This window comes from Colossoma macropomum, unplaced genomic scaffold, assembly GCF_904425465.1.
Source record: "Colossoma macropomum unplaced genomic scaffold, Colossoma_macropomum, whole genome shotgun sequence".
NCBI lineage: Eukaryota > Metazoa > Chordata > Actinopteri > Characiformes > Serrasalmidae > Colossoma > Colossoma macropomum.
Window position 1 is genome coordinate 30,912,230 of NW_023494804.1, and position 116,236 is coordinate 31,028,465.

Consider the following 116,236-nt stretch of genomic DNA (forward strand, 5'->3'; position numbering starts at 1 on the left):
TGTCTTCCTCTGGACAGACAATTAAGCCCTCAAAAACCTAAAAACATCACCATTATGGTCCCTGTGCAGTAGGCCACAATCATGACTCAGTGACAGAATCATTTCAGTCGTACATCCTGCTACGCCAAAACATTACCGCACTCTTCAGAGTGAGCTCCCTGGGGTGGACCTGTCATGGGGACACAGCTTGTTAAGCTAATTGCGCATTACAATAATGCTTCATTAGATCTTCTACGGTAGTGGAACAAAATTGAATAATAAAAAAAATTAGTTTACCGAGATTCAGAAAAAGTTTACTTCAGACATTTAAAAATAAAAAGATTTATTGCATTAACAAAGGGAAGAGAAAAAACAGCTGTGATGCAAATATCCTAATACTGTACTTTCAGTTTGTTTTCCCAATAAGAAATGCTGTTTGAGAAAAAGGGTGTATGTGCCAAAATGCCAAAATAAAAAATTGCTACCGCTGTTTTAAACATGCCTATTCACCTCATATAGTGGAGCCACAAGAGCCCCAAGAGGAAGATTTTCCATTTTAATGACTGGGAAAGCCTCTTTCAGATAATGTACTTTATATAGCCAAAGGTATGTGGACATCTGACCATCACACCTATTGCACATCCCATTACAAAACTATGGACACTGATATGGAGCTGAACCCCCTCTTAGGAGCTGTAACAGCTTCCACTCTTCTGGGAAGCTTTCTACAAGATTTTGGAGTGTGTCTGTGGGAACTTGTGCCCTTTCAGTTTAAAGAACATTGGTGAGGTCAGACACTGATGTTGGACGAGAGGGCCTGGCTTATAATCAACATTCCAGTTTATCTCAAACGTGTCAGTGGGATTGAGGTCAGGGCTCTGGAGTTCCTCTTCAAATGAATGTCACCCATTCATTTTGGACTCGCTCGGGAGCGCCCTCTAGTGTTTGAGAAACCTGACCAAACTCGTCAAAGCATGTGTTTGTGGGCCACACTTTGTGCACAGTCATGCTGGAACAGGAAACAAAACTGCTGCCACAAAGCATAGAATTTTCTCAATGTCCTTCTGTAGCAGTAACACCAGTGGTGGACAGTAACGAAGTAAATGTAGTTCGTTACTGTACTTAAGTAGTTTTTTGTGTATCTTTACTTTACCAAAGTATTTCCATTTTTGGGATACTGATTTTTACTTTCGCTCCACTACATTTTGAGAAATCTGTCATTCCTTTTGGTTTATGTGTGTATAAAATCATAACAAATGTCAAAACAAAAGAAGCGCAAAGAAAGAACACCAATCAGGGCACAGCGGTCACTTTGTTTTGAGCTTGTTTTGACCTGTTGGTCATACCGACCCAGTGCAGCACACAGCTCAACATCAGTGCAGCAGCATAAAATTTTGGGAGAGTCTATTCAACATAAATGATGAACTAACCTAACTTTGTGTAAATAGACCACAATATAGAAATATGTACACATATGCAGTTGTGACTGACGTGTCTTTTTTCTGAATTTATACAAACACTATTTCATTTTATAATAAATTAGTTTTGGCTAGTTTATGTTTATGAACAGAGACCTACAGATGCAGTTTAGTAAAGGAAACTCATTTGTGAATCTGAGTTTAAAGCAAGTTTTTATTAAACTTAAACTGTGAAGTTTGCAAATAAATCTTAAACTGAAACTTTGCTTGTTTCTTATTTCATGGGCACTCATTTCTACCTAATGGAAACTCTTTGCCTTCAGTGTTTCATGCTCATGATAATTTTAATAGACATCAGCATCACTAATTAATGACCTTCTATTAAAAGACTGGTTTACCAAGAGAGACACTGGAGTATTTTCACCTAAAATGAGTTAATGAAGCGAGTCTTGTTATTAAAATGATAATAGGACATTAAAGTCATAATTAATCTTTTAGAACTTTCACTTTCGATACTTAAGTACATTTGAAGGCAAATACTTTTGTACTTTTACTCAAGTGGAGGTCTAAAGGGAGGAACTTCTACTTTTACTGGAGTAATATTTTACCTTGGGTGTCTCTACTTTAACTCAAGTACATGATTTGTGTACTTCGGCCACCACTGATTATCATTACCCTTCACTGGAAATAAAGGGTCAAGCACAAACCCTGAAAAACAGCCCTAAACCATTAACCCCCCTCCCACCAAACTTTACTGTGGATACTAAGGATTTAGGTTGGTAGCGTTCTCCAAGCATCTGCCAAACCCAGATTCGTCCATCAGACTGATGGATAGTGAAGTGCAGGGGTGTCACTAGAGATCGCCGTGTAGGTGTAGGTGTAGCGCCGAGGGCTGTTGAAAATGTTTATTGGCCTTCACACAAATGACATACTTTCAATTCAACCAGTTCATCAGTTCATCTTTTAAATTTCCCACAAGATACGCCGCCACATGCATAATTAATTTGTGTACCTAGGTACACACGCATTCAGTTAAAGCGCACAGCAGGCTGCTGCCACAGGACCAGTCCATTTTCAGTTCTCTTAATCAAAACATTAACTGACACTCTAAAATGCTGACGTTCAGTCCGTCACTAAATCTACATTCACTACCACGAGACTGTCACAGGAGATGGTGAGCAGTTTAAAGGAGCAATTTGTAAGATTTTTAGTTTAAAACATTTCAAAATTAAGTTAATTTGACAAAGAAATAACTGTTATGTCAAAGACGTCTCTGTATCGTGTTGCAGAGCCGGTTTATGAGGACCCTGGCTATTTCCCATTTCCCCCATTATATCAAAAACAGGACTGCTAAACAGCAGAGGGCGCCTGTGAGGGAGTCCTCAATGGGAGTAAACAGCTCAACAGCTAAAAACGAAAAGTTTAAATAGTTTCTAATCACTCTCCCAGAATGTTTCTTCAAGTTTAGAAAGTAGAAGGATGAATTTCACTAAAAAACAAAGAAGTCTCACCTGTATGTTTCCTTTTTTCTACAGCAGTAGAATGCTAACATTACAGCTACTGAGTGCTGATTGGTTGGCGAGCGGAGCAGCTCATTGGCTGTTTGTGCTCACTGACGTAATGAATGTACGTGAGGCGCTGTTTTAAACTCCTATAACTCGAGTTTAAAAGCTCTTAAAAATATAACAGCAGTGTTAAAATGTTTTATGCTGCTCTGTGTTCAGGAAATGATTGTGTTCTTTTACATTAAAAATGTTTAAGTATTTATAAACTATGATTTTGCTCAAATGCTCCATCTTAACCCATTCATTTTGGACTCGCTCGGGAGCGCCCTCTAGCGTTTGAGAAACCTGCAAGACATTACAAAGATCACATCTTTAAGAATGGATTTGCTCTGTTAGCTCTGCACCCATGTGTTATCGCTCAACTAGCATAACTAGCTTAGCAAAGACTATGGCAAACAATGCTCACCTCTTTTCCGTTAAGAAAAACCTTGAAGCTGTACACAAATTGTCAATAATGACATCAAATCTCAAGTGTGATGAAAAATTGGCAAATAATGGTGAACAAATGCAGGCAAAGCTGTGATTGGAAGCTAATTACCACTGATTCTCCATTCTATAAACCTCTGAGGCTCATAGTATAAGATAGATACCTATAAGACTCATGTAGTGCTAAACACTGACAGTTAAATAAGAGGTAGGGCTGAACGATTTTGGCGAAATATCTAATTGCGATTTTTCTGTCCAATATTGCGATTATGATTTAAATTGCGAATGTTTTCTATAAACTGATGTCTGAGTCTTTTTTTGACTAAGAAAACCAGCGTATACGTTTCTGGCTTGAGGCTTGAACGCTTAACACGGAGCACCAGCCTCCCAGTTATTTGCAGTTGTGATGTCACAGCACACGGTTGTTTGGTTGCTTCTGATTTGTCGAAATCATCTAAAAGCAGTTCACAAGTTCCGTGTGATTAGGTTAAATTTCCCTACTTAAACCTCGCAACGTATCAACATTCACACTCCAAAAAGACGGTTCTTTAAGGGTTCTTTAGTAAGGAAAATGGTTCTATATGGAACTATGAACCCTCAAGAAACCCTTGGCCTGATGAAATGTTTTTTGCATTGTGAAATGGTTCTTCTGATTGATGGAAAATGTGTTGTATATGGTTCTATATAGAACCCAAAAGGGTTCTGCTACTGTTACTAGCTTGACACCGTAACAATAGAAGAGCCCTTTTCAAAAAGATTCTATATAGAACCATCTACAGCTCATTTTCCATCACCTTCATGATGTGAGAACCATTTAATCGTGCAAAGCGTTCTTCGAGGTTTTCATGGTTCTATATAGAACCATCTTCTTTACTAAAGAACAACTGAAGAACCATCATTTTTAAGAGAGTAGTGAAAATAGACTATAAGACTATGATAAAAATTGCAGCTCTTGCGATTTGAAAACTGCACTCTTTAAAATTGCGATTTCAATACAAACAATTAATCTTTCCGCCCTAATAATAGGTAAGATAATAAATTAAGTGACCCTTATTAGTCCCACAACAGGGAAATTTCACCTCCACATTTAACCCATTCGTGCGGTGAAACACCACATACACACTAGCAAACACACACACACTAGGGGGCAGTGAACACACTTGCCCAGAGCGGTGGGCAGTTAGGGGTTAGATGTCTTGCTCAAGGGACACTTCAGTCATGTACTGTCAGCTCAGGGATTGAACCAGCGACCTTCCGGTCACGGGGCTAGTTCCCTTGCCTCCAGCACACGACTGCCCCACGCTAAGCGCATAGAAGAGACCACGCTGGAGAATGCGGGCATGGCCTCTTCCACGCACTCAGCGTGGGGCAGTTGTGGCAATTTAGCTGGCTCTTAAATATTAATGGTTTCTACAAGAAACTGCCATTGTCTAGTTAAAGATATTTTGCTATATTACAATTGTTTTATACCTCAGAGGCTGTTAATTGGTTCCATGTACCTGCGAGACAGGTAAGTATTGAATCCTCTCATCTAGTTAAAGATGTTTTACGATTGTTTTATACCTCAGAGGCTGTTAAACAGTTGTAGATGCCAGCAAGAAAGATAAATATTGAACGCCCTGCATCTAGTTAAAGAAGATGTATTATAACTGTTAAATGCCTCAGAGGCTGTTAATGAATTTTGGTTCCCTGCAAGACAGATCAGTATTAAATGCTCTCATCTAGACAAAGAAGACATATAACAGTTGTTATTAGCCTTGGAGGCTGTTAACAAGTACTGAATGCTCTTATCTGGATAAAGAAGATATGTTACATTTGCCATGTGCCTCAGAGGCTGTTAAGTTAGTGTCGAAGTCTATAAGACAGATAAGTAGTTGCATCCTCTCATTTAGATAAAGATATTGCAATCATTAACAGCCTCAAAGGCTGTTCATTGTTATTTTGATAAATTAGTTCACAGTATGTCAAAGCAGTGTTTTTCTGAGAATATGCAAAACATCTCCCAACTGTATGTTTGCTTAAAAAGAGAGCATAATTAGTCCTGTGTTACTGGATTTAGTGCAGCACCATTTGTGAAACAATACATACAATTAATACAAAATACAAAAAAGATTAATTAAATAATCTTTTTTTTCTGTTTTATTTTCCTTCAACAGGACTCCTAGAAAAAGAAAGGGTCAAAAATTGGTAGGTAACATCACCAAAAGGTTTTACTGCACACATGAATTGTCTGCGACAATTTGTCACAATTACAGTTTGAGATTCGCACACACTGTAGAGTAGCAAAATCATTTTTCTTATTTTGTTTTTCCTTTTGCGTTATTCTTTAGGATCCAGTCTTCAGAACCTGGCAGTTAACTGGGCAAAGGCAAAGCAACAAGTGCACAAAGTGCTTATCCACCCCCCTCCACCTACAGAAGACCTTCACTACTCCGACATCAGTACAAACAAAGACTACACCTCATACACAAATCCATGACCCCTCTTCTGAGAGTAGAACAGATACTCAGACACTCACAGATACAAATGTTGTTTCTATAATTACACGCCTCACCGCTGACATTTCAGTGGACAAGCCCACATGTACAAACACGGCCCCCCTTGCTGACACAAATGTACGCCTTATTTCTGACACTAGCATGGACACACCGACAGACACAGATGCGCTCCCCTACCAACACAAATTCAAGCTCCTTTATTGGCACAAACAACAACTTTAACCGAAGGGCCCTACCTGTATTGTTAAAGAGGTGCAATCCTTCCACTCAGTTTTGGGCATGAAAAATGAAAATATGTATTTGCAAAACCAAATTATTTGGGGGTTCATTTTCTCCTTTTGATGATTAAATAAAAAGCAAATGAACAGGAGATCATATTGACAGTGTAGGAGCATACACCGATCAGGCATAACGTTATGACCACCTCCTTGTTTCTACGCTCATTGTCCATTTTATCAGCTCCACTTACTATATAGGTGCACTTTGTAGTTCTACAGTTACAGACTGTAGTCCATCTGTTTCTCTGATACTTTGTTAGCCCCCTTTTACCCTGTTCTTCAGTGGTCAGGACCCCCATGGACCCTCACAGAGCAGGTACTATTTGGGTGGTGGATCATTCTCAGCACTGCAGTAACACTGACGTGGTGGTGGTGTGTTAGTGTGTGTTGCGCTGGTGCGAGTGGATCAGACACAGCTGTGCTGCTGGAGTTTTTAAACACTTCAGTGTCACTACTGGACTGAGAACAGTCCACCAACCAAAAATATCCAGCCAATAGCGTCCTGTGACCACTGATGAAGGACTAGAGGATGACCAACACAAACTGTGCAGCAGCAGATGAGCTATCGTCTCTGACTTTACATCTACAAGGTGGACTGACAAGGTAGGAGTGTCTAATAGAGTGGACAGTGAGTGGACACAGTGTTTACTCTGTAGGAAATGATAGTTCAGCAGGCGTAAACAAGAAAGACATTTTCAAAATCAGGTTACAATGAAGGTCAATATATTAACACGTAAAATAAAGCATATGTAAAGGTATTATAAATTTGTACGCACATTAGAACCTTTAGTGCACTAATACAGCTCTAATAGCTCCTTCTCCTTGTGATACGCAGGGTCCTCTCCACAGCTCCACTCCATCTACTATCATTTGGCCTTAGGAGCTGGAGCTTGCAATGATCTAAGATGACCTCTGCAGCCATGGTCGATCTACTACATTTGGTATTCCAAGCCATCGTCCTCATCCAACAAGGATCCATCCTCAACAAATCATACCTCTATACCTGTCTACCCTTCTTCATTTTCATTTCTCTTTTTCCACCATTTCATCCTCATGTCGAACTGCACCTTCAGGTGGTTCTGGATTATTGTTTTCATCCAGGCCACCATAAACCCTAAACGCCTTTATGAGCCATTATCAGTGGACGTTCGCACAGTTTTCTCAGGGATGTTCTACTGTGAGTGTACGTCATTCAGTGCACCAGCAATTGTGGAAAAAGTATGGGATCCCCTGAGCTGTTTGCATGCCAAGGCAGCAGAGCATCTCTCCAGAGTCTCAGGATTTATCCAGTGAGCAGTAACACCAATGAAACTCCGTCTGAACACAGTCCAGCAATCTTTTGTTGTGCGCAGCAAAATCAATCTCACGCAAGACAGCCTTCAGATTCTTTTTCATGTCCAGTACAGAATTTTTTTCCCTCCAGAACAGAACCACTTTTGCCTTCACTGTGACATCACAGCATCATCTGGTTGCAGATGTTGCACAAGACGTTTAAAACCCTCCTGTTCTACAACGTTATAGGGGTGCAAGCCTTGTATGACAAGGTTTAAGACAGCGTCATCAGCACTCTTCTGTGACACTCTCCGAGCTTCCCCTAACTTAAGCTGGTTGGATGATGGACCCTCATCTAAGTCGGGTGGTCACATAGTTCACATGCTTTATCTATGTGTGCCGAAAAGACATACACACCAAAAACAAAAAAGGTAGCGTTATGTTACATCATATGTAGACAAAATCAGCCTCAATTCATTACCGTTTTAATAGATTAGCCAAATCAAATCAATTAAAAAAGAAATGAACCTAAAATACATAATAATAGGTCACTTACCTCAATGTGCTTTTTTCAAATCTGACAGTGAATTCTTAAAGGCCATGAGCTCTTGCTTCTTTGGAAGATACAGTAGGCATCTCATTCGTCAAGAGTGGTTTGTTGACCCAGTCAGCTTGAATAATTCTTTTAAGTCTGGCCATGGACGCTCTTTTTTGTCGGATGCTAGCTCGACGCTGTCGCTTTCCTTGGGATTCATTGTCTCATTTTTTTTTTTCTTACTTTTCGCTGCGTGCTCACCGCTGGGGCCTGTAGGCTGTGAAAGTAGCCAATCACAGGTTCATCCCGCTCTCCTCCTCTCCCCTTTGGTGGTTTCCCTGCTCAAACACCTCTACTAAACCTGGCAATTAACAGGAGAGTTGACTCAGATGTGACTGAGCAGGGAATTCACCAAACTGTGCTGGACACTAGCTTTCCAGGAACAGAGCAGAAGCACCTTGAGTCTTGGGCTTCCTGTTCTGTGCTCACAGACAGTTTACTGCACATTGATGCCACTGAGATTGTTGGCCCTGGTTGAACTCCAATGTTTTAAGCTCCTCCGATTACAGATTAAGACTGAGGGGTTTATGGTCACTCTGCTGAACAATCTGATGAAAATCTCAGTTTACATGCTCACTTCAAGTAATCAGATCCAAAATGACGCGCATGCGTATAGAACCACTTAGTGTAGCTGTTACCATGACAACGAGCATCACGTGAGTCCAGTCAGAGTGCGACGAGCAGCGCTTGTGTTTTTAACTGCTTTAAAATGATGTCAGACTCAGGAAAACGTCCTCCACGTGACATTAAAGAAGGCCGAGAGGAAGACGTCGTGTTCTGAGACACATAAGTGTCTGAGTGTAATCCACTCAGACCAGCGCAACACACACTAACACACCACCACCACGTCAGTGTTACTGCGGTGCTGAGAATGATCCACCACCCAAGTAGTCCTTGCTCTGTGAACTACAAAGTGCAACTATATAGTAAGTGGAGCTGATAAAATGGACAATGAGCTTTGACATAATGTTATGCCTGATCGGTGTAGATCCTAATGTCAGTTGTGTTGGAGTGGCTAACTGCAGTTTTAATATAAGCTAAACTGCTTAATAAAGTTAAACTGCTTTTGCCTGTAATCATGCAATCTTTTATTTTTCTCTGCTGGCTTGTCTTACCATACTGGCCAAATGTAAGCATATGAGCATGCTGGACTGCAGTGTGTATTTCAGGCACCTCTCCTGTGGTCTGCACTCTCACACCCCTCATTGAGATCATTTATCATCTGTTTAACAGTTTTGCAGTGGTTACTGAAAATAGATAGATTTTCCTTGCGAATGCTGCTGTCAGTCTGTGGCTCAGTGAGCCCAAACAGAATCTCTGACAGCCTCAAACATATACATATTACTCCAAGGCTGCTTTCTAAACAAGTACATCACTTAGCTTGCCAATGATCAATCTCAAAGCCCCCTTAACTAATAACAGATAAATGTTCTTTATCCAAATAATAAAGCTGTTGTGCCAATAACGAATGTGCTTCCTCTTTCTCTAATCTTCACAATATCTGTGTTAATCTGCTTACAAATTATTCGAACAAATGGAAAGTTCCTCCTTCAGACACTGGACACTGCATTGTAATAAGATTAACATCATTTTTTAGCTTCATCAGCTTCTGATGGCACTGACCATCTCCAAGGTGACTGCAGCACAGCTTTGCTGCGCAGGTCGTTTTCGCTCATCCTGTCTGCTGCCTCCTCAGCTGATGCTGAAAGGCTCAGTCCTGCATCTGGAATCCGTTCTGCACCATGGGGTTCCTCGAGATGTCTGTAAAAATATGCAGCAGTTCAGTCTGTCAGCTCCACGCTTCGCTGTGTTTATATGCTGTAATAATCAATTCTGAGCGTAAAATATTATTCATATATTAAATATGGACTCTATAAATTACTGGTAGATACAAACCTGTAATATTTAACAACCTTCTCATGTAAAAGTAGTAAAAGTTCATCCTCACACAGAAACGGGTCCTTCATGCTCTAAAAAATGCTGGTCACGAGAAAAAACTCTTTTTTATCTGTATAAATTACAGCCACATTATAATTTTTTGTGTGAAAGTGTCACACAGCTAAACTCACCACCAGATTTTTGTCTCAGTGTTTTGATGAAACACGCTTCTGCCAATATCTGCCCACATTTCAACAGAAAACCACTGAGTTTTGAGATTTAGAGATGACAGTGTTGCCTGTTAGTTTGTTGAGGTTGTGTGCAACATCTTTAGCTTTTTTGGCTCAGTCTGTAATATGAATTCATATGAAAATATAGCATAACTGTCAAAGGTGTGTGTGACACACTATTGAATACAGGCCTTCTCATTATCTATTAATATACATACTTTCACACATTTCTTCAGGTGAGCCGTTTAACTTCATTTCTCACAGATGTACGTCTACTGTATCCCTCCTGCTGTAACATCCATCTATGATCTGCCTTAAGGGCCACATGAAAATACAGGTTTCCAAAATAACTCCAACACAGGTTTTACAAATATTACAACCGTAATTCCAAAAAAAGGTGGGATGCTGTGTAAAATGTAAATGCATGTAAATAAAAACAGAATGCAATTACTTGCAAATCTCATAGACCCATATTTATTCACAATAGAACAAAAAACACATATCAGATGTTGAAAGTGAGACAAAGTTGAGACATGGGGAACAAAAGGTTGGAAAAGTAAGTGGTACTAATAAAAACAGCTGGAGGAGCAATTTGCAACCATCTCACATGACTGGGTATAAAAAGAGTATTTTAGAGAGGCAGAGTCTATCAGAAGCAAAGATGGGTAGAGGTTCACCAATCTGTGAAAAACTGTGTCTAAAAATTATGGAACAATTTCAGAATATTGTTCCTCGACATAAAATTGCAAAGACTTTGGATATCCCACCATCTACAGTACATACTATCATCAAAAGATTCAGAGAATCTGGAGAAATCCTTGTACGCAAGGGACAAGGCCGAAGGTCAATATGGGATGCTTGTGATCTTCGGGCCCTCAGACAGCACTGCATTAAAAACAGGCATGATTCTGTACTGGAAATCACTGCATGGGCTCAGAAACACTTCCAGAAATCACTGTCTGTGAACTGCAAGTTAAAGCTGTATCATGCAAAGAAGAAGCCGTATGTCAACACGATCCAGAAACGCTGCCGTCTTCTCTGGGCCAAAGCTTATTTAAAATGGACTGAGGCAAAATGGAAAACTGTTCTGTGGTCAGATGAATCAAAATTTGAACTTCTTTCTGGAAACCACGGGTGCCGTGTCCTGCGGACTTGAGAGGAGAGGGACCATCCAGCTTGTTATCAGCACACAGATCAAAAGCCTGCATGTCTGATGGTCTGGGGTGGCATTATGCCTATGGCGTGGGCAGCTTACACATCTGGAAAGGCTCTATCAATGCTGAACAGTGTATAGAGGTTTTAGAACAAGATATGCTCCCACCCAGACAGCATCTCTTTCAGAGAAGACCTTGAATATTTCAGCAAGACAATGCCAAACCACATACTGCATCCATCACAACAGCATGACTTTGTCCGGGTCCGGGTGCTGAACTGGCCTGCCTGCAGTCCAGACCTTTGACCAATATTTAAATGTGTAACATTTGACACATCATGGTAGAGAATAATAAATCACAAGACTTAACATACTTCTAGCTTCTGCAAACACAATGACAAGTTGTCACTTGATTCTTCACTCATAATGAAGAACGCAATAAGGATTCCACGTCCTCGGTCAGACTTTACCAGAACTGCATTAAATACATATTCATATTGTGTCAGTTTGTGTAGTTGGCATCAAGGTAGATTAAATCAGAGCCAAATCCTTTCGCAAATTATGCTTGACACAATTATGAGCGGCTGCTTCTCACTGTAAGTGGCTGATAATGAAGGGTCCCGTCTTTTACATCTGTTTTCAACAGCGTGTCAACGCTAATACAGTCATTTCCATCCATTCTGTTGTGCGGGTAAAAACCTTTTCTAAAACTTCCAATGTCTTCAGGGGTAATGTAGCACTGTCTGTCCCGTATTTCTCTCTTCCCTTCACTCTGAGACCCTTCAGTCTTTGCATTCAGGTAAAATTTGACCATTTGAGGCCCCTTGGACATGCCACTGTATCCTTATCTATGCAGAGTACTCTTGTCTATGTCTTGTCTATGTCATAGGATGCCACCTTTGCCATATGTCAGCTTGTGATATTGCAGTAGATCTTCATTTATAAATATTATTATTGTGAAATAGCAGCATGTAGGAGCATCAACAGCTCAGCTACAAAGCAATAGACCAAACTCTGAAGCACATTGTCTACTCTTGTTATACTGTGGCCTGAAATTTGGAGACGCGATGGCGCAGATGAATAATAAAGTACTGTTGATGATTTGAACTTATGTATAATGTACATTCATTTAGTGGAGCTAAATAATGTTTAAGAATATTTGATAACTAAAACTGGCCTAACAACACCCCTGGTGTAGTGTATTTCATCACTTGCAGAGAGTACTTTTCTACTGTTTGAGAGTCCAGTGGCGGCGCTTTACTCCACTCCAGCCAACACTTGACATTCCACATAGTGATTTTAGGCTTGTGAGAGCTGCTCAGCCAAGGAAACCCATTTTTAACCATTCAGTTATTGTGCTGATGTTGCTTCCAACGTGCTGCAGAGTTTGCGTGGTCTATTGCTTCGTAGCTGAGCTGTTGTCGCTCCTAGATGCTTCCATTTCACAATAATAACATTTATAGTTGAAGATCTACAAAAATATCACAAACTGACTTATGGCAAATGTGGCATCCTATGACTACGACAGCTGTTCAGTGCGACCCATTCTACTGCAAATGTTCGGGGGGTTGGGGGTGGCATGACAATAAATAAATGCACTGAAGTACCACTGATGTAGAGGGGTGTAGTACAGGGTATTCAGAGGGGTGTACCAATGACACCCCTACCACTGAGGGAGGGGGGATTCCTATTGGTCGTCCCAACACTGATAGACAAAAATGCAAAAAAGGTTGCCAGAGTTAAAGTATCCCACAAATTGGGTTTCTGTTCAGAGACTAATTACTGTGCTATACTGCAAAACTCCAGCTAAACTGCATTATTAAATCTGAAAGTAGTTCAAATGAGTCATCATCATTAATTTCACAAAATGTCCTCACAGTTTTAGGAGCTGTTTATCTAGAACGACAATTCTAAAGTGTTAATTTCTAGACGTTTTCTCTATGACAAGAATACTAAAAAGGCTGTGTTCTGATATCAATCTGATTCATTAAATTTGGAGCATGAACAGCCAACAGAAGGCCCCCCGGAGACGACTTTAAGCTTCTGATAAAGGATCTAGATTTTTAATGGAGGTAGAAAGTGTAATTTCAAGCTCGATGAGTAAAAGATTGGCTGGAGTTGCTCTATCAGACGCCGTGATCCATTAGTCACGGTCAAAACAGCGCTGGAGGGAACGTCTGCGAACGTTTGCACTTCGTCATTCACAGCAAGATATAACACTGAGCACTTTCACTGAAAACATATCCCTTAGACTTCAAGCTGCAGTCGAACTCAAGTCACTGACTGGACTGCAACAGAATTGCAGGATAGATGGGATTCATTTCTTTTTATGGAATCGGCTTATTTTCTTCAAGCTGGCCAATATGTAACCTGGACACAATACAAAATAAAAGCGCAGAACTGAGTGTATAGCACCATCAAAAAACCACAACACATGATTTTAGTTCAACAAACTTTATAAACAATTAAACACAAAAAAGGCTTTTAAATGGAAAAAAGTATGACCGTTATTGCTCAGTGGTGAGTTTACCCAATGGAATGATCGCTTAAAGTTCATCACAAATCACTCAGATTATCTTTACAGTGGTTTTGGGAATCAACCACTGAGCCGTTTTGCTCTCAGCCAAATAATAACACTGATCAATTCATTTGCAGTCTTAAAGGAAAAATTCACTGCTTTATTTTTCAATGTCAATGTAGAGACACTTACCGACTCTTTACAGTGGTGGTGATAGGAACCAGGGTCGTGAAGTCTATGACGCAAACATAAGGTGTTTACTTAGTATCCAAAATGAACAGTGAACCTAGTTGTGTCTGAGTTTTTTTTATATGTAAGGCTGATAATAGTAAAACAGCAGTAAATCTGAAAAATCTATTTTTTTGGGGCACTACTTTGCCTTAAGACACTCTGCATGTACCTCCTCACCATGAACCTCCTCACACACACATCTTCTAAGACGCTTATCCTTCTGGGTCTTGGGGCGGGCGCTCAAGCCTATCCCAGCTGTCATTTAGCAGAAGGTAGGAAACACCCTGGACAGGTCATGTGTCCATTGCAGGGCAGACAGACAAACATATACAGTCACACACACATTCACACCTAGGGGCAATTTAGTGTGTCCAGTTGGCCTGACTGCATGTCTTTGGACTGTGGGAGGAAACCCAAACAGAAACGGGGAGAACATACAAACTCCACACAGAAAGGACCTTGGTCACCCAGCCGGGAATCGAACCCAGGCCCTTCTTGCTGTGAGGCGACAGCGCCACCATACCGCCCTCACCATGAACAGATTTGTTTTAAGCCAGCATGTTATGGTACAATTACTGTAAAACAGTGTCTCAGGCAGTGTATTCGTAACCAGTTCATGTAATTAACTGTGCAAGCTTTTAAAGGCTTCAGATGTCTGGTTCCTATCACCACTGTAATTAACAATTCTGACTCTGTAAGATTTTCTGAAACGGAGTGTTTCACTTTAGGCCATTAGATAATTTTATTTATATCTCAATGCCTGAACTGTGCAAAAAAGGGTGGAATTCCTCTTTAACGACATGTATACTGAGTGAAATGTAGCACTAAATGGAGATTAGCAAAAAATGCAAATTTAGCCCATTAAAGCGAAGCACATCATCAGCTTTTTCTGGAAAAAATGTTTAAGAGCTACTGTGCCGTACATTTGTAATGAGTCTGAACTTTGCTTAGTAGAGATAAAACAAGACACCATTATCATCAGTATTAAAAATAAAAGCCTGACCTGACCTGAGACCTAAGTTCAAGCACACAAACAGACAGGAATAAAGGAGACATGTACAGTTTATGTTATGAGTGGGTGGGAAAACAAAGTTTATTCTTAGAGTTAATTTTATAGAGGAGCCCTGCATGGCACAGCTCTAACAGACCTGGCTCGCATACAGCTCACAAACAGCCTGTTAATGAATTCATATGCTGATGCGCAGTGCAGGGGTTCTTTAGTGCCAGTATACACTGATCAGGCATAACATTCTGACCACCTCCTTGTTTCTACGCTCACTGTCCATTTTATCAGCTCCACTTACTATATAGGTGCACTTTGTAGTGTTACAGACTGTAGTCCATCTGTTTCTCTGCATACTTTGTTAGCCCCCTTTTACCCTGTTCTTCAGTGGTCAGGACCCCCATGGACCCTCACAGAGCAGGTACTATTTGGGTGGTCGATCATTCTCAGCACTGCAGTAACACTGACGTGGTGGTGGTGTGTTAGTGTGTGTTGCGCTGGTCTGAGTGGATCAGACACAGCAGCACTGCTGGAGTTTTTAAACACCTCAGGGTTACTGCTGGACTGAGAATAGTCCACCAACCAAAAATATCCAGCCAACAGCGTCCTGTGGGCAGCGTCCTGTGACTACTGATGAAGGACTAGAGGATGACCAACACAAACTGTGCAACTGAGCTCTGACTTTACATGTGGTGGACCGACAAGGCAGGAGTGTCTAATAGAGTGGACAGTGAGTGGACACAGTGTTTAAAAACTCCAGCAGCACTGCTGTGTCTGATCCACTCGTAACAGCACAACACACACTAACACCACCACCACCATGTCAGTGTTACTGCAGTGCTGAGAATGATCCACCACTCAAATAGTACCTGCTCTGTGAGGGTCCATGGGGGGTCCTGACCACTGAAGAACAGGGTAAAAGGGGGCTAACAAAGTATCAGAGAAACAGATGGACTACAGTCTGTAACTGTAGAACTACAAAGTGCACCTATATAGTAAGTGGAGCTGATAAAATGGACAATGAGCATAGAAACAAGGAGGTGGTCATAATGTTATGCCTGATCGGTGTACATTTACCTTCCCTGGCCACTTTATTAGAATTGCAGGTTCACCTTGCTGGTGTACAGTTAGAAACTGCAGCACATCTGATAATGCACACTATGCATTTGCCCTTTGTCAGTGGTCAGTTTCTGACCACAGAATCACATTTGGCTAATGGATCAGTGTCAACTTGGCAAACAAAAACACTAATAAAAACACTCATTCAAGCTTTACTCACACTTCTAATGCATCAAGAGTCAGTGCTGTGAGAATGGTCCACCACCCAAATAACATCCAATAAACAGCAGACCTGTGGTCAGAACCTAACCTGAAGAATGGGGTAGTGCAGTGGTCACCAACCCTGGTCCTCCAGCCACAATCTGACACACTTGATTCAGCTAATTAACTTCTTTAGTCCTTGATTGGCTGGATCAGATGGATTAGCGTTGGCTGGATCAGACGGATGGCGGTATTTTAGATTGGAACTGAAGCCTGCAGGAAAGGAGATCCCCAGAACGAGTGTTGGTGACTACTGGGGTAGTGATAGCTGACAACCATGCCACTCTCAAAGTCAATTTGTTTACATTTTCCCACCATTCTGATGATTGATGTGAACTAGACATGCACTGATCATGATCTTTTATGGCAGATTCCAGTTTCTTCACAGCTAAATTGGCTGATGGTCATTTTTTCCTGATTTTTATAAGCCCTTTTTTCATCCTAAGCACTATGTGGAGGTAAATGAACACACAAAATGCACTACCACACTTCCGGTACTTTTTATCATCCAAACTTGCGATATAAACAACATTATGTGTTCTTTAATGGGCCAAACTGGCATTTATGTTGATGTATTTTAAATTAGCTGCCAATTTAGCACAATGAGTCATGCATAATTATGCTTCAACATTTTAGTACAGGCATGGCAGCGGCACTGAAAGTTACCTGACTTATTATGGGAGGCAAATCCGTCCAAAAAAGAAATTAAACTTAAAACAGTGACATTTCTTTTTCCAAACATCTGAGCAAATATCCTGCCAAAATTGAAAATGAAATGAAATACCTACATTTGCAATTTCATTTTTCACATAAGCACAAGTCATTTGTGACAAAAATAAAAATACATTTAAACCATCTATTTGTCATTTAATTTGTCACTATTCTGGTTTTTCTTGGCCAAATCTAAAATGAAAAAGCTAATAGAGAAAAGAACATTCAAGCTTCACTTTGGCTTTTCTTCATGAAATGTGTAACACGTGTCAAAACTAAAGTCAAAATGCTGTGTTTACGTTCTTATTTCTTTTTCATAGCAATCGGCTGCATATCTGACAAAATGAAAATAAAAATGCAAAACGGATGAATCAACAGCAAAGTGACCGTTTGTGATTCAGTTTTCGGCGTCGACGCACTTTAAGTGTCAGAATAAAAAAGCAAATGCAAACGAACGTCGGTGCCACCTGCTGGAGATTTACGTTCATTTCACACTTTGCTTTTTCATGTTCAAATTGACTGACATACAAATAATTGTTAATTAGCACTAGGCGGGGCTATGGGGTACATTTTAGGACATCCTCAGACCTCAGAGTCAGAACGGCATCATTCCTCAAGCTAAACGACTTTGAGTCTCGAGAAAAACCACTGACATGTCTCAGACCTTGTGTAACTGAACATCAGACCAAACGGCCTCAGACCAAATGGCCTGTGCAGATGTTTGGAAAAAGAGGTTTGCATTTACATTTTATTGTTTTAATTTTAATTTCTTTTTTGGCTGGTTTTGCCTATATTTGCCCATAGACTTATTACATACATCATAAAATTGCAAACCAGATCTGTGAAAATAAAAACAATGACTGACTGAAGATTTCCGATTGTGATTGTGCATCACTAATGTGAACACTGACTGAAGCTCTTGATCCGTGTCTGCATGATTTTCAGCACTGCTCTGCTCCCACATGATTGGCTGAATGGATTGCTGAATGACTGCCAGAACTAAAAACATAATTTTCCAAAACTTTACGCTCACAACGTTTATAAACCCACTTAAAGTTCCTGCCTGAATTCTCTCCCTAACAGACGCTGAAATGGCTCCTTAGTGTCCATCAGCCACTGCTGGTACACGGCAACAGGATCGATGTTCCAGTGTTTGTGGAAGGAGATTGGGCTCTGGCGGATCAGGACCTCTTTGGGGTAATCGTCTGGACGGGCCTAGAGGCCAGGCAATAGACAGTTATAACAGCACAGTGAGGAGTCATAATACTGTCTTCCTTTAATAAGCTATTCTTTAAAATGAACACTATAAACCCTTCAAGCGTTTAAGAAAATCTGGCAATAACAGCTGTGCAATAAAATGGATGCTGTGTGTGTGTGTGTGTGTGTGTGTGTGTGTGTGTGTGTGTGTGTTACCTGGTGAAATTGTGGGCTGTGTGTGACTGATAGTCCTAAAGTATTGAGGCACATCCCTAACACCATGTCATCTGGAGCGTCTGGACTATAACAGGCACAGCCACTGGAGAGGATCCTCAGCACTGTCTCTCTGCTGAACACCATTCTGCCAGAAAAGAAGACACATCGTCTGGAGAGATCAGAGGAAAAACGCACGTCAAGAGACATCAGACAAAGCATGACAAACACGTTCATCGCAACCGTCTAGGGACAAGATGTAATAATAAGGCTGAAAACTGAAGTCCTAATGAAGGGTAGCTCATTTCTCGCTTGGTTAAAGGGACAGTTTGGAGAAAAGTCAAATTTTTCTCTTTACTTCATCCAAGACACGTCTGAAGTTAGGGTAGTACGAGACTAACGTACAGTTGTACGCAAAAGTGTGAACACCCCTGGAATGCCTAGTGCAGGGGCCGCAACCCAAATGTTAAGAAGAGGCATTTTGTCCATTCAACAAAAATCAAACCACCTTGGGAGCCACAATTTTTTATGTCCATTTTACTATCTTGGCTGTAAATACGTCTCAGTATGTGCTGATGTAGATTAAGATTAGATTAAGTGACCCTTATTAGGGAAATTTCACCTCTGCATTTAACCCATCCGTGCAGTGAAACACCACATACACGCTAGTCAACACACACACTAGGGGGCAGTGAGCACACCTGCCTGGAGCGGTGGGCAGCCATGGCACCCGGGGAGCAGTTGGGGGTTAGGTGCCTTGATCAAGGGCACTTCAGTCACGTCCTGTGGGATCGACCGGGCAAAAGTCTCAAGGCTGGTTCCCTAACCTCCAGCCCACAACTGCCTCCAAAAACAACTTGCTTTCTCACCCGAACAGGGATTCAAAGGTCTGATGCTCTACCGACTGAGCTATCCAGACTCTAATGTACTATGCCATAAAATATAATAGAAATGAAAACACAGACTTACTTTGCACTGCTTTAAGGTTTAGTTCAGCTATAACCGCTTTTCTCGCATCTCCAGCAGGAAACAAAAGTAGAATAGTTTCTTGAAAACTGTCTCTCAACTTTTGTTTTTTACCAGGCTGAAGTCGCTTCTAATTCACCAGTTTCTTGTTTGAATTTTCCCGTTACCGTTACTTTTTTATCTAAATCTGCTAACTCTGGACACTCAACATGTTTTTGCTGATCAAATGAGAGATCGATGAGAAAGGAAAAAAATATGTTTTCTTTTCACCAAAGTATTGCTTTGAGACTTGGTGATAATAGAATTTTAACCCTTTAAGACTGGCACAAAAAAGTGGCTATTTCTGTCTTTTAATCACTTTCTGCAGGCCCCCTAGTGGCCATTTCACCAGCGATTTGGAAATCGATTCAGATATTTTTATATTCATCAGACATGTACAGCTGCTACAAAAACAGCATTTAAACACAATAATAAGTAGTTTTATAAATGTTGACTTGCGTGCTCATCTACAAAGTGGAAAATCCATCTTGCTTCCCATATTTTAAATCACATAGATTTTCAAAGAAATACATACATCATTAATAATAGAAAATATATGACAACTATGAAAAAGGATTAATCTACTCTTTTGTTTTAATAAAGCGATTTCTTAATGCTGCTGTTGCATTTATTTTAATGGGTAGAGAAGGTGATCTAACAAAGTCACAATATCTAACAAACGCAGAAAAATTTTAGATAAAAAAAAAATGAATGAACAGCACTAAAAGTCACACATCAGTGACATTTTATCATTACTCTGATTCAGGGCTGGAGTGGAGTTAAATGATGCAGACCATCCCACTAATACAGACATTCACGCCCCATAACTCAAATCTCTTGCAGCCGATTTAAACGAGTCAAAAGAGGGCAACACCAAGGTCTCTCAAGGCATCGCCGTTGAGACATTCGCTTTGATGAGTTTAAATGCCTTTCTTTCTTTTCATGTCACCCACAACCAAAACTCAAAGTGCACAAACATCAAACGGTACTGTAAATGTGTTTGTGGTGGTAGTCTTTGATTTTGAAAGCTCACCCTCCTCCGCCGGTGATATAGCTATAGCCACCCTGGCTGAGCCCGTAGCCGTAGCGCTCTCCGACGCTGACTGCCTCGCTGGGGTCATAGCAGCGCAGGAGCCTCCGTAGTCTGGGCAAGCTGAGGATCAATCACAGACCTGTCACCTGTGTCCCTACATCACTGTCCAGAGAAAACTGTCTGGTCACAGTTCAGATTTATTATCTCCCAGTAGTGAGGCTTTCACAGAATGCCAAGGTGACTGCAAACAGTTTGACCCAAAAAATGTAGAATAGACAAATCCAACACATTTAGTTTCTGCTATATAATATATTTCATACAAGCAATATACAGCATGAGGCACATGGGGAAAATTCTACTGTTGTCAGTTTTATTCAATTCCTCACTGTTACTGGTTGGCAGTGTTCTTCATGTAATTCTTCAGTCTGCTGCTGTTACTATAATCTGATAATCTGAAAACTTAGCACTCGTGAACATGTTCACTACTGAGGAGACGGTTACATTCCATCATCCCTCAAAAGAACTCAGTAACACTGAGATCAATAACTGATCATCACATTGATTATCAGTCTACTCAGGCTTTAGCAGAGCTCAGTAACACTGAGATTAATAACTGATCATCACATTGATTATCAGTCTACTCAGGCTTTAGCAGAGCTCAGTAACACTGAGATTAATAAATGATCACATTGATTTATCAGTCTACTCAGGCTTTAGCAGAGCTCAGTAACGCTGAGATTAATAACCGATCATCACATTGATTTATCAGTCTACTCAGGCTTTAGCAGAGCTCAGTATCACTGAGATTAATAACTGATCACATTGATTTATCAGTCTACTCAGGCTTTAGCAGAGCTCAGTAACGCTGAGATTAATAACTGATCATCACATTGATTTATCAGTCTACTCAGGCTTTAGCAGAGCTCAGTAACACTGAGATTAATAACTGATCGCATTGATTTATCAGTCTACTCAGGCTTTAGCAGAGCTCAGTAACGCTGAGATTAATAACTGATCACATTGATTTATCAGTCTACTCAGGCTTTAGCAGAGCTCAGTAACGCTGAGATTAATAACCGATCATCACATTGATTTATCAGTCTACTCAGGCTTTAGCAGAGCTCAGTAACACTGAGATTAATAACCGATCATCACATTGATTATCAGTCTACTCAGGCTTTAGCAGAGCTCAGTAACACAGATTAATAACCGATCATCACATTGATTTATCAGTCTCCTCAGGCTTTAGCAGAGCTCAGTAACACTGAGATTAATAACCGATCATCACATTGATTATCAGTCTACTCAGGCTTTAGCAGAGCTCAGTAACACAGATTAATAACCGATCATCACATTGATTTATCAGTCTCCTCAGGCTTTAGCAGAGCTCAGTAACACTGAGATTAATAACCGATCATCACATTGATTTATCAGTCTACTCAGGCTTTAGCAGAGCTCAGTAACACAGATTAATAACCGATCATCACATTGATTTATCAGTCTACTCAGGCTTTAGCAGAGCTCAGTGACGCTGAGATTAATAATTGATCATCACATTGATTTATCAGTCTACTCAGGCTTTAGCAGAGCTTAGTAACACTGAGATTAGTAACTGATCAACTCATTAATTTGTCTACTCATCATGTGAATCTTGTGATATATATGTCAGAAAGCTGTTGAATTCACAGATCACAGTATAATTAAGTAGCACAACCTACTTACTATTTAGTGTTTAATTATGTAAAAAATGTGTGTTGTATTTTACTATGTCCCCTTTTAATTAGGACAGTCATAAATCCTGAGCGTTGTTTCTCATTCAGCATTTTCACTCTCAGTGGAAAACTGTACTGTGATGTATTAGAGATGTTTAAATTATTTACTGCTTGGACAAAGACTGTTTAAAACCTCATGGTAACTGACCTTTAAATCCCACTGATATATTTATGCACCCAGCGGGAGGATAGTCCGCATTTAGTGATTAATAGATACATTCAAGGTCAGAGTGAATGTGCAAAAAAGGTGCTCAGTTGCAGTTCCAATTGGTAAACTGCCAAACTGTGGCTCTTTTGTGAGACATGCAACAAAATTTTTAGAGATGGCACCAGTCCAGGACCCAGTATCAGTAACAGTAGAAAATATGAGATTGGATACTGGAGGGAAAAAAGTATGCATCCAATTAAATTCTGAAACCGTCTTAGCCTGAAAAATCATGGAGTTGCTTGTAGCACAACATAATGTAAAGAAAAGCAAAGTAAATTCCAAGACAGCAACAGTAGCCACACTAAGAACAAGCAGTTAATTGTGTGATTAACAAAATGGGAACACACAAACAAACACACACACCTTCTGGGTCATGGGGGAGCTGAAGCCTATCCCAGCAGTCATTGGGTGGAAGGCAGGAAACACACTGGACAGGTCACCAGTCCATCGCAGGGCAGACAGACAGGTACATTCACTCACACATAGGGGCAATTTAGCATGTCCAATCAGCCTGACTGCATGTCTTTGGACTGTGGGAGGAAGCCAGAATACCCAGAGGAAACCCAAACAGAAACGGGGAGAACAGGCAAACTCCACACAGACTTGACCCTGGTCACCCGGCCGGGGAATTGAACCTAGGCCCTTCTTGCTGTGATGCGACAGCGCTACCCTCTACGCCATATATATGACGTATATATATTTGATTACACTGACTTTTGATGTTTGTTTACATAGAAAAGTGTTCTAAGCTCTTAAAGTGTCACATTTGAGCACTTCTGCTGTGAGTGCGCGCGTGTTCTGCCCTGATCAAAACTTTGAGATGAAGAACTCCTGACATATCCAAGGCTTAGTATCTAAATCTCTGATGTGGATGAAATGAAAATAGACCCAAGAACATCTTAAGTGGTTTCACATGGTTAGGATAAGGAAGACCGCTTAGAGGACCCATATCCTACATTTTTCACATCTTTATTTTCCGCCACATAATTTATTTTTGCATGACCATTTTCCAAACTCTCTTTATCCCTTAATCAGGCTGTTTTTGTTACTGTGCCTTTAAGACTGATATTTGTAAATGGGTTCTGTTCTGATTAGTTGCCCTGTATGTGTCTCATTTAAAAAATGAGGGGAACTAAACCGATGTGTACGGAGCCCCGGAGGGGACGGAGGTAAAAAAATAACTAATTCGAGTGAACATTTTGCAGTTCATACGCACGTTTTCCTTTATTCGTGGTCACGATTTCTTAAATCATTCCCTCGTTTTCTTTTAAACGTGCACACGTTTTCTTTACTTCATGGGTACGTTTTTGTTTATTCGTGATCACAATTTTCTAATTCGTTCTCTCGTTTTCTTCTAATCGTTGTCATGCTTTATTTTTAACTGAACGCACGCAGTTTATTTTTTTTTATTTGTGCGCAAAATCAGTGTAGTAGATACAGGTTGTGTTTTTTATCTGGTGCAGAAGTAAATAACAGCTCCCTGACACTGTCTGATGGGTTTTCATGAGTTAGATTGATGAGATAATGAACAGAGATGCTCATCAGGTCTGATTTTGATTTGGGGCGTTATGAGGAAACTTCACAGCAAACGGCCCTCAGATTCATCAGTGCAGCTGCAGTTTGGTGGTGAAATAAAGGAAGACAACAAACTACAACCACAATCTTCACTAAACTGCACTGTCTAATGATCATATGTAACAGAGATAGAGACGCAGCGCGGCCGCTTAGCACTGTTTCTGCTCCCGCGACAAGCTGCGGTGTTAGAGATCATCACACAATTACAGGAAGAAATGATCAGCGTCAACGTTTCAACAAACTCAAATTAAACAAACAGAGACACATTCATGTGGGATGAGGTCCAATGGCGAGAGAGTTTAATAGATCAGATGTAAGTAAGTAAGTAAGTAAGTAAGTAAAGTTTATTTATATAGCACTTTTTACAACAGGTGTTGTCACAAAGCAGCTTTACAAAGAAATCAGCATTACAGAAAGAAATCCGGGTCCAAGCCCCCATGAGCATCGCCAGTGGCGACAGTGGCAAGGAAAAACTCCCTAAGAGAAACAGGAAGAAACCTTGAGAGAAACCAAGACTCAGAAGGGGAACCCATCCTCCTCTGATCGACACCGGATAGTAAACATTGTTAGTACAAAAACGGGGAAAACAGGTGGAGCAATGATTAATTTGATTCATTTGATTAGTTTAGTTGATTAGTTTATGTAGATATATTAATGTGAGGATGTTGAAATGCTGATCATTTCGTCCTGTAATTGTGTGATGGTCCCTAACACTTCAGCTTGACCGGGAGCAGAAACACCGTGGGCCGTTCGCTGTGAAAAAGAGCTGCAGTTTCCTCATAAACCCCCAAATCAGAATCAGCCCTGATGAGCATCTCTGTTCATTATCTCATCACTCTAACTCACCAAAGCCCGTCAGGTGGTCTCAGGGAGCTGTTATCAAAATACAAAGAGTAAACGAGATAAATAACGAATAAAAAAAAAAACAAACCCACGAAGTAAAGAAAACGTGCGCACGATTAAAAGAAAACAAGGGAACGATTTAAGAAATCGTGACCACGAATAAGAGAAAACATGCGTACGAACTACAAAAGGTTCGCTCAAATACATTTTTTTTTTTCACCTCCATCCCCTCTGGGGCTCCGTAGATGTGGGCTGAATAGAGGGATATACTGTCGTTGCCCAAAAAAGAAAAAGCATCTCCGAAACAGCAACCGAAAGGCGCAGTATACGATTTCAGTCCAATAAACATTTTGTCAAACTCAGCGAATATCTCCTCATGGTCTGCTAGCTCTCAGTTCTGTGTCCGCACTTGAAAAAAAAATCCCGTGTTCGTACAGAGCCCTGGCTCTGAAAATGGGAAATGTCTTGAGCCAAGTCACACAACACTATCCCAGCCAATCAGCAACAGGGGGCATTCATGCTTGTGCACAGGAAGGGGGGAAAGAATAGGGGCTACATGCTGAACCCCATGCAAGAAGGAGAGATAGCTGAGAAACAGCCAACGAGGAGAAGATCTGAAGAACAAAGATTGAGAAAGATGTTTTTGCACTGCATTTACACTGAACCGACACATTGATGGACGTAAATGCATCCTCCCCCTTCAGTTGGTCAGGATTTCCCCCACATGTAGTCTTGCTAAGTCAATATTTTGTAAGTAATGCTTCTATTTTTTTAACAATCAGAGAGTCAACATAGTATGCATCATTAAGCTAATATTTTCCAAAACGTTAATAGGATTAAACTGGAATGATTATGATTAAGGTTATTGATTACCACTTGTGGTCAACACCAGCCATTTTGCTCTATTAACATCCAACTGAATGTTTTCCTGGTCGGATTTTAAATTTTGTTGTATTATAATAAATAATATGATAGCTTTTGCCTCTGGTATTCCTTGTCACATGGGAACGTTTGAAAAGCGGAACCAATGTTTAATACCTTGAGCTGCAGGCATGAATCACACAAACATTAGCCGCCTTCTGATTGGGTAGATGCATTGCAATGGCTGGATGCATCTGCAGAAAGTTTAGCTTCGCCCCACTTTTTGACACGTCGCATCCCCCAGACTCAACACACTAGACCCATCATGCACCTCACGCCCGCCTCTGATGGAACAGACACTTTCCATTGAAAACAAATGGGATATGTTGCAGTGCGCTGACATGCCAGAGCAGTGTAAATGCAGCGTTAGATCAGGCAAAGGCGTTTAGTACAGGGACCTCAGAGAATCGACGGTGAGGTGTTTCATTGGTGGAGAGACGAGAGAAAGTCGATGAGGCTGAAGTTGGCTGCTAGTTTGCATTTTCCAGTTTCACCTTAAATTGGGCAGCAGTTTTGTTCTGGCACCTGACATTCCAGAATGTAACTTCTGCACCATTTAAGGTGAAAGGGGAACATTTGAACAAGAAGCTGAGGCGCCGGAAAGTAACTGTTGCACCATTTAAGGTGGAACGAAAAATTTGAACAAGGAGCTAAAGCGCCAGTGTTGCATCGTTTTCAGTTTTCGCTCAAAGTCACATTCCCCTTCACAAATCAAGCCCTCAGGTGCCACGTTCACTGAACAGAAACCAACGCCAAGAGACACTGGAACTAGAGACAGTGAAAAATTTCAAGAAAAGTGTATATGTGGCTGAAAGGCTGACACAATAATAACAAATAGCCATGTAACATTAAAATTTCCTGAACTTTTTTCGCTTTTAGTAGTTCCAGTGTTGCTTGGTGTTGATTTCTGTTCAGTGAACGCGTGCACCTGAGGGCTTGATTTGGGAAGAGGAACAGGATTTTGAGGGGGGAACTGAATCGGATGCAGCACCGGAACGTAACTGCTACACTATTTAAGGTGGAACAGGAAAATTCAGATTCATGGAGAGCTGAAGGCAAGACAAGGGATTAGGAGGTTGCTCTGTTTCTGCTGGACAGGTGGGTAACTACCTAATTTTTGCTGTTTCACAGAATCTATAGGTCAGTATTATTTTGTTCCGTTTGCTAATGTTTGTGACAACAACTAGTTAGCTTCGCAGCAGCAACTGTAGAAACAGGTTGCTAACCCACAACCTAGCTAAAATTAGTTACATTACTTGCTGTGTTGTTGTTTGCGCTAACGTTATACTATCCAAAAGAGGGTTTTATGGGCAGGAAGATCTAAAAAATAAGTCTGCCAGCCCAGGGTCGTTCGTCTTGGCAATGCTCATCCCTGAATTTGGGGGCGGAGCTTCTGAAAAAGCACTGAAGGAAGGAGTGTATTTGTTTTGCTTTTGATTTCAAACATCAACAACTGTTTAACAGGCGAAGGCAAACATTTTCTTTACTTTTAATGTAAGTTAATAAAATAACATTTTATTCCATGCAACTTTGGAACATTTCTATTGTAGGGCGGTATTCTATGTAAATTCTATATTCTATGTAAAGGGCAGGTGCAGTGCTCAAATGACACAGAAAAATTGAAAAAAAAAAAGCATGTTCCTGAAAACTCAACTGCAAATAAAATGTGAAATATAAATGGAAAATAGCTTCAGTTACATTTTATTGCTAAGAGTTTCTGGGTGTGCAGGTAATGAGTACAGAAAAAAATGTGGTTTTGTTTTCTTAGACTAAATTTACTTTAAATAAATGCGAGATTTCTCTCCGTTTTCATTGTGAGGTTCAGCTAATTAAAGCTATTTTCTTCCTCATGTTTTTACTCTTCTTTGCCAAGAATGCCAATAATTATAGAGCTAACTATATCAGATCGGTATTGGGGATCAGATTCAAGGAGGCATCGGTTTGGGAAATGAGAATGTAGCATTGTGCCATCTCTAGAAAACATTTGCACACTAAATGCAGGTCAATCTACTGTGGAATGCGTTGCGCTTGTGCCAAACTCTGAGAAGCCAAAAGACGCCCGATAGACGTCTGCGTATCGGATGACAATGCAGTGACTGATTGTACTTTGCCACACAATGTGAGCGCTGTTCTGTGGGCGGACTTGATTTTCAAGTTCCTCACAGGGTTGCTTCCATTAAGGTGTGTTATGGGGTTGAGACGTGTGCCACCTCCTTCTGCTAGAGCTGCACGAGCATCATGTGCTACCTGATCAACGTGTCGTCGTCCACTAAAAGCAGCCATGACGCTCGAGTCACATCTCCGCTAATGAATCTCCTCAAGATGGCAAACGTCTTGGCACAGTGCCCTGAGAAGCCAAACAAAGGGAATTGAACAGTGAGTGTGTTTACCTGCACTTAATAATCCCATAACAGCAGAAAATCAGATTGTGTCAGTAATCCAATCAACACTTTACATGCACTTGAGTAATCAGATAATGGGAAACTCCAGGTCTACATGAGTCAGACAGTAATCAGATTTCTGCTTTGCAACCAGCCAATAAACTCACAGAAGTAGACGTGATGTAAACGTAACGTAAAAATCAAACTTCATGTCGTGGCTTATTTTTTAAACATTGCACCACTTTACCTGAAAATATGAACAAATATCATTTAGAAGATGAAGAATATTTAAATCCTGTCTCGCGGCAACGCTGCTTGCTTATTTCCGCTGTCTGTTTCGCACATGCGCAGACTGAGAAATCCGAAAGAAATCAGAGTAAGAGTTCACATGCACTGAGAAATCTGAATACTGAGCTAAAATCCAGCCTCTTTATCAGATTTTCGAGATCTAGAGTATGGTGTTTACATGACCATTTTAATAATCGTATAACTGCAGAAATCCTATTATGATCGCATTATTGAGTGCATGTAAACGCACTCATCCATCCACTAAACCGCTTATCCTTCTGGGTCGCGGTGGGGTGCTGGAGCCTATCCCAGCTGTCATTGGGCGGAAGGCAGGATACACCCTGGACAGGTCGCCAGTCCATCGCAGGGCAGACAAACAGACATACACATTCACACACTCACTCACACCTAGCGGCAATTTAGCATGTCCAATCAGCCTGACTGCATGTTTTTGGACTGTGGGAGGAAACCAGAGAAACGACCCTGGTCACCCAGCCGGGAATCGAACCCAGGCCCTTCTTGCTGTGAGGCGACAGCGCTACCCACTGCGCCACCGTGCCACCCTAAATGCACTCAATGTCTCTTAATTAAAGCATACCATGTAGGCACCATATGGATAGACATTAAAATGAGAAAGAATTTGCATCTAAAAAAAAAATTCTAGAAAACAGAATTATTAAATGTGATGCAAAATTTGAAACTCTTTTTAAATTAGTTGCAAAGCATTAAAGACAGTGATGGCTTGGAGTTCCATCTGACTGGTCTTTGAAGCTCAGTCAAGTCAACAAAAACCCGCTCAGATGGTGCCTCATGCCAGTTTTTCACTTCTCCAACAGTATCAGAACAGCATGAATTACAATGCTGGAGGGAGCGAGACAGCATGTGGCAAAAAAGCAAGGATATTAAAAGGCAATAGAAGTGACTCAAGTAGGGGGGGGAATTAATAGGGGAGCAGATACATCTGCCCTAGAGGTTTTGTAATGATCACTCAGAATTCAGCAGGTACTGCGTGTACTGGCATATTGGCAGTCAGTAGTGCCCTAAAGATCTTATTTCTCTGACAACACTACAGTTGTCGCAGGTAGAGTTCTCTGAGAAAGTTCAGGGAAATGTTAGAATAAATCCTGCTGTAACTCGAGAGGTGCGGTGGTTGGGAGTGGGGGGGAGTCGGTGGTGTTACAAGGGCTGAACACACAGCACAGAGAGAGTGTGTCACTGAGGCAAGAGAACACCAGGGAGTGCATTAATCCAAATAACATCATGGCTACGATTCGCTGTGGATCATCACAGCCGAGATGTTATCTGGAACTGCACACAACCTTAAGAAATAAAAAAGTCAAGCAAAGAGGCCCTGAATATCGTCTCAAATGTCTATTACAGTCAATGTATTAGTTTAAAGGTGCATTAGTTGATTTATTTGTTTTATTGTTAGTACAAATAACCTCAAAATACATTGAACATAATGTAAAAAATTATTGTTTTAGAAATGGCATCAGCATTGATTACACGCCTGTGAAACTCTGTGTAAAACTGCAGGATGGAGCGGAGGGCCTGTTTGTGTTTATACTGACCTGCTGTCAGTCATTTTATAAGACCCGCCCCTACACCACACAATTCCCCACCCTATCTCCGCCTGCTCAGCTAAGAAAACATGGCAGAATCTGGTAGGTAACCAGGTCCCCAGCCTTCCGAAGCACGTCAACGGAAGTGAGCTACTTAGACATGAGAGGACTGTTTGAGAGCAGCTCTCTATTCACTTCCATTCATTTCAGGTTGTCTTTGATCCAAAAATAACAGACATCTGAGCCCTTTTAGATTACTGCATGGCCCTGTCCTCTTCCAGAGAGACTGGACTTTCAGTCAGTTGATCTAAGCTTGACGATCACTTTATAGCTTCAAAATGAAAATCTTTCTGAGACTGAAAATGATGTGATAAAGCTGTGTCTCAAGAGACTGAACTGCCTGAAGTTCAGACTGAATGTCTGAAGTAGAAGCTTATTTTTTTTCTTATTATTGTTGTTATTATTATTAGTATACATATGGTAAGCAATAATTCATAACAATGTTAATTTCATCAAAATTCAATGTTAATATTGCACCAAAAAACAATTTACTAATAGAGACAGGCAATACAATACATGACTTCATGAAGTGGCTAATGAAACTGTTTTGTGTACTTTTTACGTTTTGATTATTTATTTATCATTTATTTATTTATTTATAGCCCTTTTAAAATCCCAGGCTTATTACATACTAAAGCTTATTATTCAGTAACTACAGGGACTTCAACGCAAACTGGTTGATCTATTCTTAGGTTATAGAAGTGTGTAATAAAACTTCCACTAAAACTTAATGCGACTGTAGAGGCCATTTTTGCCTCTTTACAGCTCATTACAAAGAAAAAAACAGGACACTTAACTATTATTGAGCAGAAAATCAGTATGAACCCGAAAGGCAAGTGTTTATCATTATTTACCGAGTAGAATAAATCAAAAAGATGTCGGGAGGAAAGCAGTATTGGAGGCCTCTCTTGAAGCTTATATCTTTTAGCTAGGTTCCTGAAAGCAAGCACAAGCACCCTGAGACAAAAGTAGCCAACAGCCACTGTTAATAACAGTGTTCACTGTTATTAACATCATGTAAAATTGTTGTTTTAGCTATGAAAAGGACCAAACTCAGTGTGCTCTGTTGAGATCTAGGCTACATCAAGTATTTTAAACTCCTCTCAAACAATGCTGGCATAATGCCATACTTTTACTATCTATATCTAAATAATGACGAAACGCAACACCCTCAATAAACAGGCTCACCAGTAGAAGGTGAAGTGATGACAGGACTTCGTAATACTGGCAAACTCTGAATAAATTTAACACTGGGCATCATCTGAAAAGCTTACTTGGGGGGGCAACGACAGGTTTCGGAATTTGATCTAGTCCTTCTGTCACACTCCTCTTCGGCATCTGACCAAATGGGCTGCAGGTTAAATATTATCGGAAGATAACATATATATATATATATATATATATATATATATATATATCAAGACATTTATGTTCATTATATATATTTATATATATATTTACACACGATGTAAAGGACAATAGGCATTTTCACATTATGTCAAAAACTGAAAAACAACAAAAATGGAGATGTTTTGTTATTTATATACACCGATCAGGCATAACATTATGACCACCTCCTTGTTTCTACGCTCATTGTCCATTTTATCAGCTCCACTTACTATATAGGTGCACTTTGTAGCTCTACAGTTACAGACTGTAGTCCATCTGTTTCTCTGCATACTTTGTTAGCCCCCTTTTACCCTGTTCTTCAGTGGTCAGGACCCCCATGGACCCTCACAGAGCAGGTAGTATTTGGGTGGTGGATCATTCTCAGCACTGCGGTAACACTGACATGGTGGCGGTGGTGTTAGTGTGTGTTGTGCTGGTACGAGTGGATCAGACACAGCAGTGCTGCTGGAGTTTTTAAACACTGTGTCCACTCACTGTGCACTGTATTAGACACTCCTACCTTGTCAGTCCACCTTGTGGATGTAAAGTCAGAGATGATAGCTCATCTGCTGCTGCACAGTTTGTGTTGGTCATCCTCTAGTCCTTCATCAGTGGTCACAGGACGCTGCCCACAAGACTCTGTTGGCTGGATGTTTTTGGTTGGTGGACTATTCTCAGTCCAGCAGTGACACTGAGGTGTTTAAAAACTCCAGCAGCACTGCTGTGTCTGATCCACTCAGACCAGCACAACACATACTAACACACCACCACCACGTCAGTGTTACTGCAGTGCTGAGAATGATCCACCACCCAAATAGTACCTGCTCTGTGAGGGTCCATAGGGGTCCTGACCACTGAAGAACAGGGTAAAAGGGGGCTAACAAAGTCTGCAGAGAAACAGATGGTCTACAGTCTGTAACTGTAGAACTACAAAGTGCACCTATATAGTAAGTGGAGCTGATAAAATGGACAATGAGCGTAGAAACAAGGTCATAATGTTATGCCTGATCTGTGTATGCAGGCGTACGTAGCAAATTCAGGGCTCTACAGAGACCATGTAAATCTCTTTAATCACAGAGAAGATCCCGTCTTCAGGCCTTCAGCTTATCCAGGCCTGACTGAGCTCTCATGGCTGTGAAAGTTCAAGGAAGATTTTGAGAAGGATTTTCCTCAGCTAGAGACGGTGGGGCAGGGACTGGGTTAAACAAAACCTCTGAGGTGTGCTAGCATTTGTCTTTTTTTAAATATGCAGACTCATTAATCAATCTCTGCTTGAAGAACGTTAATCAAGCATGCTCATCAGAAGAGCAGGACCACACCCAGCCAATCTGCATAAACTTTGCTGGAAAAAAATAATAGAAACCAATCAAAGTTCACCTCCTCCTGTATGGTGTCAAATTCAATACAAAATTCGCAAGTGAGTAAAGCTACTCTTGCGCGCAAGAGTTAGAGCCGAAACATACTTCACGCAAGAACGTGAACACAGGCGCTTCGAGCTACGCAGACAGGGCTTTGTGCGTGCGTTGAAAAACGCGAGCTGCATTCTGAGCGTTACAACAAGTGGCGCTATAACGACAGCCAAGCCTGTCCAAGCGGTCTTGTACCGCCAGCGTGCTTTCTCAACTGCCACAGCAGACGAGCAGTTGAGTCTCACGCAAAGATGGCTTACATCATCATAAAAATATCATACATTATCGCATTTCCATTTCAAGAGAAGAGGTAAAGCAGCTCACTCTCCTCTCCTGTCCACGTTTAGCTGTTGAGGCTGCTGGAATAACAGTAGATCCCTCTCTGATTTGTCCTCTATCGCCCCTTTCAGTACTGAGCATTTTAATCGCCACAGCAACGTAAGAATGCGTGGTGAGTTTGTACAGAAGGGCTGAGTGTTTGCAGTGCGTTGGCCGAGTGCTGCCATTTGCGTTCACGTCCTTGCGTGAAGCATGTTTTGGGCATTACTTGCACAGACAGAACCGGAAAACTAGCCCGACACTCGACTGTTATTAAGCTACTGCTCCAAGAGTTTTATTCATTTTTGACAGCTGTGGGCAGGTCCCAACATATGATTGGTTACTACTGATTTCTGGGAGTGTGTTGTGATTGGCTGGCTGTCAGCGGTCGTCAGAGCTTTTGTTGCATATAAAAAACCGGGAAGAAGACTTTCACTCTAGTAGACGACTTTCCACCAGAAACGCTGCCTGTAATTACTGAATTCTATCTTGGTGAATTTTCATCATGATCAATTATGATTGGTGGTTTTGTGCGCTTGCGAATTTTGAATTGGATTTGATGTCATACCCCTGTCACTGGCCAAAAACAAGGCCCTCCTTAATACTGTGTATGTCAGGGGACGGAAGGGATATGCTTTATGATTTCAATGGACAATTAATATACTATCATAATATTAAAATTTAGATCATTATCATTACACAGAAGTAGTTCACAATACTATAAAATATGTTTTTACCAGTTCTGCTATTCAGATCATGTTGTGGTACCTTTTATGAGGAGCTTTCTCATGTCGATCTGTGTGAAAGCTGGATTCTGATCACTCTGTGCTGTGCGATGACTGAGTATTTGGTTCAGGGTGCTTTAATTTGTCTTCCAGCAGGTGGTCAACACATTTTTATGCATTTCACCTCCTGCCAATGTTTACACGCCGGTAATGGATAGACAGACGGCTGGGTTACTTCTGATTGCTTCTGAGAGCAGCCTTTGCTTTATAAATGAGCCATTTTGTTTTGTAGAACTTTTAACAGGGTCTCACCAGTTACTGTTAAACTACAGGAACTGCTGAGTGTCTTCAAGCTGTAAAAAGTCAAAGTTTACATCTCATAAAACTGAAAAGCATAAATCACTGAAACTGATGTCCACAGATCTCTCAAACACTTACAGTCAGATCCTTAAGTATACAATTTATTTATTTACAATTTATGTAATTTTGCAGCTGTACACCACCTCAAAGGATGTGGAGTCGAGATGTGATTTCAGCAAAAAAATACTGCTTAGGAACTGGTTAGGAATTACATCCATTGTTTACATAGTCCCTCCATTTATAAAGGCTCAAAAGTAATTGGACAGCTGACTGATAAGCAGTTTCATGTCCACCTATTCCCTGGTTATTTCATGACAAATTAAGGAGATAAAAGGTCTAGAGCTGATTCCAAGTGTTGAATATCGCTGCTGTTGGAAAAAACCTTGTAACCTTTTCGGTTTTTGACATGATCTGAAAATGCCTGTTGCCCTTTACATTGTGTGTAAATTTCATGAAGACTGGACCAGAATAAACAGCTCAAAATGACTTGGAAAGACGTCTGGTTCTATTGACTTACATTAAAAGTAAAGTAGGTTTTTTCCTTCTCCTGTAAAGTTACCATTTTGGAGATACAAGGTTTTCTTCTGACAACAGTGATATGCATTTGGTTGCAGTACATGGGAACTCTCGATATGTGGTCCAAGAAGGGGCCATCATTAGGCTGAAAAAACAAAACAAACCTATCAGAGAGATAGCAGAAATTTTAGTAGTGGCCAAATCAACAAGAAGGAATACACTAGCGAGCTTAGCAACACCAAAAGCAGGGAAGACCACAGAAGACAACTAAAGTGGATAGTCACGGAAGTGTTTCTGTGGTGGAGAAAAATCCTTTCACAACATCTGATCAAGTCAAGGACATTGTAGAGAAAGTTGGCGCATCACTGTCTACAGTCTACAATCAAGAAACGCCTTTATGAATGGAAATGAAATGTTCTTTAATGGCTGAGTCATGTGATCTCAACTCAATTGAGCATGCTTTTCGCTTGCTGAAGGCAAAACTGAAGGTAGAAAGACCCACAAACAAGCAGAAACTCAAGACGGCTGCAGTGAAGGTCTGGCAAAGCACCTCAAGGAAGGATACTGAGCATCTGGTGATGTCCACTGTGTTCCAGACTTCAGGCAGTCATTAACTGCAAAGGATTTCAATCCAAGTATTAAAAATAACCATGTATTTATAAATATATTAGTGTGTCCAGTTGCTTTTGAGCCTGTGAAAATGGAGAGATTATGTAAAAAATGGATGTAATTCCTGAACGGTTAATGCAGTATTTTTATTAAGCCCCTTGAATTAAAGCTGAAATCACATCTCGACTGCTTCATTTCAAATGAGGTGGTGTACAGCGGCAAGATTATAAGAATTGTGTCGCTCTTCAATACTTCCGTCCCTGACTGTAAGTGTTTGAGAATTCTGTAGGCATCAGTTTCATCGGTTTTATGAGATGTAAACTTGAAAAATTGACGTATTTTACAGCTTGAAGACACTCAGCAGTTCCTGTAGTTCAACAGTAACCCTGTTAAAAGTTCTACAAAACAAAATGTCTCATTTATAAAGCAAAGGCTGCTTTCAAAAGCAATCAGAAGTGACTCAGCTGTCCATCTATCCATTACAGGACACGGGATGCATTAAAATGTGTTGACAACCTGCTAAAAGAGAAATTAAAGCACCCTCAACCAAGTACTCAATCATCACACAGCATAGAGTGATCAGAATCCAGCTTTCACACAGATCGACATGAGAAAGCTCCGCATAAAGATACCACAATGTGATTTGAATGGCTAAACTGGCAAAGACATGATAGTCTTTTATAAGGGAACAGGGGCGGGGCGGTGACATATGATTGGTTAATATTATACAGGGTGATTCAAAAAGATTCATCTGATTCAATTAAAAAAATTAAAATGATAGAGTTTCTGACTGTCAGAGTAAGATGGCTCCCTTCAGTCTGAGAGGAGATGTGACCCCTGAGCAGAAAGCGTTCTGCGTTCTCCACTTCAATAAGAGTGAACCCGTCATAACTGTGCAGTGTGATTTTCATCGGCATCGAACCCACAACAGCTCAGAACGTTCGTCGTTGGTTCCACAACACTGGATGATCTCCGAAATCGCACTGAAAGAGACTACAGAGACAGCCGACATGCTCAATCGAGTATGGGATGAATTTGATTATGGCGTTGATGTTGTCTGTACAGCTGGAGGAGGTTCATACTGAGACCTTGTACAATTACATAATAAACTTTATGCTCATTTAAACCATTTACAGTTTACTGCATTAATCTGTAATGATTTACAGGTGAAATGAATCATTTTGAAATCAGATGAATCTTTTTGAATCACTCTGTATTTCTCCAGCAAATGCGCTGGGTAAGGTCCTACTATTCTAATGAGCATCTAATGGCTGTTTATTTTCCTTCTCCCCAATTTAGTCATATCCAATTCCACCCACTAGATAGGACTCTCTCAATCACACTACACCACCAATGCTAGGAGGGTGAAGGCAAACGCAAGCTTCCTTTGAGTCATGTTAAGCAGCCACAGCATCTTTTTGAATTACTGCTGACACGATGTCATCGGACAGCTGAACACGCTTGGAGGAGTACGCTGACCGCTAGTACTGTTACATCAGTTAACAGACACATGCGCTGGCTAGCATTACGCTGAGTGATGGGGAGAGAGGGAGGGCCAGTTTGCTCTCTTGGGACCCCTGGTCGTGGATGGTTTTAACATCACCCCCTGGTCGAAGTCGTGATCTCCTGATGACAGAGCCAACACTTTGACAGCTGCTCTTTGTACACAATGACTGCAGCACAGAATGTTAAACCCTAATTATATGATATCAGCCCTTTAACAAGTGACAACCTCTTTTGACTGGTGAGGATCAAGCTTATGCAAGCTGTATCTAAATTTAGGACGATCCAATTTATATCGGAAATGGGGAAATTCTTGTGAACTACAGAGAGACCTGAAAGTTACTCACTGAGCCTAATTTGATGAGCATCCACATCACAGGTCTTGGTTACCAGAGGCTTTAATGGCTTTTAAAAAACGCTTTTGCCATTCAAGCCTCTTTAAAGGGCTAATGAGGCTTCTTTGGCAAAGTGAAGCTGCTGTGCCAAAAGTAATGCGGTGTACGTTTTGTGTAATTAAACCAACATACAGCATGTAACTGACCCCTCTCTGTGTTGGGCACTCCCAGGTCAATGGTGGGGATGGCTGGGTCAGTGACATCACTGTAAAACTCCAGCAGTGCAGCATCTTTCGCCCATGTTTTCTTCACGATTGGCACTGATAAAAGTGAATGCACACAAACAAACAAACACAAATATTATGGACAGATATTAAAAAGAGGATTAAGGCAAGATAAGAGGCTCTTCAATGGGGCTGTGTTCCTTTCATCAGTCCAGCCGCCCGTTCCAGTACTGGCTTTAACAAGCCCTTGTCATCTTGGCTTTGCCATTTCCCTTCAATGGAACCCACAACATTTCAAAGGCGGTTCCATTACTTGGGGTCCAATGAACATAAATGCTGACTTTGGCTGCAGAACTTGCCCAGAGAACAATCTGACCTCGCAGTGACAACCTAAACTTCCCTTTTCCAACTTGAGAATAAGGGCAGACAAGGCTGTTTATAGGCCATAACAATAAAATACCTGAAAATGCTTAATATTCCAATGTTCAGAACCTACTGTACATGACTGCTGATACAACTTCATTAGGTTAGTGTGCTACACTATATAGACAAAAGTACTGGGACACATTCCTAATTATTGAGTTCAGGTGTTTCAGCCACACCCATTGCTAACATGGCCTTGCTGTCTCCATAGACGAACACTGACAGTAGAGGGTCGTATGTACCGTGCTAGTATTGTTACATCAGTAACTTCATAAAATGGGTTTCTATGGCTGAGCAGCTACACACAAGCCTAAGATCAAAGTACACAATGCCAATCATCGGCTGAAGTGGTGTAAAGCGCTGCCACTGGACTCTGGAGCAGTGGAAACGTATCCTGTGGAGTGACCAATCACACTCCTCTATCTGTCAGTCTGATGGATGAGTCTGGGTTTGGCCAGGAGAACGTTACCTGCCTGACTGCACCGTGCCAGCTGTGAAGTTTGGTGAAGGAGGGATGATGATATGAGGCTGTTTTTCAGGGGTTGGTCTAGAACCCTTAGTTCCAGTGAAGGGAAATCTTAATGCTTCAGCAGAACAAGACATTTTGGACAATTCTACGCTTCCAACTTTGTGGGAACAGTTTGGGGAAGAACCTTTTCTGTTCCAGCATGACTGAGCCCCAGTGCACAAAGCAGCTCCATAAAGGCATGGCTGGAAGAACTTGACTGGCCCTCACAGAGCCCAGACCTCATCCCCATCAAACACCTTTGGGATGAACTAGAACGGAGATTGTAAGCCACACCCTCTCATCCAACATCAGAGTCTGACCTCACAAATACTCTTCTGGATGAATGGACACAAATTCCCACAGACACTCTCCAACATCTTGTAGAAGCTTCCCAGAAGATTGGAAGCTGTTAGAGCTGCTAAGGGGACCAACTCCATATTAATGCCTATGGATTTAGAATGGGATTCATAAAAGCTCCTGTGGGTGTGATGTGTAAGGTGTGTAAGGTGTCCCAATACTTTTGTCCATATAGTGTAGCTTGCTAGTTGGCAATCAAGTGGCTACTCAGCCCGACAAAGAAATTATTTATAAAATGCAAAAAAAATCTTTTTTAATTTTAACTAAAAAAGACTCCAAGTAACCTTGAAGGTGCCAAGGTCAGCTGTCATTTTTGAGTCATGATTAAGCAGGTTCAGTTCACCATGTCAGGTGGTGTGACCACAGTAAAAATATGAAAATTTGTTATTATAATAATATTTATTAGAAAAGAATTAAGGACAAGGACAAAGGTTTATACAGGTCTCCAATTACAGGTTTATGCATGTCCTAAGTAGCCATAAATAACTTAAAAATATTTTAAATTAAAATGTGTAGTTGCGTCAACTGACATATAGGGATATTAAAAGATCTGCACTTTATACTTATTATTAAACTGCACTGTAAATAGATTAAACAATCTGTAAATAGAAATACTCCCTCTCACATATGTGCAATACCCTCACTTTCTTTTATATGCACCCTTTCTATTTTACTTTATAATTTTATTTTAAATTATTTTATAAATTAAATTATTTTACTTTTCTATTTTTACTTTTTTAATAATTTTAAATTATATAGTCTTTCATTTAATATCATGTATTTTATATTTTACGTTAGCCTATATTTTTGCTTTATTCCTAATCTTTTTATGTTTATGCACCATTAGGAGTGCTACCCAATTCCGTTGCACCCATACACAATGACAATAAAGAATCTTGAAATTTTGGAGTGATAAAACTGATTATCCTGTTTAAATAATAATTAAAAAATAAATGTATATAATTTAAAAGGCTATGAAATGTCAACACATTGATGTCAAAGCATCTCAACACAAGGACAAGTGATCCACTCAAGTGTTTTACTGCATTTTGCATGCAGTGCTGTTCCAGAATAAGCTTTTAGGTGATATTTGATTGGACTGAAAAAAATCAGTGGTACCTTTTATCGTGGTCTCACCCGAGTCGCTAAAAAACAACTCTGAAGATAATTATGCAAATCGCTGCAACTGCCTGGCTGCTGCGTCTGCTGATTTGCAGGATAGCTTTCCTAATTACACACCACTTAGGCTTGTTTCGTTCCACAGAGAGAGGGAACATTTTATTTGTCTAACTAACTGCCTGCATTACCCAGTCACCTCTCCTTGGAGAGAACAGTTGGAGGCCGAATTAAGCACACTATAAAAAACACGATGAAATATTTTAATTTTTCCCATATTTCAAGGCTTTCAAAATAGGAAGGAAAGAATAGAAATCAAAGACAGATAATAATGTGATTAGACTGTGGCAGGTTTGCTCACAACTGCAACTATTATCTTTATCATATAAAAAAAGGATCTTATTGTTGAAAATAAGCACAGTGTCCACTATGATAATTAGCTCTACAAACCTGTACAAACTAATGGCAGGTACAGGACTCCTTTTCCAAGCCAGTGAACAAAAAGAGATCTTCATAAAGCATATCAGCAATATTTCTTCATTTTAGATAAACCCAGACTAAGGTGTTCATAATCCACACATTCCTGACTAATGAAAATCACATCTGGGAATGAAGCAGTGGCGCCTATGCACTAGGGGCCGCCGTGGAGCAATGCACAACATGATCAATAATTCAGTATAACAATTAATATATATATTTTTTCTTCGTAATTAACATTGTTGCATGTTTATTACATATGACAGTGGTATGTCTGTCTGATACATTCCAAATATGTTCCTGTACCTGTTGTGTAAATGCCAGTAGGCAATCTATTTCTCCTAGCAGTCTTCGTTAAGTGAGCATGGGGCTCGTTAGCACTCGTCTTACCAAGTGAGCAGTTAAAAACACTCTGCACATTTCAATAACCAGCTGTGGGCCCGATCACATTGGCCCCATGCTGAGAGCAGCCAATAAAACATAATAAATTTAAATACGTCCAGATGTTGCTACACAGCTAGCCATTGTTCCTCATCAGTTGTGGTAGCCACTCATAATAGCAAGGCAATATAATGAGTCAAGTTGAAAATGTAATAAAAGTTAAATTTGGTTCCAGCCATTAGAGCAGAAATTAGAGATTAAACGTTTGAGACACACCAGAGGATTTCAACACCATTCAGTCTGAAAAGGACAAAAACTGTTCCTTCAGTCCAGAGAGGTTCAAGAGAAAAACATGGCTAACTGTGAGTGTAGCTCACTCTCCTGCTTTCCTTGCCTGCCCTTGCTGTGCTATCACTTGAATTCATTCATGGGTTGTTGGACTTTGAGAGAAAAGTTTTTGACAAGTTTGTCCAGATAAAAGATCATCGTGCATCTTTTCTTTTTGAGCAGTGATCGTCACGGTGAGTCATTCTGCATCATTACAGGGCAAGTTATTCCTAAAGCCCTTTCCCTGCTCAGATATGTTGATTTGGATTTGTATTTGCAGACCACAGTGATCGTCACTGATAGATAACAGTGGATTTGTAATGTGATGCTATATAACCAGGTTCTGTGAGATCTAATGTCGTTATCATATCACTCATATTCCTGTCTCCACTTCCACCAACTCCACTAACACTAACTAAGTTAATGTGTGAATGTGTGATTTCATTGATCTAGTGTGTTTGTGTGTGGATCAGGTATGTGTGTAGTTTCCCCCACCAGGCTTTCTGTGGCAGAGACGGCACTGGAATGAAGTGGGGATTGTTAAGCCGTTACATCTTATTATTACCTTTTTGTCGAGGCTGATTCGACAAACCAGTCTAACTGTCAAGCTTAGCACTGATATGATCCATCACACAGTATTAAAAACGTCTAAACGCAAGACAGATTAGCAAGCGAAGTGGAGAAATAATGTCAAAAAACAGTCAAAAAAGAAGATAAGGCCACTGCAACTGCAAACTTATTTGGTGCACCTCTATCATGGTGGAATTTCTGACAGGTCTTCACTGCAACAAAGAGGTCCTCTTTCTCCACTGGGTTCCCCTATAAAAGAGACACACAGCAGAAAGCTTCAGCTGCACAACAACAGTTACTATGTCTGTGGTCTTAAAGGGGCATCTCAACATAAAGCACTGAATAAAAATACAATAAAACTGTATTATCTTTATTACCTTGTTCCTGTGTCACTAAAATGTTCACAGGACAGAACGTATCGGGTTCTGAACATTTTTATCTAACACAGGGGGCGATAGAGGCGAAAACCCTATTCATTCTGGCCATAGAGAAATGGAGCTCAGACCCGGAGTTCCTAATATGGGCATAACGAGGACTACAGAATGACGCACGACTACAGTGGTCATCTAGAGATGCCACAATATCACCTTCTTTTCTGATACTGATACCAATATTGAAACCATCTGATAGTTCGTTATTAAAAAGTACTGAGCTTTAAAATGAGTTATTTGTCATTGAAGCACTTCTCCTAAAGGCTTGTGTACACTACACAATTTTAGCCTTATAGATATTTTTTAATAACAAACCCTTCCCAGCTCAGAGACAAATCGCTGACCGTGACGAGTGCTTGTGCACTGTGAATGGTTCAACGAAGCAGCTCTGTCAAACTGCGAGCTGCCACAGACTCTTTCTGATACTTTCAAACGTTTGACACAAATAGCAGGAGCAGCAATGAAATGAGAGTGCAAGAAAACTCCTGGGGAGCGAGTCACAGGCAACCACCACAATAACAAACATGGTGGAATCCACAAAGAGTGACAGCAACACTGCAGTGCTTAGGTTTGGAGTCCCTGATTACATTTTGTGGCAGTTGCCTCCTTTGTGCTAGGATGATGTGGAGCCAGGAAACAGAGGGAAGCTTATTAGTGCAGAAACAACTACAGCAAGTTTCTCCAGTTCCAGTTTATGCAAATTTGATCTCTTATCATTGGATTTGATCTCTCCTTTCACCAACATGCTTCCTTACATATCTCAGCATAATATTTAATGTGTAAAGCTGAAAAATTGTTAGACTGAGCCGTCTTCAGCGGTCACATTTAAAAATCAGCCACAATATTTGCTCTACACCGTTAGAAATGAAGGTGCTGAGCAGGAACATTTTTTGTTCATCGAGGTACAAACAGTGTAAATGTGCCCTCAAAAGGTACAACAGCGGATTTCAGGTCCAATTGTGAACCTTAAATAAGTTTTTCCAGGTGAAAAGTTCGTATTTGTACCTTTTCATAACCGAATGTTTTAAAACAGAACAATAAAATAAAAGCCTGGAGACGAGACGGGCTGTGTGGAGTCAGTACAGCTTAGAACATATCATTTCAGTGGATTATGGTTCAGTTATGTTCCCTGACTAAAGGCACTGAGATGGAGCCTTGAGGGTCCCACCCCAGTGACAAGAGGGGAACTGACCCAGTGACAGTTTAGTACCTTTATTTCTGAGAGTGCAGCAACATCTGACCTCATTAATATACAGTGAGACTCGCTCGAGAAATTGGTGCCATTTTTATCTCTTTTTAGAGAACCAGCATCATTCCTCCTCCTCACACTCACACAGTTGCTCTCTCTCTCGCTCATATGTGCACACACACACACACACAAACACACGCACACTCTTTCCCTCTTGCTCTCTCTTAATGAGAGTGATTAATATCGTCGCTGTCCAATGAAAAACAAGTATCTTCAAAATATTAACTTTACAGGAGAAGGCAAAAACACTCTTATCTCTCAATGTAAGTCAATGTAAAGAGATTTAGTTCCAAGTGTTTTTAAAGCATTTCTATTGGTCCATTCATGAAATTTTTAGACAATGTAAAGGACAGCTGGTGTGTTGAAATGATGTAGAAAACTAAAAAAATCAACAAAAATGGAGATACATGGTTTTCATTGGACAGCGACGATATACTATGCCTCATGAATTCTATGTAGCACCCCTACAGCACTGCCTCAATCCATCACTGATCAAGATAACTTTTTCCTTTATCAAAGATTCGGTTAAAAAAAAGTTTCTCCCACTTTCAAGATGTGTCATCAGAAGAGGTCCTTAAACCACAAAATCCTACTCAGGAGACGGCTGCATCATCACTGTGGAGGGCAAGTAGGCAACAGATGTAGAAGATTACATTTTTCACTTTGCTGAAGTGCCACTTTGAGAAGCAAAAAAGGAAAATCCACAAAACGCGAAATGAAGCCAGTGAGCTCAGCACTCCAGATTAGCTCTGCATGGACTGTTGATAAGAGATTACGCCGCTGTTCTGCAACAGATCAACAGGAGGCTTCACAAAGGATGCTAATTTGGGCTCACAGTGAATGAAGGCCAGTGTTGAGCAGCTTGATTTCCAGCATAAGTAGTGTTTTGTTTGCCGGATCACAACTGATGAGATTAGATGAGATGAGATGAATCCTACAGCATCGTCTGAGAAATAATAAAAAATGGTATTTCTGTGGTAACTGTGGACCAGAAAGTGTCCAATAATAATACTACTGTGTAAGAGTACTGTGCAAGTCTTAAGTCAGCTGAAAACACATAAAACTGGAGAAGGGTCTGGCTGCAGACATGCACTCTCAGCCTGACATGCACCGCCAGCCTATTGATGACGTCAGTGCCGCTCTGCCACCACAGTGTTTTTGTTGGTTTTATGAGGAAGAACAGTGAACCACGAACTGCTGGGCAACAAGAGCTACACTGAATGTATATTAACGCTGCCATACTGATAATAAGGTAATTAAATATGGAAACTTTCATGATAAGACATGAATGTCGGGTTTCTTCGCAGAAAAACACAAACAGTCTACTGAAACTCATGAAAGCCAAGCTGAAGACGATCAGAACCCGTTATCAAAAACTGTAATATTGATTAAAATAGAACTCATTAAGGATTCTAGGAGGTTGTGACAACATACAGTCCACGCAGTACTGATGTCCTTTTGCTGTCTCATCAGCGTTTTCACAACCTTCTAGAAGGTTGTCAGACACTGTCATAACTTTCTGAGGGATTTCATTTCAACGTTGTGACAATGTAGAGAGCATCAAGCAGACGACACTGTGGGCACCGAAACAGTACGTTGTCATAACATAACTGTGTTTGCAGGGCCGTTAGGAATAAAACCTGATGGTTTTGCTTCCTAACGGGAATTGGCTTGATGGTTGCAGTTAGAGACCATTAGGAAACGATCTAATGTATCTGGAATCAGTCAAAACACCTGATTAAATGATCAGAATCCTTTACACTGTGATATCAACCCATCAGGAAAACAGAGAATACCATTAGGGACCACTGAAAACCACCAGGAACCAACAGACACTTTTACTGGGTTCTGTGATTGTTTTCAGCAGGGAAGTACATTAAATGTAACTTCCTAGCTGTGTTATAGATGAAAAATGGATTAAGTGATGATGTCGCTAAGCAGCAGCAGCCAAAAGTTACTGTGCCGCTGTGCTGCTTCTGCCGCTGTGACAGAGAGTGCATGTGCACGTGACGTCACTGGGGCTGAGGGTGCATCTGGCTGAGAGTGCATCTGTCTGAGAGTGCATGTCTGCAGCCAGACTCTATTGTGGGTTTTTGCAGATTAAAAACACTTTATAACACTTCATAAACTGTGATATTTTGCATTGTTTTGTTGGAACGTCTACCATTTATTGTGGCTTTTGCCCTCTGAGTCAACACACAGGAATAAACACATCAAAAACAGTTGCTAAACATCAGTGCATGAGCTAATTGCACGTTTTGCATACAAGTGATATTAATCACAGTTACACAAATGAATGCAGTTAAATATGATTCATTACTTTAACAGCCCTAATTGTAATATATGTAAGTTTCATGGATTAGTAAAATTTCACCACCAGCACACCAAGTTTCCTATAAGGTAGAGTGTCCATCATCAGCCAAACTGGAGCTTGAAAAACTTACTGTGGTTGTTGTTTCTGAACTAATTTGTGTAGCATAAAGAAAGACCCTTTAGCCTCTTCTCCATCCATACAGAACCAGCAAAGAGGAGAAATATTCACTCAGATGATGTTCAGATGCTCACACCTCACTCCCTTAGAGTTTTCCTGCGATCTCATTGGCTACTGCTGTTCCTACAACTTGTCATAGTCGAGCTCAAACTACAGCAGGGCTGTTCAACTATAACTCGGTACAGTTACATCAAATTTCATGCTTACAAAGGTTCAAAAAAAACTAGTCCAGTAGTAGTCCAGGCTAGAGGTCTGTGCGAACGAGATTTCATACCACTCCTGCCCGCTATTAAATCAGTCAAACACTAAATAAGTAAGATAGCTAATAAGTAAGTTAATAAATAAATATGCATAAAATCTTTTTGGAACATGAAGGGGATTGGTGAGCACTCTGGTGGAGTCCTTTTATGTTGAGCTTTAGGTTTATTATATTGAACTTGGTTGGGGGGAGGGGTGCATTTGTTTTTAATCACTCTGTTTTCATCGTTGACTTTCCTTTTTTAAAAAGCCACATCATTTAGACCAGAAAATGTATAAAAACACATGAAATTATTGCCTTTCTGACCTGATATCTTACCCTGTCGTCTCTGTTACAATGAGCTGCCTTTGGCTAAAGTGGTTTACGTAAATGCATATGATCGGTTAAACTACAACGCAGGAAGCTGTGCGGGTTCGATATCCATGTACGTCACTTAAACAGGACCATTTCTATAAAGATGTTAATCAGCTTTGCTACACAATGTCTTTCAAGTGCTCAGTTCAGTCCTCCGAAATACTTTGCTGGGTCTACAACCGGGCCACGGTCCGCTAGTTGACGACCCCTGCACTACATGATTCATCGCCATTAATTTTAAACATGCTTGAAAATGCCGGGGTGTGTCTGACAGACTGGGAAAATCATGTCGCTGAACTGTTCACAGGACAGCAGAGTGGTCATCACAAGCATGTACAGTGATTTGTCGCTGAGCTGGGTGGTGTGCTGCAAAAATTTGTCTGCAACAAGGAAAACTGTCTTTAATTCAAGCTGTTTATTTGTAATGACCAGTAATTCGCTGTTGTTAGAAGAAAACCTTGTATCTCCAAAATGGTAACTTTCCAGGAGAAGGAAAAAACCTGCTTTACTTTTAACGTAAGTCAATGGAACCAGACTTTTTTCCGAGTCATTTTGGGCCGTTTCTTTTGGTCCATTTTTCATGAAATTTACAAACAATGTAAAGACCAACAAGCATTTTCAAATTATTTCAAAAACTGAAAAATGACCAAAAAGGAGATACGACAGTAGCGAATTGCTTGTTTCTCTGTGCCCTCAGCAAAAAAACTGCCCTTAAAATCTTTCATGCCTGGGAGACATTTTTGGGGTTCTTCAGACTTGGCTGTAACAGTAAACTGAAAGATTTGTTATGAAACGCATATTCAGGCAGTGAAATAAGGATGAGAGATACCTACGCAGCTGGGCAGGTAACTGTTGACAGTAGAAGCACAGTGGCTGGTGCTGGGAGATCCATGCAGTTCTGAGCAGAACTCGCCAACATCAGTCAAAGCAGGTCCTCTTCCTTCCTCCCAGATATACAGAGCGATCTATAAGAACGATCAGAGAGCCCTGCAATTAGACCAATTAGAGCTGTCAACAAAAAGGCTCTTGGCAAAGTACTCGGCCAAGCATAATTCAGCAGTTAACAGAGCAATTATAGAGGAAGGAAGAGTTCCACACAGGGATATGAGTGAAAAGGAAGGTGTCGGTAAGAGGAGAGACCAGACAGCGTGGAACTCAGAATCAATAGACAGAACGAAAAAGAAGGAGTAGAGCACCTTGACAGCCAGAGAGACAGTCTTTTTCTTATTCCAGAGAAAGAGAGCGAGAGCGAGAGCGAGAGAGCGAGAGAGAGAGAGAGAGAGAGAGAGAGAGAGGGGGAGAGATGGAACAGAGAGCAATGTCCCTCATTATTGCAGGTACTCAGACTCCCTGCTTGTGACGTTTTCTCATATTGGTATCAATGCAGATGACTGTATGCAAGTTTTCAGCAGAAGGTAAAATGGAAAAGGTAGATAATAAGCAAAACAGGACAAATGCACTGAAAAGAAAATTGGGAGGAGTGTGAACATTACATAAACGTGAACAAGCAGGGATGAAAGGGGAGCCGAGCAGAATAGTGCATTATCTGCAGCCGAGTCCATTGTAGAAATCACAGCATGGTGGTGAAAGGAGGGATTTTTTTCTGTGAAAAAAATCCTGACAAGAACCTAGAAATTGGAGTAAAGGATAGATACAGTGGTAAGGTTTGGGCACCCCTGGTCAAAATTTCTGTGACTGAGAACAGTGAGAAGAAGACGAACTGATCTACGAAAGGCATAAAGTGAAAGTTCAATATTTTAAGCAAGATTAATTTTGTTTTGAACAATTTTAGAGTGAAAAAAAGGAAAGTGTACCGTGCAACCCCAACAGATTTGAGCTTTCAGATCATTTTACCAATGTCTCAGACCTTAATTAGCCTGTTAGGGCTATGGCTTGTTCACAATCATCATTAGGAAAGTCCAGGTGGTGCAAATTTCAAAGCTGTGTTAATACTCTGTCTCCTCAAACCTTGCCCCAACAATCAGCAATCATGGGCTCCTCTAAGCAGCTGCCCAGCACAGTGAAAATTTAAATAATTGATGCCCACAAAGGCTATAAGAAGACAGCGAAGCATTCTCAGGCAGCTGTTTCCTCAGTTTGTAATGTAATTAAGAAATGGTAGTTAACAGGAATGGTGGAGGTCAAGTTGAGGTCTGGAAGACTAAGAAAACGTTCAGAGAGAACTGCTTGTAGGATTGCTAAAAAAAGGCAAATCAAAACTCCCATTTGACTGCAAGACCTTCAGGATGATTTAGCAGACTCTAGAGTGGTGGCGCACTGCTCTACTGAGAGCATATATATGACTGTCATGGAAGAGTCATCAAAAGAAAACCTTCCCTGCGTCCTCACCACAAACATCAGCATTAGAGGTTTGCAAAAGAACATCTAAACATTGCATTTGATGCATTTTGGTGATGCAGTTCGGTGATCTGATTAAGTTAAAATAGAACTTTTTGGGCTACAATGAGCAAAGAAATGTTTGGAGAAAAATAGGGGGCAGAATTTCATGGAAAGAACGCCTCTCTGTTAAGCATGGAGGTGGATCGATCATGCTCTGGGCTTGTGTTGCAGCCAGTAGCACAATAAACATTTCACGGGTAGAGGGAGGAAAGAATTCAACAAAATACCAGCAAATTCCGGCAGTAACCATCACACGGTCTGTAAAAAAGCTTAAGATGAATAGAAGATGACATGATAATGATCCTAAACACACAACAAAATCCACAACGGACTACCTCAAGAGGTGCAAGCTGAAGGTTTTGAAAATCTGTGGATAGACCTCAAAAGAGCAGCGCATGGAGGACAGTCCAAGAATCTCACAGAATTAGAAGCCTTTTGCAAGGAAGAATGGAGCAAACAAGAACTGAAGGCTGAAAGCTCAGATACTTGCCAATAGGGATTTACTAAGTACTGACCATGCAGGGCGCCCGAACAAAAATAAAAATAAAAAAAGTCATCTTGCTTAAAATATTTAAGAAATGCATCATCTTTAAAGTTAAAGTTATGCTTTTTGAAGTCAGGTCATCTTTTAGTCGCATGGCTATTCACAGTAACATTTTAACCAGGGTGGTCTTTTGCATGCCTCTGCAGATCGATAGATAAATAGACAGATAAATATATATAGATAGATAAAACAAACCTTTGTTTATTTATTTATTGTTATACTTATTTTTCACTTGTTGTTTAGGCTTGGCCAAGAACTCCATCAGAGCATGAACTTCCTTTTGGATTTCATCCCTGCCTTTCATACAAGGCATTGCTGCCTCAGTCCCTGGTTCATCGCCCAAGATTTGATGACTTTCTGGAGATCTTGTTGGTGTTTCCGTAGCAATGACGCAAAACCGTCCTCCTTTCTCATCCTGGACTTGGGCAACACGTGCAGTGGAGCCGGAGGAAGTACAGGACTCGTACTTGGCAGTTACATCTCAGCCAACAGCAACATCGAAAAGGAGAATTGGTCTTGCAGCACAAACCTTCAACAGTCTGCAAAACATCTGGAAGTCATCAGTCTTGCAGATGAACACCAAACTGAAAATCTACAAATCAAATGTCAGCTTAGTTCTCTTATATGCCTCGGAAACCTGGAGAACCAACAAGAAGATAGAGAGCTGGCTCAGAGGCTTCGAAGGGCGCTGCCTCTGTAGAATCCTCAGAACCCACTGGGAACAGCGTGTCACCTACAAGGAAAGGAGCAGACGCACTGGCGTCTACAACATTGTAGACGAGGTGAATCAGATGTTGGAGATGGCTGCGCCACGTCCTACGGATGAGCAAGACCAGACATCCACATGCTGCACTCAGATGGGCACAACCAGGGAAGAGGAAGAGAGGCAGGCCACTGGGCACATGGCGGAGAACGGTGGAGAAGGAGATGGCAGCGGAAGGCAAGACCTGGGAGGAGATCCACCGGCTCGCCCGAGACGGCTAGAGAAGATATATTGGTGCCTTATGCTCCAGCCGGAGTGAAGAGGATTAACTAACTAACTAATACTTATTATTTAAGTATAACATTCAAATTTCAAATGATATTTCAAAGATTAGACATAAAATTTATGCACCTGCATAAAGAGGTGGGAATTTCCAAACTGGAGTTCAACAAAACTCCTAATGGGAGAAAACGGGATTCCTAACAACCTGGTAGACCATCAAAATTCACTGATTTATAACACACTGCAGCCCTTGTTCACTGGCTTGAGTGAATGAGCTTTCTGTTCTTTTCTAAAGAGAAGGAAACGCCTTGAAATGAGCCTCTGTGGTTATTAATCACACAGTACAGATGCAGCAGACAGAGATCAGGGAGAAAATGCCAGAGTATTCCATTAAATCTTGTAGGAAGATTCATAGCGGCAAACATAAAAAGATCAAAATGAATTTTTAAAAACAGCTGAAACATTAAAGAAAAATGTTCTTACTCCAACTAAGACCATTCAGCCAAGAGAAATATTAATTTCATGCATGCTTTCACTTGCAAGAGAAAATGATGTATTCTTAACAGACCTGTATACTCATGTTATTTCCACTTTTACTGGCATGGCAGTCATACGTCCAACCATGTGACCAATACAGAGTCAGTTATGCAACAATAACGCAAATCTGCAAAACGTTTTATGCATATATTTAAATTAACAGATTATGAAAGACGGTGTCACCTTATATTTGCCAAGATGACTAAACAGTTCCACATACCTCGTGTTTAGGGTCAATGGTGAAATCCGACTTGGGCGGCTCATATTTCACATAGTCAGCTAGTCTGAAACACCAAACCAGATAAGCTTTTAGGTCAGCAGGTATTCACACAATGTAATACGGGTCCGACTGATATAAACAATTTATGATCAATGTTAATTTAAAGGAGCTAAAAATCCATTTACCAACAATATTGGCTAAAATACTTTAATAAAATCTATACAGACTCCAAAGCGATCACAAATTTTAGCAGCTGAAATTAATTGTGTTTAGGAAATGCATCATCTTTAATGTTATGCCTTTTGGAAGTCAGTTCTTTCTTTCTTTCTTTATTTTTATTCATTATTCTTATTATTTAAGCACAACATTCAAATTTCAAATGATACGTCAGAGTCTTTCTTGCATAAAGAGGGGGAAATCTATACAGAGTCCAAAGGTACATAAAACTGCTTTGCTGACAGATGTGATCACTGATTTCAGTAATTGAAATTAACTGTATTCCTCAAACCATGCGCACCATCTCACATCAACTCTGTTGCTCGATTCAGTTTGAAAATATTTTAAAAGCTAAGTAGAATTTTTTTAATCATCAATCATCAAATTTTTATCAAAAACCATGTTTCTCAGATCTTCATCATCGGACGGAGACAATCGCTTATCCAATTACTTAAGAATTAAAACAGCACATATATATTTTTTAATTACGCAAACCAGCACAAACGCAGCGCAAACCAATGAGACTATTTTGCCCAATTTAGCTGCTGGTGGGGGGCTGAATGAAGACACTCTTCAAGACATTTGCTTAATAACTTACACGTTTAATTAGCATGAATGTTTATTTTAGCAGCACAAACGAACAAGACCGTTTTGCTGCGCTGTGGCCGTTGATGGGGGATGAGTGGCATCACTCATTGAAACACAATGGCTTTATAATTTGAGAATTAACCCTTTAAAATCCCAGACATTTAACAAACTAAAGCTTATTATTCAGTAACGACGGGGACATCAATACAAACTGGTGGAGCTATTCCAAAGTTATAACGTTGTGTAATAAACATTTGCCCTTTTAAGGGGTTAAAATAACACCAGAGTTTCCTTAAACAGCACAAACCAGCACAAACACATCACAAACTAATGAGACCATTTTTGTGTGATTCAGATGTTGATGGAGGGCTGAGTGATGTACCAGGACAAATGATGACTCCTACAGCACAATCCAGCACAAACACAACGAACAGTAATATTTTTATTCCATTTCTAATCACCGGGGGCAGATACATATCAAAATGCCTCCCTAGGAATGTTGATATGAATTATTGAAATATTGTTTAAAATGCGCTTCCCCACTAGGACTCATTGGGCCTCATTCACCAACCGTTATTAAGAAGAAAGTTCTTCTTAAAACCCATTTACGCAGTTTTCACGAAGATTCTGATATTCACTAGTGTTTCTTTATTTGGGATTTGTTCTTAGGTAAGATCAGAATCTACACTCACTGAAGAGCACCAAGGTGTGCACTGCAAAAAACAGTATGTAGTCAAGTGAAATTATATTAATTCTAGTCAATATATCTAATATTTTTCTTATTTTGAGATGGTTGTGCACTTATTATAGGATTATTTAACTTATTTCCAAACATATTTTACTTGTTTTAGGTAATTTTATTAAGTAAAATTGCAAGCACGTTTCTTAGAACAAGCAAAACTTGGAGAATGAGGCCCATTGTTCTTAATCTATGTGGCTACTGCTATCATGTGACACTGTTATTGTATGACCTATTTTACATCGTTTTATGTTCTGTTGAGCTACGAGTATTCTGTGTCATCTCCTGCTAGACTTGTTACAGAATCAGATCAGACCCATCATTCTTTCTTTTTCTCTCATATCTGATCTAATACTGGGTACTGGATCAGTGGCACCTCTACTGAGATGTTTTAATATAAAACAAGTCATTAAATATTTGTGCTTCAATAGACAGGTCCTCAGTACTGGCCAATATATTGGTCAAGCCCCAAAGCCATTGCACTATGAAGTCATTGCAAGCTGAGCACAAGCAACCTCACATTGAGCAGTCTTACCTCTTGACCAGCGGGCAGCTGAGGGCCCAGCCGGCAATAAAGTCGGGGTAGCCGAAACCGGCTGGCTCATCCGAAAAAGCGTAGTGGTGGATGATAGTTGCTTCAACATCATACAGGGCCCTTCCCAGAAACCACTCCTGCCAGGACAGGACACACGGGTTAAAACTGGAATTCTGCACTGACTGGAATCAGCACAACACAAGGTCCTTAACCTTTTCAACTCCTTGGAACCACCGGTGGTTCCAAAACGCACTGTCATATTCTTCATAACTTTCATATTCCATAAGCTACATTCTAAAGGTGGGGGTCGTATGAGAGCTGTAACTGTCTTCTTTCCAGGCAAATAGATGGTGATGTAATTTTAAACCCTTATAATAAAAGAAGCTGAACTCACTATTTTTCTTTTCTACTGAAAGTCGACCCATTTTTCCACAAATCTGAGCTATAAACTATAAACAGATGGCGTCTCTTCAGTGATCTGCTCTGTAAACATGATTTTTATAAAATAATACAAAGAGCGTCTAAGATTTTTGACTTTCAGCAGTAAATTGTAAGCATATAGCAATATGTGTATCATAAAACACATTCTATTAATTTTAGCAGAGCTTTTACAAAAAATAAATAAATAAATAAAATACAAATTTACATTTATTTCTTGCAGTTGCTGAATAATTTGCCTTACGATTTGGACATGTAAATTCAGATGGACAAACCAAAACATACCCTGGTCAACAAGAGATGTCCTATAAATTTACACAATACTCCAAACACAGATGTTTGCTTCTTTAGTTTAGACCTGGAGGCTAAATGTCATGAATGTGAAAGAGTTTGGGTGATTCAGACATCCATTACTTTTTATCTACATTTTAGCCTTATTGCTCCAGTGCAACACTAGAGAAGCAAAATTCAGACACCTTTGGCCAATCGTTTTGTGTAAAAGGTAAATTGTGTTTTGGGGGAATTGTGTCTGAACACTTTTTTGGCAAAATTATAATCACATTCCAAAAAAAAGCATGAATACAATTATGCTCAGAGAAAGAAGGCATTGTGGCTGCCTGAGGCTCTGAACATGGAAGAAAAACATTTTAAATTGACTTTTTCTGTACTTGCCTGTCATGTTCTTGCTCATAGACCACAGTGTGGAGCCAGAGCTGAGCCATACAGCTAACAACTCGCAAACCTGATAGAGTCCTGATCAGACCCACTGCGACAGTAACCACCACTACATACAATGACTACCAAACAAAACTAAGAAGAATAAAAATATGACCACTTGTGTCATCATTTTACTTGCAACAACTGATTACAACCGGTGACGGCCATCATTCAGGCATTCCAGCCTGGGCAGCATGTATACGTGAGTTTTGATCGCGAGAAACTGGAAGAAATACTGAATGGAGAAGCTGCATTTTTTGGCTTTTTCAAAACAGTGAGATGCAGCTAATATGCACCAAAGTCAATGACTGCGTTTACATGCACTCAATAATCCGATCATAATCGGATTTCCGCAGTTATCTGATTATTCAAATGGTCATGTAAACACTATACTCCGATCTAGAAATCTGATTAAGAAATCTGATGAAGAGGCTGGATTTTAGCTCACTAATCAGAGTTCTCAGTGTACGTGAACTCTTACTCTGATTTCTTTCGGATTTGTCAGTCTGCACATGCGCGAGATCAGACGATGGATGTCGCGAGACGCAGCAAAACACTGTTGGAGCGATGCTGAAACCAAACGCGAATTGAAGGATTTAAATATTCTTCATCTTCTAGATGATGTATGTTCATATTTTCAGGTAAAGTGGTGCGATGTTTAAAAAATGCTGCGGTATGAATTTTACATTTACGTCACGTCTTCTTCTGTGAGTTTATTGGCTGGTTGCAAAACAGAAATCTGATTATGGTCTGACTCATTTAGACCCTGACAAAATCTGATTTTCTGCAGTTATCGGATTATTAAGTGCATGCAAACACACTCAATGACTCCTCTTCTAACTGATAAGTTGAGTCAGGTGTGTTTGAGCAAGAAAATCAACTAACTGTCCTGGATCACGGCCCTCAAGGACTGGAATTTGTGACCCTGAATGTGGAAGAACATTTTACAAAGTTGGTTGAGCGTCTGACCCCAGATGAATCTGACGATTGTGAGCGCGTTGAACGAGTATTTCTTAGGGAACTCAGACAAAACGTGGTGAAGGATATATTTTCCGAGGATGTGAGTGATTTATTGACTATGGTCACCACATTTTCATTTGCGTAATGTTCTGTTCATTTGATTCTTTCTGAGCCGGTGAGTGAGGCATTAATATGTAAAGAGGTGTTGCGGAGTCCGAAAAACTCCCCTGAAATCCAACCCAACACCTTTCCAGGGTGACTCACAACAGTGCACAAACAACATATTAGCCTGTGTTTTACTCCTGACTCAATAATGCTACTTCTTCCATTTTTTGTGTGAGGAAACAGGCAGATAAATCAAAACAAGCAGAGAAAAACAAGACAATAAACAGCAGACAAGACAACAAACAGCATCCAATAACCTACTGTTACTGTTAATCTACTGTTGTAGTTATATCCACCCCAAAAACCCCAAGCACAACACCCACATACACACAAACACACACACCCACACAGAGACATTCCATACGCTCCATCAATAAAAATGATGTTATCAGTACTGTCTAGGTCAATAGCAACAAAAACAATAAATCAATAAATCAAAATATGAGGGGGCCAGAAAAAAGAGGGTGGGGGGGGGGTAGATTCACTCAGCCTGCATAACCTGGAGTGAACCAAAATACAAAAGGAAAGGATTCGATTTAGAATGGAATGCAGCAGTATTGCCTTTTAATGTGAATCTAATCTCCAATTTGAGAGAATGGACAACATCACAGAGCCATAATGAAACCGAAGGGGGTTTTGAGGACTTCCATTATAACAGAATGCAGTGTCTCACCAATAAAGACATGAATGCCAAGATATCCGACTGAACTCCAGTGAGCGAAGGCAAAACAGTGGAAAAACCAAATATCGCAACAGAGGGATTCATACTGACACTGAAACCTAAAGCCTTTGTCATTATCTCAGAGTAGTCAAACCACAATTTGCAGAGGGACAAAAAAAATACATGTGACTTACACGGCGCATTGCAGAATATGAAACCATGAGCTGCCCTATATGATTTGTAAAAATTTCATGATGAGTGGACCAACATATATAAGATATATATATATATATATATATATATATACACATACACACACACACACACGCACACATTGCATTTATCACTTTGATCGTTGACAAGGATAACTGAGATAACAGACTTAGATCGATGAACTCTGGGTAGTACCTTAAACTGTATCAGCTGACGTCTTAATTGTACTTTGCCTAAGGCTCTGTCCCACCACTGCCCTGTAAAAGCAGCACCCATCTCATGTTCCCAGGCTCTTTTGATTTTGCTAACGGAGTGTACATCTAAAATCCATAAGCTGTGAGTAAATCTTGGATGTAAAACTTTCTGGGAAGGATTAAGAGTCAACACATCATCCAATGGTTGACTGGTAGGAAGAAGGGCATAATCTGAAAGAAGAGAGGAAGCACAAATGTGAAGAGGGCAAGCTGAAATCTGCAGCTAACTGAGTGAAACTACCAAAGATTTGATACCTCTCTCATGCTGTATGTTAAAAGCTGTATCATTCAAAGAAGAGGGAGATAAATGATAATTTAACATAGGCGTCAACGAAGAAGGCGACGAGACCTTAAAAAGGCGCTCAAACTAAAACCGGATGCGGAGGGTGGAGTCTCCAGCCTCTACACCACAGCGACCGCAGAGATTGAAGGCAACAAAGAGCCTTTTAAATATGGGCAGACCAGTAAATAAATAAGAAATTAGGGAGGGACAGCCCCCCCATCAAATTTAAATCTCTGTAATAGTGATTTTCCCACTCTAGGAACCTTACTGTCCTATAAAAGAGGTAATAAGCTGGTCCAGCTTTTAAAAAACTGGGCATAGCGTTCATTTCTATAGCATTTATTCCAATGATCAGTGATAATGGAAGAGATTTCCATCTCTGTAGGTTAAATTAAGCGTATTAATTAAAGGAGATAAATTGGTATGAAACAGAAAGGGCAAAGTATGAGATACATGAATCCCTAAATAACTGAACCCGACTGGACCAAATTTAAATGGGACAACAGAGTGATTAAGTGACCGTGCAAGTGAGTTCACAGGAAAACACTCACTTTTTAGTAAATTCACTTTGTAACCTGAGAACCTCTTTGGATCAGTCACGTACAGCAACAAGTCGTCTGCATATAATGATTTTAATTCAATACCAGAATGGGAGACTGCCTGGAAAGATGAAAGAGATTTCAACACGGTCGATGGGGTTTTGACAGCAAGGGCAAACAATAAAGGAGACAAAGAGCATCCCTGTCTCGTCTCACACGACAAAGAGAAATAGTCAGAACGGACATCACTGGTATGAACTCTGGCTTGGGAGGAAGGAAATGAATTTGTCTCCAAATCTGAATCTGTGTATAACTGCAAAAAGATTACTTCTTCAAATTGCAACAAAGTAAAAAAAATAAAATAAATAAAATAATAATAAAACTTGCAATTATTATTAATCATAATAAAACTTGCAATGAATAGTGCAGCGTTAAGGATCGGTCAATCTTAAAATGTGAGAAAGATCCTTAATTTCACACCATATCAATAACACAAGACACTTGGGCTACGTTTACACAGCAGGTAAAAGTGGCCCAAATCTGACCGTTTTCTTCATGTGTGACTCAGATGCGAGTCTGTGTGAACAGAGAAACTGACATTTTCGATTTGAGACGCTTTCATATGTGGTACTGAAATCTGATACGTATCCGATCTGTGGCAATGCGACTCAGTCTGAACAGCCAGATCGGAATTCATAGACTTTTATGTCAGTCCAACTCAAACATTCGTCATAATTTCGCACTGCTGAGACTCAAACATTTAGGCTGATGTTTCTGTACTAAAAAATTTGAAGAGACCGTGTTTGAAGAGGTTTCTAATGAAATGACCAAACGCGGTTGGAGAAGACCGAGGCTGCAGCATCAAAAACACGAGGATACGAACCAAAGAAGTGTCCGTGGCTGAATAACGCACCCTTTTTACGGTGAACTCGAACACATTCTGGGTGATGAGCCCAGCTGTCAACCTTTGGAACTTCATAATCGCTCCTGTGATGCTGGCGAAGATGAAACTGAAAGCTCCGGGAGCGACAGGTGTTCGCTGGCCATCATGATTGTTTACATGAAGCTCTGCTCTTTTGCGCATGTGGGTCAGTTTAGGAGCTGATCTGTTCAGACTGTGGCATACAGATCACATTTAAAAGATATTGTGAACAGCCAAACCAAAAAATCGGATTTGGTGAGAAAATCAGATTTTGGCCACTTTCACCTGCTGTGTAAATGTAGCCTTTGATACTGTAGAGGACAAAGGAAGGACAAAGTTACTGTTGCGGAAAGCAGGTAACAGAAATGTGTGTACAACTGACCTCTCTGGCATTTTTCAGTAAAACAGTCAATAACAAACTGACCACAGTACACCTTTCCATCTCAGCTTTCAGAACTTCAAATGGTCAAGGTGAAATGTTTTAACATACTGCTGAAAGTGACTGCCCAGACGAGCTTTAATTTATTTATTACTTCTATTTAATATTTATATTATTATATCATTTATGCAACAGTGCAGCTTTAAGTAAAGTGAAATTAAATTTGACTGTAAATCAGGTCTGATGGTGAGCTTCTCTGTATTTCAGGTGATTTCACGCACTACAGACAGCAAAAGGCCCTCAGTGAATGATACAGACAATACGTGCTCTCAGGCTGAAAAGCCATCCTGAAGAAAGGGTTGATCGAGAAAGTGGATACACTCTCATTGAGATCATGACCTCATGATACACATGACCTCAGTTAAAAAAACAACATACAGGCAAATCCAAAAAAGTTTTAAATCGATGGCTCCGGATCTCCTTCCTGGGATCCCAATGTTCTTTCATTTTTGCGTTTTGTAAGTCTAAAGCACTCAGCACTTCAGCCTTCAGAACCAGCCGCCCGATTAAGAAAAACACAAAATTGCGTAGAGCATAAAATCTCCAGGATTAGGCTTGGGAACCCCTGTTATGCATACATAGTAAGGCTTACTTCTAAGACTTCCAGTTGAATGACTTTAAACAGCCTACAGGAAATAACTGTGTTGCCTTAACTGCACTGCCCTCAGTTAATTTATGTGCAGTATATTCATAGTATTCGATCACGTCATTATGAGTGCAGTGCAGCCATTTTGGTAGGCGAGTTGCAACTCTGACATACAGTGGGGTCCAAAAGTCTGAGAGGTGAAAATGCTTCTATTTTGCATTCTTTTTAAATTCAATACAAGGTTTTTCATTACAAATGACAGCAAATTATCAGCATAACAATTTGAGCGCTTTAATGATGACGTGCACTCAAGCTGGCATGGACTCCACCTGTTTGTGAAACAGCCCCTGATCAGTAGATCAAATCCACCTGAGAGTCGTCTGAACATGTGTTTTAATGGAAAGAATAAAAAAAACCCCTAGAAATAGTTCAGAACATTCTAAAACTTTTTGTGGTTGTGTGTACATTATATATATATATATATATACATACATATATACACACACACACACACACACACACACACACACACACACACAACAGCTGCCCCTTCCTTCCTGATGCTGTTAGACTGTACAATCAGCACTGCTCCCAGAACTTTCCTTCTTTTCTTGAGTACCTTTGCTGCTGTAGCTGCTGAATTTCCCTGTTGTGGGACTTATTTTACATATATATATATATATATATATATATATATATATATATATATATATATATATATTAAAATTTCATGATGAGTCAACCATATATATATATATATATATATATATATATAAATAAATCATAAAGGCCAGCTCATGGTTTCATATTCTGTAAATGGCAAATTTACAAAAAACAGTAATACTAGGTTTTGTTTCACCAGCGACAATATGAAAACTCAGAAGATGCGTGTAGGTTCACTGATCAGTTTAGATAGTAAATAAAAAAATAGCTTTATTTGCACTACAGCCATTGTGACCCCTGGTTCCTATCAGCACCACTGTAAAGAAATCTGAAATTTTCTCTGCATTTTCATATTAAACCACTCTGAATGACTGTTCATACCTCAGTGGCTGAATTATGCAGAAGGAATGTGTGTTTACATGCGCTTAATAATCCCGATACTGCAGAAAATCAGATTTTGTCAGTAATCCAATCAACACATTTACATGCTCTTGAGTAATCAGATATTAGGGAAACTCCAGGTCTACATGAGTCAGACAGTAATCAGATTTCTGCTTTACAACCAGCCATTAAACTCACAGAAGAAGACGTGACACAAACGTAACGTAAAACTCAAACTTGATAACGTGGCTTTTTTTTTTAAACATCGCTCCACTTTACCTGAAAATATGAACTTACATCATCTAGATGATGAAGAATATTCAAATCCTTTATTTCGTGTTTGGTTTCAGCTCGGTTTTAGTGCTTGCTTATTTCTGGTACCACCATCTTTCACGCATGTGCAGACTGAGAAATCCGAAAGAAATCAGAGTAAGAGTTCACATGCACTGAGAAATCTGATTACTGACCTAAAATCAAGCCTCTTCGTCAGATTTCTTAATCAGATTTCTAGATCGGAGTATGATGTTTACATGACCGTTTGAAAAATCAGATAACTGCAGATTCACTGCAATTCACTGCATGTAAACACACTCACTGTTTACCATTTAAATGTGGGAGGCACAGCTGTGAGCTGCTGAGGAGCCCCAGTCCTGACACACATCAGTGCTTTCTGTGCTCTGACACACCTGATTTATCTCATCTGCTAATTATCAAAGCCCTTCAGGCGTTGAATCAGCTGTGCTGTGACATGGACAGCACTGAATTATGCAGTGCTCAGACTCTGCGAGACAGGAGTTGAGTTTTATTTCAACTCCACACAGGTTTTTTTTGGATAGCTATGAGTCACAGGCCCAAATCGGCCAAGCGTTAACAAGATAAAGCATCAGTCCCGGCCATAAACTCACCCTCCCCGAGCTGAATTTGCTGAGCACCCCCAGCAGTCTGGCCAAATCCACGACAGTCTCCTCCTCCAGGAAGAAGATCCACGATGAACTCCGGCAGTAGCCTTCAGCCAGACTGGGAAACAATGACACAACATGTGAGAAGTGAAAAGGCCTTTCAAAACCAGTTAAACAAACAGCAATAAACACCAATGGGTCCAATTCTGGTGGCTGGCTTTCCTGAAACAGAAATGACAACCCAGTTAAATAAACCACTCAGAAAGGCGGAGAACATTCTATCCAGCAGTCAAAAACACAGGCTGCACTCGCAACACAACATCGAGGCTTGTCAGTGTTTATCTGGACAAATAGGTTGTTGTTATGATGGAAGAATTAACGTAAGGGATACACACATTTTTGGGAATAATCATGTAGTACTAGCTGTTCTGGGCCTGACTCTGTCATCTGGGATAAGACGCAGGTCTGTTTATGAAAATGGCCTGTGAGTGTTTGCTTGTTTAGGCTCTTTACTCAGATAAAAAGCCGTTCTCACCGAGGCAGCGCAGGAAGAATCCCCCAGTTTCCGTCGTATTCTGACAGCTCGTGGAGAAACACGACATCTGGCGAGCCCTGCGAGACACCACACACACACACACACACACACACAGACACACACACACACACACACGGCTTTGATTTCCCTGGATGGCAGGCATTTTACAAACATTTATCATTCTTCCATTTCTGACACAAGTCTATGCGGGTTTTCTCACAAAAAGCCAACTGTCGATGAAGATAAAGGAGCAGGTGGTTACACTAATAGCCCCTCAGAGACTCAGACAGTGGCACAGTCTGAAAGAGTTGGCCTTCATTTATTATTATTATAGAGCTTAAGTGTGGGCAGGATGCCAAAAAACGATACAAAACTCTAACGCCTCACTTAAAAAGGCTGTGAAAAAGTAGTGGCATAATGTTTTTTTGGCAAAATTAATCCATTTCAAGTCAGTCTGAAATCAACATTTTTACTTTGGTCATCTTGGTCATTTTAAGTGTTCTCATTCAAAAGACTTGTCCAGAGCGACTTACAAAAAGTGCTTTGTTGTCGACTCAGAGAAAGTATCTTTGCTAGTTACAAATAGGTTAGAGAGGAAGTTAGACCTGAGCTCAGATAGTGCTAGAAACAAAAGCCCATGTTGATACTTAGAAAAAAAAAGAGAATTAGACACAGACACACACACACACACACACACACACACACAAACAAACCATCATCTAAACCGCTTATCCTTCTGGGTTGTAGGGAAAGCTAGAGCCTATCCCAGCAGTCATTGGGTGGAAGGCAGGATACACCCTGGACAGGTCACCAGTCCATCGCAGGGCAGACAGACATATACATTCACACCTAGGGGCAATTTAACATCTCCAATCAGCCTGACTGCATGTCTTTGGACTCTGGGAGGAAACCCACGCAGACACGGGGAGAACATGCAAACTGCACACAGAAAGGACCCTGGTCACCCGGCCGGGGAATCGAACCCAGGCCTTCTTGCTGCGCCACCGCACCGCCCTAGAATTAAACAGTGCAGTACAATACATTTCTATGAGTGCAGTACAATATATTTCGATAAGTACTTAACTTAGTGCTCACTTAAGTGCTGTATAAAGAGACGGTCTTCAGGCAGCGTTTGAAGACCTCGAGAGACTCCGTTTTTGGCTTTGTAGGCATCAGAGATTAAATCTGATGCAGCTACAGGAAGCCAGTGAAGGGAGCACAGCAGTGGAGTGACGGGACTGAACTTGGGAAGACTGAAGACGAGCTGTGCTGCTGCATTCTGGATGAGATGCAGGGGCTTGATGGCCGCATAGGAAGACCAGCCAAGAGTGAATTGCAGTAGTTGAGCCTTGAGATGACAATGGACTGAACGAGCACCTGGGTGGCCTCTTGAGTGAGATCTTTGATCAAAGTGTAGTGGCTTTTGCCTGCCTCTAAATGGTGTGTGATGCTTGGTTGCACCACTGTGTTCCAGCAGCTGGCAGTATTTGAGCTGTTTTCTAAAGGTTTCTGCCACAATGTGAGGCTGTGAGACAGGTCAGCTGATGAAGGAGAAACATGCACAGACACACACATTCACAGTCCATCACTTGCTCACATACGTTAAGTATTTACGCTCAGACATGGGTTTATTGTAATGACAACTTTTAACCTGAAGTCTCTTTTTCTTATGCTTTTGCAAGTGTGTTACAAAACTGAAATCAATCAGTGTGGATGCTAACAGGCTAGCTTTTCAACAAATAATAAATCATGTTTCAGAAACTGCAGAAAATCAAAACACAGGACCATTAAAGTCTGACAACGTTTATTTCTTGTTTCATTTCTAATCAAATCTTGAAAAATAAAATGTTGCCCCAAATTATTTCCCACCCCAGTATTCTGTTTCACTGTCACGTTTCTGAAGAAACTGCGTTCTGATTTCCGTTGATTTCCAGTTGACTTTAGGAAAGAACAAGAGGAAAATAATCAAGCAACTGGCAAATATAAATTAAAACGTTAATCAGAATTCTTATATTTTCCTTCTACATCATGATGTATTTCTGAGTGAAACACAGTACAGGGGGTCAGTTACTATACACTGTCTATAATTGGTCTAAATCTTTTTTATGGTACTAACAAGACCCACGATATCATTAGAAAAGCATATCATGATGTAATTTATTGCAGTAAAATATATTGTCAAATCGCACCTAGAAGATGCCTTTAAAATGTCAGGTGCTTCATAATCAAATTTCATATCCAACATCTAACACAAAAAAACTTTCATATTTAGCAGTAAGGATGGGAGAAAAAATTAACAATACAACAGAGCTTCACATTATTTAGAAATTCTGGGTTTAAAAATAGTATCAATACACTGAGGCCTGTATTCAGCACATTCTAATTGCATGTCGAAATGCTTTGTTTTCTTAGCCCGCAAAAGTCTTTTTTGCCTGTCACTGATGAGACCAAGGCATGGTGTCACTGTTATGATTATTACTATAACTATGTAACTACATAACTAGATTATTACTATAATAACATATGGTATTGTGAAAATACTCTTATCCCTGCACGCAGGAGAAGGGTTCCTGTTTTCTTCTGTCCAGGCAGACGTCTGATAAATTTATAAGGATAAAACATTTCTGAATGTTGTTTTGTCTACTTCACAAACAACTTAGCTTCCCAAAAAGCTGGGAGGCTGTGCAAAACATAAATAAAACAAAATGCAATGATGTGCAAATCCCTATATTCAACCCTATATTTAATTGAAAATAGTACAAAGACAACATATCAAATTTTGGCTCATTGGCTCAGCATGAATAAAATATGTTACATCATCATGACTGCTATGTGTAAGTATTTAATTAAACTTTAATTTAAGGTGATGTAACATAGTTCATAACATAATTTGTGTGGAACCGACATACACATCTGAATCATGTAAATCATGTAAAAAAGTTTTTTACCCAATGCCTACACCCCTCAGCCATATATCTGTGAAGAATAGCATATGATTATTAAGCAATAGAACACGAGAGGGAGTGTGTTATCACGAAATAATATCACAGCTGTGATTTTATTCCTGATAACACACTCCTCGAGTGTTCTGTTGCTTTTATACAACAGCTAAATAAATAAAGTAATAAATTAATAAACTGGGTCGTGAACGCGGCGTTTAATATGTTTTAATGTTCGCAGTTCCTTCACCAAATTATAGTTCCTTAACAAGCAGCTTGTTGCTACGTCAGAGTAACGAGCTCTGCCCACTCGCTGCACAGCCGGCAGTTCGTTCACCAGCTCCCAAACTGTCATCACCACTGAGCAGCTTTTCAGTCGGCAGCTGTGACAGAAGAACAGCTAAACAACCTGGAATCAGCCAGAAATGAACCCAGTACCATTCGCCAAACGTGTAGTCTGATCTTCAGAGTCTGACCAAATCAGACTGAGCCATAAAACTGACACAATATCAAGTTTAGCTCAGTTTTGTCCGTTTTTGCCAGATCAGTATTAATGTTGTTTTGTTCCAGCCGGTCTGTAAAGCATCTTACAGCCCATTTAGTTTGGCGAATGGTGTTGGGTTCATTTCTGGCTGATTCCAGGTTGTTTAGCTGTTCTTCTGTCACAGCTGCCGACTGAAAAGCTGCTCAGTGGTGATGACAGTTTGGGAATTTAGTGTTGTCTCATCTTCAGAATCTGACCAAATCGGCTGTCGGTCAAATGTGATCTTAAAAGTGTCCATTTTCTGTTTGTGGCAAAGTAAGAAGTAAAAATGTTCAAATGGCCTGAGCGTCTCCTACAACTGTCAACATTGATGCTTAGCAACGGCGTCTCAGCGGAGTGAAAAAGAAGAACACTTCTCAACCAATCAGCCTGCCTGGCTGGTTGTATAAAACTACATAACCCATGGCTTGATGATGTCGTTTCCACAACTAACTTTGTAAACTTTTTTTGTCTGTTTCAGAGAAACACTCATTAAACTGTATTTCTGTCATTTACTGTCAATTACTAATTTGAAACATTGACACAGAGTCAATTTCATCTGAATATGGGGGCAACACGGCACGTTACGTTGTACAACCTCTGATATGCATCACTTGCAGTTCATTGTTAATCTACGTTTTGGGCGCAAACAGCAATGCAGCTGATGCCTTTTTATCTATGTATGAAACTATATATAGCAACACAGCTTACATCAGTTTACACTGCAGAAGTAATGTGGTTCAGTTATTCTGTTTTAGAATTAGTAAGTCTTCTTACAAGCTAAATAATTATGAATGCTAAAAATAAATACTCACATCCTCCAGTGTTGCTGTTACCAGCCTCTCCTTAACTGGCCTGTATTGTATATTCTTTGCAATTGAAGATCTTTATTGAAAGAGTCAGTGACTGTGAATACATGCACTCAATAATCCAATCATAATCGGATTTCTGCAGTGATCCGATTATTCAAATGGTCATGTAAACACCATACTTTGATCTAGAAATCCGATTAAGAAATCTGATAAGGCTGGATTTTAGCTCAGTAATCAGATTTCTCAGTGCACGTAAACTCGTACTCTGATTTCTTTTGAATTTCTCAGTATGCGCATACGCGAGATCAGATGGTGGTACTGGAAATAAGTGAGCAAACACGAAATAAAGGATTTGAATATTCTTCGTCTTCTAGAAGATGTAAGTTCATATTTTCAGGTAAAGTGACTCGATGTTTTAAAAAAAGCCGCAGCATGAAGTTTGAGTTTATGTTACATTTACGTTCTTATTCCATGAGTTTATTGGCTGGTTGCAGCGCAAAAATCCGATTACTGTCTGACTCATGTAGACCCAGAGTTTCATCATTATCTGATTACTCAAGAGCATGTAAATGTGTCGATCAGATTACTGACAAAATCTGATTTTCTGCAGTTATCGAATTATTAAATGCATGTAAACACACTGACTGTTAAACCAACTACAGAGTAAAAAAGGTAGTATATTAAATGTGTGGCTCTACTGTCCATGATTAAGCTTGGATTATGGATTATTGGATTATGATTAAATAGTCAGGTGAACAAAGGCTATTTAAAAAGATTTCTGCTTTAAATATATCTATAATACATGAACTGTATCTAGTGCTCAGTGTAAACAAGCTCATGAAATGACGAATATCTCATGCTTTTTTATGTGTGTACAGCTCATCTACACTTGGCACAGAGTCTAAGTTCACAGAGCCCTGTAGTGGACTGGACCGGCATGCAGACCCCACAAACACAAAACAGAAAGAGCAACAGACAATGGAGAGAAAAAGAGGCTGTCCTTAATGCATTTTATATTTTAAGCCATGATTTCATGTGAAGGCCATTTTTACCAATTCAAGATTCTAACAAGGCACATTCAGGAAGGAGTACAGGGGCTCTCTTGCGTGAGGCATGAGGTATGTAATGTTCCCGAATCTAATTGTGTTGAAGCTGAACCCAGGGAAAAGAGAAAGACCCAGAGAACCGAAATCCTTATTTTCTGTCTAAATACTTTAATCTTGCTTCTGTGGCCACGCAATTTACACAGAGTTGCCACTTCATTAACTACTTATTTCTACACTCGCTGCCCATTTTATCAGCTCCACTTACCATACAGGACTTTGTAGCTCTACAATTACAGACTTTAGTCCATCTGCATTTGTTGTTAAGCCCCTTTTACCCTGTTCTTCAGTGGTCAGCACCCCCACAGAGCAGGTTTTATTTGGGTGATGGATCATTCACAGTACTGTAGTAACACTTACCGGTGGTGGTGTGTTAGTGTGTGTTGCGCTGGTACAAGTGGATCAGACACAGCAGTGCTGCTGTAGTTCTCAATGTCACTGCTGGACTGAGAATAGTCCACCAAGCAAAAATATCCAGCCAACAATATGACCACTGAAGGACTGGAGGATGACCAACACAGCCTGTGAAGCAGCAGATGAGCTATCGTCTCTGACTTTACATCTACAAAGTGGACCAACAAGGTAGGAGTGTCTAATAGAGTGGACAGTGAGTGGACATAGTGTTTAAAAACTCCAGCAGCACTGCTGTGTCTGATCTACTCGCACCAGCGCAACACACACTAACACACTACCACCACATGAGTGTCACTGCAGTGCTGAGAATGACCCACCACCCAAATAGTACCTGCTCTGTGAGGGTCCATGGGGGTCAGTATTAGTAATTACCTTCCACTTGAGTTACACTGACTAACATGCTTATTTATCATGCACATTTCGAACGGAGCTCGCTACCTGAAATTTTCAACAATAAACACATGAATCATCAGGAAATATCAATTACACTGAGTAGACTAGATATCCAAATGGACGGCACTAAGGCCAGAGGATACCGAAATCAGTTAGCAAACCACCACTTTCATTACCAATTGTGGAGTTTTCTGGCTGCTTTCACAGTCCTGGTCTCGAAGGGCGAGACGTGCTCTCATAACAAAATTGCCTTGGGAGAACCATGAGACATTTTGGGCTAAATGTGGGTGAGAAAGTAGACTTGTTAGGGCAGAAACAAACTAAGTGGAAATATTTAAACCAGGAGTGAACAACTTTGGTCCTGGAGGGCTGGTGTCCAGCACTGTTTGGTAGTTTCCCTACTCAAACACACTAACTAAACCTGGTAATTCTTAGATGAGTTGAATCAGGTGTAAATCACCAAACTGTGCTGGACACCAGCCCTCCAGGACCGGAGTGGTGCACCTCTGATTTAAACCAATCCAACTACTCGTGAAGGCAGAACTCAAAATAGGAGGAAATGGTGCACTTATCAACATTGTCCAATGAAGCACAAGCCTGTTGTTGGCCCATCGATGTAACGCAAGTTAGCATGGCTGAAACATCCTTCAAAAAAATCTACTGAGGCATGTAGATGTGTGTGTGTGATGTGATGTTTGAAAAATCCAATATGTGCGGTAAGAAATAAACATTGTCCCTTGCAAAGGAAATACAACCCCATTTCCAAAAAAGTTGGGACGCTGTGTAGAACGTAAATAAAAATAGGATGCAATGATGTGCAAATCATGTAAACCATATTTTTAAAGGAAAATACTACAAAGACAACATATCAAATGTTGAAACTGAGAAATTTTATTGTTTTTTGAAAAATATATGCCCATTTTGAATTTGATGCCAACAACAGGTTCCAAAAAAGTCCAGCAGCGATTTCTTTACTTCTGAAAGACTCCGCCTCTCTGAGATGCTCTTTTTACACTCAGTCATGTTACTGACCTGTTGCCAATCAACCACCAGGTGTTTTTTAGCATTACACAACTTTTTCAGCCTTTTGTTGCGCCTGTCCCAACTTTTTTGGAACGTGTTGTTGGCATTAAATTCAAAATAGGCAAATATTTTTCAAAAAACAAAGTTTCTCAGTTTCAACATTTAATATGTTGTCTTTGTACTATTTCCAATGACATATAGGGTTTAAATGGTTTGCATATCATTGCATTTAGTTTTTATTTACGTTTTGCACAGCGTCCCAACTTTTTTGGAAATGGGGTTGTACATGTTCGTTAGCTAATGATAGTGACTCACCAGCTAGCTCGTTTTGCTTGTGTTATCATTTTATCCATGCCGTTAAAAGAGCACAGGCTAGAGGAGTTCAGAGGTTTTAGAGGGGTGCACTCTTGATCATGGCAGATTTCGCTGCAATTCGGCTCCAAAGGTTTAACAGTCTGTCCCCAGATGTGGGCTCTCATTAAGAGATCATGTCTTTTCACATTCCAACACACTGCATGCTGACATGCATGACATTTTTCAACCGACTCTGCTCTCACTATTCACCAGAATGTTCTCACTTCAGCCTCACTTTGGATTTCAAGTTGGTGGCTGAGTGAAACGAGCATATAGGTGGAGAACCACCCGTGTAAGGAAAGTACAGGAAAATGAACAGCCATATACAGAAATAGACAGAAATGCATTTCAACCATTATTTTAAAACAGACACCAGTGGGATAACAATTCAAACATATCCTGTCTTTGCTTATTGTGCATCTTGAGCTTTTTGTTTATACTCTTGACTATGATTTTGTCTGTACCCTTCTTGGATTTGGTTGCCGTGTTTTGACCTGTTTTTGTCTTCACTATTCTCTGGATGTCCCTTACCAGTAAGAACAAAATGTTCAGAGAGTGGAAGGTGGGGACCTAAGATCCCCATGTCTACGGTAAGTCTGAGGAATTTGTTTGGGACAATCATTCAGATTGTCACATCACCACGTCATATTTAGTTTGCAGGAAGATGAGAAAATCTCAACTCGACTTGTTCCTCGTCGCCCTGGCGCTGCGTCGCTTGTGGCTCAGTCAGACAGAAATGCATTTCAATCATTATTACAATTAACAATTCAAACATGCACGATGACTAACTGTGACACAGTACTACAGTGACCTAGTGCTGTGTTTCAATGCCACTTAACTAGATTCAGACCCTGGGCAAGCATCTCAAACACAAGCAGTTCATTTTCATTTTACGATTGAAAAACACCAAACAATTTCACTGAACCTGGACATAAGTCCGTCTAGTGTTCTGTATGAGCATCGATCAAGGCAGACACTGCTGTTTTTGTACGGCAGCTCAAATCTGTGGCACACACAGAGCGTTGGAGACCCTGAGCTTTCAGCACCGTAATCCCTGCTCTCGAAGTGCTCGCTGGCCCAAGTCTTGCTCCGGCTCAGCTGAACTGCACTCATTGACATTCACCAGACACCGGAATCAAACACACATTGAAGCAGTGAAGCAAAGAGAGCAGATGAGAATGTAATGAAGCCAAATCTTCACAGCAAGGCAGTGAGGCAGCTAGGCAGTAGAAAATAGCAGCCTCAAAAAAATAAATAAATAAATAAAAACAATAAAACTAAAACAACCCACCAATGTCAAACCGAAGTGCACCAAAGTCAGACCCAAGCTGCCTTTGTTTTATTTTGCTGGGTAACGTGATACGGGTGCAAAGGAGCCAAATAAGTTAAAGCAATAGTTTGGTGAAGAATCAAATCTTCAAAACTTTCACCAGCTGATTAGCCGAAACATAGGCTACGTTCACATTACAAGCCTCATCGCTCAAATCCGATCTCTCTGACACGATGGTTCACTCTCGTTTAGGTAAGTGACTCAAATCTGTCATTAATGTGAACCGGCGTCCCAAAATGACGCGCATGCGCACATCCTACTCAGTAACGTCACGTGAATGAATCACGTGCATCATCAGCACAAACTAACGAGCAGAACGAGCTTTGCTGAGAAGATAATTAATTCTGATCAGCTCTCAGCTTCATTATTAGAGCGAGACGAAGGAGAAAAAGGTGAGATGAGCTGCTTTTCCACCGTTTACAGGCTTTCACTTCTGTTCGGCGCTGCTGCCATGGTAACGCTGAATGATGGCGCAGTGGAGATGAAGCACATGAATTCCGATCTGAGCGTCACATTAAGGTCATGTGGCCACGAATCGGATGCGTATCCGATCTAGGACCATACGAAAGTGGCTCAGGTCGGATTTGAAAAGATCAGATTGGCATGTCACACGTTCCTGAAAACATCAGATCTGAGTCACATTAGGGCAAAAAATCTGATTTGTGCCACTTCAGCTTGGTAATGTGTACATAACCATGCTTGGTACAGGAAGTTTGCTTCCTTAGTTTTGCACCGGAACTACAAGGATTACATAGATAAGTGGACGCTTAAGTGACCCCATCACTTACTACTGTGTAAACTGCATGCCTAAATCATTACACACTTGCCTTAAACTGTGTTAAGTTGTTGTGAAATAGATGAACAACATAGACTTCTTTATGTGTTTATTCACCCCATATAACACAGTGTCACCTATAAAAGTAAATAAAAACTCATCAAAAGTGAATTACAAAGCTATTAACACTGTGATGGATCTTGACGCTTGAATTTTCTACATACCTTTGTTCATTTTTGTAGATCATACAATACAGTATTAAACAAGGTCAGAAACCACATAAGCACATCTATTAAAGACTGCTTAATAACTCCATGCTGAGGAAGTCCATTACTCAGAGCTTCAGTAGCAAAAGAAGTAAACTTCATCGAATGTACAGACTAGCAGGCTGTCACGCCACCCTCCAGACCTGCAGTACTGCACTAATCCTATGGACTCCAACTCCCAGAATCCATCTGGAGATCATGTGATACCATTCACCAACCACACATTGCTTCAGACTGACTGTTTGCTCACACCCATAGATGCCACGTTGGGTCCAGCCAGACACGTCAACAGCACCGCCATTTTGGGGCGGTCAACATCGCGGCTGGACTGCATTCAGTACCGTTACAGAGCGGCAGTTTAAGAAAGATACTGTCCAAAATTACACTATTTCAGGAATATCACACTCAGAAAGTGGGATAGGATTATATAACGAAGGGAACGCAGTGATCCACACTCATGTCTGTGTGATGTGTATTGTTTGTGTGGTGTTTGTGTAGATATGGCCGTGTGGTTAATGAAGCACAGAGAACCTGTTGATGTGATTGTTTTTCCTCTGGTTTTATATTAAGCTTTTCATTTAATAGTCTATTCAGGATCTTAACTTAACTCCCGTTCCACCTTAAATGGTGCTAAAATGGTTCTATTTTGGGAATAGAAACGAAATGCCAGTGAGAACAAAATGGTCAGAGAGTGTAGGGTGGGGACCTAAGACCCCCACATCTACGATTGGTCTGAGGAATTTGTTTGAGCCAATCATTTCATACTTAATTTGCATAAAGTTGACTCGGCTTGTTGCTCATCACCCCGGTGCCGCGTCGCTTGGCACCAAGGTTAAATCAGCTACAGGTGTCCAGTCATTTGCTATGGAAGTAAATCAGTTACTTCCATAGCAAACGACTGGACACCTGTCACTTTGTCGCCTGCTAATGTGAACGCATGCTCAGACACCAAACATGTAAATCTGCATCCCAGCCTCTGAACTCCATTACCCAGAACCCCACTCCCTCACATGACTCTCCACCGGTCTCCCTCACCTGACTACTGATTACACACACCTGTTTCTTGTTCATGTGCTGGTTAGTTTAGTATATAAGCCCGGGCTTTAGCTTAGCTTCTTTGTGAAGTGCTGTCTTTGTTCTCAGAGCCTTACTGAGCCGTCCGTCCGTCTGTCTGTTCGCCTTATCATGTGAGACCATTGCCTTGTTTGTGTTTTGACTTTGCCCTGTCCTTTCAGTTTTGTTGTGCTTTCTGGTTTGATCTTGTTTCTGATTTTGGACGTTGCTTTTTAGACCCTCATGGTTCCTGTTTTCCTGTTTTGGCTTTTGCCGTTGGACTGGCTGACTTTGATTTTGGATCCTCCCTTTGTTAATAAACCCATTTTACTTAATTGTGGTCTACAAACATGTGAATTCTGTCTGAGCCTGACACGTATAGAGATACAACAAAAGTTATGATTTGATGGTATGACACGTTTAGAATGCTTACATTAAATGACAACATACAGTGCATTATGAAATGCAAAACATGACCACAAAGGTCCCACATGGTTGGGCAGTTGAAGACGTGTGCAACTGAAGAATGGCAAAAAAAATCTGCTTTCTGACCAGTTGGTATCTTCAGTCCCCAAACGTTTGGGGTTAAAAGGAAAGGTGATGTAAACATTGTAAACAAGCCCCTGTCCCAACATTTTTGGAATGTGTTGCGAGCAGCATATTTGGAATGAGCACATATTTATTAAAAAAAGAAAAAAACTAAGTTAATGAGGTAAAACATCACACACAGTGTTTGGTAACACTTTCTATGAATGTCACCTTTGTAAGCATCTATAAACACATTCATAACATCTTATAATGCATTCATAAGACATTATAAACATAGCTATAAATATTTATAAAAATGCTTTATACATTATAGCCATGTTTATTGTGCATTATGAATTGTTAACATAATACATTATAAGTACTGATCATAACAAATTATAAGAGCTCATAAGTGGTATTTGTCCGCTCTAAGTAAAGTGAAGCGTACTGTACTAAAGCCTCCTCCAGTGTTCAGAGTGAGGCTTCAAGTTGAAGTATTTACTGAAGGATTTACTGAAACACTAAAACATTCACAGTAAAGCACATTACAGGCTTCAAATGTCAGAGTTTAACTAGAGCTGCCATCAGTGTTTTACCCAATGTGGGAAAGGTAATGTTCACCACCGTTAGCTTGGTTTTTGTCTTTATTTTATGCTCTCCAAGCTGGGACTGACTTCTTTGGCACTGACAGTATAACATGTTATTAACACTATTTATAATGCATTATATTAACAATTCATAATGTATAATAAACATGGCTATAAAGTGTAATTCAGTGTAATTCATTTTTATAGATATTTATAACCATGTTTATAATGCCTTATGAATACATTATAACATGTTATAAATGTGTTTATAGATGCTTACAAATGCAACATTCATAGAAAGTGTTACCCAGTGTTTTTACACTGTTTTCAACAGAATTTACTAAATCACTGTTTTCTGTTTTTATCAGTATTTTTCACATATTGTCAATTTCTTTTAGAATTGCGTTTGTACTTTAATACTTTCATACAATGAACTGAAATAAAGTAGTTAATCGCAAACATTTATATGGACAGGATTAAGTTTGAGCGCCTCAAAGAGAAGATTTTTAACTTAACAAATGTCTTTCCAGTATCAGATCTAGCAGTTCACATACTGTAGATAATGTGAGTGTTTTAAATGGTGTGCGGAGGCCACTTTTGCTCCCTACGCCGATGATCCAGGGAGGCTGACCAACCAACTATTATTCAAAATGTCCACTCAAATTTGTTCCTGCTGAGAAACCAGGGCTTGTTAACAGCCTCGCCCAAAAATAACACAGGCAGGCTCACAAACAGTCAAAGGACATTGTACACAACTGTTAAGCAGCATTAATAAGGTTTGGCAATGCTTTCTAGAACGTTCTGCATGTTGAGGAAGGTTTAAAGCTTTCCTCATCTTACTTTACAGTGGTGATGGAATGCATTTCCCTCCTTGAGGCTGGTTAGCGCTAAACAATGGCTAAAAAAGAAAACGAGAGAAAATGGAGAAAACAGAGTGAAGAAAAGTGGAAAAAGAAGAGAGAAAAGAGAATAAGAGATAGAGTAAGTAAATGCAGCAACAGAAAGAACCCAAAGCATCCAGGCAGCACCAGAGAGGGCGCAGGGCTAACAATTGGGCCAGTGCAGGGCAGAATAATGGAAAATAATGAAAGGGAGGCAGAGAGACGGGATACAAAAGAAGGACAGCGTGTAGGACAGACAGAGAGTGCTGACAGAGGAGGTGCCAATAAGGAGCTGGTGCGTCAGAGAGAGAAGCTGCCGCGACGAATGCGAAAGGAAGAAGAAGCAGGACATGAATTATATGAGCTGGCAAAAATAGGAAACACGAAAAAGGTATTATAAGTTACAAACCACAGGCAAAACCGAAGGGTCATAAGCATTCTTACAGGTCGCAGCTGCGGCTGAAATGGTTTCAGAGGCTCGCGCTATAGCCATGCGTCACAAGCGTCTTGCTGACGCATGTTTGTGAGAACTCATTTCCAAAAGCTGTCGATTAGCTGTGGCGTTGCCCTCTGTGGATGGCAAATTAAAGCATGCACAAATTAAGGGGGCATGGAAGCCTGCCAGACAGGCTATTTTGGACGGTCCCAGTGGCGTACACAGCCAGGTGCTCCCAATCTGCAATGTACGCAAACACTTTCAAACATTACAGCCTAATCTAGTGCTTCACACACTCCTTTTTTGCCACTGTAGCAGTGGCTTACAGGAAGACCTTCGTCCTGAACACGCCGTCCTGCACATCTGAGTGTTTTCCCTGCTCCCAGCATGGCTGATTAGACTCGATTAGATCAGGGATGCACCGATCAGACTTTTTCTCTCCTGATACCGACATCTGAGGAATTCATATCGGCCAATACTGAGTATCAATCTGGTGTTTTTTGCCTCTTTACTTTAAAATCTGCACGCCTCTTATAATGTGCTATTAATTTGTTAATAATGTGAGTTCATTTCAAACCACAATCTCAAAAAAAGAAGGTCCAGCTCAATGTTTAGATCCCAAATACAAAAACATTATTCTAATTAACCCTTGTGTGGTGTTGTGTGTGTGTTACTCAGTGGTCTGCTGGACCCACCACATTATTGTTTTATTAATCAATACAGCCATAACAGTTTATGTAAAAATACCAGATGTTTAAAATGTCACAAGTGTCCAGCGTAGGGTTCTCCTTTAGCAGCTGTAGCCAGTCAGCAGCCTGTCCATGTTGTCCACCCTCACACACACACACACACACACACACACTAACAGCAGGCCATGTAGGAGGAGAACAGAGTGAAGGACACAGCACCTCCACACTTTTACTCCCCGCAGGTTCACCCAACACCACATGTGTAATATAAATGTGTGGGGGGTGAACAGAGTGAAGACACTGAAAATGGGTTATTTTATATGTTCTTCACAGAAAATGAGCAAAGGCCAAGAATCTGAGGTTGAAATAATAATAAATCACATCATTTTTTCTTTTGGTAAACATTGAAAATGGGTCCCACAGACCTGAACACCACACAAGGGTAAATGACTGGGCTTTTCATAAACCAGTAATAAACTGTAGTGGTTGTGATTGTTTGGGATTATTTTGTTAGAGGTTAGAGCAGTAGGCATTAAAAAATCTATTTTGAGAATTTTTTATTTATCTGAGCCAAACCAATCTGTGTAGTATAATTTGAAATTTGTACAATGATTTTTTAAACCTCTTTAATTTACAAAATATCAAAGATCAAACTGAACCCTGACCTCAGGATTGAAAGTTGAAAACATAGATATACATATCTAGATGCTGAGTTGTCTCTTGTTCTCTATCTGAGGCGATACGTCTGCGCGTCCGCCATGTTGGAGCGGTCAAGATCCACTTGTGAACAAGTTCACTTGTATTGAGAGACGATGAGTCTCAGGATTAATTCGGCCATAACATCGGCCTAATTACTCAACTGATTTTCACCAAATTTGTTTAGTTATAATCCTCAGACACAGGTTAATCTAGGCTGCTCGGATCTGCTCTCAGTAGCATAACAATCTCACACATCAGCAAATCCATCAGTGTGTGAATCACTTCTAATCTTAATACACATAAAAATGAAATAAACCCCCCAAAACACAGTAAGAAGGAGCTAAAATTGACTTCCTACTCGCCAGCTTCTTGTTTGAGTTTTCCCGTTCCACCTTAAATGGTGCAGCTTCAGGGACCAGAAAGTGACAGCTGCACCATTTAAGGTGGAACGGGAAAATTCAAACAAGAAGCTGGAGAATAAGAATCTAACTTCAGGTTTGTGTAAGAAGGTGCTAACGTTAATCTATTATGAATATCTACACAGATTAAGGAATGCGGTAACACTTTCTATGAATGTCGTATTTGTAAGCGTCTATAAACACATTTATAACATGTTATAATGTATTCATAAGGCATTATAAACATGGTTATAAATATTTATAAAAAAGAATTACACTGAATTACACTTTATAGCCATGTTTATTATACATTATGATTGTTAATATCATGCATTATAAATAGTGTTAATAACATGTTATAATTTCAGTGCCAAAGAAGTCAGTCCCAGCTTGGAGAGCGTAAAGTAAAGACAAACACCAAGCTAACGGTGGTGTACATTACCTTTCCCACACTGGGCAAAACACTGATGGCAGCACTAGTTTAAACTCTGACATTTGAAGCCTGTAATGAGCTTTATTATGTATGTTTTAGTGTTTCAGTAAATCCTTCAGTAAATACTTCAACTTGAAGCCTCACTCTTAACACTGGAGGAGGCTTTAGTACAGTACGCTTCACTTTACTTAGAGCGGACTAATACGACTTATGAGCTTTTATAACTTGTTATGATCAGTACTTATAATGTATTTTGTTAACAATTCATAATGCATAATAAACATGCCTATAACGTATAAAGCATTTTTATAAATATTTATAGCTATGTTTGTAATGTCTTATGAATGCATTATAACATGTTATGAATGTGTTTATAGATGCTTACAAAGGTGACATTCATAGAAAGTGTTACCAGGAATGCTATAAATTACCGAACTACAAATCTTTAACTTTTTACTGTAAATAAATAACTACTACATAAAGTTAGGATCCCCTGAATAGACTATTAAATGAAATAAGCTTAATATAAAACCAGAGGAAAAACAATCACATCAGCAGGTTCTCTGTGCCTCATTAACCACACGACCATATCTACACAAACATCACACAGACAATACGCATCACACAGACATGAGTGTGGATCACTGTGTTCTCTCCGTTATATAATCCTATCCCACTTTCTGAGTGTAATATTCCTGAAATAGTGTAATTTTGGACAGTATCTTTCTTAAACTGCCGCTCTGTAACGGTACTGAATGCAGTCCAGCAGTGATGTTGACCACCCCAAAATGGCTGCGCCACTGACGTGCCTGGCTGGACCCAACGTGGCATCTAGGTATTTATATCTACGGTTGAAAATATGTTCACTGGTGCATGGTGCAAACATTAACAACAGCATTTGAACACAAGGCACATATTCAGGCACTCCTTATTACTGGCCTTGTATCACATCAAATTGAATATTAAATTTATTTCCAAGGGCCTTAAAAACAGTGGTTGACCTTAAAATGATAGTATGTGAAAATGCATGATTAAGCACTGATTTATAAAATGTAAAATTTGATGTGAAAATGTGCAGAGATGAACGCAGGTTTCCAACTCAATGTACGAACAGCAGTGCCAGGGTGCTACAGGTATCAGGGTAAGCGACTCATGAACACTCATAAATTACTACCGCTGCCATTTTTCAGATCAGTTTCTGTCTGCTGCATATTTTACATACAGTCAGTCACTACAGACAGTAATTTAGCCACATCTGCCTGTACTGAACAGAAAACCTGGAAAACTCAAGAAGATGCCCACTGGCTTCCTTTATAGGGGTGTTTTGAGTCAAAAGGCTTTCTGTTCTTTTTAAAAGACAGGAAAATTACTGTCCTTAGTAATCGATCATGTGCTACAGAAGTGGCAGACGGAGATTAGGTTGAAAAATGCTGGAGTGTAACTTTAAAACCACATATTGGGATCACTGTAGGTTGAAACGCAGGTGCTTAAATGCTGTGGCTTAACTTTGCTGCTGCCGTGATTTTTTTTTCCTCTCCCTCAAATGAGATCAGTAGCAGTCTTCAAAACTGTTTCATGGGTTTTCAAAATGCCTGCTTCACTCATTATGAAAACTGGGTTAAAAGGCAGGCTGCAAACGTGGGTAACAAGCTTTTAGAGGCATTGATTCAGCCTATTAAGCCTCACCTGGATGCCCCAGAAATTTTAATGAATAGTCTATCATCACATCCCACTCAATTCTAGAGTTGTGATGAGCTTTGAGACGAACTCCTAACCTGTATCCGAAAGTTATTTTGTCTTATATTGAACCTCTTACTTGTTCCCTCATATCTAACATCCTCGGCCTAATACTGATACAGCTAAATCACTCACTCAGTGTTTAATCTCACTGCTCTTTCCTCTGTGTGACCTGAGTGACACTACAACTGGTAAACTTGTATCTTAACTCCATTCAGTGCAGTTCAGGGCAGGAAGAGTTCCTCATTTGAGTCTTGGTTCCTGACTGTTTCTTTCCCAGACAGCGAGCATATATTGGTCCACTGGCGTGATGAGGTCGGCACCCCGCTGGCTATTTGCCACTGCCAGATTATTGTCCTGCATACAAGCTTTTCCTTAGTTTTTAATCTCCTCAAACAGATTTTAAATTCACAGAGCTTTTCATTTTAGATAAATAAACTCAGACAAATATTACAAACAACTGAGATATGACTAGGCCTGATGTGAAACGATTTTATAGAAAACGTTGCTGCTGACACTGTTAAAATGATTTTACTGATTAAAATGATTTACTAAACTAATTTACAATGTATAACTAAAGAAAGCTGGTAAAGTAAATTGGACTACGAGTAGAAAATGAGCGATAAGTGGAATTTTGTCTAACACTCTACATAACCATTAGTGGGCTGCCCAGAAAACGCTGAGCAAAAACACCAATGGACCAGAGCTGGGCGATATGGCCAAAAATGTCATCACAATAAAGAAAATGTCATATTGTTCGATATCGATACATATCGCGATAAATGTCAAATCATTATTTCTTTCAAGTTTGAAGGCTGATTTTTGCTCCTGGGTGGTTAATTGCTGTTTTAAACTATCCTTTATGGTGAGAACACGACAAACACTCACCAAACAGTGGAACATTTCACAAATCTGTCATGGGAGAAAGTGTCTGATTAGCTGTTTCTACCACCTGGAAAAGCACGGCTGCAGTTTTTGTAATAGTCATAAATTAAGAGAGAAAAGATTATTTTTAGCTGTCTGGTGACGAGCGCTCGGCTTTCCCGTTATAAATGCTAAACAAGTGGCCAACAACAATGTCAATGTCAACTTAATACGCACGGCAAACATTAGCTGGCTCGGTACGTCAGTGATGGATCACACCGCCTTACTGCCATCAGTCCCACCACATCCACATCAGAGCATATCACAGTATTCAGACACCAGTCAGCAGACGACTGGGTTTCTCTATGCTATTATAGTAGTTTAAGGGGTGAACCACAATATATCAACACCAGACAAACAGAGTCCTCCTTTTAGGTCCGTTTAAACTGAAATCAGTGCTTTTTTGTCTTGTTTGATCTACAGTATTATCAATTCTCTGTGCTGTGTGAGTGACGGAGCGCTGCTTCAAGTTAGCCAGCTGCTAAAAACAGCTAGCCTGAGAAGATAGTGCTCTCCCACAGCCCAAGGTGTCACAGCTTCCTCAGTTCACTGTAGTTTAAATCAGGGCTGTAACTCATATGAACCACTTCTTTCTTTCACTTTTATTGCTTGTGAATGCACTAATACTAAAATATGACTGGCGCCGTAACAGTGCTGTAGTTGTGAGGATCAGACGTGATTTAACGCTGCTAAAGCTGGTTAGGATGTTAGGAAAGAGGTGAGTTCACTGTAGGACAGTACAGTTACGCCACTGATCTCGTTACTCAGACTCGGTCACAGGAGAACAGAACGCCGGTCGCTCCACTCAAACAGGGAATATATAACTCCACCTTTCAGACGTTGCTAAAGTATATTTGGAGACTCAATTTTACTCGTCGCCCCCTCCCTCCCTAATTGAAAAACTCAGAAGTGCGCCCTCTCCTGGCGACAGCCGAGTAGTGTTTTTTTTTCCTTGCAGTAGAAAACGCCAACAGGGCCTTCGCTAGAACGTGAAAGTGTGAGAATGGTCTATTATATCGAAGATTTATCAAACATTTCTTATATTTCTCTTGAGGAAAAGTTATATCGCGATAATTATCGTTATCGTTTTATCGCCTAGCCCTACAATGGACTACCAGCTTTGCCATCAGCGGGCCAAAAGTGGTCCACTATCCTCTCGCTATCAGGGTTCATCATGCTCTTAGAGAGTTTTTCTGACACTGGCACTATCAGCTTGCTCATTAGGGGCACAGATGTGATTACTGAATGTTTAAATCAAATTTAGAATTATTTGTACAATAAAACAATAAAGTTAATTAGTGGAAACATGTCTATGTAGTGTTTTAATTTGAATACAGGTCAAAAAGAACTTCAAAAATCATTGGTGTCTGTTTTATTTACATCTTTCCCACCGTCGCTACTTTTCTGGAATTGGGTTTGTAAAAAAAAATGGACCAGGACAATTGAGTGTCCAAATATGGACCATTTAAATCACCAAAATCATTACCAATATCATTGATAATAACAGTAATACAAATAATAATTAAAATATCAATGCAAATTTTTGCAGTAAAATGACAGGTAAATTAGAATTTATAGACTTGGATCTTTATTGGTTCACCAGACCTTCATCTGAGTAGCCTAAGCATAAATGAACAGACACTTAAAGATTAGTCCCACAGTCTTTGCAGATCTGGCAAACATAGAAAATCCCAGAAGACCTCACTGCTGTGCTTGCATTTGAAAGAATTTTAGTGAGGAGGTGAATTTTTATTCATAGAGGATTTACATTTGGATTGTTCGGCTTAACTCAGGCCTGTGTAGATCGATCAGCCCTTGGCTATAACACATGCCGATTAGATTTTTGGGTGGAGCCACTGGATGCCCTAATGATTCTATTACAATCATTTGAGTGAGACAGCTGAGGTTGTCAGAGCCAGACTCCACAGTTTCTCTCCACAGGATGTGTGAGCGGAGAGACGACAGAGCTCAGTCTTCATTGGCTAGAAGCTCCACCAACAACCATGCAGACACAAAGGGTGTTTTTCCAGTGCGCATTAGAAAACAAGAACTGACACAAACAGGCAGGCAGCCAAAGCCATCTCAGGGTTCTTCAACTGTATATATGATTCTGTGTGCAGAACAGTGCAGTACATCATTTCATGTCAGCCAAGTCAATAACTAAAGCTAACTAGCAAAAAAAGCGGCTAATTAGTCAAATAAGACACCTTCAGAGTGGAACCGCTCCAGTGCATTGGTTAGAACCTTCAAACTACCCACAATTAACAATGTCATTGTCTTTTTGGTCATTTTATACCACCGTTAATTAATGACATTTTATATAATGTTTTCAAACATGTTTGGGCCCACAAACAACAAATTGCACATACTCCAGCAGCACTGCTGTGACTGATCCACTCAGACCAGCACAACACACACTAACACACCACCACCACGTCAGTGTTACTGCAGTGCTGAGAATGATCCACCACCCAAATAGTACCTGCTCTGTGAGGGTCCATGGGGGTCCTGGCCACTGAAGAACAGGGTAAAAGGGGGCTAACAAAGTATGCAGAGAAACAGATGGACTACAGTCTGTAACTGTAGAACTACAAAGTGCACCTATATAGTAAGTGGAGCTGATAAAATGGACAATGAGCGTAGAAACAAGGAGGTGGTCATAATGTTATGCCTGATCAGTGTATTTAAAAAGACACACATTGATGGAGAAAAAAGACTTGAGCGGTGTTCAGATTAGCAGATTTAACTGGCACTGAGTCAATTCAGTGTTTCCCAAATCCCCTTTCTGTGTATGGAAAGCAGGTTTAGTGAAGAGTAATGTGACATGTTGAGGTTTTAATGTTTGAACTGATTTTATTACTAGCAGTTTTAACTTTTAATAACATTATTCAATTTCAAATGATTTTGCAAAGGAATTCGATATCTAATATTCAAATTCCACATGTGCAAATCAAATTTCTGATATGAAGAAATCATCATTAAATATTTACTAGTTGAAAATTAATTTTCACGTGAGTAAACTAAATTTCTGATATCAAGGAAAATAAGAAATAAAAGCTAAAAAGGCTTGCCAAAGCGATTCAAATTTCAGCATGTCAATTTTTTTTTATTTGTAATAACTATCAAATTTCAAAAATTACTGTAATTATAATGAATTGGATAAAAGGACTGATTTTTTCAAATTTATTATCACCATTATTTATATTTAATTGAAAAAATAAACCTCACATGCTAATATACAATTTCTACAATTAAAAGTTTAATTTTTTAATAGTAGACATCTTCTGCTAAGAATATTTTGTTTTTTGGTTAACAGCTAAACAATTTATTATTATTTGTTAGCATTTCTTCCCATAAAATTAGTTTCCTTTTTGCTTAGTTTTTGTTTTTTATGGCAACTAAATGGAGCGTCACTTGGCAGGTCTTTCAAATGTTTGACCTCATTTACATTTGGATTTTGATTGGTTCTTGTTTATTACACAGGTGAAAAGACACCAACACATTAATTGCCCCCACAGTGACCTTATGAATAGCCCTTATTTACCTTGCTGCACATTTCGCATGGCGTAGCGCTGTCACTGCCAAGTTTTATGAAGCTGGCCCAGTGTCTACCGTAAAAGGTGCTATATAAACAAAGTACATTTGAGTACAGTTAATGAGGCAGATACAAAACACCTCTTAGAAAAACCAAAGCTCTTCATTTCACTACAAGCCGCAAAGTTGTTTTTTAAAATTAGCTTTCAAAATTGATCAGACCTTCCAAAATGCAAACACGAGTGCTTGCAGGAACCACTAAATATTCATACTTTCAACCTTTGAAGTTTTGTGATTGTGTGTGTGTGTGTGTGTGTGTGTGTGTGTGTGTGTGTGTGTGTGGCAGAGGCAGAGCGTGCAAATCACTGTCAAAACAGAAAACAAAAAAATACAAAAGATCCTCAGAGGTTCTTTGTCTTTTTTGTTCAACAATCAGGAACAATTAAAAAAGGATCCCATAGTGCTGTCCATCATTTTCCCTATCAGTAAGACTGAAGGCTCAGAAGATTACACACACACACACACACACACACACACACACACACACACAAACACAAACACACGCTGCATATAAATTATAAGTAAACCATTCACCTCAACTCATACAGCTTCCTCTAGACGTCCACATAGGCCTTGCTGAGAAATCAAGCTAAGAGTGCCCCCTTGTGGCAGGGGCATGTGTTGTGTCAGAAAACACAAAAGACCAGAACTCCTTGAGCTGAGACAATGACGAGCTGCACTTAGAGAACTGCTTTGAATGAATCAATTGTTCTGACCAAAGAGAATAAAACAACTTGTCTGTTCAGGAGCCGCTTTCATAACCACAGCAGATGGACCATTGTGGTGAATGTAAATATGGTTTCCAGCACTTATTCAGTCACATCCTTTACAGGAGATTATAAATAAGGAGATACTGGATTTCCATTCAGACTAAACCGAGCAGGCATAACATTATGACCACCTCCTTGTTTCTACACTCATTGTCCATTTTATCAGCTCCACTTACTATATAGGTGCACTTTGTAGTTCTACAGTTACAGACTGTAGTCCATCTGTTTCTCTGATACTTTGTTAGCCCCCTTTTACCCTGTTCTTCAGTGGTCAGGACCTCCATGGACCCTCACAGAGCAGGTACTATTTGGGTGGTGGATCATTCTCAGCACTGCAGTAACACTGACGTGGTGGTGGTGTGTTAGTGTGTGTTGCGCTTGTCTGAGTGGATCAGACACAGCAGTGCTGCTGGAGTTTTTAAACACTGTGTCCACTCACTGTCCACTCTATTAGACACTTCTACCTAGTCAGTCCACCTTGTAGATGTAAAGTCAGAGACGATAGCTCATCTGCTGCTGCACAGTTTGTGTTGGTCATCCTCTAGTCCTTCATCAGTGGTCACAGGACGCTGCCCACAGGACACTGTTTTTTGGTTGGTGGACTATTCTCAGTCCAGCAGTGACACTGAGGTGTTTAAAAACTAATAAGGACTAATAAGGGTCACTTGTTTCGCTCTTGTTTTGCTCTTCACTGTGCTTTCTTTGCCGCAATAGAAGAATTTCCCTCTAGGGTTAATAATAGTGATTGATCTATCTATCTATCTATCTATCTATCTATCCATCCATCCATCTGTCTATCCATCCATCCATCTGTCTATCTATCCATCCATCTGTCTATCTATCCATCCATCTGTCTATCTATCCATCTGTCTATCTATCCATCTGTCTATCTGTCTGTCTGTCTATCCATCTGTCTATCTATCCATCTGTCTATCTATCTATCCATCTGTCTATCTATCCATCCATCCATCCATCCATCCATCCATCTATCTATCTATCTATCTATCTATCTATCTATCTATCTATCCATCCATCCATCCGTCTATCCATCTGTCTATCTATCTATATCCATCTGTCTATCTATCTATCTATCTACCTATCCATCCATCTGTCTATCCATCCATCTGTCTATCTATCCATCTGTCTGTCTATCCATCTGTCTGTCTATCCATCTGTCTATCTATCTATCTATCTATCTATCTATCTATCTATCTATCTATCTATCCATCCATCTGTCTATCCATCTGTCTGTCTATCCATCTGTCTGTCTATCCATCTGTCTATCTATCCATCTATCTATCCATCTGTCTATCTATCCATCTATCTATCCATCTGTCTGTCTGTCTATCCATCTGTCTGTCTATCCATCCATCTGTCTATCCATCTATCTATCTATCTATCTATCTATCTATCTATCCATCTGTCTGTCTATCCATCTGTCTATCTATCTATCTGTCTATCTATCTATCTATCTATCTATCTATCTATCTATCTATCTATCTATCTATCTATCCGTCTGTCTATCCGTCTGTCTATCCATCTGTCTATCCATCTATCTATCCATCTATCTATCTATCTATCTATCTATCTATCTATCTATCTATCTATCCATCTGTCTATCTATCTATCTATCTATCTATCTATCTATCTATCTATCTATCTATCCATCTGTCTGTCTGTCTATCTATCTATCTATCTATCTATCTATCTGTCTGTCTATCCGTCTGTCTATCCATCTGTCTATCTATCTATCTATCTATCCATCTGTCTGTCTATCCATCTATCTATCTATCTATCTATCTATCTATCTATCTATCTATCTATCTGTCTGTCTATCTATCTATCTATCTATCTATCTATCTATCTATCCATCCATCTGTCTATCCATCTATCAATCTATCTATCTATCTATCTATCTGTCTGTCTATCCATCTGTCTATCCATCTGTCTATCCATCTATCTATCTATCTATCTATCCATCTGTCTGTCTATCTATCTATCTATCTATCTATCTATCTATCTATCCATCTGTCTGTCTATCTATCTATCTATCTATCTATCTATCTATCTATCCATCCATCTGTCTATCCATCTATCAATCTATCTATCTATCTATCTATCTGTCTGTCTATCCGTCTGTCTATCCATCTGTCTATCCATCTATCTATCTATCTATCTATCCATCTGTCTGTCTATCTATCTATCTATCTATCTATCTATCTATCTATCTATCTATCCATCCATCTGTCTATCCATCTATCAATCTATCTGTCTGTCTATCCGTCTGTCTATCCGTCTGTCTATCTCTCTTTACATCTGTGAGATATGAACCAAAAGAGTTATGCGAGCAGAAAACAATGTAGGAATGACCTTGTCGGATGTACAAGTACCTGTTTGAGGCTCTGTGCTTGATGGAAAAGATGAGCTCTCCTCTGCCCTGCCCTCTGGGCGTGGTAGGAGTTCCTCTGGCTCTGCATAACAAATACGACTTCACGGAGAGCTGAGAGAACGAGAGAGAGAGAGAGAGAGAGAGAAGAGATTTCACTCGTGTTTCCCATCTATACTTGTGCGCACCAAAGTATACTGACAGGCACTCACATGTATTTTGTCACCTTTTAACAACATCATATTTTCAGTTTGTCTCATTTTAACAAGCTGGTGGTAAATGGCCTCAACCCTTGTGTGGTGTTGGTGTGTTTGTTACTCAGTGGTGTGCTGGACCCACCGCAGTATTGTTTTTTTAATCAATACAGCCATAACAATTTATGTAAAAATACCAGATGTTTAAAATATCACAAGTGTCCAGCATAGGGTTCTCCTTTAGCAGCTGTAGCCAGTCAGCAGCCTGTCCATATTGTCCACCCTCACACACACACACACACACACACACTAACAGCAGGCCATGTACTACCAGCCTCTACTCTTCTGGGAAGGTTTTCACTAGATATTGAAACATTGCTGAGAGGATTTGATTGCATTGAGCCACAGATGCATTCGTGAGGTGAGTTACTGACGTTGGATGATTAGTTCTTGACCATAAATGCCGCCCCAACTCTACACCCCTATCTCTATACGAGAGATATTATAAAGAGCTCAATCACTGAAAAGAACACAGTTCCACTGTATCAAAGCCCAGTGCCGGGGGGCTTTATACCCCTCTAGCTGATGGCACTGGGGATGCTGACACATAACGACCTTAGGGCTCATGTGCTGCTGTTCCTGTTCTACTGACAGTGGGGTGTCTGGATTCTTTTGAAAAACGTGTAACTGTACACACAACACCAACTGATTCACTGGCTCCATTTCCTAAATTTGGATGACCAAAGCCAAATCAAACTACTTCATGGTTATTATCTCACCTTCCTATTAAGCTATTAACTATTAAAATTCTAAAAACAAATTACATCTTGTTTTAATGAAATACGGCATATTATGTGTTAATGTGGTTAATGTCCTTAGTTTTCCCATTTTACTTCTGTACAGATTTCTGGGAATTCTGGGATTGTTCATTTATACTATAAGACACAATAACATACCATCGTTTAAGAAAATAGCATGTAATCGTAAATGTTTACTGTAATATTATAAGATGTGTATACAGAGTAGAATCTACGAGACAAGTACAAGAAATATAACGAGATTATATATTCAGTAAATTGCTATTTTATCATTAAATAAGCGTTTTGTCATTGAAATAAAGGTCTTTCACCAAAGATAACTCACCGACTAGCTGGTTTACAGGCACTTGTCTGTCCACTGTTTTCTGTGGAAAAAGAATTAAGAACTTAATTAAGAAGTTACCAAGATTACATCTTATTGAAACACAGGTTGATACAGTTGATTGATATTAATATTAATATTAGCACTAGTACTCAGACCAGTATTTGTGAGCAACAGTTTTAAAGCTTAATGGTTTTATCTGTGTCACGTTGGAGGCATAGAGGCTGGACGCATGTGCGAATGGCTTTTATTGCAAATTCAAAACTTAACAAAGTCCAAAAGGCCCACCAAAGAAACAAATCCATAAAGTAACAAAACCAGAAACCAGGAAACAAACAGAGAAAATTCAAGACAAAGACTGAACCAAACACGGGTAATAAATACACAAAGGGAAAACGAGCAACACCTAGGAAGAACGAGAGGGCGGAGCTACAGACAGCTGAAGACAATTACAAGGGGGCGGGACCAGGGAGGAGACCAAACCAAAATAACAACAAAAGCACATGGAGAAACGTAAACAAAAAGCACATGGCTTAAACAGGGAAGACAAAACTGGACAATCAGTCAGCCCCAAGCGCAGCTCTAAGAACAGCGAGAGGTGAGAGAAGCTATCCTCACTGGAGAGCCACCTGCGGTCACATCATGGGTGGAGCTGGAGAGAGGAACTGCAGGAAGAGAGGGAAAAAAAACGGATGTTCAGTTCAGTAGTGGAGCCACTATGGAGAACCCTTTTAACCTAAAATGACACCAGTGATACTCGTGACTGTTTTTACTGGTGAAAACTCAAATTTGGAGATCTGTAATGATTCCAGATGTGCATTATACAATTTTTTACTAGTCATAATATTACGTACATATATCTATAAAGCTATTTTGAGTAGTTATATTGCTGCCAGGATGACATACCAATAATGTAATCTTCACTAGTCATATGTCACTATTGATTTACATGGAATTTCATTCTGTCTTGTGTATAAATACATTTTTACTAGTAAAAAATAAAATTACAGATGTTGACTGTATTACATTTGTACTACTAGAAACTCTAATACAGATATATATGCTTTAATTTTGACTAGTAAAAAATCCAGGTGCACATATCCATAATTTAATTTTGACGTAGCAATAGTAGCAATACTTATTCAAGATATTTTTAATATAGTTAGAATTAGTTATAATATGCATTATAGATAAGTATAGTTTTAAGATAAGATAAGATAATCCTTTATTAGTCCCACAATGAGGAAATTCTCAGTGTTACAGCAGCAAAGAGAGAGCGAAGCACTCAAGAAAAGAAATAACAAGAAGAGAATTAACAAGATTTTACAGTTTGTTACTTGTTACTTTACAGTAAACATATATAATACTAAAAGTAAAAAATAAAATAAAAATATAAACTCTATCCTTCACAAAAAGCAACAATATTAAGGATTATAATTAAATAAAAGCTAAAACATTTACACTGTAAGGATATTTTACCTGAATTTCACAGAGTTTGGCACATGAGGTACTGATCTATGTTACCCATGGGATGGTGAGGAGTTAACAATATAAACATTATAAATAGTAAAGCAAAAAACTTTACACTACAGAGATATTTTTAAAATATTGCACATGGAGTATTGATTATATTGCACACAGGAAAAGTGATAAATTCACAGTTTATGTTCTGTAGGAGTGTGAGGTCTAATGGGGGGTGGAGGAGTTTCTACTGGGAGCAGTGTTGGAGGTACAGTCTAACAGCAGCAGGAAGGCAGGACCTGCGATGGCGCTGCTTCACACACTTAGATCTCTAAAATGCAGTTGTAGATCTAGAATTTTATTTTGACTAGTAAGAGTAATATTACTGATACCTAAATGTTAAATTATAGCTAGTCACAATGCAGTTTTGACTAGTAATAACCACTTTTTTAACTCTGTATATGTAAGAAACAGATATCTATACTTACTTGAATAATTACTTTAATAATTAATATTAACATTAATAATTGTAATTACTTATTTTGACTAGTATGACTTACAATAGAACCAGTAATAATTAAAAATACCAAAAATACCACTTAGCCCTATCCCTCTGTTTTGCATGTTCAGGTCTAGGGGTAGGGTGTCCTGATTCTTGTTGAGATAGAGGGGTGGGGCGAAGTGTTGGGGCTACATGACCCTCCAAACAGAGGTTTTTCAGAGACTCCAAACAGAGAGATATGAGAAAAAAAGAAAAACCAGCAAGATGGAGAACAGGAGACCAAAGAAACATACAAATGTGAGAATTGTCTCTGTTAAAAAATTAAAATAACTATCATATTATCTTAGTTTAATGTTGTTTCAGTGTATTATGTTTATTTTCTTCATAACAAGCATAAAAAATCGCTAATAGCATGCTAATGTCTCTGTAGCTAGCCTCCAGTACTTAATTCATACTCTGTTCAATGAGTCAGATTCTTCCTTAAATAGTCCAGCAGTTCTGACGCCTGAAGCGCCAGAATGTAACTGCTGCTCCATTTAAGGTGGAACGGGAAAATTCGAACAAGAAGCTGGTGAATATCTGACTTCAGCTTCGTATCACTGAAGAATTAGGGGTGGGCGATAAAAAATAATTGCCCCCTCTTTGAAGGCATATGATGCCCTAAATGTGACTAAAGCCCAGCAGTGAGGAGCTGAACTTTACCCTCCTCTGCTGTCACTGCAGACTGGCAGGGTCGCCTACAGAGCAGCGCTGGTAGCTGTTAATGAAGTGATGCTCTTTTTATTTGAGGGTCCCATTTAGAGGAAGGATTTCAACCACTACCCTGTAACTCAGTTCCAAGGGGCGATGAGACACTCGAGAACAAGGGGTAGGGGTAAAAACAAGAAATGGGATTGAGCCTAGGTCTTACTAGTCAAAATTGTTTCAGATCAACTATGAAATTTGTATTTCATGCATATTTATGAGAGTGACACTAGGTGGGAAAAGGGTGGTATATGTGCAGCAAGTCAGCGCAAGACGGAAGGCGATCCAGAGGGAGAGGAACGAAGGGTAGAGGAAGAATCTGACTCATGAATTAAGTACTGGAGGGTTCCAGGAACATCGACAACATATCAGCAACCAGAAGATCAATTAAATTATTGACAATTATGAACAGTTTAACTAGCTAACACGTGTGCCAAGTAGCTTTACAGGCCATGACATTTTTATGGTGGGTTGGACCCTTAAAATTTAAAATAAAGCAGGGTTTAATTTGTGATTTCCCTGTCTAGGATCTAGTCGCACTGCACCACATAGTTTTAAAAGTAGGTCAACTTGTGATCTGCCCTGTCATTAAGTGTGCCTGATGGATACGCCCGTGTAAATAAACAGCAGGTTGATTCTGAGACCAGTTTGTGTGGATAGGTTGCGTTTCTTCTTCCATTGTAAGTGAAAACCAGGCCTAAGTCCTTTTTTTCTGGCCTAGTTCAGGTTAAAATCTACATCTTGTGCAGCCAACGAACTAAAAAATTAAAACGTCAACCCAAACATAACCAAATAAGCTATAAATGCATAGCAGGTATACAATTTTTCAAGCCATAAAACACATTATTATATCAATAGTAGATCAATGTGAAAGCCAAAGCATCTCCCACCTCCTGCTAAATGCAGGTGAATGTTGGTAAGAGACAGCAACCCTACACAATGAGCGGTCACTGTTAGAATTTCACTCCTTCCATACTCCATGAGTGACTTTTATTTTGAAATATAGTCTAAGGAATCTGTACTAAGCGTGTGACAGAGAAAAGAGGTGTTCTACAAATTAGCATATGTTGAATATGAGTTCTGTACGGAGCCCCGCTGGTGACATCCTGTATAAATAAAAATAATGCGTGGCCACGACTTAGTAAGACGCGGGAATGAGATGATTAAGTCGTGGCCACGACTTAGTAAAGCGTGGGAACGAGATCCTAAAGCGTGGCCACGACTTAGTAAGCCATGATCTCGTTCTCACGCCTTACTAAGTCGTGGCCACGCATTGGGATCTCGTTCCCACGCATTTATAAGGCGTGGCCACGCATTGGGATCTCGTTCCCACGCATTTATAAGGCGTGGCCACGCATTATTTTTATTTATAAATAACCAGCGGGGCTCCGTAGTTCTGACTAGTAAAAAGTCAGTTTTAGAAATCTGAAATTGAATTTATAATTAGGCAGACTAGTCATAATTACCTATCAACGAGTGACGTTTTCATAATGGAGATTATAATATTTATTGCTACTAGTAAAAAAGATGTATGTTGATATCTGTAATTACATTAAAGTGATCTGTAATTCAGTTCTGACTAGTAAAAATATACATTTCAGCAGTTAAAATTAAACGACAGGCCTATAATTATTTATAATTCTTATTCTTGCTCAGAATTTTATTTTGACTTGTATCGCTGGTGTCATTTTTGGCTAAAACGGCTTGCCACTAGCCTCTTTGATGACAAACATATCAGACGAAATAAGAAAGCGTTGCTGAATGAGTGAAAGAGTAAAAGCCCGGAGCCAGAAAGCAGGACAGGAGCCGCGCTGGGTTTAAAGCTTGTTTACAGGGTCGAATCGAAGCCGCAGTCGGTCAGTAACGCTGAGATGCGGTTGTTGTGAATGTCCAGCAGGTCAGACTAGCCTAGCTACCGTTATTACTCACCAAAGGAGAGCAAAAAGCAGGACAAAAATCTGACACTACGTCCCCCGCGCTCGGTCATAGCCAGACTCACTGCTGTAAGGAGACAGTTTAAGGTCTGTGTTATCGGGTGACCATCATAACAGCAACACGCATCCATACAGCCGCGAATAGCCACCCTCTCAGCATCATCACTCCGCCGCCCACGATGCTGAGAGGAATAGTGGGTAAACAGCGGCCTCTGGCGGTCAACAGGCGCAACATCAGACCAGTAGACAGTACAGATTATACACTTGTGATGCAATTTTGTAAGAAAATATTTTATATCCAGTGCTGGACAAAAAACATAGACCATGTACTTGAGTTAAAGTAGAGACACCCAAGGTAAAATATTACTCCAGTAAAAGTAGAACTTCCTCCCTTTAGACCTCCACTTGAGTAAAAGTACAAAAGTATTTGCCTTCAAATGTCCTGAAGTATCAAAAGTAAAAGCACTAAAAGATTAATTATGACTTTAATGTCCTATTATCATTTTTATAACAAGACTCGCTTCATTAACTCATTTTAGGTGAAAATACTCCAGTGTCTCTCTTGTAACACCAATCTTTTAAGAATGTCATTAATTAGTGACGCTGATGTCTATTAAAATTATCATAAGCACAAAACACTGAAGGCAAACAGTTTCCATCAGGTAGAACTGAGTGGCTCTGAAATCACTTTTTACAAACAAGCAAAGTTTCAGTTTAAGATTTATTTACGCTCAGTTACAAGTTTAAGTTTAATAAAAACTTTAAACTCAGATTCACAAATGAGTTTCCCTTTACTAAACTGCATCTGTAGGTCTCTGTTCATAAACATAACCTAGACAAAACTAATTTACTATAAAATGAAATAGTGTTTGTATAAATTCAGAAAAAAGACACGTCAGTCACAACTGCATATGAGTACATATTTCTATATTGTGGTCTGTTTACACAAAGTTAGGTTAGTTCATCATTTATGTTGAATAGACTCTCCCAGATTTTACGCTGCTGCACTGATGTTGAACCGTGTGCTGCACTGGGTCGGTATGACCAACACGTCAAAACAAGCTCAAAACAAAGTGACCGCTGTGCCCTGATTGGTGTTCTCGCTTCACTCTTCTTTCGTTTTGACGTTACGTTTTTATACACACATAAACCAAAAGGAACGACAGATTTCTCATAATGTAGTGGAGTAAAAAGTGAGATATTTGGCTTTGAAATGTAGTGGAGTGAAAGTAAAAAGTCGCCCAAAATGGAAAAACTTCAGTAAAGTACAGATACACAAAAAAACTACTTAAGTACAGTAATGAATTACATTTACTTCATTACTGTCCACCACTGTATATATTATATAAAATGTTATATTAAATTTGGAATTGAGGCCAGTTCAGTAATCTGGGAAGCAGTTGTCTAGTACACTTTGCTATATTCCACAATATTAGTGCAAATGCCCATGACAGCAGTAAAATACACAAACAAACCCAGAAGACAGATTTATTTACAGGGGAATCACATTTTTGTCAATATTACTGCATAACTCATTTGCTGAGATGTAAATAAAATCATTCTGAGTGTTCTGATGTGAAATGATTTATTATATGGAAACGTACCAACCTGGACTTCTTTACAACGGGAAGAGAAACCAGGGAAACCACACAAATACATCCAAAACAATCAGTGAACCTACATGTGTCTATGTTTTGTATGTAATGTTGACAATGGTGGTAAAATAGTGAATGGCAAGATTTATTTGAATACTATTTTGCCCTAAAATGTACCTCTCCATCCTGAATGTATTTTAAAAATATGTTTTGGTCTAAAACTTTATCTCAGAACCATTGTAAAACAATGTCTCAGCCATCAGGCAATACATTCACATCCATTTCATGGTTATGTTATTATAATTGGCATATTAAATGGGTTATTGTTAATGTTATTGTTTCACAATTTGTTTTACAGGTTAGATTCTAAGAGAAACGTGCAAGAAGTACAACAAACTTACTTCTTCAGTAGTAGCTACTTGTTTATCTCCTAACTGCAAAGTAAAGGCAAATAAATTTGCTCCATAGCAGTAAAAGGTCTCTCTTTACCCACCTCTGGTAAAATCCATGACTGTTCTAAACACTGAATCTTCTAGGCATTTAATGAAAATTTAGCAAGCAGCTGTGTGTAAACAATAAAGCTACGATCGTATTTAGCGTCCTCTAGAATTACTGGCAACCTTGATAAAGGTGAGCAAAAAAGGCTGTGAAAATGTGACTGGCTTTTATCAGCTTAAACTTACAACCCTAATTCCAAAAAAGTTGGGACGCTGTTTAAAATGTAAGTAAATGTAAATGAAACACAGTGGTAAACACGCCCCCATCTGCCATCAAATTCTAAATGGGTGTATATTTTTCAAAACACAATAATATTTCTCTGTTTTAACGTTAGATTTGTTGTCTTCGTACTATTTTCAATTAAATATAGGGTTTAAATGATCTACACATCATTGCATTTTGTTTTTATGTACATTCTGCACAGCGTCCCAACTTTTTGGGAAAATGGGGTTGTACATAGTGTAGCTTTAAAAAGGGTCAGATATGGTATAAGTTGTGCAAATATCTGTGACGTATTTGTTTTGTTGAATGTTTTTACCTCTACCTCACTGAAAGGGTAGATTTTGCCCATATTTGCAATGTAAACACAACACATTTCCATTGCACACATTTTTTCCTTATCTTCAAATGTGCCAGTAATTCTGAAGGGCACTGAAGCTCTTGTTAAGCTTGTATCTGTTTATTTACCATGTTATTATTAAAGGCTTGATCAGTATGAGTAGAGGTTTGTAAAGTAGACTGCTGATCTCTCTTGCACATATATTTTTTGCAAAAAAAATAAAAAATACAAAATATTGGATTTTATTTTGATATATTTTTATACATACAAGTCTTAATAATAATGATAATATGAATAAACGTCGAACTCATGTTTAGCAGTCATAAGCATCAGAGTACTCTGGAATCTAACAATATAGCAAGAGGTACCCAGTGAAACGTAGACACAATACTAAGAACAGTAAAGCTGATTTTAGGTAAAGTAGGTGAAACAACTACGGTTTACAGTCTGCTACAGAGGTCACTAATAGGCTGACCGCGGTCCGAGTCCAGACCCAGACGCTGTCCTGTGCAGGCCTGGGCTTATAACCAATAAACTAAGGAGAATTATTTAATTTTGATGGGGTGGTCCTGTTTTAATCGGCATAACCTTTCTAGTCTTTAAGGTACGGCTTAGAGGCCCGGGAGACTCACAGACCAATCGCATGCGTTGTAAATATCACACGTGACACTACTCAGCCAATCAAATCTGTGCATTACGATGAGCACTGAGACTTCAGTGAGTGACGCACACACAGGGGAGGGACGAGGCGAGAAACAGCAGTCGGAGGAGAAAGTGAGTCAGATTATGTTGCATGGCATGATCTAAACAGAGAAAACTGACAATAAATGTTGTTGAAATATAACTGAACTGTACTTTATTTGATTTGACATTCAGTTGTTGACTGTATAAGATGTTGATATACCTACTAGGCTACTTCAGTTTACAGTCTATGGCACTGAATCATGATGCAAGTTAGACATTATGATGTTCTGGACCTTTGCTTGAGGGAATTTTCTATGACTGGACCTTATTGAATTTTAATTAAAGACCTCTAGTCTACCACAGGAGTTTGCATGTTCTCCCCGTGTCTGCGTGGGTTTCCTCCGGGTTCTCCCACAGTCTAAAGACATGCAGTCAGGCCACTTGGACATGCAAAATTGCCCCTAGGTGCGAGTGTGTGTGTGAATGTGTCTGTCTGTCTGTCTGTCCGCCCTGCGATGGACTGGCGACCTGTCCAGGGTGTATCCTGCCTTCCGCCCGATGACAGCTGGGATAGGCTCCAGCACCCCCCGAGACCCAGAAGGATAAGCGGCTTAGAAGACGTGTGTGTCTGTGTGTGTGTGTGTGTGTGGTCTACCACAATATAATTAGAGTATACCTTCATTAGGACACTGTGGCTGCACTACCGACTACCACCGCTAGATGCCCCCCCTGCTCTTCTCCTCCCACTCTGTGTCTGATGAGCGCATGGCTGTGTTTACATGCGCCCGGCTGAAAGAGACACGCGCGCGCTGAGGTGTGGCCCAGTGACTGTGTGGTGTAGCCACGCTGGAGGAGTGATACTGTGCCGTGGCTCCTTCCTGCATCACTACACTCCGAATAAAAATAACATTAAGTGTATTTTTGGCAAATTAACATCATACAATGTTCCATAAGACGAGGCCTGTTGTTGGTGAATTAATAGAAAACAATGCATCTCCCTCTTTTTAAACGACAGACAGAACAAAATATAACCATACAAAGGAGAACATCCAGAGTTTATAGGAGTGAATCCATCTGGGGGCTTTTTGAGTGGGGCAATATGATTGTTTACTATTAGATGAATTAGACTAATAGGGCTGGTCTTGTTTTTGTCCACGCGGTCTGTCTGATGAGGGTCTTTTCTACCTCTTTTCCAGTCTGACAGGCTAATTCGTTCCCTGCATCACTGCAACGTCGTGCCCGTTCCTCTCTCCCCACTGAACGCGGGATAAATGACTGACCCCGCGGTTGTCAGCATACCTGCTGAATCGCACTGCGCGTGTTAAACTATCACCGGGTAAAGCTGACGGACACGCGCAGTTTCTGCCCTCCAACACGCTCTTTGTTGTCTCGAGGAGCATGGGCGAGGGGCGTGGCTTGTTTTACAACTGGGCGGGGCGCGCCGCAGCTCGAGGCCTGCGATTGGAGCAGATTTCAACCCAGCGACTGAGGAGCGACTCCGTAGCAAATGAGAAACGCCCCCCTCCCCGCGCCGGGAAACAAAGTTAAAAACATCACAGCGGCTCAACAGATGAAACAGGGAGAGGGGGAGCGGCAGGAGGAGCAGGTAAAGGAGGATTTCAGCTGGAGGTGACAGACCATCTTCACTGAGGCTGCTTGTTAGGACGAGTTTAACAGCCTAAGCGAGGTAAAAAGCGAGTTTAGGCTTGGTTTAGCTGCTTATTGCTGTCGTTAAATGCGGTCGTTACTCAAAGCTGCCCCGCTCCTGCTGTTGGTCGTGTATCCGCTGCCAGCTGTAGCGTCTGAGGTGAACAGGTGGTGAATGTGTCAGTCTCCGTTCAGGGCTCCGCCGTTTGGACTTGTGTGGGAGAGTTTAGTTCTCATGTCCTAGTGCTGCCAGTCCGCCGCGCTCACAGCTCCCGTAACCCGACTCGGTAACGAAACGAAGTGAAGTCCACTGAAAAGGCGCCAGGATGCCCGAAGCTGGCACGGACATGAGCATGGACAGGCTTTTCGGGGTGAAAGCTCCGACCTCGGTGGCCCCGGAAAGCCTCCCTGCCTCTTCTTTGGGCAGCGGCCCTCCTGGAGACATCCTCCGAAACTTCTACCACACCAAGAGAGTCGGGAACTATCTCATCGGCAGAAAGCTGGGAGAGGGGTCTTTCGCCAAAGTTCGCGAGGGTCTTCACGCTCTGACTGGAGAGAAGGTGAGCTGAAGTTTACGTCTTAAAATAAAGGATTTCATGAACTTTATTCCCTCATGCCAGACATTTCTATTCATCAGACTGTGAGAAATGCAGTTGCAGTTAATGCAAACATGTTTTAGATGGATCTCAAAGAGCCCCATCATCTTTAACTGTGCTTAAGTGTGATTTTAAAACTTTAAAAATGCTTTGGCTCTTAAGAAACTGGTTCTGAGTTAACCAAAACATTCCTAACTAAACTCTCCAATGAAGCTTGAGTAGTAATGAGTGTTTATTACCTCTGACCGTATGTACTTACTGTATGTAAGTGCCCTTAAGTAAGGCAACTAACCCCCAACTGCTCCCCAGGCGCTGCGGATAGGGCTGCCCACCGCTCCGGGCAAGTGTGCCCACTGCCCCCTAGTATGTGTGCATTCACTAGTGGTGTTCCACTGCACGGATGGGTTAGACTGCGGAGGTGAAATTTCCCCACTGTGGGACTAAAAAGTGTCACTTAATCTTAATCTTATCTTACTTCTGCCCAATAAATCATCTAGAACCCTTCAGCACTCTGAAAGTGGTCAAACTGAACAGATAAGGCAAGATAGTGCTTCATCTGTGCTCATAACCCACTAGAACCTGTTATTAATCTGTATTGGTGTAGGTGAAAGCTGACAGGTCTGTCCTTGTGCCCTGAACTTAAGACACCCTCAAGTGTCCACTACATCCTCTAGTTCAGCGGACCAAGGCGCTGACCATTTGGTGACACTCACACCTACGTGGCATTAGGTAACAGAGACAATCCAGCGGGGCTTATTTAGATCTAGGTGTCTGAATTAATCTTAGATTACCCCAGAAAGCAGGAACTGACGTCCAGGCAGAACTGGATGAGGTTTCTTAATGAAGACAATTTTTTTTACAGGTGTGGAAGAGCGAGCGCCTCCCGCCGCTGAGCTGGAGAGAACTTTCACACCAGAACTCCTAGTGGATGTTGCTTTTTGGAAGAGACAGTAGTGAGGGCAAAAATGTGGCTGCCTAAAAGCCCAATTCAACAAAAAAGCCCTATTAATCCTATAAAGGACAACCTTGTATCTCCGTTTTTGTCGTTTTTCAGTTTTTGAGATAATTTGAACATGCCTGTCGTCCTTTATAGTGTTTGTAAATTTCAGGAAGAATGGACCAAAAGAAATGGCCCAAAATGACTTGGAAAAAACTCCATTGACTTCCATTAAAAGCGAAGCAGGTTTTTTCCTTTTCCTGTAAAGTTCTCATTTTGGAGATACGAGGGTTTGTTGTTGTATTATTCCTCACACCCGTCTCTTCCTTTGTCCAGTGTGGCAGTGGTTTGTTCAGCCTATACTGTCTGCCTTTGTTCAACTGGGTGCAGCTTATAAATTTGCATATTAGGAGGGAAAAAACAAGTGTCTCTGTTTTTTTTGAATGAGTGACCTGAAATTTCTGTTTTGCATATCGAGGATTAGCTCAGCCCCCTGACAGCCCCCTTTCACTGTTGCTGTGGCAGGGCGAAGCACTCTCTCCCGCTCTCTTTTCTCAATGATGATGCAAACGGTGGAAATCTCACAGAGGAGCGCGCGCCTCGTGCTGCCGTCTCCTCGTTCGCCCTCACCGACTGACATCACCAGGAGAGAGAGAGAGAAAAAAAAACATGGGGGTTGGGTGGGGCGAGCGACTGCACATGCTTCTGCTGTGTGTTTTCATCCTATGTAACCCACTTTCACCCTCACCCCCTTTGTCTGTGGCTGAGATAAACAACGTGTTAGCCTCAAGCTCTGGGGTGCCCCCTTATCCCCCTCCTATATCGCCATCAGCCCCCCATGTACCCCCTCCAACACCCCTCTCTGGCGAGACTGGGGGTTATCACTGGAGGACGGGTCAAGATTAGGCTGTTCTATTTGCATTTAGGTGACTGTTTAGGATCTGCTGGGCTTTTAAGCTCTTTCTTTACCCCCCGGTAGCCGCTCTGTTAGTCTAATTGATGAAATTATTTGCTCAATTGGTCATGTATGACTTGTTTGCTCACAGCCTCCTTCATTGTTTGATGATTTGTCATGGCATGGCTGGTCACCTTTTGAACCCTCTTCAGTCCAGGCAACACAGAGCTGGGTACTTTGATCAGCGGCGGAACAAATAGCACGAGGCTATTGTCTACGAATTCAATAGGGAATTCGAACCCAGACAAAGAAAGCACGTCTGAGATGATAAAGAAAGACTAATCGCGTCCTTTAAAGTTAAACATGAAATGAAATAAATAAATGTTACTCAATGAGCAACAAGCAGCAGATAATTTATTTATAAATTATTCTTAACTGATTCGTTTCGTATGTCGTCGCTGCCCAAAGAAAAACGTGTATCTCTAAAAAAGTAACTTTACAGTAGAGGGCAAAAACGTTCTTTACTTTCAATGTAAGTTAATGGAAAGGGTTTTAATTCCAAGCAATTTTGGAGCATTTCTTTTGGTCCGATCATCATGAAATTTACGCACAATGTAAAGGACGGCTGCTGAGCTCAAATGATGCAGAAAAGTAAAAATCGCAAAAAAATGGAGATACATGTTTTTCATTGAACAGCGACGATGAATTGTATGGCAGCAAAAACAAGTGTCCTTTATAGAGTCACGTTAATGGATCTTAGATTATCCCATAAAGCAGGAGTCCCTCTGATAGAACCTTTCTGAGATTGACTTTTTTAGTAAGTAGAGGTTTGACGTTCAATTTAAGACTCTTCTTTCCCAAAAAGCCTTATTGTTTCTGTTATATAGGACTTAATAGAGTTATAGTGCCAGCAGAATGTTGCCTGCATTTGTCACTGCTTTGTTAGTTTGAGTGTTTGTTCAGCATTAGTGGTTTGCGGTGTCTGTGGTGACAAATGGATGGCATTAACAAGCCATTTGGAGTCCTACCCTCCGAGTGGACCTGGTGTAAAAGGCTTGGGAACTGTTATATTTAGTCATTTGTCCAGAGACCCCTCCCCCCACGTCCCCCTCCTCCATTGACTTCATCTGACAGTCAGACTATGGGCGCCACGCAGTGAAATAAAAATCCACACATGCTTAGCTGAGCCTTCCTCACCTGTTACTGACCGCTATTCCTCTGCCAACTTCTCAGACCTAAACATTTGAGACCTGGACTTACAGTATGTTGTTGTCCGCTCTTTCTCCTAGGTGGCGGTGAAGGTGATAGACAAAAGAAAGGCCAAGAAAGACTCGTATGTTACGAAAAACCTTCGTCGGGAGGGCCAGATCCAGCAGATGATCCGCCACCCCAACATCACCCAGCTTCTGGACATCCTGGAGACAGAGAACAGCTACTACCTCGTCATGGAGCTCTGCCCAGGAGGAAACCTCATGAACCACATCTACGAGAAGAAGCGGCTTGACGAGAGGGAGGCGCAGAAGTACGTCCGCCAGCTAGTCATGGCCGTGGAGCATCTGCACAGGGCTGGAGTGGTACACAGGTGAGAGACCCAAACAGTGAAACATAAGCTTGCTTTATATCTCGCTGTTGTTGGAAGAAAACTTCGTATCTGCGTGATGAGAACTTTACAGGAGAGGGAAAAAACCTACTGTACTTTTAATGTAAGTCAATGGAACCAGAATTTTTTCCAAGTCATTTTGGGTCATTTCTTTTAGTCCATTCTTTATGAAATTTACACACAATGTAAAGGGAAACCGGTATTTTCAAATATGTCAAAAACTGAAAAACGTAAAAAATCGAGGTTTTCTTCCGACAGCAGCGATACGTAGCATGTAGACGAATTTAGCTTGAGTAACTTCCGTCTGAATTCACTGACGTTCAGGCCAGACTTGGAGAAAACTATGTTGAATTCATTCTGGAATTGAGAGCGTCTGTAGACACACCATGATCTACAGAAGGCTAGAGGCTCCCCAGAAAAGGACAATGGGCTTAGAAATCTCCACTGTGACCCATATTGCCCAATTCATGGGCAAATGCCCTCTATGCAAATGACCATTGTTCGTTTATCTGCAGCTAAGATTGTCAAAAGAGTTTTGACAAAAGATCATTCTTTAAAGTAAACATCGGTTTGTCTTTGTTTCCTACAGAGATCTGAAGATTGAAAACCTTTTGCTGGACGAACAGGACAACATAAAGCTGATAGGTAAGTTTAAGTACTTCTCGAACGTTTTCCTAAATGCTCCTTTCCAATCCAAACGTTAATGTATTCCCAACACAACTCCCAGGTCTTTTCACAATGCAAGAGCAACCCGCATCAGGTCTTATTAATCTAAACTAAGGAAATAACCCTCTTCGGCATGTGGCAAGGACTGATGGAGCAATCAGTATCTCATTAAAACCAAACAACCTCTCACCTCTGTGAAAGTCCACCTCAGCATACAGAGTTCCTAGTTAACAGCTGAGTGTGAAAGACAGGGTTGGTCTGTTGGTGTTAGACGGCCATAAACCCCCCTCAGTTCGCTCCAAAAGGGTGCAGGACGCATGAAGGCAGTGCCGGGATCTTTTCCCCCACAGTGCCTAGAAAAACAGACCAGATTCAGGCTGTTAAAAACCTTCTCTATTCTTTTGATAGATTTCGGGCTGAGCAACTGCGCAGGAATCCTCGGATATTCAGACCCTTTCAGCACTCAGTGTGGCAGCCCAGCCTACGCCGCCCCCGAGCTGCTCTCAAGGAAGAAGTACGGGCCCAAAGTAGACGTCTGGTCAATGTGAGTTCACTCAGCTCCATCTCTGTCTCCTCTTAAAGACTAATGGCTATTGATTCACTCTTGATGAACGCTCATAAGCTAGCCTTTCATCAGGAATAATAAGTATGTGTTTTCCAATGCAGCGGAGTCAACATGTACGCCATGCTCACCGGCACCCTCCCATTCACGGTGGAGCCGTTCAGCCTCAAAGCCCTTCATCAGAGGATGGTAGACAAGGACATGAACCCTCTGCCTCCTTCACTGTCCTCAGGTACACTTAAACATGCTTTAACCGTGTAGAATACCGAGAAATTAGCATTCATTTTGCTGTGGTACAATAATAAGCCATTCAAAATGGTCACCAGCAATTTCCTTTGCCAGACAAGCCTCCATCCAGCTATGAATTAGAACCTAATAGGCAACACGCTCTAAAGGTTTCCCATGAAGGCAGCCATTGTTAGCCGGGCTCTTAGTTTGGTCCAGTCTGCTGTTTTTCTGTCTCATGAATGGGTCCGATGTTAAAGTAATTACAAAGGATGGACCGAATATCATCTAGCGGCCTTAAATGTACTTCTGAGAGTCTCTTTAGGAGACTAATGGTTTAATGTTCATGCTTGCTGGCTGTCGTCATGTTGTCTATATCTTTTTTTTTGTTTGTTTATTTGGGGTTTGCTATCTTATATAGTCTTTAAATTAAGCGCTGACACCCAGCAAATTAAAACTGTGGGCAAATAGATGCATGCAAGAGTGACCATTTGCATAAATTAGGGGTTCTGGTAATGAGTGACTGACTTTGTACAAAAAAATGTATGTGGTTTGCGACCAGGATGTGTTTAATATATAATTTGTTTCTTTAAATACTTGTTTTGTCTGGCTCCTCTTATCGTTTTGTGAGGTTGTTTTTAGTTACAATAATCTATGAAGAAGCCACAGATAAGCTTAAACAAACCTACGACTAAAGATTCAGCTTATGGTTACTGCATGTAGTGCAAATCCAGAACTAGTTGCATTAAAAAACACTTTTTTTAATTCATATTTTGTCAGTTCTTTAAGCCTCTTGACCAGAGGCTGAATTCTTATGCTTTTTAAAATTCCTGAGGGCCCAAAGGCTGGTGTGAAATTACCCTTAATGGTCATTTTTCAGTTTTAGTTATGGCCAACAGCTGACGAAGGAATGTCTTAGTGACACATTTTGAAATACCACAGGCATTTATGTCTCAGTGTCAGGGTAGTGCATCACAACAGGATGATTCAGTACTGAAATGAGATTAGCCTCCTTATGTAACAGCCGTATTTATTATCAATGACACAGGGCTGTCTTCTTATCAATCTACTTATGCAAGACATTATGGGGGAGGTAGTCAGTCAATTGGATCTTACCGGACAGAGGACAGTAGGGTTTTGTTTTGTATGGGTTGCGAGAAAGTGGCGTCGTATTTCTGCAAAGCTTTGTATAAATGCTATAAACGCTACTCTGATCATGTGTCTGTCTGTAGAGCTCGGCTGAGGGGCGCATTGATAGTAAACTATGGATTTGCTGATCTCAGTCTCTCTGCTTAATGAAGCAGAGAATAAGATACTCATGGCTGTCATTGAACCAAATCTGATTTGGAGAGACTCACACAGTCCAGTGTATTTACCATTCATCAATTCTGTCCACAGCTGCAGTCAGTTTACTGAAGAGCCTTCTAGAACCCGACCCTGCTAAAAGGCCCAACATCCACCAGGTTATGGCAGACTCATGGCTACAGCTGGGCAACCCACACACTGGAATCCCTTACTTGAACCGGTAAAATATGTATTTTTTTCTCGTTCGTTTATCTGTTTCGTGATCAGGCCAGACAGGAGCCGGTTCACAAAGATGAGGCTGATAAGTTGTTTTCTTGCTCAGGATCCATATCGAAGAGATTAACCACACAGTTCTTCTGCACATGACTGAGCGGATGGGCTACAAGCACAGTGAAGTCCTCAGCGCTGTCCTCACAAACCGAGCCTGCCACACTCTCGCTGTCTACTTCCTCCTGAACAAGAAGATGAAGAGACTCTCCAAAGAATATCGGGTAAGTGTGGTTTAGCTGAACTCGAACGACTTCAGTAGTTTTAGGTATCATACATGATCTTCTGTTGTTAATCAGACCTTTCAGAGTAAGTGTGCTGATCTAGAATCCATTTAAACCACTTGTTTCCTTATACACTTAAGTTTTAGGGACCCTAGATCAGAACTCTCTGGCTCTGCATCGTACACGGTACCTGATTTTGGCTGTGTATCTTTGCAGGAGAAGCAGTACAGCATGGAGAAGGAGAAAAAGAGCGAACTGTTCCAGACGCAGTGGAGAAAGCACATTGAGAAGATCACCATCCCCCCAAAACAGACGCCAGTCTATCTTGCTGTGAGCAAAGGCCCCACCAAGGAAAAGAAACAGAAAACAGGTGAGGGGTCAAACAGAAGCCAAGGCCAAATCCAGCAGCGCCTTAAATTAAAAAGTCCACGACTTGAGATAAAAAGTACAAGCAAATAAGCTTTAAAACACAATCATTGTGTACGAGACTTATCTGGGCATCGTTTTAACAAACATACCTCTGCAGTAGTTGCGTAAGTTTGAGAAGCCGTCACCAGGAGCGCATGTTGAACATGTGGAACGGGTTTGTGCTGCTCAACAGTGCAAAGCCCTAAGGCCTTGTCTGTACTGAGCAGTCTACACAGAGTAAAACTTAACCTCTGTTATTGACCCATTTCTGCTCTCTCTCTTGTTGACACTCATCAAGTCACGCTACCAAGGTTAGCGTTTCAAGGCCTCAAAGAATGTCTCTAAATTCAATTTGAGAGCAGGATCAAAAGAAGACCTGTTTCTTTTTTTTTCGAAAATGGTTCCATGATGTTCCCCAAAGAATAAAAACAAACTGTTTTCACTTTGCGTACAGGGAGACTTGGGGCAGTAGCGCATTCCAAAAATCATTGTTTTCCTGTGTGTTTTCCTTTCCTTTTAATAAACTGTAATGGTCACTGGCTTAAAGTAAAGACACAGAATGTGTTATAGTCCAAAGAGGAATGTTCTGTGAATAGCAGCGAAATACAAACGGTATTTATTGTCCAGTCAATTCCGAGTTTTGTTTTATGTCAGATGACTCACTGTTTGGAGTGAGTTTTTGGGGCTTAGACAGCGACTCTGACGTGTCTGACTTGAATGAATCTTTTGAATTTGCTTACATTTTCTCCCTGTAGACTGGAGCTGGCCTCCTCTTTTTCTTTAGTCTTTAGGCTTTTTGTACTATGAATCTCACTCCTATACTGAGTAGAGGATGTTGGCGAATGCAACATTATTACAAAAGAAATTTCCCTTGTGAACCATTGAATCGGACATTTAAGCAAATAGGTGTGGTAAACTGAATCGTCTCATAACCGTCTTGTACTAAGAGGATGTTTCTCTCTCTCAGGGCTCCTTAAAGCGATGACCGGCCTCAAGGAAGCTTATTCAGGCCAGGGCGGCTGCATAGCCTCCTCCTCGCTGGAATATCTGGAAATCCACCCTCTGTTTCCCCAAGAAGCTCGCCGACTGGACGCCCAGCCGCCCCCGAAAGAGAGCTCTAAAGATGTAAAAGCCGTGGACGTCCCAGCCCGGCCGCCCTCCTCTCTCGGCGCTCACTCCTGGGCTTCTGCGAGTAAGGAGCCCAGCAAAGAGGCTCCGCCATCGCCCTGGTACAAGCTTACCAATGGCGCTCTCTCCCCACCCCGCCATGTGTCAGCTTTCCAACCGGACAGTTCCTACCTGAAGAAGGCTACCATCCCCAGCCCCCCAGTGCTCATTGTCAAACCTCAGCCCAAGAAGAGCCCCCCCACCACGGACTGGCCAACCCCTAGCCCCCCTGAGTCCAGCAGTGGGGGCAGCGGAGGCAGCGAGGAACCTGACAGCCCACAGCACCGCAGCAAGTTCCCCTCCATGGGTATCGGACAGATTCTGAAGAAGAAGGTGCCACCGTTCACCTTCCAGGTGCCTCCGTTTAGGCCAGAGCCAGCGGTGGAGGTGGAGTCGCCGACTCCCTACCACATGCAAACTCTGCTCTGTGCCTCTGGGGCCCTGAAGACCCTGTGCTGATTAACGAGACTTTGTAAAGTTTAAGTAAAACACAGTTAAAGGAACAGCTCGACCAAACGTGCTAATGTGACTAGCAATTAATGGAAGATATTAGCCACCAGTTGGCATCATTTAATTTGGGTACTGTTAACAGGTGGCTAACATTTAGCATTTTTGACTGAACCGTTCCTTTAAAAAAAAAAACACATAGAAATTATATGCAGTAATCGTATTCACCACCATGGCTTTTATTCAATATGAAGCACCAGGGCTTCCAACGTGACTGGGCGATTTAGCGTAAACCCTTTGGGGAGTTAGTTGACTTCTGTCCTTAATATGCACAGATAGAACAGATGCCTGTCTGTAGAGAGCACGCACACTCCAGCTCCGAACACTGTGTTAGATTTATTACCTCTTACGCAACACTGCCAGTGGCGTGTCTGTCGCTAAGACGGACCCTCACGAGCGTCAAGAATGCTGACTTTAATATCTGTTTCCATAAAGCAGTTTTTTCGCCATCTGCCGCTGCAATCCCCGCTCGAGGAACAGATAATCTTCATTAGACCACTCACGTTTCACAATGTTAAGAGAGATGCTGCACCACTGCCAGTACGGTATATTTGCATGTGGACCTCGGAGCTCCCGTGAAGCACCACAGCCTGAGAACGTTCGTACGCCATCCGTTTTTATTCCATAGCTGTGTGAGTCATTTGCTGGATAGTTACGCCTCACAAGTTACACCGACACTCAGGTCTAGCTGTACTTCACAGATGAAGTCTTCTCCCTTTAGCCTTGCTGCGAACCTGTTGCTCAACTGTTAACATTCCTTTGTCCCGCTTCCCTCAAACGAAGGAGGTTGCTGAACTTGTATAGCCTTAAATATCTTACCTTTTTAAGCCCTTTGGCTAAAATGGGAGAACCTGAAGCATCACGTTACATCCTGTAGCCTACGTGTTATCACTTCAAACGAATAAGGGGGGGGGTCATCGTCACCTGTGTAACACACATGATCATGTTGAATGATATGGTAGACTGTGCAATAGTGCGTACATATTGATAGTCCCCATGCTGTACATTGCCGAGACGCTGTTTTCTTTCCGGTTCATCGGACGGTTGTGGTCCCGTGATGTGAGAACTGCTTGTAAATATGATCTCCAAGTGTCTTTCATCTCATGCGTACTCATGTTCAAACTGCTCTCATCGCACACTACTGTAGTTGAGGTAAAAAGCTATTGGCTTTTCAGAGTCTTCACTTGCACAGAAGGCTACGAACTGTTTATAAATGAACTCTTTTCCAACGTGAACTACTTCTTTGCATGCACTGACAATGTTTTTTTTTTGGGTGGGCTGGGATACTCGGTGTCAGTTTTTGGAGACTTCTTTGTACCTCTTTGTTACGGCGAAGAACGGATCTGAGATTGAAAGTCTTTTGAACTCTGAAGGTCCTTTTGTAAGCTTTTGTAACGAGTTGCTGTGCTTAAGTGAGAAGAGATTTTTATGCTGTAAAAAAGATTTTAAATATTTAATATTTAACATTTCCAAAATGAATATTTGTGTACCGAGTTTTGCTTTTCCACTCAACACTTGACACTTCTTATTACACAATAAAAATGTAAATGCTGATTTACTTGGACCTGTTTCTTCAGTACAGTATGTTTTATTACCTCGGTTGGCGAGCAAATGTTTCTTTTGTATCGCTGTAATATGAAACGAGGGGCATTTGCTGTTGCGCCGTCCGCTTTTCCCACGAGACACCTGTGGGGAGCATGAAATGAGTGACAGCTGAAAGACCTCCTGGCCTCATTTAATCCAGTCAGCTGCGCTACAAGAGCCCCCCCTGCACTCACACATGTACTCTCGCACCCCCTGATAAATGAGACGAAGGGGGACGGGGGGGTACCCCGAGACAAGCCCTCAGATACCCACACCCAGATCAACTGGAGCGGCTAAGCCGATAAGAGCTGTGGCCGCAATAGTGGCTGTAAAGTATATTAAAGCAAAGCGCTTTGTTTACAGTGAACGGTATAGTTATCTCAAATCCTGCGGCGGCTCAAGTGACATAAACAGCCCCTGACGAAGACTCCAGTGATGAAGAGTGATACACAATACTCATATTTAGAAGTGTGCCGATACTGGGATATCAGGTACACCGAGATATTCAACATGCAGTATTGATATCAGGACACCTCAAAATGCTGCCACTGTATTTTAATAAATATAACCACCAACTTATACCGGTCAGGCATAACTTACTATATAGGTGCACTTTGTAGTTCTACAGTTATAGACTGTAGTCCATCTGTTTCTCTGATACTTTGTTAGACACAGCAGTGCTGCTGGAGTTTTTAAACACTGTGTCCACTCACTGTCCACTCTATTAGACACTCCTACCTTGTCAATCCACCTTGTAGATGTAAAGTCAGAGACGATAGCTCATCTGCTGCTGCACAGTTTGTGTTGGTCATCCTCTAGTCCTTCATCAGTGGTCACAGGACGCTGCCCACAGGACGCTGTTGGCTGGATATTTTTGGTTGGTGGACTATTCTCAGTCCAGCAGTGACAGCAGTCATGCATATTACACACCAGGTTAATCACTAGCAGCCCTCAACAGATGGGGAACATGTGGCGAACGAGATAGAAGTATTATTGTAACAAGTTGTACTTTATACTTAATATACTTAAACCTTTTTAAAAATGTCTCTATATAGAACCAAAAAAGGGTTCTTCTATTGTTATAAGCTTGACATCATAACAATAAACACCTATCTACCACCATTTTTAAAAAGGTTCTATGAAGAACCATAGACAACACCTTCTCATTTTCACCATGCAAAGAACCATTTTTTTTCAGGAAATGGTTCTATATAGAAATCATGGTTCTAAACGAACAACTGCCTTTACTAAAGAACCAACTTTTCAAGTGCACTCTTAAAAATGACGGGTCTTCAAGAGTTCTTTAGTAAAGAAACGGTTCTATATAGAACCATGAACACTTAAAGAACCCTTTGCATGACTAAAGGGTTCTTTGCACTGTAAACGAGTTGGTCCTTCAGACTGATGAGAGAATGTGTTCTACATATAGAACCTTTTTGAAAAGGGTTCTGCTATTGTTACAAGCTTGACATTGGTGCTCTTTCTCTCTCTCTCTCTCTCTCTCTCTATATATATATATATATATATACGTATATATATGTATGAGTGTATATATATATATATATATACACATACATGTGTATATGTATATATATGTCACATTACACACTTCTATAATCTAAAAACAGCTCAGCCAGTTTGTACTGAAGTCCCTGTACTTACTGAATAATAAGTCTTTCTTAACAACACATCAAACAGAAAAGGTGCCATAACTTTTGCACAGGCCACATTTTATGTTTTATTTTTTCCCCCAATATGTTGAATTCAGCCAATAAGTAGTGATTGTGTATTAAAAAGGATGTGTTCACTTAGAAAATTAACAAAGCGTATGTGTGTATATATACATATATATATATATATATATATATTATAATACACATACATATATATATATATGTATATGAATGTATACATAACAATGTAAAAATACTTCAGATCTTAGATATTTACAAGGATTATATTATGGTCTATTTAAACCCGAGGCATTACCTGAGATATTAATAAGCTAAATAAGTACAAATCATAACTTATAGGGTACTTTCTTTTGGGAGATGGCGGTCCCAAACCCTAACCCCTAACCCCTAACCCCTAATGCCTAACGCCTAACACCTAGACTTCAACTAGTGAAAATATACTTAATTTTTTAAATATCTTAAATATCTTTTCTCTGAAAGAAAGATACAATTATCAGTTTCATTTTTAAATATGGGGTATGTTCAAAGATGTGTAAAACTGTACAGCTCATTTTACAGGCTTTAACTTCAAGATCTGATACGGTGGAGATGTTAAAGATGTCGTGTCAGTTTTCACTGCGTAAATAATGGCAGTAACTCAGAACTCGACACTCGACAGAACTCCTGAATAAACTTCTCAGGAAAACCTTTGTGCACAAACCACTAAAACCATGTCAACACACCCATGACCTAAACACACCCAGGACTAGACTTCCGAAGACGCTACCGAAGACTTCCTCAAATACATTTTTTACTTGGCACCGCGCCAGCTTGCCTATCAATAGAGCACAGAGAGTAAACAACAACTACAGGCACCAGTGCAAAGCACACAGATGTCAATAAGAGCAGGATGGCAAAGCCAATCTGTGGCTTAAACTCTGCGGCCTGGGTGTTAAATGCACTGTAAGCTTTTACTGGCTGTTACTGTGGCTCAGGCCTTCATTAGAGTCAACGGCAGGCCAGAGGCCTCTCGCTGCGTAACGGCCTCTCATCCTAGTCAATCTGTTCAGGCTTAGAAATCAACTGAGACTAATCCTGTTTTCAAAGAGCTTTTCCAGTTGAGCGAAATAACAGTTTCTTTGTGTCTGAAAAACAGACAATTAATCGGATGTGGGTACAGGAGTGATGGAGGTCACACGTCTGAAGTGACGGACACTTGAAACATTTTGACAGATAAAGCAGATGCGTCACAGAAACATAGTGTCCATTTACTATGATCCCGCCAATTTCACTGGCCTTGAACCATGTGCAGAAAACCAAGGCAGAAAGAACCCTACATTCTTCCAAATAAAGGTTCCTTAATGGTTCTTGACTTGGATCTACAGGAAAAACCTTTAACTGATACAAAATCTTTAAATTTACACAGGGAGTTTCTTTAAAACCTTTCAAAAACAAAAGATTTTGGAAAAAAACTATTCACACATCTTATTTGCAAAAATGGTGCTTTAAAGGAGCATCAGTAGCATTTCACAGATAATGAGTAATAAAACTGTATTATTACGGTAACGAGCTGTACTTATCCATACAGTAAGTATCTTAGTTGTCGCTTTATACAACAGTTAGTTCCGGCCACGCAAGCTGACTGTTTGAGACTTTGACAGCTGTAGGAGCTCAAGACATTTGAACGTTTTTATTTCTTACTTTGCCACAAACAGAAAATGGACACTTTTAAGATCACATTTGACCGACAGCCGATTTGGTCAGACTCTGAAGATGAGACGACACTAAATTCCCAAACTGTCATCACCACTGAGCAGCTTTTCAGTCGGCAGCTGAGACAGAAGAACAGCTGAACAACCTGGAATCAGCCAGAAATGAACCCAATACCATTCACCAAACTAAATGGGCTGTAAGATGCTTTACTAACTGCTAACTGCCGGCTGTGCACTGAGTGGGCGGAGTTCGGAGAAATGTTTATGTATTGATATACGCAAATATGTACATGAACTATATTAGAAATCTGTACCGGCCCCTTTACCTGTTACTTTTAAAATGTAGGCCGACCAACAGACAAGCGTTTTTACTGTTAAATATACTGAGATTACATAGAATCAGGACAGGAAACTGCACCACATTCCCTTTGAGAACCTGGGAACACAGAGTTACTCTATTCCAGAACATCGATCTAGCAAGAAAGACCCAGAAATGAGTTCGGCGATGGACATGCTGTACTGCGCAAACGAGAAAATTATATTTAAAAGGCTGTTTATCTGGACAGTAAGTATTCGTTTGCTCAGAAAACATTAATATTACAATAAATACCAACAATACAAGAAGTAATGATTGTATGTTTGTCAACATGTTTGTTTATCCTTTTCGAAATCTGTACTTGTGGCAGCCCAGTATTAACTGTGTCATCCAATGCCAACGTCCATGAAGGCTGGCGACATCGAGGAGAAATCAGGAACCAAATCAATTTTTAAACTATTACAAAATAAATTCTTTCTAAATTTTCACAGAATTCTTTGGAAATTGAAAAGTATTGTTATTGTTATAGTACTTTATAAATCACTTTTTAAAGACTCAGTGTGAAACCTACCTGTTCTTTATTTACATATCATTTTGTCTTTTTGGCCATTGACCCACTACACTGCTCTTTGGACCCTCAAGACAAAAAGTTTGGCCCCCCTATTCTATAGCATCAGTCCCAAGAACCCTTTTTGGTACCTTTACTTTTGGTACCTTTACTACACACACACACACACACACACACACAAATTATGTTTTTTGTAAGTTTATTCTTGATGCTGTACACTATAAACTTAAATTATATATATATAATTATATATATATATATATATATATATATATATATATATATATGTATAAAATTTAAGTTTATAGTGTACAGCATCAAGAATAAAGTTACAAAAAACATAATTTATGTGTGTGTGTGTGTGTGTGTGTGTGTAGTAAAGGTACCAAAAGTAAAGGTATATATATATAATATAGTGTATATATATATATATATATATTTATATATATATATATATATATATAAATATATAATATAATAAATTAATATATAAAATTAAATTAGTTGACCAAAACACCATGCAAATTTATTGCCTCGAAAAATTAAGCAACGTTACTTAACAGCTTCATGCCTAAATAACTTTATATTTTAGTTATAGGTACTTCATACTTTTCATTGATCCACAGCTGACAGTACTCTACTTTCTTTCATGTTCTGTTTACTCTCAGTTTAATTAGGTTCACCCGAATCAGCCTAGTTAGGTTAACCTGTCATTTAATTTGCTGTAAATATTATTTTAAACAGATTGTTTCATACAGTAACAAACAAATGGCTGCATATCTAACAGCTACATGTTGTCTTAGCGATTTCTTCATGCAGCAATGAAGGATTGGATGAGACAAGTCATTCTCTACTGAGGACCCAAATGATCTAAAGCATCTCATCCATTCTGTCATAAACGTTTTGGGGGCTGCATCTACCACCTGATAGCACTTCCGTCCAGTGTGCTTTTTGGGTGCTGTTCCAAATTTCTTGATCTTATCTAGATTTGATGAAGTAACAAAGGATAATACAAGAAATGGTGTTATTAGAACTGCATTAGTACGTTTAACAGATGAGTAAACCAAAACAAATTAAGTGCTATTTAGAATCACCTGCAGTTCATCATCCTGCACACATCTAAATTTTCCTTTTCCCAGCATCCTACACTGTAAAAAAAAATTCTTCAAGGGTTCTCCAAGCATGAACTGGTTCTATACAGAACTCATAGTTTTAAATAGAACCATTTCATGTGTAAATGGTTCTTTGCGTGCTGAAATGGTTCTTCAGATTGATGGAGAATGTGTTGTATATTTTTAAAAATGGTTCTATATAGCACCAATAGGGGTTCTTGACATCATAATAGCAGAACACTTCTTGGTGCTATATAGAACAATTTTTTAAAAAGGTTCTATACAGAATCATATACAACACATTCTCCATTTCGCCATGCGAAGAACCTTTTTTTTCCTGAATTGTTTCTATATAGAAATCATGGTTCTAAACAGAACCATTGCCTTTGCTAAAGAACCTTTGAAGAAACAACTGCACTCTTACAAATGATGCTTCTTCAAGGGTTCTTTAGTAAAGAAAATGGATCTATCTAGAACTCTCAAAGAACGCTTTGCATGATTAAAGCATTCTTTGCGCACTGCAAGGGTTCTGATGGAGTCTGATGATTCTACATAGAACCTTTTTGAAAAGGGTTCTTCTATTGTTATAAGCTTGACATCGAAACAATAGAAGAACGCTTTTTGGTGCAATACATAGAACCAGCTACAGCATATTCTCCACCAGTCTGAGGACCCCTTTAATCATGCAAAGGGTTCTTTGAGTGTTCATAGTTCTATATAGAACCATTTTGTTTACTAAAGAACCATCATTTTAAGTGTGTGTATTAATAATTACTAATAACTGGAAGTTGAAGTTGAACAGGACTAACATTACAGTTCTTTTACGGTTTCACCCGAAACCAACACTATTATTCTACTGAAAACAAACTTCTGAAGAGCAGAGCACGAGGGTCCCGCTGGGCAGCCTGTTTCTATGGCAGTAGCTGTTCCTAAGTGCGAGGGTGGCTGTGTTGCTCCCTGATTGCTTCAGGAGGTTAGAGGAGGAGAGGATACGTTCCTCCAGACAGCCTGTCTACATTATTCATCAGCACACCGCCTGTCCCCACCGCGCGGGACTGCGTGTGTGTCTGGACAAGGTGAAGGAGCGAGGGGCGGTGGGCGAGCGGGTGGGAGGGTGTGTGGAGGGAGGTGGGGGGTCAGTTTGCATCGATCACGCTGGAAAGTGCCGAGCATCAGCGCTTCGGCCGCGGCGGGCTGCAGCGCGCAGACGCAGGGCTCGAGCACATTCATCAAAACGACAGCGTCTGGCGCAGCAGGTGAAATAATGAGGCTGAAAGAAAAATCGCGGGCTCCCGAACAAAGAGCTGCACAGCCCAACATCTGGACAGCTGTGCCACCTCTAGGACAGGCTGGAGAGCTGGTGGAGAAGCAATTCCCAATCCTGATCCTGGAATACCTGCCCTGTGGAGTTTCTGCTCCAACACACACAACCGATTAACGCCTTAAACAATACAATCTTAAAAAAAAGGGGGTTCTGTAGTAAAGATAATGGTTCCCTGCACCAAAAGGGTTCCACTATTGTCACAAGTCAAAGAACCTTTCTTTGGTACTACGTAGCACCATTTTTGCTAAAAGTGTAGACCTAAAAAATGTTCAAGTGTTCTTTAATAAAAGCAATGGTAATATATAGAACCATGAACACAGACCAATTCTGTGTTCAACGGTTCCTGTTTTATAAGGTTCTTTAATTTTTTTTTTTTTAATGGTACTGTATAGGCCCAAAATGGGTTCCACTACTGTCACAAGTCGAAGAACCTTTCTTTGGTACTACGCAGCACCATTTTTGCTAAAAGTGTAGACCTAAAAACGTTCCTCAAGTGTTCTTTATTAAAGGCAATGGTTATACATAGAACCGTGAACACAGCCCAATTCTGTATGCAAAAACGGTTCCTTAATTAATTTTTTTTTTTTTGGTGGTACTGTATAGGTCCAAAAAGGGTTCCACTATCATCACAAGTCAAAGAACCTTTCTTTGGTATTATATAGTACCCTTTTCGCTAAGTGGGAACATCCTTAAAAATGTT

At 40.3% G+C, this 116,236-nt stretch overlaps 2 protein-coding genes across 2 annotated transcripts; one reads left to right on the forward strand and one right to left on the reverse strand.

The window, feature by feature from the left end:
- Positions 1–17,512: 17,512 nt before the first annotated feature.
- b3glctb (beta 3-glucosyltransferase b) lies at positions 17,513–97,641 on the reverse strand. The gene is made up of 14 exons (XM_036594451.1): positions 97,522–97,641; positions 88,268–88,307; positions 86,935–87,044; positions 61,884–61,960; positions 61,355–61,466; positions 53,229–53,365; positions 51,151–51,214; positions 47,298–47,429; positions 41,860–41,929; positions 37,504–37,617; positions 28,090–28,189; positions 20,524–20,643; positions 18,489–18,633; positions 17,513–18,290 (listed from the first exon to the last, which is right to left on the reverse strand). The coding sequence occupies exons 1-14, from the start codon at positions 97,639–97,641 to the stop codon at positions 18,126–18,128; spliced, it is 1,506 nt and encodes a 501-aa protein (XP_036450344.1). The 3' UTR covers positions 17,513–18,125.
- On the forward strand, positions 97,087–108,801 carry hunk (hormonally up-regulated Neu-associated kinase). Its single transcript, XM_036595804.1, has 9 exons — positions 97,087–98,448; positions 101,606–101,898; positions 102,506–102,561; positions 102,991–103,126; positions 103,249–103,376; positions 104,768–104,894; positions 104,997–105,165; positions 105,382–105,535; positions 106,541–108,801. The coding sequence occupies exons 1-9, from the start codon at positions 98,215–98,217 to the stop codon at positions 107,197–107,199; spliced, it is 1,956 nt and encodes a 651-aa protein (XP_036451697.1). The 5' UTR covers positions 97,087–98,214; the 3' UTR covers positions 107,200–108,801.
- The last annotated feature ends 7,435 nt before the right edge of the window (positions 108,802–116,236 follow it).

What these genes read in the sequence shown, in the direction of transcription:
- b3glctb (XM_036594451.1), bottom strand. Translation starts at nt 97,641, where the DNA reads ATGCTCCTCGAGACAACAAAGAGCGTGTTGGAGGGCAGAAACTGCGCG. An exon ending in CCATTGACCCTAAACACGAG is followed by an intron (nt 47,430 to 51,150) that starts GTATGTGGAACT and finishes TCGTTCTTATAG; the next exon opens with ATCGCTCTGTATATCTGGGA. An exon ending in ACAGCCCACAATTTCACCAG is followed by an intron (nt 18,291 to 18,488) that starts GTAACACACACA and finishes CCTGGCCTCTAG; the next exon opens with GCCCGTCCAGACGATTACCC.
- hunk (XM_036595804.1), top strand. Translation starts at nt 98,215, where the DNA reads ATGCCCGAAGCTGGCACGGACATGAGCATGGACAGGCTTTTCGGGGTG. An exon ending in GCCTCCTTCACTGTCCTCAG is followed by an intron (nt 103,377 to 104,767) that starts GTACACTTAAAC and finishes TTCTGTCCACAG; the next exon opens with CTGCAGTCAGTTTACTGAAG. An exon ending in GGAATCCCTTACTTGAACCG is followed by an intron (nt 104,895 to 104,996) that starts GTAAAATATGTA and finishes TTTCTTGCTCAG; the next exon opens with GATCCATATCGAAGAGATTA.